The 143,632-nt window shown below is 47.7% G+C and overlaps 1 protein-coding gene, 1 long non-coding RNA gene and 1 other non-coding gene across 5 annotated transcripts in view; 1 reads left to right on the top strand and 2 right to left on the bottom strand.

Annotated features, from left to right (window-relative positions):
- The window catches only part of LOC128336565 (uncharacterized), a 15,302-nt gene extending 11,334 nt beyond the window's left edge, over window positions 1–3,968 (bottom strand). The window contains exons 1-2 of one of the 2 annotated variants that reach the window (XR_008312004.1): window positions 3,651–3,968; window positions 538–658 (exon numbers count right to left, since the gene is read on the bottom strand). This is a non-coding gene — a long non-coding RNA (uncharacterized LOC128336565). Of the gene's footprint in view, window positions 1–537; window positions 659–1,653; window positions 2,315–3,650 lie in introns of those variants that run through there. The other variant, XR_008312005.1, reaches the window with a different exon arrangement.
- A 17,622-nt stretch (window positions 3,969–21,590) lies between these two features.
- On the bottom strand, window positions 21,591–21,665 carry TRNAA-UGC (transfer RNA alanine (anticodon UGC)). Its single transcript has one exon. It is a non-coding gene; the product is annotated as a tRNA-Ala (tRNA).
- Window positions 21,666–26,595: 4,930 nt separating this feature from the next.
- FAM20C (FAM20C golgi associated secretory pathway kinase) lies at window positions 26,596–122,442 on the top strand. Of its 2 annotated transcripts, none has more exons than XM_053276441.1 (10): window positions 26,596–28,247; window positions 43,601–43,779; window positions 66,366–66,444; window positions 102,178–102,270; window positions 104,059–104,174; window positions 111,890–112,070; window positions 112,681–112,790; window positions 114,500–114,581; window positions 116,692–116,751; window positions 119,848–120,357. In XM_053276441.1, the coding sequence occupies exons 1-10, from the start codon at window positions 27,583–27,585 to the stop codon at window positions 119,852–119,854; spliced, it is 1,572 nt and encodes a 523-aa protein (XP_053132416.1). In that variant the 5' UTR covers window positions 26,596–27,582; the 3' UTR covers window positions 119,855–120,357. The 2 variants fall into 2 exon arrangements, with proteins under 2 accessions (XP_053132416.1, XP_053132415.1); XM_053276440.1 differs by lacking the exon at window positions 119,848–120,357 and adding an exon at window positions 120,365–122,442 and having other exon boundaries at window positions 26,605–28,247.
- Window positions 122,443–143,632: the final 21,190 nt, after the last annotated feature.

Raw genomic sequence — 143,632 nt, 5'->3', positions numbered from 1 at the left:
CCACTGACAGTGACGGCAGCAGAAAAAAAGAAATGGAGAGAAGGCACAGAAGGGCAAAGTGCAATTATGCGTGGGCAAACAATATCCCACATATTAGATTTCTGAAACTGAATAGGGGAAAGGTTGGTGGGCGGCAAGCTACTTGTCTGGGTGGGCATTTGTCCCCCTCTGGAGCCACCCATGAACGCTGTTCAAAAGCAAAAAGCAATTTACATAGCAAAAGGAATGAGAGGATGCTTCCTCATCCCCAAGACATTGAATATTATTATTATTATTATTAATGATGATAATAATAATAACAACGATATTGATAATAAAATTCAGCCATCCCAGGTCCTTGGGAAGGACCCGATGTCTAGATAAAACAAACCAGTCAATAACACCTGTCTGACTGTGTAAACAAGAAATAATAATTCAAGAGAGACACCAGCAACAGCTACTAGGAGGATGCTATGCTGAGTTGAATAGGGAGATCTGCTCTCCACCAGCTAAAAATAGGAGTGCTGCCACAAGAATAAGGCAGTTATGGGAAATTACCTCAGTCTGGAAATGGTTGCTGGAGCAATTCTGAGTTAGGTTTCACTTTCGTTTTGCGACTGCTGTGTGCACACAAGAGTTTCCTCTGTAGTCGGCTCCCACCCACAGACCTTTTGCTGGGCTGCGGAAGACAGTGAAAATGGAAAGAGAATTTTGAGTTTCCTCCAAGGAGAAATTGGGAGGTGGGGGAGGCCAAGGGGAAGGTACAGAAGAGGGCAACCCAGATGATCAGGGGCCTAGAGCACCTTTCTTATGAGGCAAGCCTACAACACCTGGGGCTTTTTAGTTTAGAAGAAAGATGACTGCGTGGAGACATGATAGAGGTCTATAAAATCATGCACGGTGTGGAGAAAGTGGACAGAGAGAAATTCTTCTCCCTCGCCCATAACACTAGAACCAGGGGTCATCCCATTAAATTGATTGCCAGGAAATCTAGGAACCACAAACGGAAGTGTCTTTTCACACAACGCATAATCAAGTTGTGGAATTCTCTGCCACGAGATGTGGTGACAGCCAACAACCTGGATGGCTTTAAGAGGGGTTTGGATAACTTCATGGAGGAGAGGTCTACCAACGGCTACTAGTCGGAGGGCTGTGGGCCACCTCCAGCCTCAGAGGGAGGATGCCTCTGAGTACCAGTTGCAGGGGAATCACGGCAGGAGGGAGGGCAGGCCCTCAACTCCTGACTGTGGGCTTCCCAGGGGCATCTGGTGGGCCACTGTGTGAAACAGAATGCTGGACTAGATGGGCCTTCTTGGGCCTGATCCAGCTGGGCTGTTCTTATGCTCTTATACCCTGGTTTGTATTTAGATGGCTGACCACATGTGTGAGCAATGTAAGATCAGAGCGTCTGCTTTGCATGCAGACAATCCCAGGTTCAATCCCTGGCAGCATCTCCAGGTAGAGCTGGGAAAGACCCCTGCCTGAAACTTTGGAGCACCTCTGCCAGTCAGTGTAGACAATACTGAGCTAGATGGACCAAGGGTCTGACTCAGTATAAGGCAGCTTCCTATGTTCCTAGGTGGAATCTGGGCTTTCCCCCAAGAAAAATCATTGAAGAATATTAGCAGAAAGTCTCTCTACATGCCTTAGGCAAAAGACCAGGGGAAAAAGAGAGGCAGCAAAAGGACTTTTAATTTTGAAACTGTAAGAAATGTTGTTTCCATCCCACAATTATCCCACCCAGTTCCACATACAGCCGGTGCTAAATCTTGGCCAAGTCTCGATTTGCTTGAGTTGGCCACTGAGCAGGTCTCTGTGCCAAAGACTAGGACGGAAACCGGGCCTCTGCCTTCACCAAGCGGTAGCATTTGCTTGTTAGCCCAGAATCCTCTCTTCTTCCTCGGTTGGCATGTAAACACATTGGCTGTTGTCACTGTTGCTACAGCGGAGAGGAGAGGAGAGTTGTCAGGCCGTCCAAATCGGCTTCCAAAATATCAGCAGCCCTAGCAAAAGGACTGCTAGATTCCGAGGATGCAGACACAGATTCCAAACGGAGCTGTATTTACGGAATGAGAGGACTCAAGGATAAACAGCATGGCCCAAGCCTTTTGGAGTTGTATCCCCAGCGGCTCACAGGAAAGGATACACATGTCGCCGTGTGAATTATATCATCTCTGTCTTCCTGTGTGGGAGTTTGGTGGCCATGATGCACTGCCTAGGGTCTGTACGGTGCGTTAGCTTTGTGCACTGCCGATGCCAGATTTCCTAACAGCCTGTCGTCAACTGCCCTCCAAGGCTTCTCAGATAAGGCTCTTTTATCCTTCGCCAGCAGGAACTGTACGGGTGGAAGCAGATCTTTTCGTTTATTCTTTTGCTTGAAGTCAGGGAGTCAGTCATTTGTCAGTCATTTCAATAAAATTTTCAATAAAATAAAAAGTCAGTCATTGCAATAAAATGAAAGGAATAACAACTTCATTTCGTTGCCGTCCCATAACAATAGCTCTCTTGACAGCTTGCAAATTACAACAATAAAACAACAGTGGAATAACAAGTACAATTAGAGACATAGGAAGATGCCTTATACTGAGTCAGACCATTGGTCCATCTTGCTCAGTATTGTCTGCACAGACTGGCAGCAGCTTCTCCAAGGTTGTAGGCAGGAATCTCTCTCAGCCCTCTCTTGGAGATGCCAGGGAGGGAATTTGGAACCGTTTGCATCCAAGCATGTGGGTGCTCTTCCCAGAGTGGCCCCATCCCCTGAGGGGAAGATCTTACAGTGCTCACATGTAGTCTCCCATTCAAATGCAAACCAAGGCAGACCCTGATTGGCACAGGGGACCATTCATGCTTGCCAGGAAAAGAAAAGCTCTCCTCCCTGTTAATTAAAAGAACATCGAAACAAAAGAAATGTTGTTATAAAAGCCAAAAACATTTAACACTTTCAAAATCTTCTTCTTTTTAAATTAAGGCCTGCACAGGATGTATTGATTTGGCCATTGCTTATGGTTCATCCTTGGAGGTCTTTGGGGTTCTATGCAAATTTGTTATTAGTGGACATTAATGCTAATAGTTCCCATTGTACAAGGAAAGTAGCTGGTTTTTTAGTTTTGGCTATCAAGGTACATGGCAAGCTCATATACAGGCAAACCTCATTGTACGCAGAACCACTATTGGCAGTTTCGCGTATCCACAGGTGTCAAATAGACACCCAACCTCCTTATCCGTAGATACCAAAGGGTTAAAACCCAAGTATCCGCGGTTCCTAGAAGGCCTGAAATGACCGTGGATATCATTTTCAGCTGCCATTTTGTTTGTGGGAGTCATTTTGTTGCTCATTTCAACAACAACAAAAGGGAAAATCTGTGACTTTTGGGGACCATTTGGGAATTTTGGGCGGCATTGCTGCATGCCAGGAGACCCACGGAGAGCAGTGGGGCATTTTATTTGGCCCATTTTTGTGATTTTAGGGGAATTTAGGGTTGTTGTTTTTAAGTCTGAGAACCTAACCACCTCATTCCCATAGACTCAATTATGTTTCGTTACCCGTGGTAATCTGCAGAAATGGAACCCCCACCGATAATGAGATTGCCGCCTTGAGATTATTTTAATGAAAGGCGATATAAAAATGTAACAATAAATAAAATAAAATAAAATAAAATAATGAGGTTCACCTGTGATGAGGACTATGCACAAAACTGGATTGCACGGTTCAGTTTGAGTCCAAAACAGACTCGAATCAAGTCGGGCCTGTTTGGTTTTGGCACCCCAAACGAACCTGTGGCTCAGCTTGAATTTGAGCCACTTTGGGGGTTCTAGAGTTTGCTTGTTTTTAACACTCATCCTTTCCAGGGGGTGCTGCTGCAGCCACGGGGGGAGTGGGAGTGTCTCTGGCGGTTCCTCCTCCACCAGCCAGCCTTCCTCCGGCCTGTTTCCGGAGCATTCCGGCCCTTGCTGAGGTGGCAGCAGCCATTTTGGAGGCCTCCACGCATGCACACTGGCCACCTGTGTGGCTGGATCATGACCCGGCCATGCAAATGGCCAGGGTGCATGTGTGGTGGCCTCCAAAATGGCCACCGCCACCTCAGCAAGGGCCATTTCAGCCCGGAAATGGGCCAAAACAGTCCAGGAGAGACCAGGGGGTGCTGGGGGCGGGACGTGCCGGAGACCCCACACACATGGTCATAGCAGAACCCTGCAGAAGTGGGGAGTGTTTTAAAAATGGTTGTTATTTTTTAACTCTAGACCCCCCGAACCAGCCCCGAGCTGTCCTGGGGCAGGGGGGCCGGCTAGCTCAGGATTGATCCATCTTTGTCCGTCTAGCTCAGGACGGTCTCTACACTGACTGGCAGTGGCTCTCCAAGGTTCCAGGCAGGAGTCTCTCTCAGCCCTACCTGGAGCTACTGCAGGGATTGAATCTGGAATCTTCTGCATGCAAAGCAGATGCTCTACCACTCAGCCCTGGACGCATTCTTCCAGAACGTAGGGAGCTGCCTACTAAGCCTGACCTTTGGTCCATCTAGCTCAGTACTGTCTACACTGGCTGGCAGCAGCTCTCCAAGGTTTCAGGCAGGAGTCTCTCCCAGCCCTCTCTGGAGATGCTGCCAAGGAACAAATAAGGACAAATAGTGTGGCTACAGTTTGTGGAAGCCGGAGGACTCTGAGTACCCACGGAAAGTATCCCCGGGGGTACTAGTGGGTTAGGCACCCCTGCTTTCAAGGGCTACTACATTGCCACAGACTGCTTAGGAGTAATTTAGTCTGGCTGTCAGGGTGTGTTTGTGGCTGAAATGTCTGTATTTGGTCGCCACTTCTGGTCTAGACAAGTGGGCTAATTCTGATTCTGACTCAGGGCCATGGGACGGAATCAACCTTGCTCGCCCTGCTCTTTTCAGCTGGCCACTCCAGATTTCTTCGGTCGGGGCTGACCTCAGTCAGATACCCTGCCAAGGCAATTGCTTCAAAGCGTAGAGCAACCCTTTGGAATCCATTTCCCTCTGTGCGTGGCCTTCCCGAAGGTGACGGAGTCCTCTCTGGCTCCAGACCTCCTTTGCCAACCAAAACTGCAGCCCTGACAGATATTAAATGACATTCTCAAATATGACTTGCCTCTGAGAAATGACAGCGGTTCTTTCCCTCACCCCCCACCCCCTCCAACTTGTTCCTAACTCAACATTTCAGCAGTAAATAACCCTTGTACCAAAACTTACATAAGAACAGCCCTGCTGGATCAGGCCCAAGGAGGCCCGTCTAGTCCAGCATCCTATTTCGCACAGTGGCCCACCAGATGCCTCTGGGGAGCCCACAGGCAGCGGGTGAGAGCATGGCCTCTCTCTCGCTCTTGCTCCCCTGCAACTGGTATTTGGAGGCATCTTGCCTGGAGGAGGCCTATTGAATTCTGCCTTTAAATTCCTGGAGCAATGAGCTCACTGTCTGTGACAACGCGCTCTGTATCTGGATTCCTTCAAAGAACATCAGGGATCTTTTATATACACACACTCACTAATATTAAGAATATTTTGTTCTCCCCTCTCGTGAAGATTCACTTTCATTTCCGGCTGTTTCTTAAGATGGAATCGACTATGGCTTTGTCAGAGATGTGTGAGACTCTATGAGACCTTTCACTGTGGTATGGGGCTTGTAATGTGAGACTAGTTACACACGGGTTCCCTCTCTGGCAGCTTCTCCAAGATAGGGCTGAGAGAGATTGCTGTCTGCAACCTTGGAGAAGCCGCTGCCAGTCTGTGAAGACAATACTGAGCTAGATGGACCAATGGTCTGACTCAGTATATGGCAGCTTCCTATGTTCCTGTGTTCCTATGAGACTTCTCCTAATAGAGTAACTCTTTATTGCTTAGAGCTTCTCAAAAGCCTCAGCGTGCAGAAACAAACTGGGTTGTGGTGGGGGGAATACACTTTAACCGGGAAATGTCTCTGGTTCCTGCACATAGGACTGTTCAGACCCCTGAGCAAATCAAATATGGATCCAGGGCATCTCCGGGGGATGAGGGGTGAGGAGGGCAAGCACTCCCCCCGACAAGTAATTTTGTCCCCTTATCTGCCCTCCCACTCCTGTTTCAGAAATCTAACATGCAGGACCCAGCTCGCCCACCCATAAATGCACTTTGCCCCTTCTGTGCCCCCTTCAATTTCCCCCCCAGATACTCACAGAGATCTGCAGTGGAAAAGTGAAGTGGTTTTCTCCAGCTCCCTCACATGGCCTGTCTCATCCTGAGGCCTTCTGTTCCTGGCGGGAGTACACAGTAGTTAGACAGTTGGGAATAGGACTAGGAAAGTTTGGGTTGGAATCTTTACCTGGGCTGTGACATCATTATACCGTGCCATGGTCAGCAAACCTGAGCGAGCCAGCTGAGGTTCGTAGCTACTGTGGGCTTAGTGGAGCTGCCATGAAGGTGGTGGGTGAGTAGGGGGCAGGGCCCAGTCCCTGGGGGAGAGGTGTCAGGTGAACAGGGCTCGGGGGCCCCCTTCCTGCCCATTCCGAAGGCCAACCCCACATGCGATGAAGGAAACAGGTGGATAGGTAAAGGTAAAGTGTGCCGTTGATTCAGTGTCGATTCGGTGTCGACCAAAGAGCCCTGTGGTTGTCTTTGGTAGAATACAGGAGGGGTTTACCATTGCCTCCTCCAGCACAGTATGAGATTATGATGCCTTTCAGCATTTTTCTATATCTCTGCTGCCTGATATAGGTGTTCCAGCGGGGATTCGAACTGGCAATCTCTGGCGAGGAAAGCACATCCTATGATTTCTGGCTTCGGAGCAGTTCTGTTTGGGCCTTGGAACAAATTTCCCATCATTCCAAGGATGTCCTCAGCTATGCTTGCTTTTCCTGAATCCTAAAGCAAGAAACGGAATTGTGATATGTCTTCTTAAAGCGACAGTAGCAAGAAACATCGCCCGCCCGCCCGGTATGACAAGGGCGAAATTTTCTGCTCCCTAATTATTAAATGATGGATCAGTACATTCCTCCCTTTTCATACAGGCTTCACTTAATGGAAGTTGGTATTCAAGAGAAGTTCTTCTATTCATTTAGGCTGTGAGATATTTTGGGCTTGGTTGCCAAGAGAATTATTAACACTCTAATATGGCCAAAATGTTTCTAATAATAGGGACTTCCTCCCACCAATCACTGTGAGCAGCCCGCAACATTAACTTTCTTCGAGGAACCGCAAAGAAAGAAGAGCGATCCATCCTGCCACCGGGAATCAAGCGTGTCTCTCAGGCTTTCTTTGAGGCTGTGTCGTTCCTTGCTGGTTTCCCTGTTTAATAAAGCCAGAAGACGCTGAATGTTCAGCCACTTCTGCAGAAGGTCTGCCAAGGCTGAAATTGTATTTTGCATTAGCCACAGTCTGTCCATCTCACTTGGGTACTTTGCTCATAGATCAAGAGAGGAAGTAAGGCCCAGTGGCCAAATTATAAGATTAGGAGCCTGCAGAACTGGGGATAATTCTATTGACCTACATCCGGAGTACTGTGGAATTACATTTGTGCATGTGGTTACAAAGGGATTGGAGGTTCATTGGCTGTAGACCGTGCAGAGCCTTTTTCTTTTTTTAAAACCAAGAAACAAATCCTATATACTTCAGATAAAAAAGTTTGATAGATAAAGCAGTTCTTTTCAGAGCCAGGCCTAGGGTTGTTGGTGCCATCAGCCAAATTTTATTTTGGTGCGCACACACACACAGCTGAGAAGTGCAAAGCCCCAGGTTTAACTCAAGGGCATCATTGGGCGGGGGACATCGGGGGCTTCCCCCCACCTCTGATTTCTGTTTCAGAAATTTAATATGTGGGATATACTTTGCCCCTTCTGTGCCTCCTCAATTTCTGTTCTGGTGCCTCCAATGATACTCATAGAGACCTACACTGAAAAAGTGAGCTGGTTTTCTCCAACTCACTCACCTGACCTGTCTCATCCTGAGGCCTTCTGTTCTTGGAGGGAGTACACACTAGTAGAGATGTTAACAGAATAAATTATTTGATTCATTTCAAATTTGAATCAAATTCCAAAAATTCAGTTTGAATTGGAATCAAATTTGAATCTGATCCAAAAATTTGATTCAAATTCAAATCAAGTCGACCCTGTTTTGGTGCCTTTTTAAAACTAATCTGGGGACCCGAGTGATTTTCAAAATAAGCCAAACAGCTCTTGAATCAAATTCAAATTGAATTTCAAAAATTTGATTTGAATTCAAATTGAATCGCCCTTTTAAGGGGTGATTCAATTCAAATTCAAATCACTCGAATCACCCAGATTTGAGTTGAATTTATTCAGATTCAAATCGACTTCACATCCCTACAAACTAGTTAGACTATTGAGAATAGGACTAATACAGTTTGGGTTTAAATCTGCCCCTTGTCCTACCCAGCTGACCATCATGAAAACCAGCTGTCACAGTCCTGTCTCAAACAGCCCCAAAATCTTAAACTTCACCACTGCCACCAAGTATTTCCCCCCCGCCAGCTGTGTCTATGGAAACATCATTCCAAACCTCTCTCTCAAAGTTCGGTAGAGTGGAAAAGCTTCTAAGCATGGGGAGGAGGTGGGGAGAACAGACTGAAGCCACAAATCTTTAAATTCAAAACAAGAAAAATTCACTTTAAAATAGTTCAAAACAATAGGGTTTTTTGGAAAGTTTATTACAACGAAACAGCAACCATATGAGCATAAGAAACAAATAAAATAGGAGGAAAATGCACCCACTCTAACCTGCACCTGAGCCCTAGCTCAGTGTCCTTAGCAGGAGTCTTCCTATAATCACCCCTAGTCAGCTTCCACAGCGAGCCTGGCTTTCTCAGCCTCAGGTCTTGCTCTTTCTATCCAGTTCTGGTGGTTCAATTCCAGACTGGGTGTTTTTTTTTCATCCGCTTTGAGAGTGATTCAGTTCTTCACAGAGTTTCAGCTCAACTCTCCCAGTGATTTATCAGCTCTAATTTCAGCAGCTCTTTTCAGTTCTTCTTTCCTGGCTCTCCAAGACTCCCACTTCAACTTCAAATGGAATCTGCTCTCTTTGAACTCCTTCACTTGAACTAACTTTCTGCTCCTTCACTTGAACTAACTTTCAAGCTTCCTTTTATTCTCTCCCCCCCCCAACTTTGCAAAGCAAACCCATCAAAACAACGCAGATTCCCTCCATTATTGTAAAACAGATCCAATGCAATCAAACCCTCTCTTCCCTCCCAAATTCAAACAGTACAACTCTTCTCCCTCCGAAACCAAACTGTAGAAAGGGAGTTGTGAACTTCTGGCCCCTGCACAGCTTTAAGACAGAACACAGGGAGTAAGCAAACACATATTCAATACAGAAATCTATAACACAAAAAGAGGAGGTCCAGGCCTCATTCCTTCACACCAGCCTTGTGTTTAACAAACATGATTTCCCTCGAATGGTTGGAATAAATAGGAGCAAGCTGGAAGGAATTGGGCAGGCAAGGCGGGGGAGTTAAGAGGGCGTCACGTTTTTTGGTTTTGAGTCTAGACCCTGTTTGGGAACGTCTGCCATTTGTGGCTTCTACTGTCACTGCAGCAGTGGGAAGCTGGCTAGTCTGCTGGGGCAATGAGCTTATGGTGGGTCTGAAGCTCACACGTTGGTTTGAGAACATGCCAGTGAATGGCCCAGATTAATCTGTGCGCGCGCACACACACACACATCTTTGTGTACATTGTGGGAAGCCACCCTAATTTTGCAAATCAGGGCAAGAAATAAGCCCTCTTGGGAACATCAGAAGATAGGAAGATGCCTTCAACAGAGTCAGACCATAAGTCCATCTAGCTCAGGATTGTCTATACTGACTGGTAGCAGCTCTCCAAGGTTGCAGGCAGAAGTCTCTCTCAGCCCTACCTGGAGATGTCAGAGATCAAGCCTGGAATCTTTTGCATGCAAAGCAAATGCGCCTCTGAAAACATATGAAGCTGCTGTATACTAAGCCTGACACTTGATCCATCTAGCTCAGTACTGTCTACCCTGACTGGCAGCAGCTTCTCCAATTTTCAGGCAAGTGTCTCATCCAGTCTTACCTGGAGATGCTGCCAGGGACAACCTCAGCTCATACCACTAAGCTACGGCCCCATCCCCTAAAGGGAATATCTCACACCGCTCACATGTATTCACCCATCCAAAGGCAAACCAGGCCAGGCCCTGCTTAGCAAAGAGAACAATTCACACTTGCTTCCGCAAGAAAAGCTTTCCTCCCCTTCTTGCTTTTGGAAGACAACTCCCAACATCTCTGGCCACTGTGGCTGGGGATGATGGGAGTAGTAGTCCAAGAACACGAAGTTACCCAATACTGGGAATAGTCTTTTCCAGAAAACAAACAAACAAAAAGCCTCTGAGAGATCATGTCTGTGCCACATTTCTTTGGACTCAGTGGTTTGGGTCTTTGGAGAGCATAGAAGGGCTGACATCGGAACGGAAGGGTTTATTTATTGGGGCCAGCAAACACAGGCTGTCTGTGTTCTCTGACGGCCGCTGGCTGAGCCAAAAAGTCAGACTTCTATGGAACCGGCATGTGCTGCCTGAAAAGCAGCCTGAAGAGAGGGCTCTTGGGAATCGGAGTCTCACTGTGTTCCTCTTTTTTTTGGTAACTGCAGAAGGTTATCCAGGAAAGACTTGGGCTCTATATCAGTCTCTCTGCTTTCCTCAGGCTTCTAGGAGTTTGGCACGCCATCAAGCAACCGCTGTCTGTGTTGGAGGAGATGACCGTCCTCAATGCCCCAGCAGTCTGCTCAAGCAGAAGCTTTTGCGGCATGGGAGGTTTGGGTCCTGTCCATGGCTGGAGGTTCTTGGCACCCCTGGGGACGGCCTCCCACAGGGACGGCAGTGGGAAAGAAACAGGCCCACTGGTGGAAAGCTTCCCTTGTGCTTGCTGAGGGTTCAATAGACATCACAGGCTAAACATTTAGCCTGTGTTTAGGGACGAAACAGTCCTCTGATAACTGAGCAAGGAGGCACCATTCTCAAGTGGTGATTCTCTTTATTGAGCAAAGGGAGAGCAACTGGCTCTACCCGTCCTCAGTCATTTTATTTATTTATATCAATGTAAACCGCTTTGGGGACTTTTGTTGAAAAACGGTATATAAATATGTGTTATATTTGTATCCGGATTCTTCTCAAAACAGCTTTCCCTGGGAAGGAACCAAGAAAGTCGGGGGGTGGGGGGAGGAAGCTTGAATTGGTCTCTTCAGATATCAACAGAAGGATCTAGCTTGCGGGAGGGCCCAGATTTGCCGCTGAAGCTGATGCATGTTAAGGGCAAATTTTAAAAGAACTTCTGAGCAGGTTGTTTTCACACCATGCATCATTAGCCAATGGAACACTCTGCCACAGGACGTGCTGATGGTCACCAACTTAGATGGCTCTAAACAGGGTTTAGACAACTCATGGAAGGTAGAGCTGTCAATGGCTACTAGTCTTGATGGTTAGAGACTACCTCCAGGCTCTGAATACCAGTGGCAGATGTCTTCATCTCCTGGAGCATTTCCACACAGAGCTGTTATCCCGAATCTCCTCCGGAAGAGAGTGTGTGAGTCCACACACTGGCCAAACTTACCCCAAAGTCAATTCAAGATCTTTGGAATCACCCCACGCACAAATCGGGTTTTGTCTTCCGAATTCTTGCTTATCTCAATGTATTTCTGGGTTTTTAAAATCCTAGTTTTAAGCTAGTTTTCCTGAAAACGCGAGGGCAAATAGAGAGGCACTGATGTAGAATCATTAACATGATAAGAGAGTCATCAACAGCCTTGCCTAGGTGTGAAGAGTGAAAAAACCAGTTTTCAGGAAGCAAACTCTTTGGAAGTTGTAGTTACAAAACCTCTGTGTATGCTCAAGATGACTTTTTTGAACAATATTAGTCAATCAATCAATCAATCAATCAATCAACTTCATTATGGTCAAAGACCAGCATAGGTAAATGCATACAACTATCAATGAATATAAAAATGTCTAAAAAGTATAAAATATTTAAAATAAGCTATAAGATATACTAAAGGGTGAAAGCAGGATAGCTAACAAATAACGGAAGACAGCTGATTAGACTAATAAAACTGATAAAACAACTAACTAATATAAGCAATTTAGTGCAATCTATATAAACATTGGTCTATAGGGAAATACAACTCTAACAGGATAACTAGTTGAAAGGAGCAAAACACAGTTAAATATATAAGTACATATATAAGTTAAAAGCAACTAAGATAGTAAAAGTATTTAAAAAGACATGTTAAAATAAATTCGACTGCTTGTTAAGGTTTTCACTGGTTAAAAAAGAGGTTTTACCAACAAACTGATGTAAAGCACACCACACATGCCGTGAGTGTAATTCGAAGTGGCTTCACTCAACATTTACCCCGAGAACTGGAAGCTATGTGTGGGAAGGTTCCTGGTTGTGGGTTCCCCGGAGGCATCTGGTGGGCCACTGTGAGAAACAGGATGCTGAGGAGAGCTGGTCTTGTGGTAGCAAGCATGACTTGTCTGCTTAGCTAAGCAGGGTCTGCCCTGGTTGCATCTGAATGGGAGACTTGATGTGTGAGCACTGCAAGATATTCCCCTTCTTAGGGGATGGAACCGCTCTGGGAAGAGCATCAAGGTTCCCTCCTTGGCAGCATCTCCAGATAGGGCTGAGAGAGATTCCTGCCTGCAACCTTGGAGAAGCTGCTGCCAGTCTGTGAAGACTGAGCTAGATAGACCAATGGTTTGACTCAGTATATGGCAGCTTCCTATGTTCCTAACTAGATAGGCCTTGGGCCTGATCCAGCAGGGCTGTTCTTATGTTCTCTTTCAATTTCTGACGTCCAATAGGGAGTTTAAAAAGGAAACATTACAGATGAAGGCAGCTCACACACATGACAACTGGGTAGATCAAGCGTTCTGCTCCGCTTCAGGAGCCATGCGCGCTTCTGGTTTTCAATCGTGTGTGAGTCAACTGAGTCGGAGGAGGGGAAGTGGTCGTGTGCAGTAATCCCTCTAACAGGGATCCCCAGATGTTGTCGACTCCAACTCCCATAATCCCCACGCAAAAGCCATGGCGGCTGGGGATCCTGGGAGTTGTAGTCAACAACATCCGGAAATCCCTGTTAGAGGGAACACTGGTCATGTGTGAGAGAGGAGATCTATCAAGGTCTCATGCCCAGCATTTGACAAGGTAGGTGGCAAAGCTGTCTGACCCGGCTCCTCTCTCACACACAATCACTCCCTCCTAGTCACTTTGTTCACAGATGACTGAAAATCGGGACTGGCAGCATCTCTCCAAGGTTTCAGGAAGGAGTCTCTCCCAGCCCTACCTAGAGGTGCTCCCAAAGCATAAACCCGGGACCCTCTGCATACAAGTAGATGCTCTTCCACTATGCAACGGCCCCATCCCAATCCAGCTATCTCAGTGCATGCCCGAATACATAAGGTACTGCTATTACATAGGAACATATGAAGCTGCCTTCTACTGAGTCAGACCCTTGGTCCATCTAGCTCAGTATTGTCTACACTGACTGGCAGCGGCTTCTCCAAGGTTGCAGGCAGGAGTCTCTCCCAGCCCTATCTTGGAGATGCTGCTGCCAGGCAGGGAACTTGGGGACCTTCCACAAAGCAGATGCTTTGCCTCTGAGCTACAGCCCCATCCCCTAAGGGGAATGTCTTACAACAGACAGCAGTCACATGTAGCCACCCATCCAAATGCAAACCAAGGTGGGCCCTGCTTAGCAGAGGGGACAAATCATGCTCCCTACCACAGGGCCAGCTCTCTTCTGCCATAGGAAGTTGGCCTTGGCATGACTCCTTATGATTTTTGATCCAGTAAAACGTTTGACTAGGTATCTTCTAAGTATTTAGGAGATAGATAGATAGACAGACCAAGTTATTGTACAACTGAAAATAGCCAATGAGTGGGGTGCTGTGGAAGATGTACTACAATTCAACATTTAATTGTTTCTCTTTGGATTTTTATGGCACGCCCTTCCCAGATTCATGGCACACCGGTGTGCGTCAGCCACTTGGAAGTATGGCATTTCACTTACTCCCAAGGAGCCCCCTCGTATTCTGTAATGTCAATCTCCATATAAAAAAGTCTCCGAGGCCTCATTGCTACAAATTGCAATTGCAAATTTGGAGAGTTTTAATGGAGGAAGAGGTTAACAACACACACTGTAAAAATTCTTTCTGAAAATGGTACGTTGTCGGGGAGAGATTTATGGGCATTGCGTTTATGTCTTTCTCTTTGAAAAGGCGGCGTCAAGTATATGGGGGTAAGAGAGATGAGGCAGCTAATGGCTTGTATACAAGAAGTGGGAAGTAAGAAAGCTGTACAGCTGGGCAGATGCCGAACTACAACTCCCACCATTCCTGGCCGTTGGCCACTGTAGCTGGGGGTGCTGGGAGTTGTAGTCCCAAATCAGCTGGAGGGCCAGTGCTGGGCAGCCTTGATGTATGGCAATCGATTCTATGCCAGTGATGGATTCTGTATTTGCACAAAAGAACCACACAGGGCAGGAATCACAGGGATTAGGGGTGTGGACGGTACCAGCTGGTCCTGTTCGGTTAACATCCAAACTGGACCCGAACCAGATCTGGCCAGTTCAGTCCAGCACCCCCTCCAAAAACCCCCACAAAAAACCACTTCATGGAGGAGAGGTCTATCAACGGCTACTAGTCAGAGGGCTATAGGCCACCTCTAGCCTCAGAAGCAGGATGCCTCTGAGTACCAGTTGCAGGGGAGTCACAGCAAGAGAGAGGGCATGCCCTCAACTCCTGCCTATAGGCTTCCTTCCAGCGGCATCTGGTGGACCACTGTGTCAAACAGGATGCTGGACTAGATGGGCCTTGGGCCTGATCCAGAAGGGCTGTTCTTATGTCCATCGATATGTTCTACGTTTCTATACTTAATAATAACTAGCTGGGCCAGGCACAGAGTATCTGCACCTCTAGTTCTCCACCCACCGTCGCCATTTTAATTGCCTGCCCACCGCTGCTGTTTTCTTCTCCCGCCTGCCCACTGCTGCCGTTTTCTTCTCCCGCCTGCTCACCGCCACTGTTTTCTTCCCTGCCCGCCGCAGCCAGGGTTTTCTTTACCCCCTCGTCCGCAAGCCTGCCTGGCACCACCACTTTTCTCTCCCCCTGCCGGCAGCTTGCTTGCGAACTCTTGCAAGAGCTGCCACACATGAGATTAGCAACAGGCGGGGAAATGCTTCACTAGCAAGGAGAAGGTTGCCAGTTCGAATCCCCGCTGGTACTATATCGGGCAGCAGTGAACTAGGAAGATGCTGAAAGGCATCATCCTGTACTGTGTGGGAGAGAGCAATGGTCAACCCCTCCTGTATTCTAGCAAAAGAAAACCACAGGGCTCTGTGGGCACCAGGAGTCGACTCGACGGCACACTTTAACTTTACGCCTTAGAGAAATATATAGATAGATAATAATAACCTGGGGAGGAGAGTTGGTCCTGTGGTTTGCTAAGCAGGGTCTGCTCTGGTTTGCATTGGGATGGGTGACGACATGTAAACACTGCCTGCTATACAATGCGATGGAGCCGTAGCCCAGTGGAAGAGCATCTGGATGCATGGAACCTGGAGGTCCCAGGTTCAAACCCTGGCAGCATCTCCAGGAAGGGCTGGGAAAGACTTCCACTTGCAACTTTGGAGCGTTGAAGGTTTGCTGCCAGTCAGAGTAGATGATACTGAGTTAGATGGAACAAGGGTCAGACTCGGTAGAAGGCAGCTTCCTATGTTCCTATATTTCATTCAAAGCATGTGTTTTACCTGCAGGATATGGCTCCCTTCTCTCCTAGCTCTAAGAACTGTCATGATGTTTAAAAACTTGGGTTTCAATTGCTACCGACAGTCATGCAACGGGCAACTCTCCTGCCAAGGCGCCCTCGAAAGAAAGCAAACATTAAGAGACAGGAAAAGGCTTGAGACTTCTCCTCAGGTTTGCTCCGCATAGCAATTAGCCAAAAAAAAAAAAAAAATCCCCTCTGTGACTCACAGGGGTGTATTTCTGTGGTTTTGATCTACCAGGGGTTTGGCACCAGCCAGTCCCATCAGTGAGCAGTTGCTGTTTCCCCGGGGCCTTTTTTTAGCTTTCTCCCCTAACAAGAAAACAAAATAAATGGTGGTATGTGCATGTGTCTTCTTGAACCACAGGGAACATACAGAATGGAGAAGAAAACAAAATGAAAATTACAGAGTGTCGCGAAAGTGACTCTTCTGAGAAGGAGGAGGTTGTGTTTTCCAGATCCAGAACAATCTCCTTGTCTTTCCTTTCAAAGCCCTCCGTGACCTGCCCCTGGGAGCATCATTAGGGGGTGAACCTCCTCCAGAAAAGAAACACAACACTGGAGGAACTTGCAAAGGGCAGGGCGTGCAGAGCTCCTGTCCTCCTAGAGATCTCGATGTTCTTATGTTCTCCACCTCAACTGGGGAACACCCTACCATATCTTATGAGGATACTGTAGAACTGGAGAAGGTGCAGAAGAGGGCAACCAAGATGATCAGGGGCCCAGAGCACCTTCCCTATGAGGCTAGGCTACAGCATCTGGGACTCTTTAGTTTGGAAAAGAGGTGACTACGGGGAGACCTGACCGAGATGTATAAAATTATGCATGGAGTAGACAGAGTGGACAGAGATATAATTTTTCTCCCTCTCTCACAACACTGGAACCGAGGGTCATCCCAAGAAACTGAAGGCCAGGAAATGTAGGACCGGCAAAAGGAAGTACTTTTTCACACAGCACATAATTAGTCTATGGAATTCTCTGCCACAAGATGTAGTGACAGCCAACAGCTTGGATGGCTTTAAGAGGTGTTTAGATAAATTCATGGAGGACAGGGCTATCAATGGCTACTAGTCTGAGGGTTATAGACCACCTCCAGCCTCAGAGGCAAGATGCCGCTAAATACCAGTTGCAGGGGAACAACAGCAGGAGAGAGGGCATGCCCTAACTCCTTGCCCGTGGGCTTCTCGGAGGCCACTGTGTGAATAGGATGCTGGACTGGATAGGCCTTGGGACTGATCCAACAGGGCGGTTCTTACGCTCTTAACTGCAGCCATGAGATTTTTGGAGGACGATACAATGAATATTTATATCCCGCTTTTCAACAGAAGTTCCCAACGTAGTTTACATAGATATAAACAAACAAACAAGATGGCTCTCTGTCCCCAAAGGGCTCACAATCTGAAAAAGAAACATAAGATAGACCCTAGAAACAGCCACTGCAGGGATGCTGTGCCAGGGACGGATAGGGCCAGTTGCTCTTCCCCTGATAAATAAAGAGAATCACCACTTTTAAAAGGCGTTTCTTTGCTCAGTTAGCAGTGGAGGTTATCACTGGCCCCCAGGCCTTTCAATAAAAAAAAACACTGGTTTAGACATGTATTGTGTGTCTAGACACTTGATAAGATCTGTATTGTGTGTTGGGTCTTTCCTGGAATCAACCAGATAATTTGGACCGTGCACAGCCCTAATACATACCCGTGACTATATACAGGACAAAAAGAGGCAGTGTTTCTTGGTAACTTCCTAGCAGAGGAAAGGAACATCAACAAGTTTTTACAAAATGACTCAAAGGCAGCTCAACAAAGCTGTTAAGGCGGAGAAGAAACAGTCAGATGACAAGCCTCAAAGCGAGAACAAAGCACATGAATTGCCGAGGAAAAGGATGACGTCGGGAGAACAAGGCGTTTGATGAAGATGATCCTGAAAATAAAAACTAATGAAATAATGAGACAAGAGAAGAATAAAGAGTGATGGATGTTCACTTGGCATGTCGTTTGCATCAGGACAAATGGGCCAGAACAAATTTTTGCTTTTCGCTGATTGACTCAGGAGTGAAGACGGATTCCAGCCTTCCATCTCCTGCTCCGGCTGTTTTGAAGCCACGGGGAAGGAAGTGGGAACGGTATGATACCGGGCTGGGGGCCTGAACCGTTTTTCCGGCCCATGCATGACAGTACGCACATGTACCAGACCGGAGCCGGAATTTCACCAGTGTGAAACGCAAGGAGGGATTTCAGGGTTCTTCTGAAGAAGCGACATGGGAGGGGAGTTTCAGGCGGTGTGGGTGCCTCCTCCCGCAAGAGGGGAGCTGTGCATCAGAACACCTCAGAGGATGGCTAGGTAGGTATCACTGGAACAGAGCGCAGAGGGCCACCAAATGCTGCTGGATATAAAAGTAAGCACATTAAAGTAAATTAAAATAAATTAAAGTTCATTAAAGTAAACACACCTGTGAAAAGGCACTTCCTTTTGCCGGTCCTACATTTCCTGGACTTCCGTTTCTTGGGATGACCCTCGGTTCCAGTGTTGTGAGAGACGGAGAAAATATATATCTCTGTCCACTCTTTCTACTCCATGCATAATTTTATATACCTCGGTCAGGTCTCCCCGTAGTCACCTCTTTTCCAAACTAAAGAGTCCCAGATGCTGTAGCCTAGCCTCATACGGAAGGTGCTCTGGGCCCCTGATCATCATGGTTGCCCTCTTCTGCACCTTCTCACCCCCTCTTCCCCTCCATGGGGCCTGCTCTCTTCACCTCATCCTGGTGATATGGTGCTCCAGTGGCTGGGGTTTCCTCTGGGGCAGTGGCCACAGTTTCTGGGAGTTTCTGCCGTCTCCTTCTCAGCCAGCATCTCTGCTTCTTCTTATGAGAGGAGAGCTGGTCTTATGGTAGCGAGCATGAGTTGCCCCCTTTGCTAAGCAGGGTCAGCCCTGGTTTGCAACTGAATGGGAAACTCCATGTGTGAGCACAGTAAGATATCTCCCTGAGGGAATGGGGCCGCTCTGGGAAGAGCATCTTCCTGTCTGCATCCAGAAGGTTCCAAGTTCCTTCCCTGGCAGCATCTCCAGGTAGGGCTGAGAGAGACTCCTGCCTGCAACCTTGGAGAGGCTGCTGCCAGTCTGGGTAGGCAATCCTGAGCTAGATGGACCAATGGTCTGACTCAGTATATGGCAGCTTCCTATGTTCCTAGCCCTGTGCAGATGTTGTTGTATGTGCATTCAGGTATCTGTGCATGCGCACATGCTTTTATGTGAATAACTGTGCATGTGTTTATTTTAGATGTGAATCTGGATACAGACCCCTCAAATGCATGGTACAGATAGGCAGTGTACTGCCGTACCTGTGTTCCACATAATATGTGAATAACTGTACCTGGGTACAGATCTCTGTCCTGTGTACACTGTGCACAGATTATACGGGTGTTGAAGGTCACATCTGGCCAAGGCTTGTGTAAAACGCAAATGCAGGTTTGCAAACACAGATTGGTATGCTCATTTGCTTCATTTTGTTCCCGGCTACACTTGTATTGTCTCTGTTAAGTTTCTTACGTTATGCCCAAATTGTCTGGCTGCTGGATAGTTCCTCCAGATATTAGTGAAAGAAGAAAGCAAAACTTCAACGGCACGTGTCATCGGCACTCAGAACAGAGAAGTCACGATTCCTGCCATCTTGGATGCCCTTCTCCTAACCCATGCCATCTGGCCAGGAAGTCAAGGGAGACCAAAAAAGCGCGAGTTGTGGGAGGAAGCCCCGAAGGTTTGTTAAATGTGGTCAAGGATTTCTTCACCTCCCTCACCCTCTCCTGCCGATGCATCCTCTTTACTGCGAGTCAGGAAGTCTGGCTTGCTTTCCCTCTGTGAATCACTGCTCGGGGCGAGATATTTTTTGATAAAAGAGAGGAATCAAAAACAACCACCCTCAGCCCAAACCCAAAATTAAACGGCAGAGCTCTGTTGACTGAGGAGCTTACATGATCCTTCCAGAAGCCAGAGCAATAGACAAAACTCCCGGGTAATCTGCTTTGCTGCTTTAATTCCCATGGTAACCTTACCTAGATAATCAAAGAGTTAGCTGAGGTGCAGATTGCAGAGTGGGCAGGGGGCGGGGGGGGGCGCAGAATTAGTTTGAAACGCCTTCCTAAAAACCATTTCTAAAAACACCCTGTACACAGCGGGCATGATGTGGAGGGAAATCTGTTTTGATCTGGTCCCCACATTTGCAGTTCATTTGTTTATGTCAGTCAGTCTTTCAGTAAGTCAGTCTTTATTACGAGAACACAACATCTAAAACCATATAAAAATTTCAAAAGAGCCATATTAATAACATAACTGAGAGCCAGTGTGGTGTAGTGGTTAGAGTGCTGGACTAGGACCGGGGAGACCCGAGTTCAAATCCCCATTCAGCCATAATACTAGCTGGGTGACTCTGGGCCAGTCACCTATCTCTCAGCCTAGCCTACTTCACAGGGTTGTTGTGAAAGAGAAACTTAAGTATGTAGTACACCGCTCTGGGCTCCTTGGAGGAAGAGCGGGATATAAATGTAATAATAATAATAATAATAATAATAATAATAATAATAACAACAACTGTACATTGGATCTAACCATTAGTAAGCTAAGTGCGACGAGCTCATATTGCAGAACAATAGGATTTTGCCACTGTGTGTGTGTGAGACAGATGAATTCACATCTATTAGCAGATATTTGGGGTAGAATTCATCCGATCGACCGGGCAGGTTATGAAAAAGAGGGTCAATTAACCTTCGCCTAAGGTCTACATAAAAGACACACCGCAGGAGAAAGTGTGCAACTGATTCAATCTCATCAGAGTTACAGGGGCATTAATATCTCTGTTCATTTGGGATTCTATTGTATCTACTAGTCAAGAATTCTGAAAGGAAGGCATTCATACGGGCCCTCGGAAAGGCCCATCTATGTTTGGGGCAAGTGAGGAGAAACAGATACTCTGTTGGGCGAGTTCTCATCCCATCATTGAGCATGAGGAATGGCCTAGATGTCCTCAGCAAGTCTTTCTGAAACTCAGTATCCCAAATCCTTCGTTCAAGAAGTTCTTTGGCCCTGTCGAAACCCACAGAGAGGACTGCCTCCAGTGAAAACCATCGGTCTTTATGTGGCTATCTCTTGATTTGTTTATTTATATTTACATCCCATTCTTCCTCCAAGGAGCCCAGTGCAGTGCATGGTTATGTTTATCCCCACAACAACCATGTGAGGTAGGCTGAGAGAGGAGGGAATGGCCCCGAGTCACCCCATGAGTTTCATTGCTGAGCAGGGATTTGAACTCACCTCTCCCTGGTCCCAGTCCGATGCCATGCAAAGGGTCTGTCAGCCCAGCATTCTAACCACTACACCCCACTGGCTCCTGAGATAATATAACAGCATAACTTCGAAGTGTTCTGTTGCCCAATCTGCTCTGGGCACGGATGAAGAGATTGGATGGAAATATCGTAGGGATTGAGAACTTATTACTTAGCCATCTTATTTGTTTGTTATTTCTCTTTGTAAACCGCCCTGAGCCATTTTTGGAAGGGCGGTACAGAAATTGAATTAATAACAACAACAACAACAACAACAACAACTGGAGTCCCAGGCCCAAACAGAAACCTTGCTGCAGTGCAGAAGGCTGACACTAGGGGAAGTGGTGTGCATCGTTTGGAGCAGGCAGAACCTGACGCACTTAGGAACGGAGAGTAGGGACACAGGAAGCTGCCTTTTACTGAGTCAGACCCTTGGTCCATCTAGCTCAGTATTGTCTTCACAGACTGGCAGCGGTTTCTCCAAGCTTTCAGGCAGGAGTCTCTCCCAGCCCTACCTGGTGATGCTGCCAGGGATCGAACCTGGGACCTTCTGCATGCAAAGCAGATGCTCTACTACTGAGCTACAGTCCCATCCATTAAGGGGAATAGCTTACGGCAGACAGGGCTGACATGTGGTCACCCATCCAAACGAAAACCAGGGCAGACCCTGCTTAGCAAAGGGGGCCATTCATACTCACTACTGCAAAACCACCTCTTCTCCCCTTGTTCTTCTACCCCACAGTCTATGTTTAGGAAGCCCCTCAGGGCAGAGAGCTGTCTTTTGCTTGGTTTATGCTTTGCAGTATCAATAATACCATCCCACAAGATGGGATCCCACAAGATGGTATCAATAATACCATCCCACAAGAGGGCAAATTCCCAGCTGGATCTATCGCGTTTGTGCACACATGTATGTTGTCAAGAAGCCAGCAGGATGCACATTTCACTCGCTTAATATGTGCACTCAGGAGAAACCAGCCTCACATAATTTAAGCAAATCACACAAATTCTAGCCAATCCCAATGTCTTAAGCAGGGCAAATAAATAAATTAGGGGCATCCGGCAACCTCTTCTTACATTCTGAGCAGACAGATGATGAATTCATGCAGGCGAGAGGTGACCATGTGATGGCCAACGATTTACTATCTGTAAACACAAACTCAGGGTTTCTGACTGAGGCATCTATCCGGTCATCTGAAGGGACACAGAGGAACCATCTGAGGAAAGGCTCTGAACTTTCTCCTTGGGAGCAACCCTTTCACCCTGACCGCTTTTTAAAAGACTCTTAGAATGCATTTATTCCCTCAAGCTTTTTGAACTAGAATTGTGGTTTTAAACCATTTTAATGTTTTGATTTCTGCTTTAATTTGTTTTGAGTTTGTCCCAGAGATGTGAGTTTGGGTATACAAGTATACTAAATAAAATAAAATAAAACAAACTCTGAATTTCAATGGCTGACATCCTGACGAATTTGTTCAACAGAAACCCTATTGAAATTCAGTTCTAATGAGCTGACTCAGTATAAGGCAGTTTCCTATGTTCCTAGGAACACAGGAAGCTGACAGATACTGAGTCAGACCCTTGGTCCATCTAGCTCAGGATTGTCCACACAGACTGGCAGAGGCTTCTCCAAGGTTGCAGGCAGGAGTCTTTCTCAGCCCTCTCTTGGAGATGCTGCCAGGGAGGGAACTTGGAACCTTCTGCTCTTTTCAGAGCAGCTCCATCCCCTGAGGGGAATCTCTTACAGTACTCACAGAGCAAGTCTCCCATTCATATGCAACCAAGGCAGACCCTGCTTAGCTAAGAGGACAAGTCATGCTTGCTACCAGTTCTCCTCCCCTCCAGAAACTGATGGGAAACTGTTCTTTTAAGCAGTTTCTCCCAAGCAGGGGGTACATGAATTTCTGGGGTCACATTGGGACGAGGACGGATCTAGGTCAGCGTCTGATAAATTATTAGAAGAGCATGCCAAAATTGGAGAGGGTTTATTGGTGTTTCAAACCTGAAAGCTGGTTATCTGATAGAACAGCTTTTGCCAGCCAGGACAAGAAAATAAAACTGAATGTCAATCCTATAAGCAACTACCAGTGGCAAACGGGCATCATATGCTGTATTTACCCTCTGGCACAATAGAAGCCAAGGCAGGATCAAATTATATTTGTTGTTGAGCCACAACACCAGGCCTAAGACCCGCAGATTATAGCTGTCCAATGGGAAATTTCCATACAAATCAAATAACGTTGCAGAGAAAAGGTGGGGTGTATATGTGTGTAGAACCTTTGCAGTAAGTAGAGGGACAAAATAAATCACCCAAAGGTGCCACAATATGGGATAAAGTTCATTTTATTAAATTTATCAGCGAGCAAAAACATATTAATGGCAGGCAATTCCATTAAGAGCTCATTATTTCGCTGTGTTTATAATAGGAAGCATTATCAAGGGTAATATTCATCTGACGCAGCAGAAATGGAGAGGATGGAGACATCTGGCAACGTCGCCAGAGAAGTCTGAGAGCTGAAGGCCTTTCAATAAATATTTGTGTTTTCTCCTTCTTAGAGAGCTTCGTTCCTCAAAACATACCAAGCCATCACAACACGAGTGTTTATATAGGCCCTTTCCTCCAAGTGCTTCAATAACTCTCCATCTATCATCCCAATGATCCTTACCACAAGCCAAAGCAAACCATTTTAATATTAACCCCATAGAGCCTCCTCGGCTTTTTTGCCTGCAGAAGGTCTCCGGTTCAATCCCTGGCAGCATCTCCAGGTAGGGCTGGGAGAGACTCTTGTCTGAAACCTTGGAGAAGCTGCTGCCTGTCAGAGCAGACGGTGCTAAGCTAGACGGTGCTAAGGGTCTGACTCAGCATATGGCAGCTTCCTATGTTCCTAATGCGTATCTTGGTAGAATCCGCTACGATTCTACCTCTCAATGCTCCAGGTTTCAGACAGGAGAGGGTAAATCCCTGAGAGCTGCTCCAGAAAGGACTGGGGAAACTCCTTCCTGAAATCCTGGAGAACTGCTGCCCGTTAGAGTAGACAATAGACCAACGGTTTGACTCTGTGGCTAGGTTCACACAAAACACGGAACCTGAGGTTCCTCCCGCCTGAGATAATGGACGCAATGCACCCTTTGGCAAGCCAGATTCCAGTCTTGGTTATACATCTCAGTCTGAGGCCTTGAATGGGCCTCCGATTCGAGCTTCCAGGGTTAGTATCAGCTGAGGGTGATGAGAGAGCAAGGACATCAGTTAGGGATGGGGCTTGCCTTGTCGTCGTGGTGGGTTCAGAAGAAGCAACTTGAATTCTGGAAGTCCCTTTCTCAGGATGTAACGATGAGACAAAAAGAGCTGGTCTTGTGGTAGCGAGCATAACTTGTCCCTTTTGCTAAGCAGGGTCCACCCTGGTTTGCACTTGAATGGGAGGCTAATGGGTGAGCACTGTCAAGAGATTCCCCTTAGGAGGTGGGGCCGCTCTGGGAACAGCACCTGCCTGCTTGCATGCCGAAGGTTCCAAGTTCTATCCTGCGGTTCCTCCAAGGAACCCAGAGCAGTGTACATGGTTTTATGTTTATCCTCACGATGGCCCTGAGAGGTTGGCCAGGCTGAGAAATCAGGGACTGGCCCAGAGTCACCCAGAGAATTTTTTGGTTGAATGGAACTACCACTGCACTACACTGTTGAACTCACCCAGGATAAGGCCGGTTCCTATGTGGCTGTGAGAGCCGGGGCAGGCTTCCAGTGAGATTAGGACTGAGATCTGAAGCAAAGACAGCCTGGTCCATAAGTCATGTCCTTAAGTATTATAAGAGCCTTTAAGCTGCATTTTTCCCCAGCCAGACTTTTAGTAATCTCTGAATGTTTTAAAAATTTAAATTGCTGTTTTTAACAGCTTGTTTTTCTTGTTTTCTTTTTGTGAACCACCTAGAGCCTTTGGAGTCAGGTGGTATATAAATAAAATAAAATAAAATATGCCATGCTACCCTAAATGGTTCCAATCCAAACAAACTCACACCTCAATCCCATTGAAACCCACACTTTCCGCCAGAAAACAGGGAAGGAAAGAGCACTGGGACAAAAAGCCTTCCAACCCCCCCCCCCGACACACAACCAAGTGAGACTTTACCTTGCAGCCTCGTCAATTAAAATTGTCTCATTTATGGACCAACATGACATCTCCATCACCCTGATTAATCAAAGCTATGCAGTTCAATCCCATTTAAGATAAAGGTAAAGTGTGCCGTGGAGTTGGTTTCAACTTCTGGTGCCCACAGAGCCATGTGGTTTTCTTTTGGTAAAATACAGGAGGGGTTGACCATGGCCATCTCCTGTGCAGTATGAGGTGATGCCTTTCAGCATCTTCCTATATCGCTGCTGCTGAAATATAGGGGTTTCCCATAGTCTGGGAAATATACCAGCGGGGATTTGAATTGGCAACTCTGGCTTGCTAGCCAAGTCATTTCCCCATTGCGCCAGACCCCCTGCAATAAGCCAATCAATAACTTAGGGGCAAACTTCTTCCTTCGCCCTTGTGGCAGGGGGTGATGGGAGTTGTAGTCCAACATCTGGGGACCCAGGTTTTGAGCCCCTGCAATAAACCAGTAAATAAATTAGGGGCAAACTCCGCCATGCCTCCACTGCTTTTACGTCGAGTTTTTACATCCCACACGATGAAGTTTGCCTGACTGCTGCCGCGTTAAAAACGAAATGAAAAACCAGCCGATCACCCTCCCTCGACTTTCCAGGAAAGGCCCCACCCCGCAATCCTCAGGCCCTTCTTGCAAAGGAATCGAAAGCGGGTGGAACTAGGCGCCCAGAGGTCCGCTTTTGGTTTGGTTCCACAGAGAGGCCACCCCCGCCCGCCGCACTCCAGACAGTGAGCGAGCAGAACGGAGCTGCCTCCGACGCCCCACACAGCCAGCCAGGCGGCTCTAGTCCTTCGCAAGGCCATCATCATCATCATCATCATCCTCCTCCTCCTCCTCCATTCCCTTCCTCTCTCCCCTTTGCAAACCTTTGGGAAACAGACGCCCTCTCTGTGCCCCAGCGGGATCTGCAGCAGCCGGAGGAGAAAAAGGTGGTGGTTGTGTGTGTGTGTGGCGGGGCGAGGGGGGGGGAGAAACAGTTTGGGGGGGCTGAGGTTTTCCTGTGTTACTATCACTGTAGCATTTAGTTAGCCAATCTCTTCGCCGTGACGTCGGGGTCGAGGGTTTGCTCATCATATAGCACACCCACCGAAGGCAGACGCGGCCCTCCCCCTCTCGGCGCCTCCGACCAATCCGAGGCATGCTGGGCGGCTGGCTGGCTGGCTGGCGCTCGGGCAGGGGGATTCGCGCACTGCACCTGCCAAAGGCAGAGCTCCCTCGCTCGCTCGCCGCTCGCTCCTTCCTCCCCTCGCCCTCCCCATCCGCCTCGCTCGGCGCAGAGAAGCCACCTCGACGCTCCCCCCAGCTGGCTGCCGGCAGCGCGGCGTTCGGGGCTTGCAAAGCCAAGGCACCTTTTTTGGGCGGCGGGCGGGCGGGCGGGGGGGGATATGCCTCCTTGAAGACTCCTCTCGGGGAGAGAGCCGGGGCGACGCGGGGGGGTCGCCCGGATTCTGGATCCCGCGCGGACCCTCCGTCTCCTGCCTGCGCCTCCTGGACCTCGTTCCTGGACGAAGCGGTTCCTCTCGCCCGAGGACACGCGAAGCCAGCCAGGATCCAGCCGCCGTTGGGAAGCGGCCGAGGTGAGCAGCGGGTCCTCCCGCCGCCTGCAAAAGGGGGCTTCTGATCAGGAGACCGCGGAAATCTCTCTCCGGGGGGGCTGAGGATACGCTGGATGCATGCCCCCCCCCCCGCCGCCGCCGCTTTTTCTCCATCGGCTTTCTAAATCCTCTCCCCGCACGCACGCACACACTTTCCCCTTTGAATGCCGCTGGCTCCTTTATTCATCCCTTTGATTCCTTCCGACCTCCTTGTAATTTATTTTTTTAAACGGGGGGTGCCAATGGTGCTGGGGGCGTTCACGTCCAACATCTGGCGCGCACTCTCCTCTTTTTCCCTTTTGGGGGTTTGCAGCCCTTCTGCGGCTCCTCTCCTAAATTAGCCCCCGCCTCCAAAGTGGACTTTATCCCAGCCCGCGATGCTTCTGCCGGCGACCCATCGCTTTTAAAAGACGTCGCCGCCGCCGCCGTTCATGCTCTGCCTGTCTATGTGCATTTTGGGGTTCTTCTCTGCAGTTTTTTTGGTGTGTGTTTTTTAAACCGTGTGACATGAGGACCACTGGCTTCTCCAAAGCGCCTTTCTTTCCCTCCGGACCTTGATGCTTGCCCTAGATCGGAGAGATTTTTTTCTGGGGGAAAGCCAAACTGACCCCCGCTCCCTTGGAGAGAGAAAAAGAATCACATACAGTATTGAAAGCCCCCCAGGCCCGGCTGGATCGCCTTGATTGTGACCGGTGAAAAACCTCGACGCACGCAGCAAGCCCGGGCACTTGGAGACCGCGCGCCATCCCGAGCGGAGGGTCGCCGTCCGAGCCATGAAGATGCTGCTGGTGCGGCGGTTCCGGGTGCTGATCCTGATGGTCTTCCTCCTCGCCTGCACCATGCACATCATGATCGACCTCCTGCCCAAGCTGGAGAAGCGGGCGGCGGGCAGCGAGGGCGGCGGCGGCAGCGGAGGAGGAGGAGGAGGCAGCGGCGGCGGCGGCGGCCCGGGTTGCTCCTGTGCGCACGCCGGCCAGCCGGGCGCCGAGGAGGCCAAGGGCGGCCCGGAGGCGGCGGCTGCGGCGGCAGGCTGGCCTAGCAAGCACACGCTGCGGATCCTGCAGGACTTCAGCAGCGAGCCCAGCTCCAACCTCAGCTCGCTGGAGAAGGCGGCCGAGGAGAGGAAGAAGGCGCAGGAAGCCGCCGCCGCCAAGCGCTGGCCGCCCCGGCCGCCGCCTCAGGAGCCGCTGGATCGGAACCACAAGGCGCTCATCCCCCCGGACAGGCTGGGCGGCAAGAGCCCGCCGCCGCCGCCCCGGCCCCAGCAGCAGCCTTCGGCGTCCGGGGGCGAGGCGGCGGCGGCGAGTTCCCGGCTGGCGGCCCTCTACGCGCACCCGCTGTACAGGGCGGCCCTGCCGGCGCTGGGCGAGCAGGACGCCCTCTTCAACGTCAACAGCGACATCCGATTCAACCCCAAAGCGGCGGAGAACCAGGACTGGTGAGTGCGGCGGGGGGCGGAGTGGGGGGGTGGGGGGCACGCACGACCCTCCTCAACATGGGCAAGGGGCTTGCCTGGGCTGACCGCCCCCCCCCCAGCTAACTAGAAAGACAGCGCCCCCTCCCTCCGAGTCCGAAATCTACCCCCACTTCGCCACGACCTCCCCATCAATAGGGGAAAGGCTCTTGCGTGGGTTGACCCCCCCGCCAATAATTACAAATACATCTTCTCTCCTGCCTCTCTGGAAGTCAAAGTCTTCTCCCTCGCCCTTCGCCCCCCACGATCCTCATCAACATGGGGAAGGGTCTCTCTTGCCTGGGCTGACCCCCTCCCCCCCACTAGAAAGACATCTTCTCTCCCTGGGAGTTGGTCCCCTCTCTACCACAACGCCCCCCCCCACCATGGGTAAGGGTCTTGCGTTGGCTGACAGACAGGCCTCCCCCCAATAATTAGAAAGACACCACCCCTCCCTGGAAGTTTTTCCCTACAACACCCCCACCCAACTCTAATTAACATGGGTAAGGATCTTGTATTGGTTGCCCCCCCGCCTCCAAATAATTAGAAAGACATCTTCCTTCCCTCCCTGCCTGCCTCCCTGGATGTCTTTCTGTACATCCCCCCCCACTCTAACATGGGTAAGGATATTCTATTGGCTGATCCCCCCCCAAGAAAAATAGGAAAGGGGGCTGTATAAGGTTGATCTGTGGTTTGTCATCCCCCCCCCACTCTAGTTCTGTGCCCCATTCTGTCCTTAATAAAAATGGAGAAGGGTCTTGTCTTGGCTGACACCCCACCCCAACAAAATAGAAAGGGGGAGCTGTCTAAGGATGCATTCGTCTGTGGCTGATGGCAGCCTTACAGCCCCCATCAAGACAGAGGTCTTGCATTGGGTTGATTCCCTCCCCCCCCCGCATAGAAAGAAGTGGGGGGGGTTATAAGGTAGCCGTGGTTGAAGCTGGTTCCCTTCTTCTCTGGTTCCTTGCTCCTACCAACCCTGGTCAAAATGGGTAAGGGTCTTGTCTTGGCTGTGACCACTACCACCCCCAACAAATTAGAAAGGAGGAAGGGACTTGATGTGGTAGCGTTGCTGATGGTGACCACTCCTGAGCCTAATCAAAACCAACCAGGGTCTTGCTTGGGCTGACCACCCAATTTAGAAGGGAGGGGTGTTTTGGAAGAAGGGGCGATTTTCTGCTTTCTTTTGCTGGGGAAACTGCTTTGGGAACTTTTTGTGGTTGAAAAGCAGTAAATGATAGTAATAATATTAATTAATTAGTTTTTAAAAAAACAAAAAACAAACCACCAATATGCATTGGCTCTTCCCCCACATCAGAGTAGAAAGGAGTAAAGGGCTTTATAAGGTAGCACTGGATGATGCCTTCCCCACACCCCATTTTCCCCCTTCCAAGCCCTCATCAAAATGGTTAAGGGTCTTGCATGGACTGACACCCCGCCCCACACCATCAAAACTGGTTTCCCCCCCTAAGAGAGCACTGGCAGGTGTCTTCCCCACCCCACTCCTCTTGCAGCAAACATTGGATCGGGACCTTTCTAAGGCAACATTGACTGGTGTTGCTGTTGCCTTCTTTCTCTAATTCGCCCCCCCCCTTCTAAAAGACAAAGGTTTTACCTTTACTGACACCCTGCCCCAAACGTAGGGGGCGTGGTCTTTCTAAGAGATCATCTCACTCCTCTGAGGGCTCTTTCTAGGTCAGGGGTCTTTCTAAGGGAGCAGAAATGGATCTTGCGCCCTCCCGATTCTCTCAGCCCCCCACCCTAAAAGAAATGGATAAAGTCTTTCATGCCTCCTGTAACAAGTCAGAGAGGGAGGGGCTCTTTCTGAGTTGTGTCCTCCCCTCCCTGGGCAAAAATGCCGCAGGGCTCAGGGATCCTTCGAAGGTAGCATTTGCTGATGTGGCCTCCTCCCTCTGATTCTTCCCCCCATCACACACCCCAAAAAGGACGGAGAGGAGTTCTTTCAAATAGCTTTGGCTGCTGTCTTTTCAATCTCAGTCCAGATCTCCTGACTGCAAAGACAGAGAGAAGAAAAGATGGGCTCTCCCCCCAGGATTCCAACCCCCCCCAAGAATTTTTTTCTTCTAGCATTCCTGCTGAGAAGCTTGCTATGTTATTTATTTTGATTTTAAGCTGGCTGTGTTAAACTTCACCGAAAAGACAGAGAAGTGGGAATCAACAAGAGGGAAAAGGAACCTCATTCATTCACCCCCCTCCCCACCTCTCTTCTGTCCCCAGGTGATCTCCCCACAAGAGCATTTTAGATACTGCAGGTAGGGGAGGTAGAATTTAAGTTTAATATTATTTTGAGGCAGTGTGCTGATTTAATTTGCCGAAGGCAGAGAAACAGATACGCAAAGCCTCCCTTTCTGCAAGCAATCCCCTCCTTCCAAAAATTGTTCTCAGCACTGTTGGTACAGTGGGTGGAAAGGAGCTTGCTAATTCAGTCTGATTCAGTCCACCAAAGGAGCAGGGGGCTGGTACGTGATGCTCAGGCTGGAGGTGTGTCCTCCCCCATCTCCTTTGTCCATCATCGCCATGATTATGTAACCCCCCCCTCTCTTAGGGTTGCTGGCTCTTTGCATTTGTTTAATTTTACAGGAGCTTGCAAAGATGCAGAGAACGAGGGGTCCCCACTATGCCCCCTTAATTCATGCCCCACTCCAAACTATCAGGGATCCAGGTCTTTTTCGGCTCCTGCTGGTAGCATTGCCGGTGGTTTGGTTTCTGGGAAAGTGTCGAGAAAGCTTGCAGGTGTATATTTACCCCCTCTCAACTACCTCCGTACATCATAACCCTCTACTAAAGAAAAAAGAAAAATAGGGTCCTTTCTAGATAGTACTGGAGAAGTTGCATTTTTTTTTAAAAAAAAAAGCAAATTCTCTCTCTTAGATTATTCCTTCAAATGTTAGGGAGTTTTACGAGAGCCTATCGGCAGAGCTGACAGCTGCGTTTTTATTTCAAAGTAGCTTGCTGATTTAACCCTCTTCGATGGAGAGGGCGGGGGAAAGGAACACATTTTTTGTGTGTTTGCAGATGTCTTGTGTCTATAGGAAATTTCCCAAGATGCAGAAAACCAGAAATGGTAAAAGAGAGGCTTGCCTTCTTCCTTACCTCCCTCCCAAAGGACCCCCCCAACAAACATTGTAGATGGAGATCTTTCATGATGCCTTTTCCAGGGAGAGTCCTTATGTAACCCCACTTCTCCCCTTTTAAAATAAGCTGAAAGGGAGATGTACCACCCTTCCTCTTGGTCTCCATCCAGACAATTGCTTTCCCCCTTTCCATCCATGATTGTGTCCTTCCTAAATATGCTCAGTTAGGCAATCAATCATCTCTCTTTTGATTCGTGGGAATGCTGTTATTTAACCCCCAGAGATGCAGAATTCCAAGACTACAAAATGAGAGCCATGCCCTCCTCAATCCCAGTGCCCTACCCCGCAAGCCTTATGCAGACCGCCAGGATCAGGGCCTCTCTGGAGAGTGTCGCAGAGTTGCCAGATATTTCAAATAGAAACCTCGGGGCTGCAAAACAGGACTCTTGGGTGGGCGAAATCTCCTCTTTTGCTTTGAGAAGGCTCCTGCATTTTTATGAAGAGAGGAACCGAGAGTGAGGGGCAGGTGTGGCCTATTTTTTCCTTTCTTGTAGAGCACAGGGGTGCTCTTCCCATCTGAACTGCTCCTTCTGCCTCCCTGCCTCTAGGGAGGGGGGGGGGGAAGGAAAAAAAAAGGATCAAGGCTTTCGGAGACAGCATAACTGAATCTGACCTGTGTGTCTCTTTCAAGGGAATGCCCTTTTCTTTTTTAGGCCCTCTCCCACCAAAAAGCAATTTCCTAACCTTACCCCATAGGAGCTGGGTGAACCCCAGGGCCCTATTGTGTGCACACATTGTATGTGTGCACAGCTGTATGCATACATGTGTGTGTTCCTGTGTACATGCATTTGTTTAAAAAAGTGATCAGAGGTACTAAGCAGTCTCCAGATAGGAAGCATTGCACTCTATGTGCACTGAACAGAATGTGCGGACTGTGTGTGTGTGCGTACCGATCTCTGTGTGGCCCAGTTCAGATGATACTTTCAGCGCAGGATTAGATTCCTCTACACTTTTCAATCTTCATCCAAATTGGGAAAAACCATATATTCTCTACCCAGGATTTAAATACTAGATATAATGTCCTATTTAAAATGCATGTGAGTCATTATCATGTGATTAGGTGATCACCTGGATCGCTGAGTGGTGTTTCTCCTACCCCACTCCGCAACCACTAAGTTCAAATGACAAAAACAACAGAGTTCAGGATAGGATCGTTCACTCTGCCCATGGTGGTCTGCTCACCTGAACTTGTTTTCCAGGTGAGTAGCAAAAACCATAGATATACTAATCGTGTGTTTAAAACTATCATCTGAACTGCCCTCCCGGGGGTACACTGATTGTACGTGGGTGGAACCTACCGTGTGAATAGGGCTCAGTTCTTTTCTCATGCTTCCAAAATTGCACACCCCGCACTTCCATCCCAAGAGGTTGGGTCAAGGTCCTCCTAGATAGTAGGACTTTGTTAGATAGTTTAACTTTGTTAAAACCCCTAGAGTTGCCTGCACTGAGAGTGAGTAGAAGACCTCTCAAGGACCTTCCAGCTCTAAAACTCTATGATTCTGTGACTTAGGGGTAGGGATGTGCCCAAACCGGTTCGGCGCTTCAGGATGGAAGCGCCAAACCGGTTCGGGTGGGCGCACCCGAGTCGGTCCGGTGGGACCGGGATCAGTTCCTTCTAAAAGGAGGAACTCAGGTGCTTACCTGCTCCTCTGCCGCACGACTGCTTACCCAGGACTGGCGCTGGTGTGCAAAAGACCGCGCGTGGCGGCCATGTGTATGCTGTTGCCGCGCGCAGTCTGCTGGGAACAAGGAAGCAGCCGCACGCGGTCTTATGCACACCAGCGCCTGTCCCAGATGACTGGTGGGGCGGCGGAGAAGCAGGTAAGCACCCGCGTTCCTCCTTTTAAAGGCAACCTGTCCCCACCCCGCCCTGCCCCACCCACGGCTGCCGAACCGGCTTGTGCACATCCCTGCTTGGGGGTTCCCATTATTGCTCCCTGTAACAGGGTTTCCCAGAGGTTGTGGACTACAGCTCCCACAATCCCCATCCAAAAGCTGTTGCAGCTGGGGATGATGGGAGTTGTAGTCAACAACCTTCCTTCCTGTTACAAGGAACACTGGTGCCAGTGTTGGAATGTTTAAGGGAATGTCTCTTTTTAAAAGAATAGAGGCGTGTGGGGCGGGGGGTAGTGGCCTCTAGCTTACCTAGCACATAGCAAATTTCTTATCTTATTTTTTTGTCTATGGTATTCTAGTGCCGAGAGGTGGTTGTTATGTTTTGAAATGTTTAATTAGGAATCCTGATTAGGAATCCTAATTTTACAGCAGAGGTTAGTTTTTCAACTTTTGAGAAAGGCATGTCTGAGCAGGGTGAGGTGGAAACCAGAAAATAAGCAAACACCCCCCTCCCTCCCCCCCACCAAAGAAACCAAATTGGGTTATGCTTCTAGATTTCCGGCCTGTACATTTAAAAAACAGAACAGAGAGTTGCACATGGGAGCATACATAATCAAACGAAGACTGATATTCAAAAGAAAATGCTCTTGGTTCTTTATGCTTATCTTGCGGGGTATCGTCTGTGGATTTAAGACATGCGGAAGTCTGTGTTGCAGTCCGATTTCTCCTACTTGAGTGTAACTGAAGCACACACTCCCAAAAGTATTTGTGCAGCAGGCACACAGGAGAACTTCCTGCTGGATCAGGTCCACAATATCTGTCGCTCCTATCCTTGGGGAGAAAGAAAATGTGGGGATTATCCAGGATCTTTCGGAAGACTGCCTGCAAGTATTCATGAGAAATAGATCTCTGGCATGTCACAGTGGTTACTTGCGTCGTAGAAACTCCTACTTGGCTTTCCCAGTGCACAGTGATTATCCCAGGTTTCGTGTGCATCTCGAGATGCAGGCCTGGTCTCCAGCACCCCACTTCTAGATTCAGGATGAAAAAGGCAAAAAATAAAGGAGGGGAGAGCACTGCATTTTTAAAAATGAACTTTTTGCTTGCATTCTTTGTACCTTCGAATAAAAGGGTTAACCAGATAGAAGGTGTTGTGATGGGCACCGTGTGGCATGCATGACTGATGCCGAGGCCTCTTGTGTAACAATATTCCCATGGTGTGTGGAACCGGTGAGATAGCCAGAGATCTGGGGGGCTGTGGGGAATAATCATGTATGAATTGAAACGCCGGGGGAGAGAACACCGAAACATAGGAAGCTGCCTTATACTGAGTCAGACCTTTGGTCCATCTAGCTCAGGATTGTCTACACTGACTGGCAGCAGCTTCGGGCCAGAGTCTCTCCCAACACTACCTGGAGATGCTGTCAGGGACTGAGCCTCCTTCTGCATCCAAAGCAGGTCTCTACCCCTGAGCTACAGCCCCGTCCCCAAAGGTATAGGATCATATCAAGCTGCCATACACTGAGTCAGACCCTTGCTCCATCTAGCTCAGTACGGTCTACACTGGCTGGCAGCAGCTTCATCGAGCTCAGTGCTGTCCACGCTGACTGGCTGCTGCTTTCCAAGGTTCCAGGCAGGATTGGACCTTCTGCATGCCAAGCAGATGCTCTTCCGCTGAGCTCTGGCTCCATCCCGAAAGGGGGGATATTGTTTAGCACTCACACATGTAGCTTCCCATCCAAATGTCAAATTTTAATCTGGTTTGAAAGTTTTGTTTTATTTTATTTTAATTGGTTCATATTGTGTTTTGGATTCCAGTGTATATTGCCCTGAGCCATTTTAGGAAGGGTGGTATATAACTTGAATATATAAATAAATAATAAATAAGTCACCCGAGTGGACCCTGCTTAGCGCATGGGGCTGTTCATGCTCACGCCACAAGACCAGCTCTTCTCCCTGCAGACCCCTTTCCTAAATAGGAATCCTAGGCTTATGTCTGATCGATATTATTCACTCCCTGTCCGTTCCACTCTCCCTCCCCAGAAATCAGGCCAGTGATTGTGGTTCCTTCCCTCTGCCCACACACTTTCTCTTCACATCAGCCCAGTAGGGTAGGCTAGGCTGAGAGAAAGAGAGAGAGAGTGATCTATCAAAAGGTTTCAGGGCTGAGTGGAGAGTTGAACCCAGGTCTCTTGTGCTCCCAGTTTGACACAATGGATACCAGATGGGTTCCTTTGTTGTGCTTTGTCAAAATCAAGAAAACTTCCATGTTCAGAGGCAGTAAAAGGTCCAGTGTGCTGTCGAGTCAGTGTCGACTCCAGCAACCACAGAGCCCTGGGGTTGTCTTTGGTAGAATCCAGGAGGGGTTGACCATGGCCTCTTCCCGTGCAGTATGAGATGATGCCTTTCAGCATCTTCCTAGATCGCTGCTGCCCGATAGAGGCACCAGTGGGGATTCGAACCAGAAACCTTCTGCTTGTTAGTCAAGCATTTCCCCGCTGCGCCAGAGGCAATAGAATATCAGAATCTGGGGGTAAACAATGGGGCTTCTGTTGGAAAAAGCATGCTAGAGAGGATAGACAAGGGATGCCTAACTGGAGGCTTCCCAGCGGTTCTGGACTACAACTCCCATCACCCCAAGCTGCACCATTGTCACTGGGGATGATGGGAGTTGTAGTCGACCACTGGTGGAGATCCCCTGAGATCGGCCTCTGGTGTACATAGGAATAGAGGACGCTGCTGTCTACGGAGTCAGACCACTGGTCCACCTAGTTCAGTCTTGCCTGCACTGACTGGCAGCGGCTCTCCGTGGTTTCAGACAGGAGTCTCCCCCAGCCCTACCCGGAGATACTGGTAACTAAACCTGGGACCTTTGGCATGCAAAGCATCCCCAACGTAATGCAGCCAAGGAATTCTCCTGCCTGTCCGTCCACCAGACCAGCCTCCTGCAAGCTTCCCCAGCTCCCTGGCTGAGCTCTGGCAAGGCGCTGCCGTCCTGTAGCACAGAGTCAAAGCCGTAAATCACAGATCTCACCTGAGTGCAAAATCAGATGCGACAAGCAGCAGCTGCGATGTGTTTGCTTTAGGCCGTTGGCTTCCTCCAATATGAAAACAAAACCCACAGCTGCTGCCAGATTTGGTGTAGGATCATATATCCTCTCTGAGCCACCGATGCTTTGCTGCTCCCTGGAAAGAAATGGATGCTTGGAGAGGGATGGTCCTTTGGATGCTAACGGGGGAAAGGAGGAGGTCTTTGGAGGGAGTTCGAATGTCGCCAAAAAGACAGGCCTAAATTCACACCCATGTGCAGAAAATTAGGCCCCCAGCCGCAACCTTTTCCTCAGTAGTTGCGATTAGTGACTGGTACAGAGACATCATGAGATCATTCACACAATCACAATTTTGTTCTACCCAGGTTTGGGAGCAGGCATGGAGGGAGGCCAGCAGCGGCCAGGCTTCTGCCACGACCGCGACCCCCTAGCCCCGCCCTTCATCTGACATCAGATGCAGAGAGCATTTAGCCACACCCCCATGTCTGATGTCAGGCGTGGGGGGCTTGGTTTATCTCCTCAGTCGGCCAGCGCTGCGAATGGAGCACTGCCAACTTAGCCCCCAAAAGGGTCTGTGCAGCCTCGTTTGAGACCTAAATCACCCCCCCACACACACACACACACCGTGTCTGATGTCAGATGCAGGGGGCATGTCTGGGGTGCGAGGTGTGGCCCTTGAGGATCAGTGGCCTGGGTTCTTTGAACCCGTTCGCTTAATGGTGGCTCTGCCCCATTTGGGAGCTGTGTGTGCTCCCCATTTTTGGTTGTGTGGAGCAAGGTAGGGGTGAACATGGGGAAGGTACCATAGTTGGAACAAACCAAGGTTATCAAACTGTGGTTTGATTTTGGCTTGTTCAAACTAACTCTAGTAAGACAGTAGTTTCTGGAGTTCATTTGTAACATGGAACTGTGGTTTGTTCTTAAAGTGAAAGTAAAAGCATTCCCTCTCCTTCTTTCCTGCATGAGAAAGTAGGAGGGAGGAGTGTGTGAATCGAGGGATCCCTTTGGCTGGGGGTTCTCAGTCTTCGGTTCCCAGATGTTGTTGGATTGCAACTCCCATCATCCACAGCCACAGTGACCAAAGGCTGTGGATGATGGGAGTTGTAGTACAACAACATCTGGGGATCCAAGGCTGAGAACCTCAGAGCATTGTGGATGGCAATTATGGGAATTAAGAGCATAGGAGACTGCCCTATACCAAGTTAGACCATTGATCCATCTAGCTCAGTGTTGTGCACACTGACTGCAGCAGTTTCTCCAAGGTTTCGGGCAGGGGTCTTTCTCAGCCCTAGTTGCCAGGGATTGAACCTGGGACTTTCTGCATGCAAGACATATTCCTCTACCACTGAGCAATGGCCCCATCCCCTACGAGGCTGCCTTATGCTGAGTCAGACTCTTGGTCCATCTAGCTCAGTATTGTCTACACTGACTGGCAGCAATTCTCCAGGTTTTCAGGCTGTCACACTCCAAGGGGGTGTGTTCGTGGCCCTCTGACTCCAGAATCCCAGGATGAGAACAGCCAAGGCCAGCCTTAGAGTAAGCCAGAGAGGAGGTTACTTCATCACCTTCGTCCTCCTCCTGGCTTGCTGCATCCATCCATTTCCCTCTGCAGGGGAACTCCGGCTCCCACACTCAAGAGCAGCCCTTACCATCGGCTGCCTTGGCTTTAAATGCCTTAATACAGAGCTGACATGGCCTAAAGCCTTCTCCAAGCCCTGCCCACTTCCTGGTCTCACTTCCTGCCTCTCCCAATATGGCTGCTCCACCAGAACTGATCCCTGCAGCTCTCCCTGCCTCACCTGCTTAACCCCATGGGGACCAGACAGGCCTAGAAACATCTGACCCCCGTTCCTTTCTAGGGAGGACAAAATCCCCCAAAGAGGGACACTGCACTCCCCGTGTGCCCTGCCGGACTCCACGGGGCTGCGCAGGCAACCAGGTAACAAAGCACCCTGACACAGGCACAGGTCTTTCCCTGTCCTACCTGGAGATACTGCCAGAAATTGAACCTGGGACCTTCTGCATGCAAAGCAGATGCTCTGCCACTGAGCTATGGCCACTTTTGTCATCAGACTCTTGGTCCATCTAACTCAGTATCATCTTCACTGATTGGCACCGCTGCCTAGAGATGCCAGGGATTGAACCTAGGGACTTCTCCATGCAATGTAGATGCTCTATTCCTGAGCTAGGGTTCTGACAGTATCTGGGGGCCCAAGTTGAAGAACCTCTGCCTTCAATCTAAAATTGAGTCGCCGTTAAGATAAAAGGCCTGATTTGAATTGGAATCGAACTGATCCTGATTCAAGCTCGAAACAATTTGAGTTATTCAAATTCTGGTGGGCTTTCCCCCTTGCTCATTGGTTTTCTGCCACTGGCTTGAGAGCTCCTTGCTTCCAGGTTGGCTTGTTATTATACAAATCAAGTGTTGTCATGAGTAACTGTGTCCCCATTGGCTGGAGGGAGGGAGGAGGGTCAGAGAACAAAAAAGGAGGGAATTTCAAAATGTTTTCAAAGGATCTGGAGAAAGGAGGTAGAGAGAGCCCTTAGTGTGCCCTTGAAGAGGATACATCAGGACAGAAGGAAGGAAGAAATCAAGGAAGGTTTGACTTTGTGGTTTTCTTTTCTCAGCACTGAGTATAATATGCTATGCTATTGCTATCTTGTCAACTATCTAGTTTTGCTGGATATCAGATTGACAAAGGCAAAACCTGGGTGCCTACCTTCCTTGAGTTGGTGTTTGATCCATTCGTGAGATAGTGTTGTGGTGAGAAATGGTCAGTGATAGCACAGCTTTGTGGTGTGTGTGTGTGTGTGTGTGTGTGAGAGAGAGAGAGAGAGAGAGAGAGAGAGATTTTCTTGGTGATTGATGTGATGAGCTCCTTGTCTGGCTCTGAGATTAACTTGTGCTTCACTCACTGCTCTGGTCTGCTCTGCACTGCAAGGTTTACTCAGTCAAAACATGGCTGAAGAAGATGTTCTAGTTTAGCTTATAGTTGTGCTTGCTGGCTACTAAGTGTGCTGCTGTGGCAGCTGTTGCAATGCTAGTAACATAAGGAGCCATATTTGAGTGTGAGGGTGACTTGTGCCCATGATGTTACTGCAGCACAGGCACTGTGGCTGGCAATGGATTCTCAGTTGGTGATGCGCTTTTTGGTCATTTTTGGACTAGGTGTTTGGAAAAATATGGTGTTCTGTGTTGGGAGGGGTGTGTGCTTCTCTTCTGCAGTGTTTTTCAAAGGAAGGGTTGCAACATTTGTGTCCTCTGCTTCTTTTGACCGTAGGGAACAATGGGGAAGTCAAAACACCCCATTGTTCCCCATTGGTAGGTCCTAGGGACACCAAAATGGGTTGGGTGGTACATCACGGTGGGTGCTACCTACCACCCAACCCACAAAGAAATGGGCATGTGGGCAATTTAAAAAATATCTTTCCCCCAAACTCCGGTAGAATCCTATTGGGAGGTGCTGGGAAAAGGTTTTTTAAAAATTAATCATCCATTTGCCAATTCCTTTTGTGGATTGTGTGGTTGTTAGAACCCATCGCACCATATCACCCAGCCCACCTTGGTGTTTCTGGGACCTACCCATGGGGAACAATGGGCTGTTTCAAGTTCTCCATTGTTCCCTATGGCTGAATCACTCAATGCGATTCGAGTTGATTGTTGAAAGCCTTCAATGACCGCTGTTCCGATGAATCAATTTGAGTATTTTGCAATTCGATTCGAGTTTGAATCGAATCATATATCGTGCATATATCTAGTTAACACCCATGATTTAGCATTATGTTTTAATGGAGCCATTATTTTAGGTGAATTTATTTTATCTTGTTTTAATGTTGGGTTCTTTCATTGGGCAGCATCCAGCCAAAATTAGTCATGACTAAGTCCCACTGACATTAACAGGGCCTAAGTTATGCATGAATATTTGGCCTCATTGATTTCAATGGTGCCTAACCATAAATAACTAGTTCAATCAATCAATCAATCAATCAACCTTTATTACGGTCAGAAACCAGCATAGATTTACTAGTTGGGAAGGATGTTGCCCATTGGCTTTACAGCATGATTTATTGGTTCGTTTTCGTTTCGGGAGCCACCTGGAGAGCGTTTGGCCTTGAAGGAAGGATGACCCATTTCCCCCAAAATATAATTAAAAAATAGAATAAATATGAGTTTTATGCTCAGAATACTCTTTTCCCCATGCCCTGCCCTCAATGTTAAACAAAGTAAAAAAAAAAAAAATTAAAAAGAGGCAAAGGAGGTAGGAAAGAGCTATAAAAGATTAACTTCTCCCACAAGCAGGAAAAACGACATCAAAGGTCACAAAACAGTTCCGAGTGTGGCTTGCTTAAATGTGAGAGGGTTTTTTTTTTTAATCCCAAAGATGTCAAATCCCTGTTCTAAATTGCGGTTTGATATTCTGCAGACTTGAGCTGGTGCTTCATGATTTTTGAAGGCATTTGCCGTGCTCCCTGGATGGTATGTTTTGAGATATGCACACCTGACTCTGCACAACAGCATCTTCTTCCTAGGCAGGCTGTGATGCAGCTAGCATGGGTGATCTCCGTAGCTTTGCATTTTCCCTTGTATTTTCCTTTTGTGGCAGGTTACATATTCAGTTGCATCCAGTGGTAAAAGTTTTTTTGGGCCAGACCACAGCAGGCTGCAGGGGGAGCACTCCATGACCCAACTTTCTCTCATGGAAAGGTCTCACCGAACACAGAAAAGTATTGTGTCAAGGAGAAAATGAAACCGAAGTTTTCTCCCTGATAACCTAGTTTTCTATGTGCAGGGAATTGGCTGGCTGGCTAGCTGGCTTATTTATTTATTCAGCCTATAAACATGAAAAGTTTGCTACCTTCTCCCCTGCAGCTTAAAATGGTACACTCCAAGAAAAGCTCTGTTACTCAGTTCTGCTGCATGTTTCAGTTTCATGTTACAATTAGTGCATGTTTCTGCTTCAAGGAGATCTATAAAAGGGCTGCATATCTTCAGCTCTCGTGCAGATGCTGGACTACAGCTGCCGTAATTCCTGACTCTTGGGCACTGTGGCTGGGGATGATGGGAGTTGTAGTCCAAAAGCAACTAGAGGGCTTTAAGTCCCATGGCTCCAATCCAGACTAGACTTCAGCAGCTGTGATTTGTATTGAAAAAATCAAGCATGCAGGCTCCAATCATAGAGATATCTGGTAAGATCCTTAAAACCGTGTTGGGGGGCGGAGGGAGAAACATGTGCAGTCTGTGACTGTACCACTTAAGAAAAGCAGATTGGGAGCAGGCAGGGAAAGCTACAATGTCAAGGAAAAGGTGTGCTGCCATTTTTCTCTGTGCAGGGAATTTTCTTTAGTGGGACTGGGGAGAAGTTTCAAACATACTGATGTCCAAGCATCCCACTATAAGCTCAGTGTTAGAATAGCTGCTTTGCATGCCGAAGGTTCCAAATTCGCTCCCTGGCAGCATCTCCAAGACAGGGCTGAGAGAGACTCCGGCCTGCAACCTTGGAGAAGCTGCTACCAGTCAGTGTAGACAATACTGAGCTATATGGACCAAGGGCTGGACTCAGTAGAAGGCAGCTTCCTATGTTCCTATTGGACTCCCTCGACTGACTTCTGACTTGGTTGTATTCCAGGAAGGGCGGTTATCTGTGCTGTTTCTAAACCCTTTAGGTTCCGATAGATTTGGACTGAGGCTGTGATCATAAGTGTGAGAGGTGTGCATTTTTGGTTTCTTCCCATTTTACTGTTGCTTCCGTTTTATTTCCATCTCCTTTCATCGCTGTTTTCTTTTGGTGGTGGTTCAACCAAGAGGCAATAGTATAGCCTTGGCTTCACTTCTGATTCCGGGCCAGAGAACCAGTGCACAGATGCCTTCTCCTGGTCACCATTTGGTTCAATGATATGACCCACGAGACAGCAGCATTGTGGGGTGCTGTTGCTGAAAAGAGACTGTTAACAAAAACTGGACGGCCCCAAACAGGGATTCCAAAAATGGAACCGCCATCCATTGTAGGGTACATTAATTTCAGAATGAATGGCAATAAATGTAAATGGGGCCCATTGATATCTTTTCCATTCATTCCCAAAATAAATGTGCAGGCCTATTCATCATGACGATATGAGACACATTTTCTGTGCTTCTTGACATGTTTCATTGCTGCTTGGGAATAGGATGACAAGCCTGTACAGAGGAACAGAGGAAGCTGCCGTATACTGAGTCAGACCCTTGGTCCATCTAGCTCAGTATTGTCTACACCAGGGATTCTCAATGTTGGGTCCCCAGACGTTATTGGACTTCAACTCCCATAATCCCCAGCCCTCGTGGCCTTTAGTTGGGGATTATGGGAATTGAAGTCCAACAACATCTGGGGACCCAACGTTGAGAATCACTGGTCTACACCAGAGATTCTCAGTGTAGGGTCTACAGCTGTTATGGGGCTTCAACTCCCATAATCCCCAGCCCTCGTGGCCTTTAGTTGGGGATTATGGGAATTGAAGTCCAACAACATCTGGGGACCCAACGTTGAGAATCACTGGTCTACACCAGAGATTCTCAGCGTAGGGTCTACAGCTGTTATTGGGCTTCAACTCCCATAATCCCCAGCCCTCGTGGTCTTTAGTTGGGGATTATGGGAGTTGAAGTCCAATAACATCTGGGGACCCAACGTTGAAAATCCCTCGTCTACATTGACTGGCATTAGCTCTCCAAGGTTGTAGGCAGGAGCCTCTCCCAGCCCTACCTGGAGATGCTGCCAGGGATTGAACCCAGATCCTGCCGCATGCTAAGCAGATGCTCTACCCATAAGTTATGGCCCCATCGTCTAAGGGGGAATATCTTACAGCAGGCAGTGCTCAGATGTGCTCGCCCATCCAAAGGCAAACCAAGGCAGACCCCACTTAGCAAAGGGACAGTTCATGCTCACTACCACGAAACCAGCTCTCCTCCCATGAAAGGAGGAACACAGAAATGCTTCCCCTTTCCCCTCACTCCACACATCCAGAGGAGTTGCAGTGGAGTGTAGAAAGAAATGAATGTTCTAATTTTGCCTCTCTCGTGGTGACTGACGGAAAGGTCCGCGGAGGGCACGGAAACCAGAATCGCCGCCTGCAATACAGCAGCGTGGAAGGAGTGCTGCTGTGACCTACATGGTGCTTTCTTGGCATCTTGCTGGACTTGGAATGGGTCCCGTTCTCCTCCTTCTCCCCCCTCCCCCCCCCACATCCCCCATGTTGCAAAGTGCATTGCTGGCATTCTGACGAAACGCAATATTCCTCCGTCTCTCTCTTGTTTTCCTTTCGGTAGGCAAAACGAAGGCAACGAAGATGAAGATTTCCTACCCACGGGAGAGGCGTCGATTGATTCCTATCCAAACTGGCTCAAGTTCCACATTGGCATCAACCGATACGAACTCTATTCCAGACACAACCCGGCCATCGGGGCCTTGCTGCAGGATCTGGCCTCTCAGAAAATCACAAGCGTCGGTAGGTTGATGGTCACACAGCTCCCATCAGAGGGTCGATCCGAGGTTGCTCCGTGCATCTTAAGGAATGTGTTTGCACGGTGTGCGTAGAGTGCCGAGGGCTTTAAATAGAAGTTGCCGCTGTTTCTGTGCTGGCTTTGAACGCCATTCCTGAGCAAACTCTTGCAGGAGTTGCAAAACAGGGGGAGCTAATCTGATCCATGGTTCTTAAATGCCCGTCAGGCAGAGCCTTATGCAGACAGTAAGCCTGTTCCCGCAGTCATCAAACTCAAGGCAGGAGGCATTCAACCTGGGTTTGCAGGATTATGTGAACTCACGGAAATCCCTCCCACCCAGGTTGTTCAAAGCAGGGTAGCCCAGCTTTCCGAGGAGGACGAGAGGAGAGCGATCCTATCTTGCTTTTCTGGCGGTGTGAATCCACTTCCCTCTTGTACTCGGCTACTGGGACCAAGCAGGCCTGGAAACAATAGAGAGCTGTGGCTAGAGGGGCTGCTCTTCATGGGTGTGTGCCACTCTGCAAAGTACACTCTATGATCCTGTAGCTGCAGCTGCTTCAGCAGGGCTGAGCCCACCTCATGCTGCTTCGTGGCCAATCAGAGGAGCAGCTGCCGATGTAATGAGGCATTTCAGTCTACTAGCAGTGCAAAGCATGCTGGGAAGGCCCACTAGGCCTCCAGAGGATTTTCCATGCTTGCAGCTCCTGATTTCAGCAATGGACACCTTGCCTGGTTTAATTGTGTGTTTTCTGGGCTTCCTGACTCAAACAGGGGTTGTCATCATCTGCTGCTACTGGGGTGGGAGTTCTCTAACCCTCCAACAACCGCCCCCCCCCAGTGGTTGTGTGAACAGGCCTGGTATGTTTATATGGAAGCCCGTTGCATTCGCAGAGGAAAAAGGGAGCATACCAGCTAGCTGCATCCTTGTCCAGGGTCTGGCAAGGCAGCACGATGGAAGCCATTGCAGCTGGAAGGAAGGTCATGGTGGCTAGGGATGATGGGAGTTGTAGTCCAACAACATCTGAGGACCCAAGGTTGGGAACCTCTGAACTCAAGGTTTGACAAAGCTGAAGGCAGCTTCATATGTCCACTGGTACATAGGGGCAGCTTGACAGGGGATGATGGGAGTTTTAGTCCAACAATGTCTGGGGGGGCCCAGTTGGGAATCTCTGGACTAACGGCTTGACTCAACAGAAGACTACTTCTTCTGTCTGTTGGTAGACAGGGAGTGATGGGAGTTGTAGTCCAACAACATCTGTGGGCTCAAAGTGGGGAATCTCTGTTCTAGAGAGATGGCAGCCCAAACTGGACTTTTGGTAGATATTCCATGGTGCCTCGCTGTCAGATATATTATTTTCACATTTATATCCTGCTCTCCATCCAAGGAGCCCAGAGTGGTGTACATGGTTATTTTTATCCTCACAACAACCCTGCGAGGTAGGTTAGGCTGAGAGTTAAGTGACTGGCCCAGACTCACCCAGTGAGTTCCATGGCTGAATGAGGATTCAAACTCTGGTCTCCCTGGTCCTAGGCCAGCACTCTAACCACTACACTACACTGCCCCCCCCTTTAGTGTTTCTGCTGTATGTTTCAGTGGAGCCAGTCCACAGCTGAGGAGCCTTGAGTTGTCTTGCCTATTCCTGTGCATTAATGAACTTAAGCCGACTTCTCGGGTGAGCTCAAGAGAGATGCTGGACGGGGCCACAGGCTCGCTTTCTCGGAAGTGGTTGCATCGATATCACCCTGGTCTGATCCGGCATTGCAAACATTCCCTGCAGCCAATATAAAGATTACAGAATGTGTGATGCTGATAATATATTTGCAGATTGGCGTCGTGGTGTTAAGCTAGAAGGTCATTTTGAAACGTACTCCGTAGGTTTCTGCACCCTCTTCTTGTCTGCATTGCCCTGGTGTGTTTGCCCAGGAATCTTCGGCTTCCACGTGTAGCTTCTAGACTTTCCAGTAGAGCAGGCATTGAGCAGAAGAGAGTTCTGCAAAGTCCCGGACTGAGAACAGGGCCTCAGATGTCTTAATTTTTTTAAAAAAAATGACAGCATTGGGGAGAAAAGTGACCACTCCCACCTTGGAGGCATGGACCTATCAAGAGCTCCCAAGCCCTTAGAGGCCGGACCAATTGGGGAAGATGTTGTACTAACGTGAAATGTTCATTCTCCTTGCTAAGGAGGGTTGATTTGAGTTCATCACTGTGAAGGTTTTGAGGAGTCTCTTAGACCAGGGCATCCCATCTTTTGTACTCCAGATTAGGGGTGTGCACGGAACCGGCGGGGGCTGGCTCGAAGGCATATCTTTAAGGGCAGGGGAGGGTGCCCTTACCCCTCTTGCCACATTCCCCCCCATCGGTGCTCCATTATAAAAGTCTCCATCGGGGCGGCAGCATACCTCCCTGCCGCCCCATGTCCTCTTCGGCTGGAAGTAACAGGAAGTACCCGGTGTGCACGCGCATGCGTCCTGTACTTCCTGTCACTCCCGGCCGAAGAGGACACGGGGCAGCAGAGAGGTACTCTGCCGCTGTGACAGACACCTTTAAAATGGCGCGCCGGGGTAAGGGTTAAGGTCACTCTCCCCTGCCCTTAACGGTATGCCCCTCCCCCGCATTCGAACCAGCCAAACAGCCGGTCACCCAACGTTTGTGGAACATGGTTTCTGTGGGAAGATCTGCCCAACTGTGGAACAACATGAAACGCTTGATATTCAGAATGTCCTAGTCTTTTCTTTAACTGCATGTATGCAAATAAGCCAGAAAGCAAGCTTTCGGTCTCATTTATGCACAGAAGCACCATGGTCTGTATGCCTGTGTTTGTTTATTTATGGTATTTGTGTTTCCTGACACCTGCATGTTGGAAGCCGGAGTCTTGCCCATTGACTTCTTGTGTGGCTGTTTATCTGTAACTAGTGCAATTATTACATGACACTCCAAAATGTTATGAATCTGCCTTATACCATGTCAGTCTCTTAAATGTGGGAAGGCATGCAATCATGGGAGAACCTTTCCATCTCAGGCCGATTGCATTTCCAGAGCACCTTCAGGACCATCCAAAGGGAGGAAAAGGTATATGTCCAGTCCCAGTCAACACGCAGGGAGGCTATTCCCATGATAAAGCAAAATGGGGCTTGATCATGGGAACTACCAGGCCTGATCGTGGGAACTACCGGGCTTGAAGGCAAGCCCGGTGGCCTCCAGGCGGTAAACCTGCCAAACCACCCCTCCCCCTTAAAACGAGTTTGCGGAGCGAGTGCTCCTGTTCTGGGAGCACTCCACAAGCCTGGTTTTTCTACTCGTGGGTTGCCGCAGCACAGCTCCACGGTGCGGCTACTCATGAGGAGACTTCTGGCTTGGGGGTCCAGTATGCCCTGCGTGAACTCCCCAGCCCCCAAACTCCCCAGCCCCTGCCGGCTTCATGATGGAGCCGGCAGTCGTGTGGGTAGCCACTGCGGCCGCCCAGAGCAGACTGTCTGCTCATCTGCAAGGAGAGCGGGCTAAGCCGCTCTGGCAGCCCTGGATGCTGCCAGGGCTAAGCCCACTCTCCCCACAAACCCCCTAGAGGCTTTTCTCACGGATGGTGAGGAGAGCCTCAAGGGCCCACAAGGTCTGGGAGGCATATAGGCAAATGGGTTTCAGAACCAAGGAGAGCTCCTATGGGACACTCACAGGTAGACGGAACTCTTAAATACCTCTGAGCCCAGCCTTCCTGGGCTCCGCCTCCCTGCCTAAAGAGTGGAAGCCAAGTCTTGATGAAGTAGCCCTCTTCATCTTATTTAAATGGGACAGGGCATAGCAAGGCCAAGGGAAGCTCCATAAATGCTGCCTACTGGTATTCGGTTAATTTTCTCCAATTACAAGCATTTATGTATGTACGTATGTATTTATTTGATTTGATTTTTATACCACCCTTCCAAAATGGCTCAGGAAAGACCAGGAACATGCAGAAATTATTATTATTTCTTGTTTACATAGTCAGACCGGTGTTATTGACTGGTTTGTTTTATCCAGACATCGAGTCCTTCCCAAGGACCTGGGATGCCAGAATTTTATTGTCAATTGTTATAGATATCGTCGCAGACTATAGGCTGTTCCCAGTAAAGCTGCTTTTTGTAATTGGCTGGTGGTGATTTCTGTGGCCCCAAGGGTGTTGAGGTGCTCTTCAAGGTCTTTGGGAACTGCACCCAGGGCGCCAATTACCACTGGGATGATTTGGGTCTTTTTCTGCCACAGCCTTTCAATTTCAATTTGTAGATCTTTGTATTTGGTGATTTTTTTCTATTTCTTTTTCTTCTATTCTGCGATCCCCTGGTATTGCTATGTCGATTATTTTGACTTGTTTTTCTTTCTTCTCGACTACAGTTATATCTGGTGTATTGTGTGGCAGATGTTTGTCTGTTTGTAGTCGGAAGTCCCATAATATTTTTACATCTTCATTTTCTTCAACTTTTTCAATTGTATGGCCCCACCAATGTTTGGCTACAGGAAGCTTGTATTTTTTGCAGATGTTCCAGTGTATCATCCCTGCTACCATGTCACGCCTTTGTTTGTAGTCAGTCTGTGCGATCTTTTTACAACAGCTGGTTAGGTGGTCCACAGTTTCATCTGCTTCTTTACAAAGGCGGCACTTGCTGTTTGTGGTGGATTTTTCGACTTTTGCTCTTGTTGCATTTGTTCTTAGTGCCTGTTCTTGTGCAGCCAGTATTAAACCCTCTGTTTCTTTCTTCAAGTTGCCATTCTTAAGCCATTGCCAGGTCTTGGTGATGTCTGATTTTCCACTTATATTGTGCCAATATTGAACCATGCAGGGGCTTATTTTTCCATTTTTCTGCTCGGTTCTTGACTTGTTCTTTCTTGTAGGCCTGCTTTGTATTATTATTATTATTATTATTATTATTATTATTATTATTATATTAAATTTATACCTCGCCCAAACTTAAGTCTCTGTCTACGCTGCTCTTACTGCTGAGCCCCAAGGCTTCGTATTCTGCGAGGCAGCCTCTAAATCCAAAACTCCAATACCCAAGCCTTGTAATGCGGTTAAAGGCACCTCCGATTCAAATCCAAATGCTGAGCCGTCTCAAAGGATGTGATCTGTTGTCTCCCTCAGACCGCCAGTCGTACACAGATCAGACTCGAGCCCAGCTATTGTAAACCTATAAGTCCTTAGAGCCCAATGCCCTGTTGAAATGCAAAGCCTGGCATTGGGGCATGATCCTGTTGATGTTAGGATTGCTCTAACCTCCTCTGAAATCAAGAGCTGGGTTAAGGGAGAGCTTAACAGGGTTCGTCAAAAACATTGGGAAGAGGGTGTTCTTGGCAAGAAGGTCTGCTCTGTCTGTCCAGAACTAGGGTAGTCCTCTGGCCAGAGTTGCCCTCCCCTCTGTCGGATCCTGTCTAGCCTGCTTAAGGAACATAGGAAACTGCCATATACTGAGTCAGACCATTGGTCTATCTAGCTCAGTATTGTCTTCACAGACTGGCAGCGGCTTCTCCAAGGTTGCAAGCAGGAATCTCTCTCAGCCCTATCTTGGAGATGCTGCCAGGGAGGGAACTTGGAAACTTCTGCTCTTCCCAGAGCGGCCTAATCATCCCCTAAGGGGAAGATCTGACAATGCTCACACATCAAGTCTCCCTTTCATATCAACCAGGGCAGACCCTGCTTAGTTATGGGGACAAGTCATGTTCGCTACCACAAGACCAGCACCTGTGTGCAGATACCTTAGCCCGATTCAGACATGATGTCGTAAGAGTGCATAGATGTCTGTACACTTGCACCCATGTTTGTGTGAATGACTGTACCTGTGTTCATGTGAAAAGTGAACCTGGATACAGGCCCTTCAAATGCATGGTGCAGACAGGAAGTGTACTTCTGTCTCTGTGTTCAGTAGAACACGGGAATGGCTGCATCTGTGTACAGATCTGTGCCTGTATATAATGTACACTTGTTATACTAGTGATGAACATAATGTGTGAATGGACTTCAGTGGGAAGGGCTGTTCAGTGGCTTCTGTTTCTGAGGGCTTGGATTCGAAGGGTACTGTTTGGGGGGGCTACAATCCTGGGTTTTTTTTAGTTTCCCATACTTGGTCTAGTGCTGGTCCTGTACATAGGAAGCTGCCATATACTGAGTCAGACCATTGGTCCATCTAGCTCAGTATTGTCTACCCAGACTGGCTTCTCCAAGATTGTAGGCAGGAGTGTCTCTTGGCCCTGACTCGGAGATGCTGCCAGGGAGGGAACTGAGAACCTTCCGCATGCAAGCAGGCAGGTGCTCTTCCCAGAGCGGCCCCCTCCCCTAAGGGGAATCTCTGACAGTGCTCACACATGTAGTCTCCCATCCAAATGCAAACCAGGGTGGATCCTGCTTAGCAAAGGGGACAATGCATGCTTGCTAGCACAAGACCAGCTCTTCCTCAACGTCAGAGTCACTCTGAGGGGTGTGGACCCCAAAACAGGATGCCATGCAAGATTTAGAGGGAAACGGCCGTTCTCTCAAGCGAAGGGTTTGACCCTGATAACATTCGCACTGCCGACTGGAAATGACATTGTTCCATAGCTTAGATTAATGACTGATCACTCTGCTCCAAATCCTCGGAACATCTTGTGAAGGAATAGAGTTTTCAGAATGCCTCCTTCAGCAGGCAGGTGACATGATTGATGGTAGCTGTCTACCAATCATCTTTGATGCTATTACTCCGCCTGGAATTTCGGATTCTGGATAACAAAGATCATTTGCAGCTGGCCAAATGAGTCCAAGCATGATTTTCATCGCCGTGTCTTTTAAAGATCACATTTGCCTTCATTTTCTCAAGTGACTCGATGCAGAAAGGAGGACAATAAAATCAGCAATGTGGTTATTTCCCAAGGCTCCTGTACGTACACACACACACACACACACACACACACACACACACACAGAGGCAATGGAAGAAAATATCAGTGGGAATAAATGGGCCATTGTAGCAATTGACATCTAGGAGATTTGAGGGGGAGTTTAAACAGAAAAATGCCCCCTACCTCTTCAGCTTGGTTCTTATCTGGATTGAGTTCCCAGGTGGGCCCTATTTTACCATAAAATTAAGGCCTTAACCTAGACATTGATTCATCAGTGTCTCTAGGCTTGACTACTGCAATGCACTCTATGTGGGGCTGCCTTTTTTAAATGTAGTCCAGAAACTACAGTTGGTACAGAACATGGCAACTAGGTTGATCTCTGGGTTATCTCGAGGAGACCATATTACTCCTATACTAAAAGAATTACATTGGCTGCCAATAGGTTTCCTGGCAAAATACAAGGTGCTGGTTATAAGCTATGAAACCCTAAACAGCTTGGGCCCTGGGTATTTAAGAGAAGGTCTTCTTCACCATGAACCCCACTGAGATCATATGGAGAAGTTTGTCTGCAGTTGCCACCAGCTTGTCTAGTGGATGCTCAGGGATGGGCCTTCTCTCTTGTTGCCCCAAGAGGGCAAGGGTTCCAAGTTCCCTCCCTGGCAGCATCTCCAATGAGATAGGGCTGGGAGAGAGATTCCTGCCTGCAACCTTGGAGAAGCCGCTGCCAGTCTGGGTAGACAATACTGAGCTAGATGGACCAAAGGTCTGACTCACTCAGCCTCCTATGTTACTGTGCTCCAAGACTGCTGAAATAAAAACCTCGCCATCTCTGACAACTTCTAAAAAAGTCCCTAAATACATGTTTTTCCCCACCCAAGCTTTTTAACTTGATTGCGGTTTTAAATTGTTTTGAGGTTTTCCTATTTGTTTTAATTTGTTTTATGGTGTTGCTGTTGCAAAGCAGCCCAGAGATGGAAGTTTGAGGTACTCTACACATGGATAGATAAATAAAACAAAATAAATCAACCACTGTGCCTAGTCTGGCCATGACATCCCATAGGGGAACGGGCTGTGGATCAGAGGCAGAGTGCCTGTTCGCATGCAGAAGGTCCTTCGCAGATATGGGTTCCCTGAAATCGGAACAGTTGGCTTGTAGAACGCTGCACTTCCATGGAATCCTGTATTGCACGGATTCTCCAGTTTGGGTCCCTAGATGGACTACAGCTGCCACCATCCCCTGGCACAATGGCATTGACCAATGTCTCAGGGGATGATGGGAGTTTTAGTCCATCCGGGGACCCAAATTGGAGAATCCCTTACTTTCCCTTTTGTTTTAAAACGTCTATGGGAGAAGATTGCAATCCTATGCAGCGTCACCAAGAATAAGCTGTGGTGAGCCTGGCGAGATTTACTTCTGAGTAAACCCGCCAGAGGACTGGCTTGCCGCTTTGCTTGCGTCTCGGGTTACCAGCTAGCCAAAGAAGAACCCAAAAACAATCCGACCAGGGAGGCTTTAAAGCGGTGAAAGGAAACGTTTGCATTCTTGGAAGAAAGTTGCTATAGCAGTGGAAGAGAATGTTTACTAAATGTGATCTTTCCCACTTAACACTTCTACATATGTTACAGTGTAATTTTCAAGCCATCAAAGAATGCCAGAGCCCTCAAAGCTGGGGGCGGGGGAGTAGAGAAAAAGGCAGCGTGCTTCTGGGAAACACATGTCATGACTGGTTTCCCAGCGCTTTTATTCTGAATCAGAAAGCCTGGCGATGGATGTTGGGGAGGAGAGCCGGGCTTGCGGTAGCAAGCATGAACTGTCCCCTTTGCTAAGCAGGGTCTGCTTTGATTTGCTTTGGGGTGGGTGCCTACATGTGAGCGCTGGGGGAGACGTTCCCCTTAGGGAACGGGGCCGTATAGCTCAGCGGGAGAGCACCTGCGAATGAGCATCGGCTTAGCATGCAGAAGGTCCCAGGTTCAATCCCTGGCAGCATCTCCAGGAAGGGCTGGGAGAGACTCCTGCCCTGTATCCTTGGAGAAGTGCAGACCAGTGCTGAGCTAGATGGACCAAGGGTCTGACTCAGTATAAGGCAGCTTCCTGTGGCACAAACCTAACCAGAACAAACTGTGCTGAAACCCCCCCAAATCATAGCTTTGTGAGGTGCTCAGAATTGTGGGTCAGTAGCTGGCCGGCCATAGTTTTGTAAGTTAAGGCCCATTCACAGGTTATGTTCCACACAGGTACACTGAATGCACAGCATCCACAGGTGCAGATCTGTACACAGGTACAGCCAGTCACATGTTATGCTGAATGCAGGTACAGATACACTTCCTCTCTGTCCCATGCATCTGAAGGGCCTGCAACTAGGTTCACTTTTTAAATGTGCATGGGTACACACACAGGCATTTATACACTCATCCAGCATAATGTCTGAATCGGGCTTCTATCACTGTCTGATGGCTTACAGAATGTTCCTGAATGGCTCTGTTGATAGCTGCTGTATCGCCCGCAAAGGCAGACACCTTGAGGAATCTGGCAAATGCCATGTTTCTCTTGGCAGAGGCTGGTGGGAAGGGAGAACATAGGAAGCTGCCATATACTGAGTCAGACCCTTGGTCCATCTCGCTCAGTATTGTCTACACAGACTGGCAGCGGCTTCTCCGAGGTTGCAGGCAGGAATCTCTCTCAGCCCTGTCCTGGAGAAGCCAGGGAAGGAACAGGAACCTAGATGCTCTTCCCAGAGTGGTGGCCTCATCCCCTGAGCAGAATATCTCACAGTGCTCACACTTCTAGTCTCCCATTCATATGCAACCAGGGTGGATCCTGCTTAGCTTAAGGAGACAAGTCATGCTTGCTACCACAAGACCAGCAAGAGGGTGGCCCCTGCCAGCACCTGGGCCACCTGGGCATGTGCTCTGGATCAGTTCTTTAGTGTCCCAGGCCTCCATACTACCTGACATTGATGGCTGAATTGATGGTTACTGGCCTTAGAAGCTGGAAGAGAGCATTGGATTCATAAGGACAGCCCTGCTGGATCAGGCCCAAGGAAGCCCTTCTAGCCCAGCATCCTGTTTCCCACAGTGGCCCACCAGATGCCGCTGGAAGCCCACAGGCAAGAGCTGAGGGCAGGCCCTCTCTCCTGCTGTTGCTCCCCTGCAACTGGTACTCAGAGGCATTATCAGTGTTCTCTCTAATTTTCTTCATCTGTGTGTGGAATTTTGTTCTGGGCGGCAGGATCAAGGCAGTGTGTGCGCGCACCTGCATTCAGAGTGAGGCCTTCCTGATTCAACCTGAGCAGGATCTAAAATTGACTGAGTGGACATCAAAAAATGTGTGGGCGTGTGCACACTGGGCACCATGCCTCTGAAGCCGGAGGTGGCCTATAACCTGTTCTCCATGGATTTATCCAAACCCCACTTAAAGCCATCCAGGCTGTTGGCTGTCGCCACATCTTGTGGCAGAGAATTCCATAGGCTGATTGTGCGTTGTGTAAAAAAGGACTTCCATTTGTCGGCCCTACATTTCCTGGCAATCAGTTTCATGGGATGACCCCTGGTTCTAGTGTTATGGGAGAGGGAGACACCCTTGTCTCTCGCTCTCCACTCTCTCCACACCACGCGTCATTTTATAGACCTGTATCACGTCTTCTCTCCGTCGTCCTTTTTCTAAACAAAAACACCTTTAGGAAGCATGAGAAAAGTGTAATTGTCAAAATGAAGGGAGGCTCTGAGCCTAGGCTTCAGTTCTTTCGAGTACCTAGGTACGCCCCTGGGTAAGATGACCTCATCCCCCTTCTGCCCCACCCGGCCAGTTTTCTCTCTCATTTTTTTCATCTGTGTGTGGAATGAGTTTTGTGCCGGGCGGCAGTATCAAAGCAGTGCGCGTGCACCTGCATTCAGAGTGGGGCCTTCCTGATTCAACCTGAGCGGGATCTAAAATTCCCTGAGCAGATATCAGCAAATGTGTGAATGCACGCACATGCGCACGCCTTAGAGGGAACACTGCACCCCGCCCTCACTAGAAGGTATCTGTGAGTCAGGGAACGGTAGTGCAGACAATTTCCAGCAAGGATTTTTCCAATGCTCACCCAATGTGAATGCAAGTTTCTGTCCAACCTATCGGAGGGTCTCGTCGTCTGCTCTTCAGTCTCGTTCGGTGCCAAGCTCTTAAGGGATAATTAGATCCTTTAATATTGTTGTGAATTAAACATATTTTCAGGGAAAGGTGAGGATGGTAGGCTGATAAGCAAGAGTGCGCTTGGCGAGCATAATTACCAGAATTAACATACAAAAATGACCATAATTAGCAATTTCTTTGTGCAATTTAAAATTTACATCCATAATAATGCCACCTGCGTGTTCCAAAGAGTTGTTTAATTAGAAACGCTGCATGGCGTAGAATGGTTAGATGCAACGTGTTAATAATACCGGGCATCTTCCGTCCCTGAGTACAATTAACAGGAGATTTGCCCTTGATTACCAAGGGAAAAAGAGGACGCCTCAAGGTTTCGTTGATTGGCTCGCCTCGAGGGACCAGAGTGCATACCCTGAGCCTGTTCATTTCCAAAATCTACACTGCATTTCGCTTGGGGTGGGCCCTGTCGTTGGAGATGTGGTGCCTGCCGTGATGCAGGCTGTTAGCGAGGCTGCAGTTAACTCATTTGGGCACTGATAGAATTAGGGGACACTAAACTGTAATAAAGCAGTGGGTTACCTCCGACCCTCATTCGGGAGCTGAGCATGCTCCCCGTTTTCGATTGCATGAGAAAAGCAAGGCTGGAGGCAGGGAATTTGATCACCAGTCAAGCGCCAGTGGTCGGCAAGCACACCGTTCTCAGATCCTGTCTCCAGGGAGGGGATCCAGACTTGGCTACTGCAATGTGCTCTACGTTGGGCTGCCTTTGTATGTAGTACAGAATGCAGCAGCCAGGTTGGTCTCTGGGGTTGCCAGAAAAGATCATATAACACCCATTTTAAAAGAAATGCACTGGCTGCCAATAAGTTCCTGGGTGAAATACAAAGTGTTAGTCATTCTCTATAAAGCCCTGAACGGCTTGGGTCCAAGCTATTTAAGAGAGTGCCTTCTTCTTCATCAACCCCACTGCCTCTTAAGATCATCTGGGGAGGTCTGGTTGCGGTTGCCACCGGCTCTATTGGTGGCGACTCGGAACCTGGCCTTTTCTAGAGTCGCCCCAGGACTCTGGAATGCATTTCATAACAAAATTAGAGCTCCCCCTTCTCTGGATGTTTTTAAGGAGGACCTGGAAACATACCTGTTTAGCCAGGCTTTTAGTTTATCGTTTTAAAGCTTTGGGTTTGAGAGTTTGTGTTTGTATTTTTAAATTGTTTTGATCGTATTAATTGTCTTATTGGAGCTGCCATATACTGAGTCAGACCATTGGTTTGTCTATCTCAGTATTGTCTTCACAGATTGGCAGCGGCTTCTCCAAGGTTAAGCACATCTTCCATTACTCTTCACGGTAAGGTCCAGGGGGCAGGGGTCTCCTTGACTAATGGTTTCTTGGGACTGTGTGAAGCTTTGGTTGAAGCTGAATATAGGGGTGTGCATGGAACTGGCTGGTCCTGTTTGGTTCAGGTCCAAACCGGACCACCAGACTGGACCAGTTCGATCTGACATCCCCTCAAGCCCCCATCCCCGGTTCCGTTCAGTCCAGGGGGGTTCGCGAGCTTAAATTCTTTTTTTAAAAAACAAATTTAAACTTACCTCCTCTGGGGGAGTTATCCGAGGAGGAGGTGAGTGGTGTCCGCGGAGGTTCCAATGCAGATTGGATTCTGTTTGTAACCTTGGTTGCTTCCAGGGGCGTAGCTAGGGGAGAGGGGGCCTGTATCTGCCCCTCTCTCTGGTGGTCCCTTGGAGTGAGGGATATAATGAAGAAGATTGGGAAGGATGGAGCTGGGGGCCCTCAGGAGCTGGGAGGCCCGGGTTCTTTGTAGTCATCTGCTCAATTATAGCAACACCCCTGGTTGCTTCATTCATGATTTCTTGAAGCTTATGGGGGGGAAAGAAAGCAGGATTCTCACCAGTCAAGGGGTTGAGAAAAGATGTGATGTGTTGATGATGGGGGGGGATCATGTGCCAGGTCAGACTAAGATGTGTAAGAGCTAACTCATCTTGTTAACTTCCTCCTTATGTGGTTGCCCAGTGACTTCCTCTGGCAAAGAATTGCATTTTGAGGAAACAAACTCGGCGGGTGGGGGCGTGCGGTGCGTGTTGACCGGGATATGTGTGTGTGTGTGTGTGTGTGTGTGTGTCATAGCCTTTTAGGAAATTAGATATATAATGGAGTTTTATTATTTAAAAAAATATAGTATAGCAGGGCCTCCCAAGCTTGGGTCCCTAGATGTTTGTTGGACTACAACTCCCATCACCCCCTGCAGAATCGGACTGCCCAAGCTAGCCTAATTCTTGTCACAGGAGGAGAGCATGTGAAACTGGGTGGTTGACAAGCTTCCTGCCTCTGGTTGCTCTGGGGGTGGGGGTGGTCCCTGCCTTTTGGATCCCAAAGGATCCCTTTTGGCTGAAGATAGAGCGACCTTTGGCATGCAACATGGGTGCTCAACCCACTGAGCCTCCTCCCCCTTCTTTCCTGAAGCACATTGGAATTGTGGGAACTGAACCCAGAATTCCTGACATCTAAAGTCAGTCCTCTAGGACATGGTTTCTCAAATTTGGGCCCACTCTCATTTGCTACCAGAGAATCTGCTCTCAGAACACCTCAGAAACAACAGAACCCAGTGCCCCATGGGCATGTGGGTTTGCGGGTGGTTGGCACCCTATGTGCACTACACCACCACTCGCTCTGGGCCACCCTGGTGCCCCCAAGTGGAGTTATGGGGCTGCTGAAATCCCCATTATTTCCTATGGTGGAAAGCTTAAAGAAATCCTTTTAAAATCACCCCTTTTACCAATTCATTTGAAATTTGGATGGTAGCTTCCACCCATTGGGGCACTACTACCTGACCCACTCTTCTGTCCCCAAAACCCCTTTTCTGCCCTGAACCTGCCGCAAAGACATGCCGTCTTCAAAAAACATTTAAAAATCTCCCTTTGCCCTGTTACTTTGAAATTTGGGTGGTAGCTTCCTTGCACCCATTGGGCACTGCCACCCTGGTGCCCCCCACATAGAGCTATAAGGCTGCTGAAATTCCCATTATCCCCTATGGGGAAAAGCTTAAAGACACACCAACTCCAAAAATTCTTTACAAATCGCCCCTTTGCCCAATTTCTTTGAAATTTGGGTGGTAGCTTCCACCCATTGGACACTACCACCCAACCCACTTTGGGCACAAAATGCAGGTCCAAATCTCCAAATTTTTTGGAACCAAATTGAGGGTGATTTGCTTTGTACCCGAATCTGGGCAAATGAGGACAGGGGTGGTTTGTTTTGTCTACAAATCATTTTTTACCCAAATTGTTTAGAGCATGTTTCCATGTCTAGGGCTCTCCAAGGCAAAGCCTCATCGCCAGCCTTGCCCTGGAGAGGATTTTAATTTGGGCACTAAATACTACAATTTGGGCACTAAATACTATGAACCTGGGCTCTTCTGGATACAGAGGCGGTGCTCTCCTACTGAGTTGTGGTCTCGTGCCATACAGGAATTGTCGGTATACTTTGGCATACAAGCAGGCATTGGCTCTTCCCGGAGCAGCCCCATCGCCTGTCGGGAATATCTTACAGTGCTCACGTGTAGTCTCCCATTCAAATGCAAACCAGGGCAGACCCTGCTTAGCAAAGGGGACAGTTCATGCTTGCTACCACCAGACCTGCTCTCCTCCTTTCTTGGTCTTCAAGCTTCTTCTCTTCCTGCTGGTGGCTCCTGCTGGCCACCATCCCCCCGCCCCAAATGCACTGGGGAATGAAAACCAGAGTGTCATTCTGGTCATAAGCTGCTGACCTTCTGCTTTTCGAAAGAAAGAGGGCAGAAGGAAGTCTGAATTTAGACATGTCTCCAAGCACAGGCCAGGTGCTTTCTGCTGCGGCGTTGTCAGTGCATTTCAACCGCAGGGACCTGGATTTTGGTTTGGCACAGATGCATATTTTCCGAATGCGGACAGCCAGTTCAGCAATGGAATGAGAAACCTGGGCAGGCCACAGAGTTGTCAGAAAGCAGGGGGAGGTGTAGAGAGAATCTCCTTTGCATTCTCCTAGGCTGGATAACAAGGGACATAGGAAGCTGCCATATACTGAGTCAGACCCTTGGTCTATCTAGCTCAGTATTGTCTACCCAGGCTGGCAGCAGCTTCTCCGAGGTTTCAGGCAGGAGTCTCTCTCAGCCCTATCTTGGAGATGCTGCCAGGGAGGGAACTTGCAACCTAGATGCTCTTCCCAGAGCTGCTCCATTGCCTGAGGGGAATATCCTCCAGTGCTCACACTTCTAGTCTCCCATTCAAATGCAACCAGGGCTGACCCTGCTTAGCTAAGGGGACAATTCATGCTTGCTTCCACAAGCTCATGATACAGTGAGGCGGTGGCTATAAGGAGAAGTCAGAACAAAAAACAGGAGTATGGAGGTAGAAAACTTAGGAAGCAGCTGGGGGAATTCCACCCCCAGAGCACAAGATGTCCTAAGCAAAGCTCCTCTTTGTGAGTCTTCCTCATCCCTGCAAAGTAGGTGTGGAATGGTGGGATGAGTGTCCTAGAATCCTAGAATTGGGGACCTCGGAATCATAGACTAGGAAGGCTTCCTGGAGGTCGTCTAGACCAGCCCACTCCCAGATGCCTGTCCAGCCTCTGTTTGAAACCCTCCAGGGAAGCAGAGCCCACAAGTAAGCCCACAGTCTACGACTAGTATGAATATTTATATGCTGAACATTTTCAACAAAAGAGCTCAAAGCGGAATAGAAAGAGCAATCCTAAGTGAACAAGGCCGTTTCCTGCCCCAGAAGGGCTCGCTGTCGGACAGTTCTTGTGGTTAGGAAAGTTCTCCTGATGTCTTGACTGAATCGGCTTTCTTGTGATTTCAACCCACTGGCTCTAATCCTGCCTTCAGGAGCAACAGAGAACAAAGGCCCATTCAGACATTGTATTCAGCACCCGTACGACGAGTGTACTCTGGACACAGGTGTAGATCTGCACACAGGTACAGTCATTCACATGAATGCAGGTACAGAAGTACACCTCCTGTCTGTGTCATGCTCAGAGTAGGGATGAGAGTAGGGATGTGTACAAAAACGGTTTGCCTGGTTCGGTTCGAGGCCGAACCGGGCATGTTCATTTTTGTCACCCCAAATGAGGCTGGTTGGCATCCTGACTCAGTTACTCAATAGTACCAGAGTTACTTGAAAGGACCACTACATTTCAATAGGATGTCAGGATACCGTCTCCCGCACAATAAGAGATGATGCCTTTCAGCATCTTCCTATATCGCTGCTGCCCGATATAGGTGTACCGGCGGGGATTCGAACTGGCAACCTCTTGCTTGATAGTCGAGCATTTCCCTGCTGAGCCATTAGGTGGCACGACCCATCTACAGCCTTGCAATATCAGATATTCTGGTGTTCCTCAGCAAAGCGGCTGATGCGAAGAGCCTTTTCTACAGGCCGTGGGTTTGGAAACGCCATAGAGTAGGTGATCCAAAGGAAAAATGGCCCAAGGCCAAGAAGCCAGGGTGAAAAGATATAAAATAAGCTTTGATTGAAAGCCAGTTGGAGTCATGGAAAATACGTCTGAGTGCAGTCCTGAAACTCTTCCAGTCTTTTGTACCTGGTAGCCAGAGTTGAAAGCAAGGTGAAATTCTAGCTCTTTTAAATGGACGGCGACTCCTCTTCTGACTTTGATGAGGTCAAGGTGGTGTGTGTCTGCATTTGGGAAGGACGAGTGGGTGGGCTGGTTAATCTTTGTATGAGATTACTTAACTTAAGCTTTGCTTTCCACCCTTTTGTTTGAGAAATCTGAGATCTCGGGAGATTAAATGGAGCACTTGCGTTTGAATTTGCTTTCCGACACTGTGTCAACATGCCGGGTAATCTTTACCAGAGCCGACTAAACCTTGTTGGGGAATCGTGCAGAGTTTTACAGGGAACTGCCACTGGCATTAATACACATCCAGGCTGCTGAAGTGTGTAGATTATGGCTTTGCCGGGACAATACTTTTCAGATACACAACTTGGACCCTCCTGGAGATGTTGGACTACAACTCCCATCACCCCTGACAATTGGCCACTGTGGCTGGGGACCATGGGGGTTGTAGTCCAAAAGCAGCTGGCCGAAGTTTTGCTCTCCTGTGAAATCCAGTCTCCATTTTCAGGCCTTACATTGGTCCATGGGGGAATAAAATTAAAGCGTTGCCGTATACTGAGTCAGGCCATTGGTCCATCTAGCTCAGTATTGTCTACACAAGAGCTGCATGGCTTTGGCCCTCCAGCAGATGTTGGACTACAACTTCCATCATCCCTGACTATTGGCTGTTGTAGCGAGGATGATGGGAGTTGTAGTTCAACAACAGCTGGGAGGCTGACCTGGTCTACACTGACTGGCAGCAGCGCTCCAAGATTTCAGGCAGGAGTCTTTCCCAGGCCGAACTGGAGATGCTGCCAGGGATTGAACCTGAGACCTTCGGCATGCAAATCGGATACTCTATTCCAGAGTAACAGTAGGGTAATGCCTTTATAAGGACCAGCTATGATATCACTAAGTAGTGAGTTTCCTAGAACTTGTCTTCAGCCTAGGTTCCCCAGAAGCTGTTGGACTACAGTGCCCATCATCCCCAGCCACGGTGGCCTTTGAAACAATTTGGACAATCACTGGTATGAGAGTTGTGGTGTGATGTCCCTGTTTTGGTCTTTAAAATGGTGGAACAATATGAAAATGTTGCTACTCCCCGGCCATGGGGGAAGTCATGAAGCAAAGGCCATTCAGGTGTGAGGGCAGTTGTTCTGTCCTGAGCGGCATCACATCTGCAAGCATAATCACGCTTATCCCGAACCTTCACCCCATCCGCCGTATCAAGCCGCATCTCTTGGTTTCTCTTCGGCTCGTTCCCGAATCATCTCTACTTTCTTCGGTATCATCTGGTATAGATTCCATGGAGCCATAACCCCTCACTGTACAGAATCTATTATCAGGTGCTTATGTATATCAGATTTCCACTTAATAACAGGTCATACCTTGCAATTGTATGTACTTAACTGGAGAGATAGTGGGCTTAAATGGTTTGGGACTGGACCTAGCTACTTTGCTGGCATCAAACTCTATTTTGTGACCTTTTGAAAATTACAGTCTTTGGAAGCTCAGTTTCTGTGATGTGTGAAAATGTGTGTGTGTGTAGAATACTGTAGTTTAAGTAGCTAGGAAATACAGATCTGGCTGTTAAGATTCCAAAGCCATTTTATTTATTCATTCCATGTATGGACCCCCAACAAAATTTTGCAGTATATCTCTTGTGTCCACTGCCTGAACATTGTGAAAGTTATACCTTTCCCACTCAGAAGCAGAAAGGCTGGTCACTGTCTCGAGGGGGTATTCTTCAAGCTGAGAAATCCCCCACCCTTTGTTCAAGCCCTCCTTTCTCACCACTGAGTTCCATTAACTCCACCCACCTGGTTCTCTGTTAACTGCCCTGAGCCCATGAACATTCTGCTCTGTTGAGTTACACTGGGGAATTGGAGAAGTTTTTGGCCCTCGTTGGTTTTGATTTCTACAAATTTTTGTGAGACTGGTGAATCTGCAAGTTAGGGTGAGTTGACTGGTACCTCCTCACAACCCGGAAAACCTGGTTTTTGACCAGGGGTTCTCGAGCAGGTTACCCGCTCTAGAACCACGGGACTCGTAGCTGAGCCCGGTGGTTCTCACGAATAGCAAAAATCAGGCTAGGCTCTCCTAGCCCGATTTTTGCTAATCATGTGAATGGCCCCTTTGTGTGTATCCAAATGAGGGCAACTGCAGTTCTAACTAAAAATGGACCCACAGTTTCCCTCCCCAGAATCCGATTTCCTTCCCCAGACTCCCAGACTCTTTGGTTTGTCGTGAGTTTCACTGCCTGGACCTCCAGTTTAAAGGTGCCAGCATTGCATCCGAACGCATCCGGCTCTTCTGCATCCGGAAGCTCCTCCCTCACTCCAGCTGCTATTGGCTGCTGAGGCTGTCCTTCAGTCAAGAAGGAAGCCCAAGAAACCAGTTCTCTTTCCTCTTTCCAGACTTGCTGACTGCAGAGAGGGAGCTCCCAGTGACGTCCAAATGTTGGTGGGAGAGTGAGGGGAGGGGGAAGTGGAACCATGGGTCCATTGGACCCTCAGTTTCATGTTACATGCAGATGCGGCTAATGTTTTACACTCCTTTTTACTTTCACAGTTTAGACTGTGAGCCTTTTGGGAACAGGGAACCATCTTCTCATACTGTGCAGTGCCATGTCGACCACTTTAAGAACTGTTGGTGGGGAAATGGTATATCAAGATTTTAATAACGTTGATCAAAACAAAGCAATTGCCAAATATGGGCCTAGTAATTCACCTACCGGTCTTAAGACCTCCAAAAGCCAGATCAAGACATAAAAGTGAACAAAGCAGGACTGGATGCAGGAACTTGAGACCTGCTGATAATAGACAAGTGAACACGACAAATCCGAACTCGGCACGGGAGGCAGAAAGTAGACTACTTCGTGAAAGATTGGTGATGACTGAGCCACTAAAGGGAACTGAACCTGGGAATTGGTTTGTGCCAAGCATATAAAACATTACATGTCTACGTTAAGTGTCCTGAACGGACCTGTTCTGTTTACCAACTCACCTGGAAAGTTCGGCCTCCAAAGAGTGAACAATAGAAGTGTGGGCAGGACAGAGACAGAGTTGTTTTTATTTCTTGTCTGTGTGTTTTAAAAGAAAACTCACGAAAAGATAACACTGGCATCCTCACTGGTAGAGGCATGTTACGTGAGGCAGTAGAGAAACTTTCTGAAAAATCTTCCTAATATGGCAGGGTTCTTCATTTTAAGCCCTGTGGCCAGTGGCAACCCCCACCATCACAGGAAGCTGCTTTTATACCGAGTCAAACCCTTGGTGCATCTAGTTCAGTATTGTCTACACAAACTGGCAGTGGCTTCTCCAAGGTTAAGGCAGGAGTCTCTCTCAGCCCTCTCTTGGAGATGCTGCCAGGGAGGGAACTTGAAACCTTCTGCTCTTCCCAGAGCGGCCCCATACCCTGAGGATTCCCCTGAGGATTCTCTTACAGTGCTCACACATGTTGTCTCCCATTCAAATGCAAACCAAGGCAGACCCTGCTTAGCAAAGGAGACAATTCCTGCTTGCTACCGGGCCTTGCAGTTAAGAACGCTGACCTACCCTACATGCAACCGAACTGAATGAATATTCGTTTCCAGTTTACCATTCCAATTGTTGGCAAGAAATCCTCAAAGCGGTCGTATTTTGCTCTGCCCTTAAAGGCCACAGAAAAATTGGCCTACTCAGCACCACCGATTTAATCTCGTGTGAGAAAGCCACCTGTTTCTGCTTTGCCTGTTCAGTCCAAATTGCTTAATGCCCTTTAATTTCTAATTATTTATTTGTTCCTGTGGGATCGGCTAGTAACGCGAGGGTCAGCAGAACAGCAATGCTGGAGGGACCTCTTTTGCTCTCGCGGAAGAGTAATTAAACTGACCAGATTTGCATAACATTTTACTGCACAAAAATCTAGAGAGGAAGGGGGGGGGGAGAGACAGATTACAAGCATGTGACTTGGTAATAAAGCACTGAGAGAAGTAATTAAAAGGCGGTGTGGCTAATAGCGTTAGTGAAGAGGAAGGAAACGTACCAGGCTGGTTGATGAGAAGAAGGCGAGTTTGGAAGCAAAATACGTGAGCGTGATAACTTGGCATTTCTGGTCAGTCCCCCCCGCCACTATCAGTCAGGACCTTTTGGCAGTTTTGGGGAGACATGGGTTCATTGACCTTTTGAAGAGAGGATTGTGTTTTTTTTTAAGCAAGGAGAAAATTGCCTACGCTTCCCTGACCGACATGCTCAGCTTCTGAGAATGTGGAAATGCATTTAAAAGTCAAGATGTGCATACTTGGGAAAGCTGGTCTTGTGGTGGCAAGCATGAATTGCCCCCTTTGCTAAGCAGGGCCCACCCTGGTTTGCATTTGAATGGGAGACGACATGGGTGAGCATTGTCAGATATTCCCCTTAGGAGGTGGGGCTGCTCTCGGAAGAGCATCTGCATGGAGAAGGTTCCAGGTTCTTTCCCTGGCAGCATCTCCAAGGTAGGGCTGAGAGAGACTCCTGCCTACAACCTTGGAGAAGCCGCTGCCAGTCTGTGTAGTCAATACTGAGCAAGATGGACCAATGGTCTGACTCCGTATGTGGCAGCTCCCTATGTTCCTGTTCTTAGGTATCCTGTGATGCGCTTATTTGGGAGTGTACAGAAGAAATGCAGATATGGCCAATGTTCCTTGTAAAAGGGATGCCTGGATGTTGCTGACTACAATTCCCATCACACCCAGCCAAGGGCCATTGTAGCTGCGGATAATGGGAGTTGTAGTCAGTGACATCTGGGCATCCCTGTACAGGGATCTCTAGATACCACCTAACACTCCCACACATGTTCTGCGGTCTGTGGTCTGTGAGATTCACAGGGGATGCCCACATTTCGCTCACTCTGTGCAAACAGCAAGCACCACCTCTTTATCAGTGCTCAGTTGCGTGTCTGTGTACTTGAAACATGGACGTAGCTGGAATATGGCCCAGAATTCTCACAAACACGAATGAAGCTGCCTTATACCACTGGTCCGTCTAGCTCAGTATTGTTTGCACTGGCTGGCAGTGGCCCTCCAATCAGGGTGTGCGAGCCAGTTCGAGTCGAACCCCGATTCGACTTGAACCAGGGCGGTTTGAGTGCTCTCGGTTGGAACTGGACTCGTCCTGGTTTGAACTGGTTTGAGGGTCTCCTGGTAAAGGGGAATCCAGTGAGGATTCAAACCGAACTGGCCTGGCTGGTTCTGTGCACACCCCTACTCTCCAAGGTTGAGGCAGGGGTCTTTCCCAACCCTTCCTGGAGATGCTGCCAGGGAGTGAACCCAGGACCTTCTGCATGCTATGCAGATGCTTTACCCTTGAGCTGTGGCCCCTCCTCCAAACATAAGAAGCTGCTTTCCCATTGGTTCATCTAGCTCAGCATTGTCTCCACTCTGACTGGCAGTGGTTCTCCAAGGCTTCAGGCCTCTGGTCTTTCCTATCCTGACCTGTGGAGAGGACCGACCTTCTGCATGCAAAACAGATGCTCTACCACTGGGCTACGGTCCCATCCCCACACCTAGGAAGCAGTCTCATCCCAAGCCAGCTGTAATCCAGAATCATTTGGGGACCCATGTTTGACCACCCGTGGATCTAAGATCAGTGTTCCCGGGAACAGGGATTCCTAGATGTTGTTGACTACCACTCCCATCATCCCAAGCCAATGGCCATTGCAGCTGAGGATACTGGGAGTAGTAGTCAACAGTATCTGGGAATCCCTTTTCCCGGGAACACGAGTCAAGATATACCAAATCCTTTTCCTTTCCCTAGGTGGATGGCCCTCACCTCCCAGTGGGACTCTCCATGAAACTGAACATTCGGAACACCATGCCTGCTTTTTTCTGCTGACTGCAGTATAAATAACTGTGCTTTCTCTGCAGACGGATTGCTGTGACATTTTAGTATTTCACAAGCTGCTAGGTGTCGATCGAACCATATGGCGTGGCTTAATCATCTCCCCCCCCCCAAACCCACCGCCCGACTTAATTTCTTTCTTTTTCTGCTTTCTCCTGCAGCAATGAAGTCGGGAGGAACCCAGCTCAAACTGATCATGACATTCCAGAACTACGGCCAAGCCCTGTTTAAGCCAATGAAGTAAGTGAGAAATCTCTATAAATGTCTTGGAAGTCAATTTACGTAGTGCTCCCTTTGCCGATGAAAAGGTCACAGATGCCAGGCAAGCTAGCCTGCAAATGAGCTAAGATGAAGACAAATACTCTGTACAGGAGAACCTTGTTATTCGTGGAACTGCTATTTTTTGTTCCACGTATCCGCGGTGTGTCTAATAGACTCCTGTTTCCAGTATCGGCGGTTATGATGGGGTTAAAATTTATCCTCAGTTCCTAGAGGTCCAGAAGCGACCACAGAGTTCACTTTCGCCCACTATTTTATCTAAAGGTACCATTTTATGGCTCATTTCTTCACAAAATCGGACTTTTTTCTGTGATTTTTTGAAAAGGTTTTTTGAGGCATTTCATCCTTTGGGGGGCATTCCTGGGCACATGGGGACCCCCGGAGCATGCTATAGTAAGTTCTGGGCCATTTGGGGCCATTAAAAAAAATTTCCCTCCACCCTGGAACCTAACCCCTTCCCCTTAGCCCTAATGCCTTGTTACTCACAGTTCTGTTACTCGCTGTAGTAGGCAAGGAACAGAACCCCCGTGAGTAACAAGGTTCTTCTGTACATCAAAGAAAGTGTCCATTGGGAGCAGCTGAGGGCCTGTCCATAAATGCAGTTGAATGTGATGTTCGTTATGGTCAGAGATGGAGAGTGGAAACATTTCTGGGGAAATTTCCCATACTCTCCCCCCACGTGGAAAAAGTTCCATTTTGAAAATGTCTATTTGGAACAATGTGGGGGGGGCGTTAATATGGGGGTCGGCTGTTTAAATAGGTCAAATAGTGTGCCAAATCAGATCACAGTTGGTTTAGGGCACTGTGAAGAATTTCCATGCTAATTTTTTTGGAGGAAAATGTAATGCAAGTTTTAGCCAGGTGAGGGGAAATTTGCAAGGGGAAATTTCTCTGATAACCTATGTCGTTGGTTAAATTCAGGTTTGATATAGGGACTTAAAACTGATATTGGCCACGTGCTCATCATTACAAATGTCTCATGCCCACCTTCTCAGCTGCATGAGTAACGGTCAGGCATTAACCAGCACATGTGAGGTTCAAAAGTGATTTAAGCCTCGGTTGTGGAAAAACCCTTAGACTTGCAAGATCAGCTCTGTGGGGAGTGACTCGGCTTTCAGGCTGAGAGCCAGAAGGGTATAATAGTGGTTAGAGTGTCAGTCCAGGCCAGAGAGCTGGTTTTGAATCCCCTCAAAGCCCTTAAGCTGAAAAGGTGACCTTGGGCCAGTCACTCTCTTTCAGCCTTACCTACTTTGCAAGGTTGTTGTGTGGAGAAAAGGGGCAGAAAACTTTCATGCTGTCCTGGGTTCCTTGGAGGAAGGTTAGAACATACACATAGCTAGGAGCCTGTGAAATGGAAATAACGCCAGTTCAAGGTTGTGGCGGTCACTATTAATTCATTTACTCGCACAAGATGTTAAGGTGATTTGTGTGGGTCTCATCCTGGTGACTCCTGCTGGTGTTCCCCTTTAGTGTCCTTAGCAGTCTGAGGACACTAACAGTTTACCATGGACCATCTGCTCCCATATGAGCCTGCACGGACCCAAAGGCTGGTCTCTGAGACCCTACTTTCTGGGTTAGGGTTGATTAGTGGGTATCAGAGACAGGGTCTTTTCAGTGGTGGCCCTACAATTTTGGAATTAGTTTCCTAGGAAGATCAGACTGGCTTCCTCACTTACGGTTTTTAGATGAAGAGTTAGTCTCTGTTCTTATTAAGAAGGCATTTTATATTGCTGGAGTTTGATTTGATTCCTCTGTGAGTTTCCTTGCTATTCTGTTTTTTGGTTCATTGTTGCGATTTTCATGGTTTACTATTAATATTGGGTTCGTTTTGTATTTTCTTTTAACAATTGCTGTGTTGTTTCTGAAAGAAATGTTAGAAAACTGGGATTGTTGTTGTTTCTTGTTTGCATAGTCAAACAGGTGTTATTCACTAGTTTGTTTTATCCAGACATCGAGTCCCTCCCAAGGACCTGGGATGCCAGAATTTTGTTATCAATATTGTTGTTGTTAAAGGTATCGCCACAAAATGTAGGCTGTTCCCAGTAAAGTTGTTTTTTGTAGCTGGCTGATGGTGATTTCTGTGGCCCCTCTGGTGTTGAGGTGCTTTTCAAGATGTATTATTATTATTATTATTATTATTATTATTATTATTATTATTATCCTCAATGAGAGGTTGTGAGAACTCTGTCATCTCATATTCTGAATTCTTTCTTGCTCATACTATAGTGTGACGGAATGTTTGGAACTGGCTCTGGAAACATATTTGTGGGTTTGCATCGGAGGCGAATTATGTATGTGAGTCTTTTGAGGCTGGTAATGTACTTGTCGATATGTGTTTTTTGTGGGCAGGAAACCTGTGGTTTCCCCTACCCGAGATATGGAGGGAACTTGAATTGGGTGCTGGTTACATATCTTGGTTCATTGGACGCAGCCGAGTTGATCTAGCGGTGTACCCACTGTCCACGCTTCCCAGCAAGGCCCTGGACACTATCCCAGCATGCTTTGCACTGCTCTTCAAATGGCAAGCCTTTCCTACATCATCCGCTTCATATGCCATTGGTCCCCGTAGCAAAGGGGTCAGGCTTACCTGGAACAAACCAAAGTGGGGGTTCAGACACAGCGTGGACCTAAGTGGAGCATTATTAGGGGTGAGAAGCCAGCTTCAATTCTTGGTTGCACAACTAAGTTCCCCGCCCTGAGGGGACATGTGTTTTTCCTCCCATAGGGTGGGTTCACATGATCACAGACAAGTGGCTTACCATGGAGGTTCTGTCTGTTTTCTGAACCCATGCTACATCACAAGGTGATTCCTGGAGACTGAATCAAGCAGGAGAAAGGAAGACGACAAGTGGGAGACAGTGTGGTGTAGTGGTTAGAGTGTTGGACTAGGACCAGGGAGACCGGAGTCCACATCCCCATTCAGCCATGAAACTCACTGGCTGGCTCTGGGCCTGTCACTTCTCTCTTAGCCTAACCTCCCTGGCAAGGTTGTTGAGAGGATAAGCATAAAACCATATCTCCTGCTCCAGGCTCCATGAAGGAAGAGCAGGATAGAAAAGCAGAAATAAATCAATAAATAAGAACCTAGGCAGCTGCCACATACTGAGTCAGACCATTGGCCCATCTAGCTCAGTATTGTCTACACCAGGGATTCTCAACGTTGGGTCCCCAGATGTTATTGGACTTCAGCTCCCATAATTCCCAGCCCCAGTGGCCTTTGTTTGGGGATTATGGGAGTTGAAGTCCAAAAACATCTGGGGACCCAACGTTGAGAATCCCTGGTCTACACAAACTGGCAGCAGCTTCTCCAAGGTTGCAGGCAGGAGTCTCTCTCAGCCCTATCTTGGAGTTGCTGCCAGGGAGGGAACTTGGAACCTAGATGCTCTTCCCAGAGCGGCTCCATCCCCTGAGGGGAATATCTTACAGTGCTCATGCATGTAGTCTCCCATTCAAATGCAAACAGGGCAGATCCTGCTTAGCTAAGGGAACAAGGCATGCTTGCTACCACAAGACCAGCTCTCCTCGTCTGTGTGTCTACCGTGGGTACCACCACCACCACCACCATGGGCTTGAATTCCCCACCCCGCTTCAGCCCAATCCTCTTCTGCAGCATGGCAGATCTGAGTTTAAAACCAGTGGAATCAGCTCGAGATCGAAGAATGCAAGCGATCCTGCAGGCTCTTTAAGTAGGCTGGGCACGGAAGGGGGAAAACGTTGTGTGTTTATTGCACCGGGTGTAGCCAAGTCACTTGAGGCTGCGTAAGGTTTAACGAAGCTATTCAGTATCGGTGTCAGGGCATTACTGGGATAATAAACTTGTTTCCTTCCTTTGTTCCCATTGCAGGGAGCTCAATTATTGGTTCCTTAGAGCGGGTCCATAAAGGCAGAGGGTGGCGGGTGGAGAAAGTAGCTTGGAGAGAGTTTTATTTGGCATTCTGCATGCCAGCAGTCGGGATGAATGAAGCCTTCAGGAAGGCGTGGTGCTTAGTTTTTAACATGAGAGTCAGCTTGGGGGGGGGTGTCGGGAGGGGGAGCAGCCCTCTCATCAGCGTGGAGGTTCACATTTTCAGTCCTCTCGGACCCAGGGATGTGGGCCTTGAGAGCGAGAAAGGGCCATTGTCAAGTCCAGTTACTGTGTGATTTAGGACAGAAATACGATTCAGTTCAATTCAATTCCTTTATTATGCTCACAGACCAGCACAGTTTCCAATCAGGAGTCCAACAAAAAACCGACACAACCTACAGATTTATGATGCACTGGTTAAACACATACTTAAGCATACAGATCAGTTAACAATGATTCTTAACACACTCCTGGCGGATTTTACTGGCTATCAAACAGAACTTAGCCACATTATAGGATCGCAGGTCATTCTGGTCATTTAAAAGATAATCAAGATAAAAAAGAGTGTACAGCCTGGATGGCAATTAATAAAAGGGGTTATTGGTATACGCCGTATATCTTGGTTAAATTGGCAAAGAAGGAGCACATGAGCCGGTGTTTCAGTATCACCAGGTTTGCAGAGACAAGTACGTTCTTTGTAGGGGATTTTTTGATATCTCCCTTTCAGGACTGCTGATTGCAAGGCATTGCATCACACCTGTGCGGCACAATCTCTAAACTGCGCAGGCGCACCTTGCAGTTTGTTAAAGGCACTGGCCCGAACAGACGCTGGTCTCTCCACCGCCAAGGGAGGGGGGAGAAGGGAGAAGAACTGCTCCGCCCCCTGCAGGCACCCCTCGGCCACAGTAAGGAAGGGGGAAAGTTTGTTTAAAAAACCAAACTGTGGTTTGGCGGGGCAGGCCCCCCAAAGGAGGTTTGGGCGGGCCTTGTGCATGGGGGTGGGGCTTGCGGCTGGGCAGTCTGGGCGCCCAAATCATCTTGGCGCGCCCCTGCTCTTTACCTACCTAGGATGTGCATTCCTACCACAGTGTTCTGGTCATCTGGCTGCATTTGCCTTTGGCAGCGAGTCTCAGGAAGCAGCAGCCATGTTGACAATGGAGCACTGTGGCTAGAGGGGCTGCCATCTGTCAAAGTGCCGCTCTGCACTCTATGCTCCTTTGTTTGCAATGCCTTCAGTAGGACTGGGCCTACCTCTTGCCCCTTCGCAGCCAGTCAGAGGAGAGCTGATGATGTAATGAGGGTTGCCCCAGTCTCCTGGCCGTGCAAAGCATGCTGGGATAGCTCTCTTGATCCTCAGAGGACCCAGCTTCTGATTTCAGCAATGGAGACCACTGCTGCCGGGATCTTCTGTGTAATGCATTTGCAGACCCAAAGTCCTGCTCATCTGTGGCTACCAGGGCAGGAGTGCTTTACCCCCATAGGACCATGTGAAAGGGCTCACTGATTGCAACCAACCAGCCAAAACTTTGGCTGCAGACTTCAAGTTGCTTTGTGTGCTGGCCTCTGAAACCAAACTGAAGGCAGGCAAGAACGGCCAAGAGGATATTCTTGTGGCTGGTAAAGCCCAATAAGCTCTCATTATCCCACGTATTCAAAGATCTGCATCCTCCATCGTGGAATAATTGACCATAAAAGGTTGCAGGGTTAGCTGGCATTATTTACAAATCCCATTGCCCAATGTAAATTCCATTGCTAATTCCGTATGAATCAACCAAAATGAGAATGCTTCCAGAACCTCCAAGGGAGTGTTTAGCACAGCTGAAATGTATCTAACAAACAATTAGTGTGGAGCTTTGCTTAATATACTGCGATATTACCCACATTTTCAGATCTCGCTTGCCAGGTTTCCTTCAGTGATGGCTGGCAGGCAAACTGCCTTCAGCCAGACTAACCCAACGCCGTGATGGCAGGTCAACGCCAAGAGCATTTGTGTCTGGTGGATCCCAGAGCTCGGGGGCCACCGCCCCCCCGGAAGCTCCAGTATGCCGTGCATGTGCGCGCAGGGCATACTGGGGAGAGCCCCGGAGCCAGGAGGCGGCTTTTCGCCTCCCCTCTGGGGGTCTACTCATGAGTAACTGTGGCACGGAGCCGCCCCGCAGCTACTCACGATCGGGAAGCCCAGGTTTGCGGAGTGCTCACTCCGCAAACCCGGGCTTCGAGGAGGGCTAAAAAAGCGGGCTAGCTGGCTTACACAATCGGGCTAGGCTCCCCTAGCCCAATTTTGCCTGATCGTGAGAATAGCCCCAGTATCTAATTCAAAGCCTGGGTGAACAAATGTGTCTTGACTGCCTTTTTAAAAGTTGTAAAAGATGGGGAGGCTCTTATTTCAGTAGGGAGCGCGCTCCAAAGCCTCGGGGCAGCAACAGAGAAGGCCCGTCCCCGAGTAGCCACCAGACGAGCCGGTGGCAACTGCAGACGAACCTCTCCTGATGATCTCAGTGGGCAGTGTATATCTGGATCAGATTCAAAGACCATCATGACAATGGCTCCAAATGCCTTTAGGTCCAGCCTCCAAACTTACCTAGGGGCACCTCTGCTAAGACCCAATTGCGGATATGCAAAACCGCGGGTACGGAGTCCGCGGATAATGGAGGCCACCTTTCTTCAGAAGAAATACATTCTGTGCACAAAGCCTCTAGTTCCACATTCCACATCGTGCAGCCATTATTTTAAATCGCAGTGGCGTTCCCCTCCCAGCCATTTCCTAAATGCAAGATTGCGTTCGGTAACTGGGATGCTAAAGAGCTAGAAGAAATTGCTTTGCGACAGGCTAGATTCGCAGCATTAAAAAAAAGCCGTGCTGAAGAGGCCACGGTGGATGCACAGACACTGCCTCGTGGGTCGGCGAAGCAGCTTAAAGCAATTTCCCGCGAGGACTTTGCAGTTGAAATCTCACTGTATAGGAGACGCTGATCTCTCAGATATGTGGCGTGACTAGCTGATTAGCAGCACATTCAAGGCCGTTGAGCATTTTTAGGAGAAGGAAGTGTCGTGTCTCTCAAGAACTGGAGCAGGAATTGCTTCTTCTTTTTTTCCGAGTTGTGAGCATTTGGATTTGATGTAGTGAGATGCTAAGCAGGCTAGCAATCTAGTGGCGCAATCCAAAACATGCTGGAAGTGACAGACACGACTAGGGATGTGAAGAACCGATCTCATCGCAAACCGGTCTGCCGCAACAGAGTCCGGTTCGACCACTTTGACCACAGCTGGTTTGTCGACCCGTTTGGACCAGCCAATGGTTTCGATTGGACCAGTTCAGGGACCGCAGTTTGGTCCCAATTCAGAATGAGCCACAGCAAACGGCCTGTGCACACCCCTAATTCTGATCTTGTGGCTTGCAAAAGTTTAACCTACCTCACAGGGTTGTTGTGATGATAAACAGAACCATGTACACTGCTCTGGACTCTTTGGAGGAAGAGCAGGATACAAGGTTTAGCCTAAGCTCCCCCGCCCCCGCCAACTAAATGAGAAACCAGGGCAGCCCCTCCAAACCCAATTTGTGAGCACTTCTCGAATTTCTTCTCTGCCTCATCCAAACGCAGCACAGCATCTTTCCAATGGCTGTTGCTGTTGCCTCCCTTATATTTCTTTTCAGATTGTCCTTTGAGGACATGGCTCCATCTTTCTTCTTTCATTCATATACAGTCTCTCTATGTAAACCACTATGGGAACTTTTGTTGAAAAGAGGTACATAAATATTGGTAGTAGTAGTAACTTAAAAAGAAAAAGAAAAACCTAACCGAGGGAAGTGAAAATAAGAATGAACAGAGAACTTAAGGGAAAGAGACAGAGAGGGAGGGAGGGAAATAAGAGAAGGGAGGAAAAAGAAGATGTCTTGCAAAGAATGGATGAGAGATCATCTTCCCTCCCAAACGATAGTTGAGGTTGGAGACATTTTTTCTCATCTATTTCTACAACTCTGTTCCTTTTCCAACTCCCATATTCCCAAATACACACAAACCTAGTTCCCACTGCGCACACACAAATTTCCCCACTGTGCAAAATGTGTCCAGCTGCACATTAGATATAAAAGTTAAAATAAACAACATAAAGCCAAGCCTCACTGTTCTCTTTAACGGGCCCAAAACATGTCAAATGGGAATATCCTCCTTCAAGGGCACTTTCACAACCTCATGCGGAGGCTCAAGCCAGCCAGCTTCACCATAGCTCTAGTACTAAAAGACAAATTCAAGTTGCTTTTTCTCTGTCGTTCTGTCCTTCATGCATGTCTGGTCCAAGCCAGGTCAAAGCTGGGTAAAGGTCTTGCTCAAAAGCTCACATAGGAACATAGGAAACTGCCATATACTGAGTCAGACCATTGGTCTATCTTGCTCTGTATTGTCTTCACAGACTGGCAGCGGCTTCTCCAAGGTGGCAGGCAGGAGTCTCTCTCAGCCCAATCTTGGAGATGCTGCCAGGGAGGGAACTTGGAAACTAGATGCTCTTCCCAGAGCAGCTCCATCCCCTAAGATGGGGAATATCTTACAGTGCTTATACTTCTAGCCTCCCATTCATATGCAACCAGGGCAGAACCTGCTTAGCTGTGGGGACAAGTCATGCTTGCTACCACAAGACCAGCTGTCCTCTCACGGAGGTGGGAAGTTTGGCTCTGTGTGCCGATGTTTACCCTCAGCCCTCGCTTCTTCCTTTAAAGTCTCTGGACAGGCTCCTCGTTTCCGTAGGCTTATTTAGAAACCCTCAGCATCCTGGCTGTGGACGTGCATGAAAGAAGGAAGGTAAATATATCAACGGCAGTAGCTCTGGTGGGGATGGCAGGCCTCATGTTACGTTTCCGGAGACCTGGGTTCAATCTGGCCAGAGGTTGGTCATCAAGGCTGCCATCCCCAAAGCGTCAGGCTGGTGCAAACCCAGTCCATGTCTCAGGGCTTTCAGCTGGAGGACACGCTTGAGGACTGGGCAGCCAGCATGTTTACTTACGTTAGCTTGTTGTGTGTATCCTGCCCTACCCTGCAATTGTGGCTCAGTGCTGCTGAGGAAGAAGGCAGGGCAGAAATTATAGGGTGCTGCAGACGGAGGCTGAAGAGCTTTTTGGCAGTGCTCCGGGCCTGAGGAAAACGTCCGTAGGACCTAACAAAGCCATGCTGTGGACGCAGCCATAATGAGAGGGTAGCCAAAGCTACTAAGCTAGGGGTTTCCAGAAGTGTCTGTTGCAGATCTTCATCTCAGGTACCGTGTGTGTGTGTGTGTGTGTGTGTGTGTGTGTGTGTGTGTGTGTGTGTGTGTAGAGAGAGAGAGAGAGAGAGAGAGATTTAAATTTCATGCTTATGAGACACGCTATTCATAAGTATGATTTTTTTCTTATGATGGCAGCCATTCATATCTTATCTGGAAAAAGAAAAGGATCACTTCGATTTCTCATGTGAAAAAACTGCAGCATATATTTGGTGAGCAATTCTAGGGCGAAAAGTAAATAAGCAGATGGATTTCCCTGTCCCTTCTGTCTTCCACGTTTCTTTATTTTATTTTTTCCACACCTTACCATTGTAGCCGTTCATAAAAGATGCCATGCATTGCATAGTTAAGATGATTGTATATTAATGCCTGTCAGAATGATTTTTGTTGTTGTTTTTCGTTACTGGAAAACCAACAAAATATTATTTTTTTAAAAAAAGATATGCTATTCCAATCACTGGTGTACACTCAAGACCAAGTTATTCATGAGCACTCCCACTGAAATTATTGAGACAAGTTTACTTGTCCTATTACCCCATGCTAATTTTCTGAAGCCTGTCACTCAGGCTGAGGGGAGGGGTATGCTGAGCTTCAGCACGTAGCCAACCAATCAGGAGAAGTGGAGAAGTGACTTCACCCTCCTCCCTCCCCTTCTGCAGTGGAGACATAACTGAGGATGCATCTGCTTCAAGACAGCAATCCTCAGATTAGGAACAAATAGCTCAGTTGTTGTGTGGGAAGGCAGCAGAGCTCTGACTAACTCCTGGAAGTCCTTCCAGTACCCCTAGTGGCATTATTACCCCCTGTTGGGAACTTTGTACTAATCTGGTGCCCCACCCACCCACCCAGAAAAGATAGGGACATTTCTGAAATGTTCCTCATCTGAATTTCTTCCTGGATATTGGCATTCTGGATTACCAGCTGACATCCAGACCAGCATGCTGATGGAAGAGTGTTTCCCATCATGCAAGGAGAGAAAGGGCATTTTTTTAGGGATGTGCAAATCAATTTGAATCGATTCTACTCAGATCTGGGTGATTCGGGTTAATCAAATTCAAATCGAATCACCCCTTGAAAAGGCAATTTGATTCAAATTGGAATTGAATATTCAGAATTCAATTCAAGAACCGTTGGGCACCTTTTAAAAACCATTCAGAATCCCTGATTGGTTAAAAGGGCACCCAAATGGGGTTGAATCGATTTGAATTGTAGAACCAGACTCAAATTCAATTTGAATCCGAAATGAATTTTCAGAATTTGATTTGAATTTGAAACAAATCAAAAAAAGTCATTTCGTGCACATCTCTAGCATTTTTCCCCTATGTAGTTTTCTGTGCTTCCTAAAAATATATTTCTGAGAGTTTAGGATCTGAAGACTCTTCATTTTGAAGAGGCTTTCTGGCGTCTTATTTACAGTTTTGTGTTTGGTGGCTTTTACAACTTGGTTTTAATTGCGTTTAGTTTTTAGATCGTTTTTAATAGCCGTTTAGGCATTGACGCCTCTCCCCATCTCTCTGGTATATATTTTGACATGATTATAATCTTAAGAAATGAATGTCATATGCCACTGAGAAGCAGCCAGATGGTTTTATTTTGCCTTGTTATTCCGAGACATGACAAACAATAATTTCATCCAGAAACCTGTCTGTCTGTTTTCGAAAATAACTTCTCAAGAAATATGTTTGGTTAGCAAAGCAGAGTGGCCGGCATTCTGCACAGCGATCTGCTGGCGTCAGGGATCCACCAGTGTTGGGCAACCACTTAAAACTGTGGCCTGGTTCACACAATCATTCGAATCTGGGTGTCACACTCCCGGGGATGCCTGGGGCTCGTGCCGTGAGCAGAAAGGCCTCCAAGATATGTTTGCCACGGAGGGGTGGTTGCATCACCAGAGCCCCCTTCCTTGGCCACTCAGACCCCCGAATCACCAGGCCCTTGCCACATTCATTCATTCATTCATTGAATTTTTATACCGCCCATCCCAATTTGGCCCAGGGCAGTTTACAAACACAACAAAAACAGTTAAAATCAGTCAACAACAAAAACAAAAATCTTAAAAATACCATAAAACAATCAGTTAAAAAACAATTTTAAAACCCTAAAAACCTAGTATATTAAAAAACAACAACACCCTACAACAATTTAAGAACCCTGGAAGGCCAGGCCAAACAGATAAGTCTTAAGGGCTCTCCTGAAGGTCAATAAAGAGTTCAAATTACGGATTTCTGCAGGGAGCGCATTCCACAGCCCTGGAGCAGCTACAGAGAAGGCCCACCTCTGAGTCGCCACCAGAGCCGGTGGTAACTGGAGACGGACCTCCTCAGATGACCTTAATGTGTGGTGGGGATCATGCAGAAGAAGGCGCTCTCTGAGGTAACCTGGACCCATATAGCCTTATGCAGCCCAGGCAAATCTTGTAGGATCGCAGACCGAGATGAAATCCCCAAAATTCTCATGAGACCTTGTGATTGCTTGGAAGTCAAGGCAGTGTTCCCTGTTTGGGCCGTGATGGCCTCACACTGGCTGTGGCCCAGTCGGAGTCAGGATGGTGAGTGAGGCCCACAGCATGTCAGTCAGGCTCTCTCCGGGTTTGGGGTGAGTGTGTCCTTCCTTTCCCGCCCCTCACTCAATATATTCCAACACAAGGTTTAATGTGGATTACCAACATCCGTATTTTTGTGTGAACTCACGCCAAGGTGGGAATCTCAGATGCGTCTCAAGCCATCAAACACCTTGGTGCGAGTTCACACGATCACACTCATGTCAGTAACCCACATTAAACCTAGATTTGAATGCTTGTGTGAACCAGGCCACTGTCTGTGCAGCTGGAAGCAAGTTCTGTTTAACAGTGCTGCATTTTTCCATTGCACTTCAGCCCCAGCCTCTAAGGCCAGTATAATGCTGTGCAGAATGTCGGCCGCTGGTCCCAGTCTTTTTGAACCCATCAGAGATAGACAGCATGGTTGGTCTCATAGGGACATAGGAAGCTGCCGTATACTGAGTCAGACCATTGGTCTTTCTAGCTCAGTATTATCTTCACAGACTGGCAGCAGCTCCTCCCTTTCCCAGTTATATAGCTCCTAACTGTTGATAAAAGATTCAAGAGCCCTCTTCGAACGTTATTCAAATGCCCTGCTGTGGACATATACAGTGGGTGAAGGGAGAGAAAATCCAACCCTCACTGTGTCACTCAGCCACATGCCCTGTCGCTCACGGTTTTGGCAGGGCTTATCTGAGGAGGTAAGAGCACTAAGTGTGATGGCACTCACTTCCGTGATTGCAAGGCTGGATTGTTCCAACATAAGGAGGTACTTTTTCACACAGCACATAATTGACCTATGGGATTCTCTGCCATGGGATGGAGTGCTGGCCACGAGCTTGGATGGCTTTTAAAAGGGCTTAGACAAATTCATGGAGGACAGGTCTATCAGTAGCTACTAGTCCTGATGGCTATAGGCCACCTCCGGCCTCCACGGCAAGATGCCTCTAAATACCAGTTGCCGGGGAGCAACAGCAGGAGAGAGGGCATGCCCTCACCTCTTGCCTGTGGGCTACTCAGAGGCATCTGATGGCCCACTGTGGGAAACAGGATGCTGGTCTAGAAGAACCTTGGGCCTGATCCAGCAGGGCTGTTCTTATGTAACGGTAGGTAACCAGCTGTCCATAACATGTGTCTTTAATTACAAGTGCTATGACCCCCTTTGCAATAGCTATTTCCAAGATAATTCAAAGCAGGGAGAGGCCATGAAAATCATCCCACCCGCCCGCAGTCAGAAACCGAGCAAAAATCACTGTGAAGCGAAATGGACCCACCCGCAGCAAAATGGATCGACTCCGTTCTCCAGGTTGCTCTGATGGATGGAGCAGCCTCCCCTCTCTGTGCCAAAATTCCTGGGAACCAAATGGGAGGCCGGGCTCTTATTAAGATGGCAGGCCTTGGATTGCCGCTGACCGCGTGTGCCAGCAGCGGCTGAAGCATCCGTGCTGCCCGAGAGGAGAGGGAAGCCATGCAGAAGAGAAAGCTTTTGGCAACGTGGCCAAGCTGTCTGCCCCCATCCACGCTCTTCTGGCACCCGGGACGTTGTCTGACAACTTGTGAGTGGGCACCATGCCATCTAGGCAGATGGATACCAACCCTCTGGCAGGCGAAGAGGCCTGCTGGTCTGCCTTGTGTGGGTGAAGAGGGCAAGAATGCCTCCCTGCACTGCCAAATGGATGGGGTTTTTTTTCCGGAGGTTATGCGAGGCGTGTGAGGAAAGGAAGGGGGAAAGCTTCAGGTCGGTGGCAGAGGAACTTGACTGCACACACCGTGGTCCATTGCGGAACCCGCCATCTGGCCCGGGGTGATCTTTCAACAACTTCATTTTCTGGTTAATGAGAAGTGGAGATGTCAGAAGCATTGCAGGAGGGGCGCTTGATATTGCTCAGTGGGGCACGTAGGGATCCGGGGTGGGGGGCAGACATACTGTGCAGCGTTGCGCACGTAGTGGAATGGAATGTTTGTGCACTTGTGCCAGGGCGCAAAAGCACAATTGCACACGCAGATGTGCCTAGGGTCCACCCCAGTCTGCATTGGATGTGGGGCTACATGCGAATACTGTCTGCGCTAAGATATTTCCCCTTCGGGGATGGCGCCATAGCACCGTGGTCGAGCGTCTGCCTTGCATGAAGAAGGTCCCAGGTTCAGCATCTTTAGATCGCACTGGGACAGACTCTTGCCTTAAGCCTTGAAGAGGACTGCCGGTCAGTGTGGACAATACTGAGCGAAATGGACATAAGGGTCTGATTCAGTGTGAGACAGCTCCTCATGTTCCCAGTCCAGCCCGCTGATGTCTTTTAAGATAAGCAATAAAATGGCTTCCAACTGTAGTCTCTTAAGCTCGGCAGCAGTCTTGTCTTGTTCCTATGGATCTATGTTTAGAGACAGGTTTTAAGAGAAACAGATACAAATAATTGGTTTTTGAATGGGATCCGTTTCATGCTCCGGCCGCCACGAAGCCCATGAATCTCTCTGGAATTAATTTGCCATGGAGATGCAGAAATTAATTGCTCTCTTCTATTCCTACCTCTGAGTAGCGTTAGGGATGGTTACCTAGATACTCTGCTCATAAAGGATGTGTGTCCCCAAGCTGTCAAAATAGCTTGATTTGTCATCGGAATGCAGGTGTCAGTAGTGAAGTGTATTTTGGCTGAAATGTTGCCGATTAGGGATGTGTGAATCAATTTGGGTACAAATCGGTTTGGGTACAAATTGATTTGTACCCGAATCTAGCCGATTCGGGCAATTTGGAGACAGACCTAATCGCCCCTGTGGTCCTTTGGCTAGACTCGGGTCCAAATCGAATTGCGACAGATTTGATTCAAATTGATTCAAGATTCGGATCCCTCCTATTAATCCCCCTAGATTCCCAGCTTTCATTTTTATTTATTTATTTATTTATTTATTTATTTTAAAGGCTAAGCTCTAGCCCTTGGAGTTGTGGAGCAAAAAGTGTGGTCACTATTTTTTTTCCCAACGTGTTTGGATATTTTGGTGTATAGTAACATTTCCTCACTGAATCCCTATGAGGATTCATTACACACCTTCATTTCTTCTATTCATTTTGACTGTCTTTGGGCAGTGCCAACTGTCAACTGCCATGTGCCAATTACACCCCCTCCCACCCGCAAAGCAGTGGGGTACTACTCAGTTTATATTTTAGGAATTTTTGAGGTGTTTAGACTCTTTGGTATCTAATAACCTTTTCTCATAATGAATACCTATAAGGATTAATTACATACCAAAGAGTCTAAACACCTCAAAAATTCCTAAAATATAAACTGAGTACCCAGTGGCTTGCAGGTTTTGGGGTACTTGGCACATGGGATGCTACTAATTCCCCACCCCCCACCCTCAAAGCAGTGGGGTCAAAATGAACAGAAGAAATGAAGGTGTGTAATGAAGATACCAAAGAATCTAAACACTTCAAAAATTCCTAAAAAAGTAAACTAAGTACCCCAGTGTGGGGTGAGGGGAGTGTAGTTGGCACATGGCAGTTGACAGTTGGCACTGTCCAATGGCAGTCAAAATGAACATAAGAAATGAAGGTGTGTAATGAATTCTTGTAAGGATTCATTATGAGGAAAGGTTATTAGACACAAAAGAGTACAAACACTTGAAAAATAGTGACCGCACGTTTTGCTCCATAACTCCACTTCTACAAAGGGTAAGGCTTAGCTTTTAAAAAAAAATTAAGCTGGGGATCTATGTTAAGATTAGGATAAGGCAACTTCAAATCCCCAATATATGCTATGGAAGAAATATACAAAACCAGTAAAAACTAAAATAAAATCATTAAAATTCAACCAAGTGCCCCACTGCCTTCAGATTTGGGTGGTAGGTGGCACCCATGGGGACCTACCCACCACCCAGATTTGGTGCCCCTAGGACCTTTATAAGTGGTCCGAATTGATCCAAATTGAATTGAATTGAATCTGGGGTGATTCGTGGGGGACAGATTTGGACACAAAACAAATCAGAGGTGAATTGATTGGTGCACAAATCGAATTTTTAAAAGTCAATTCGTGCACATTGCTATTGTCGACTGAACCCTGATGACTCTTCCTGGCATGACAGAGTGAGGCTTATATTCCTGGTTGATCCCCAAATCACTGTCCTATGCTGAATTTCATAGAAACGTAGGAAGCTGCCTTCTACTGAGTCAGACCATTGGTCCATCAAACTCATGTCTACACTGATTGGCAGTGGCTCTCCAAGGTTACAGGCCGGAGTCTCTCCCACCCCTCCCAGAAGATGCCAGGAATTGGCTCTGTGACTTTCTGCATGCAAAGCAGATGCTCTACCAGTGAGCAGTGGCCCTATCCCCTTGCAGAGGATGGTCACTTTTAGTGAAGATCCAGGTAGGGGTTGCTATTGGGCGGGGCTGTTTTTGCATGGCATTCTGTCAGAGTCCTGTGGAAACCTGGGATTGCCAAGACGGAAGTTTGAAAAATAAACAACAAATAAGTAAATAATTTTCCAGTTCCAGAAACACAGGCATGCTTCACCTGCTGCTTCTGTATAGTTACGGACCATTCTTCCCTATATCAGGGATTCCCAGATGTTGTTGACTACAACTCCCATCATCCTCAGCTTCAGTGTCCTTTGGCTGGGGATGATAGGTGTTGTAGTGAACTTGATTGATTTAAGTGCCTTCAAGTCAGTATCGACTCTTAGCAATCACATAGATAGATACTAAAGTAATATTCTGCTTATCTCTAACAAAACCTCTCTCCCCCTTTTTAGTTTTTGATTGCTGGTATTTTAAAGGGCTAGTCTGAGAGTATTCATCGCCTGCTAGGCCTGCAATTTATTTCATGCCAAAAAAAAAAATCCAGGGTGTTTTCTTCTGATTAGCAACCCCGGATGCTATGCCGACAGATCATTCAACAGAGGTATTTCCGTAATTTGCGCTGCAACAGGTTTGCTTATACGTTGAATATATCAGACGATGTATCTCATCATAACTTATTTTTCTGCAAATCTGGTAGAATGCATATATCTCCCAGGTAGCGATTAAATTTCTCCAGTGACATACAGTGGATTTTGTGAATGTCTTCCACATAATGAATATATTTATCATCCAGGAGGCCCACAATATTTTTGGGCTACTATGCTGGTAACACTCCACATATAAATAATTCAAAGTGTGTTGTGAGTGGATTTTTTCTTTCTTTTTCGCCTCAGCTATTCTAAGACTATTATGCCATTTAAAAAAATAACCCCATGGTTCTTTCAGCTGTGGACACCCAGCAGGTTAAAGAGAGAGAGAAAGAGAGATTGTTCTTGATGATCAGCAATGCCAGCAGCAAAATCAGGCCGTTTACAGTGGCTGGCATTAATTAAGCACTGAGTCCTCATGGTGCATTTCAAGTTGAAAGGCTGGCTAACCACAGAAAGGACCATAGAAATTAATGGGATTTAATTTTAAGCACAGGTGTGGACAATCAGGACTGTCCTCATAAGAACAGCCCTGCTGGATTAGGCCCACAGCCTAGCTAGTCCACCAGATGCCTCTGAGAAGCCCACAACCAGAAGATGAATCATGCCCTCTCTCCTGCTGTTGCTCCCCTGGAACTCTTGAGCCTGGAGGTGGCCTATAGCCATCAAGTCTAGTAGTGACTGATGGAACATAGGAAGCCACCTTATCCCATGCAGAGATTTGTATACATGCAATAAATAAAGAAATATCGTCAAGCATTGGTCCATCCAGCTCAGTATTGGCTACATTGACTGGCAGTGTCTCCCTGAGGTGTCAGGCAGATGTCTCTCCCAGCCCGACCTGGAGATGCTGCCAGGGATTGAACCTGGGACCTTCTGCATGCAAGCATGCAGATGCTCTCCCACTGAGCTCAGGCCCCATCCTAGGGGAATGGATAGCTTGCAGCACTCACAAGGAGGTCCGTCTCCAGTTACCACCGGTTCGTCTGGTGGCGACTCAGAGGCGGGCCTTCTCTGTGGCTGCTCCCGGCAGAAATTCGTAATCTTAATTCTTTGCTGTCCTTCAAGAGAGCCCTTAAAACCTATCTGTTTGGCCTGGCCTTTCAGGGTTTTTAATTTAGTTTTAACTGTTTTAATCTTAACCTGGTTTTCAGGGTTTTAATTGTTTTGATAGTTTAATTGGTTTTTAAGATGTTTTTAAATTTGATGTTTATATTTGTATTTCTATTTTAATTGTTTTTAATGATTTCTGTTTTTTAATTGTAAACCGCCCTGAGCCAGCTTGGAAGGGCGGTATAAAAATCGAATGAATGAATGAATGAATAAATAAATAAATAAATAATGTAGTCTCCCATCCAAAGGCAAACCTAGATGGACCCTGCATAGCAACGGGGACCATTCATGCTTGCTACCACAAGACTAGCTCTGCTTCTCTTATCCTCCATGACTTTGTCTAAGCCCCTCTTAAAGCCATCCAAGCTAGTGGCCATTACCAAATCCTGTGGCAGAGAATTCCATAGATGAATTATGCACTGTGTGAGAATACAATTCATTTGGTTGGTCTTCAGTTTCCTGGCCTTCATTTTCATGGGATGACCCCTGGTTCTCATGTTGTGAGAGAGGGAGAAAAAATGCTCTCTGTTCACTCTCTCCACACCATGCATCCTTTTATAAGCCTCTACCATTTCTCCTCTCTTTTCCAAACTAAAAGGCCCCAGACGCTCCAGGTCATCTTGGCAGTCTTCTCCTGCACCTGTAATATCCTTTCCAATTATAAGAGGAAAAATAGGGGAGCACTGAATGAGATCTGCATCTCCAGCCCACTGTAGCCCCCAATAAACAAAAACCAAGGGGAACACAGCATAAAGTTTGGGGATGATCGTTCCTCCCCCAGCATTGGATTGGAGTAGCAATGACAAGAATTAGTTTTGCTGCACAGATCTCAAATCCTGCAAATCGAACACAACTCAGTTTCCAAGTGTGTACAAAATCCACACTTCCCCTAATCTTGCGGGACACTTAAGGGCTTAGAAAATCGAGAGACCCATTGTACACTCCACCCCACCCCACCTTACAGAAAACTTAATTACCTTGAATTACCCTTAAGTGTCGTTGCTTTCAGTGGTGAGCTGGGCCTCTGGAAGGTAAGCAGCCATGCTGACCATGCAAACGGCCACTGCACATGTGCAGAGGCCATGTCTGTGCCACAGCCACATGAGGGCAGCTGGTGGGGGGGAACCAGAACTGACCTGCTCTCCTCCCTTTTAAAGGTGCCCGGGCTCTGCTTCGAATCAGTGACCGAATCACGATCCGTGAATCGAATCATGATTCGTGCATATCCCTATCAAGAAGCACCCATTTTCTTAGGTTTTTAGTTAAAATTAGTTTAAAACTTTTAAATTCTTTGTATTTTGTAAACTCTCGGTTTGTGTGTGTGTTTTTAATTCTGTGTTTACATTTGCTGCATTGTAAATTACGTACGCCGCCTAGGAGTGCATGTATCAGGTGGTATACAGATATGATTGATAAATAAATACGTTAAATAAAGTGGAATCTGCTTGCAATGTCAGTAACCCACTTGTCTGTGAGCTTCTTCCAAGGTAGGAAGTGAAGATTCGAAGCAAAATGGGTAACCAGGTTTTGATTACCAAACCAAGTGCTGTTCTCACTAAGATGTGCATTAGGTCTGAATCCGTGTTCTTCATGAACCTCGAATTTGTTCTCATTTGTTCTCGCCCCCTTTACCATCGAAACCATTGGCTGCAAGGCAATTCAAGGTAGGCTAGGCTACAGCCAGGGCCTTGTTGGGAGGCCTGACCATGGTGCATATCTCTGGTTCACGTAAACCTGAACCTCTTGGTTCAGCAAACCAAGGTATGTGACCGTCTGCAACGCCAACCTCTGTTCCCTCCATATCTCAGGCTGGGGAATTCTGGCTACTCTGTTTGGGAAGTACCAGAAAATTCCTTCAAGGGAAACAGTATGCCTGTGCGATTTCAGTGCGATGGAGATGATTGAACGTGTATTTTTTCACTGCAAGTTTTATCAGCAACAACGGAATTCTCTTATTACTCCTCTTTTATCATTTCCCCCCCAGTCATACTGAAGTATTTTATGTTTCTTATTTCCTTTCGGACCAGAGCACTGAAATTAGTTTCAAGGTAGCCGAATGCTGTGTGGCCATCTGTAAGATCAGGCGGCATCTTTTGAGGTCGGATTTTTAACTTGTATTATGTATTAACGTGTTTTATTATTAACTTGCAAATTTTTAACTTGTCTTATTTTTAACGTATTGGCCGTTAGTTTGGCTTAGTTGGTCAAAGTACTATTCGGAACAGATTGGTCAACCATGTGTGATTGTATGATACTGCCGACAGTAGATGAGCGATGTTTTACTACACTGTCTGTATAAATTTTGTTATTGTATCTGTTCTTTGCTCGAAATAAAGACATCAGACCGAATCAGAGTGTGTGAACTCAGCCATAGAAAACAAGCAGTCCAAAACTGCATAGATGACGCTGGCAGAACTGGGATGCATCTATCTGAAATATCTGGGATCTATCGGTCTATATTGTGAGTCTTTGGGGACAGGGAGCCATTTTATTTATTGAGATCTATGGAAACTGCTTTGAGAGCTTTTGTTGAAAAGCGGTAGATAAATATTCGTCGTCGTTGTCACTGAAACTCTGCAGAGCTGCCATCAGTCCTGCCAGACCAGCCATCAGAGCAGGGGTCAGGGGACCGTTTAACCAGTTAATTGGTTAACCTAGGGGCTCTGAAACTTGAGGTGTTATGTGGGACTACAAAGCCCATCATCCCCAGAGACTTCTGAATCACAACTCCCATCACCCTCTGTTAAGTTGTCTGGCTACCAGTGGGCATATGAAGCTTCCTTCTGCTGAGTTGGACCCTCAGGTGTTCCCAACCTTAGGTCCCCAGGTGATGTTGGACTACAACTCCCATCATTCCTAGCCACCGTGGCCTCTGCACAACAACTCTCAGAACTCCCGGTCAGGCTGCTCCTCTCTACTAGTTGACACATGAAGCTGCCTTCTGCTAAGCTGAACCCTTAGTCCAGGTGTTCTCAACCTTAGGTCTCCAGGTGTCATGGGACTACAGCCCCCATCACCCCTATCCGACTGCCCCGTCGAGCTTCCCCAGTCTACTAGTGGACCTATGAAGCTGCCTTCTGTTGAGTCGAGCCCTTAGTCCATTAGGTCCCAAGATGTTGTTGAAGTACATCTCCCATCATCCAATGTAGCAGGGGATGATGGAAGTTGTAGTCCAACCACAGTGGGCAGAGGCATGTCTGAGAACCCCTGGGTTAAACATTACTGCCCTACGTATAAACCAGATAGTTGGGGCAAATGTCAAGAGGCCCCGAATCAACCATCCTGGGGTGAGCTATTTTTATTCCCAAAGCAAAATGCATCTCCGACCACGGTGGCATTTCAAACAGCTATTAATTGATTGGGATAATGTAAGCGAAACATTAATTGCCCCATTTTCAACTTGGAAAGGTCATGTTGCATTAATTGCGGGTTGAATTAAGTACTGGCAGCGGTGGTGGCAATGATGCTTAGAAGCTCAGCCTCGCGCTTGTAACTTAACAGCTCGGCGGCTTCAAATATCGTCTTCAAGGCATCGCAGCAATTGCCTGCTGTCAAGACAACAAAAAGCTGCTCTGCGGGAGGAAGGCATCAGCCTCCTCCTTTGCCACTTTGGGGGATTCAAGGCAGCACTGTCTGTTTGGGGGAAGAAAGGAAGAGGCCCGCCCTGCAGAACTGAAGTGAAGACAGAAATAAACACCTTGTTGTCCAAAGGAGGCCATGGAAACCTCTCCCCTCCTCCTCCTCCTCCTCCCTATCTCTCCTCCCTACCTCCTCTCCTCTCCTCCTCTCCTCTCTACCTCCTCCTTATCTCTTCTCCCTACCTCTCCTCCTCCTCCCTACCTCCTCTCCTCTCCTCCTCTCCTCTCTACCTCCTCCTTATCTCTTCTCCCTACCTCTCCTCCTCCTCCCTACCTCCTCTCCTCTCCTCCTCTCCTCTCTACCTCCTCCTTATCTCTTCTCCCTACCTCTCCTCCTCCTCCCTACCTCCTCTCCTCTCCTCCTCTCCTCTCTACCTCCTCCTTATCTCTTCTCCCTACCTCTCCTCCTCCTCCCTACCTCCTCTCCTCTCCTCCTCTCCTCTCTACCTCCTCCCTATCTCTCCTCCCTACCTCTCCTCCTCCTCCTCCCCCCTATCTCCCAGGAGAGTTGCTCTTCTGATTGCAAGCATGCATTGTCCCCTTTGCTAAGCAGGGTACACCTTGGTTTGCATTTGGATGGGAGACCACATGTGAGCACCATTAGCTACTCCCCTTCGGGGATGGAGACTTAGCTCAGTGGAAGAGCATCATGCAGAAGGTTCCCGGTTCAATCTCTGGCAGCATCTCCAGGGAGGGCTGGGAGAGACTCCTCAGCCTGAAACCTCCTTGAGGGTGGCTGTTTGCCCGTTTGAGCCGCAGCCAGTCAGGGTAGGCAGTACTGAGCTCGATCAACCCACGGTTGATCAACTCGGTATAAGGCAGCTTCCGATGTGCAGGAAAGATAACATTTCAGGGATGGGGCAGTAATTCGGTGGTCGAACACCTGCTTTGCTTCCAGAAGGTCCCTGATTCAATTCCTGGCAGCATCTTCAGGTCAGCGGGGAGAGACTCCTGCTTGAAATCTTGGAAAGCCTCTGCCAGTCGGGGTAGTCCAGGCCTGCTCAACTTTGGCCCCCCATCTGCCTTTTGGACTTCAGCTCCCATAATCCCCAGACATAGTGGCCAATAGCCAGGGATTATAGGAGTTGTCGGCCAACATCTCCAGGAGGGCCGAAGTTGAGCAGGCCTGGTGTAGTCAATACTGACCTAGATAGTCCTCGATAGCACTAGATGGACCAATGGTAGAAGACGACTTCCCATGTTCCCAAGCAGTGTTCCCTCGAAGAGGGATTCCCAGATATTGTTGACTGTGACTCCCAGAATCCCCAGCGGCAATGGCTTTTGCTTGGGGATTCTGGGAGTTGTAGTCAACACCATCTGGGAATCCCTCTTAGAGGGAATGCCGTTCCCAAGGCCTCAGTTGGAGGAGGGGATGGGGTTCCATCCCCCTATCCCTCCTTCTGGTGGGCCTGTTACTCCAGTTGCTCCCCTGGGTTGAGCCAGTTGTCTCTTGCTCTTCTCCTCCCCCTCAACCTCTCCCTCCTCTCTCTTCCACTGTTCTTTCTAGCAGGGAGACCCAGAGGTTGTTCACTACAACTCCCAGAATCCCCAGCTGCAGTGGTCTTTGGCTGGGGATTATGGGAGTTGTAGTCAACAACATCTGGAAATCTCTGTTAGAGGGAACACTGTGCTCTTCATATGCCTTTCTTCCACCCCATAGCCCTGTGACCCTCCACCTTCCCTGCATTCACCTCCCCCATCAGTCCCACCCGTAGCGTGCCAAGGGGTTCAGGCTTCCAGACACACTCTGCGGGTGTTCACTGCAGCACCAGCGACATATCTGATCTTGCCAATACCACAACTTCGGGTGGTTAGGATGGGATAGCTTGGACAACAGTGATTTCCCCATTCATGTCAACAGGGGTCTAATTGACCCCTGATGCCTTTTCAGTGAAGCCCTCAGATTACAAAAGACACACACAGTGCCCCAGCTCAGATTGCACATGTCCAGTCTAGCAGACTATGGTTTGTCAGGCCAAAAACCAGCAAAGAGTTCAAGCATCCCCTCCTCCCCGCTCACACATCACACTCCATACAAGTCTTTCTAGTTCATTAAACCACCATTTGCTCTGATGCCCAGACCAGGATGATGGCCAGACCATTGTGGCTTCAGCACTCCATACAAACTAGGATCGAAACACTCACCTGCTTCACACGATCATTCAAATCTAGATTCAGTTTGGGTTAGCAACATTGGAGTGATTGTGTGAACCCAAGGCAGGGATCTGAGATTCCTCTAGGGCTAAATTTATGTTTTGAACTATTATTATAGCAAGGGTAAACTTTATACCTCATGATTCACGAAGAGATGTGTGCGGGAAGTCCACTTTTGTCAATTTGTAATCAATGACAATATTATTATTGTTAAAATTAATAAAAATTGAATTTGGGGGGAAAAAAGAGATTCCTCTAGGGCCATAAGTTAGACCCCTGCTAACTTGGCAAAGAGGCACCTTTTGACATGGTGATTTTCTTTATTTAGCAGGGGGAGAGTAACTGGCCCTATCCACCCCCAGCACAGAATCCCTCCCGTGGCTGTTGCTAGTATCTATCTTATGTTTCTTTTAGCTTGTGAGCCCTCTGGGAACAGGGATCCATCTTATTTATTTATTATTTCTCTGTGTAAACCGCCCTGAGCCATTTTTGGAAGGGTGGTATAGAAATCGAATAAATAATAAATATTATAATAATAATAAGAAGAAGAAGCCACCTTGCTGTGGGGTCACATGCTAATGTCAGTGACTCACATTAAACCTAGAATCAGTGTGAATCAGGCCATAGTTTGCTGGACTGGGATTGTTTTGTCTGAGCTACTCATTGGAACATCTCAGAACAATCAACCCATTTATTATAAGATGATGATGATGATGATGATAAATAGTTAATAAACTTTATTTGTTCGCCGCCCCATAACAAATTGTTCTCTGGGTGGCTCCCAACATGGGATTAAAACATAAAGTAAAAACACATCACACATTGAATCATAACAGACAAAATGGGAGAAAACAACATACAAAACACAATACAAAGCAGTTTAAAAATCCATTTGAAAATTAGTCAAAAATCAGATCAGATCTGAAAATCAGAATTTAAAAGGCCTGGGTGAACAAAAAGGTCTTTACCTGGTACAAGGCTCATCAAGTGGAACAGGTTAGGAGGGGTATCTTCCATATTTTTAAATATCTTTGAGGGGTCAGTTATGACCAGTGCATGAAAGGGTTAAGATTTCAAAGTTTCAGGGAACAATTTGATATTACTCCCATTCAATGACATCACACACTATAAAAATTGCAAAGCACAGCAGCAAGTGATTTTCTATGCGTCATTTGCTCTTCAAAGATATATCTGTATTAGCGACACAATTGGCCTTAAAATCATTTGCGACGATGCAGACCCTAAGAGTTGGCGGAGTCAATTTTAGCTCTGATTAGCACTCGGTGCGCTTCTGTCATTCTTTGCTTTCGTGAAGTGGGTCAGTGCTGCAGAGACATCACTTCCTTCCTCGAGAAGGGCTTCCCGAGCGATCGCTGGAGGCCTTAATGGGCAGACATTTTGCGATCTGTGGAGCATGAATATTGTACAGTGTGCATTGGGAATGATCTCTCTCATCAGAGATTTTCCTTGCTGGATGGCAGATGCATGATACAAAAATAGCTGTTGTCCTGGCTGTTCAGGAGCGGGAGAAGGGGTGGCAATGAACCTTCTTAGGGGAGTGAGGATTTTGCTATGCATTGAATGCGTATTGGGGTATGCTAGTTAGTGGTAGTCTATTTACCTTATTAATGGAGCTTGATTGGCATTTTCAAACTTATTCAGGGAATGAGCCAAATTCCTCTGAGAAAATCCTGTCTTTGAGGATTATGCCCAAGCTTCCATTCTGTTTCCCACGTTCGTTTCCTCTTCCTGTCCAAGAGGATGTGGCAAGAAAGGCTGGGGTGGGAAGAAAGGTCAGGACTAGGACATCTGAAATCTGGGGTGGGGTGAAGAGCCTGCAACACCCCCCCACACACACACATATGGTCTCCCCCAGCCCACTTCCTGACTAGGAAGGAAGTTCGGTTGGCCTGGCCCCTGGGAGTCTGGAGGAGCTTCCTCCCTACCTGGCTGCACTGGTTTCTGCTGCTTGTTTTGGGGTCAAGCATGGAATGAACGAAAAAATGGAGGCCTTCTAAAATAATTAATGTGAGCTATAGGGCCATAGTAAACGATGACTGTATTGTCTGACATTTAACTGTAAAGTTCGAGTCTGGTGGGTGAGGGAGTGAAAGGAGGAGTGGGAAATATTTGACTACCTCTTGCTACCCCTTGGAGTCATTCCTGTGATGGTTGGAAGAATATGGGAGGGAGGGAAAGCAAGGAGGGCGTGTCCCGCCAGATCCTGCCCTCACTTCCCACCCCTTCCTCTTACTTACTTACTTGCTGACGTATTTGCTTTATAGACCGGCTTTCCAGAGGTGGCTCAGGCCAGCTGGCCATGCCTCCTTTATGTCAAATTCTATGTTGTACCTTTTTAGATTTAGAATTCTAGATTGCACGTGTTGTGAGTATGGTCGTGTCCAAGCAGAAAGCGTAACAAAATGATAGCAAAATATGGGAGATCAGAAGCATAATAGGCTCTCACGCCACATCATATCAAGGCCCATTTCTTTCCTCCTTTTTTCCTGCAAAGCAGGGCCTGAGATAATTAAACCTCCCCCACCCCATAGCAATTAGAGGCACCTCACCCTTTCCCCATGCATTAAAGAATGTTAATAGCGGCAGTAAAACAAGTTCAAGGGTGTGTGTTCTTTATTGGGAAATGGCACCTCTGAGGAATCAGAAACACTTAGCCCCAGGCTATGATTATCTCACCCTAACCACATGCCTGCTATCACAGATAGCATAACTATTGAATGTCTTTTGGATTGTAGACAGAGACAGCGTGGAAGATGTACTGATGTTGGAAAAAGTATCTCATCCCTCGTATTGAGGGCATATGCAAAAAGAGTGATTGTACCCATCCTATCCCATCGCATAAGGCAGGTTTCAGCACCACAGACAGCTCCATGGGATAAGTTGCTCCTACAGCAGTCAGAGGCAGACTGAGCTCTTAAATACAACTGAGTGCAGGCTACCCTTCGTGGGCTCTATCTCCCTACCTGAAGAGTCGGCGTCCTCCTCCTCCATCTGATCCTGTTTAGCATGCTGCTGGCACTGACATGCAAATATCATGGGGTGTGAAATTGTAGGAGGGTCTGGATCATCAGGGACTTGGGTTCCAATGGTGCTGTTTCAGGGAGCTCAGGCTCTGAGGGTGCTGTTCAGGGGGTCCAGTTCTGGGGTCTCCCCCCACCCCAGGTTCTGGCTCTGTGTCAGCACCCAGGGCTAGGTTTAGTGTTGCTTTTGCCTTTTCTCAGTTGCACTCCAAACCACTGCCTAAGGTAGGATCATGGCAGCACCAGGCTTCCTAATAGTCTAGGATAGCACTAAATGTTTGCTCATTTTCAGGCTGAAGCTGTCTAATTCCCCCCAAACCCAATGGTCTCTTTCCCCACCAAGCTTATTGACTGTAATCTGTTTCCTCTACTTCATTGCCATTTGTTCCAATTAGGACTTCCCCCTTCCTAGTGATCCCGGTAGTTTGTGTGGTGTTAAGCACCTTGACCTATTTTAGAAAAGTGGACTATTGATCCTGATCATAAAAAAACCCTCTGCAACTGATCACTCAGAGACTCAATTGATGCTGACTGCAGATGGCAAAAAGTGGTAAATTTCTTACTGGGCTACCCCACTTCAGGTTATAGGTATATATTTACCTATATATTTATAGGGTTTTTCCCCTGGAAATGCAGACATTTCCCCAAACTTCAGAAACTGTTTTTCTGGTCTGTGATTCCATTATTTCAGTGGAGCTTATGGAAAAGAACTACTGGGTGGATTGTCCCCATTGAGTTAGCTATGCTAGCTCTATTAGCATAGAGTTATATTAGAGTCTATTAGCATAGAGCATAGCATTAGTTATCTATTTCCCCAAAATCTGGAATAGTTATGCTCTTTATGGATGTATAATTTGAGCACCTGTGGGTGAGAGGGAGATACTGGCAAACTCAGGGTAACTCTTAAAGATGTCGGTTTCACAAAAATCTGACCAAAAAAACTCCCCAAACTACCCAATGGAGCAGAATGTTTGCAGATTCAGAGGTCGCTTAACAGACAACCAGATGGGTGGAGCTAATAGAACTCATAGACAGGAAGGGGAGGGGACTTGAAAAAGAAAAGAGCTGGAAATTTCTCTGCCTGAAGAATACTCCCTGAAGACAGTCACAACCAGCGTTCCCGCTAACAGGGCTTGCCAGATATTGTTGACTACAACTCCCATAATCCCCACGCAAAAGCCTTTGCAGCTGGGTATTCTGGAGTTGTAGTCAATAACATCTGGCAATCCCTGTTAGAGGGAACACTGCTCACAATCCCTTCTGCTTCTGAAGGGGAAAGGGGTTGAAAACTCCTCAGCAGCCATTTCACACCTTTGTGTTTCTGAGGGTGGAGGGGTTTGACACATTTAAGCTCGTTGTGTGTAGGGGAAGGAGGGTTCATGCTCTGAAACACAAAAACAGAGTGTGTGAACTCTCCTGAGGAACAGAGGGGAAAATTGCACACTGAGCCTCTTAATCTGCAGATCATTGTATGTGTGCATGCACACACACACAATTACACAATAAACTCACAATATTCATTTTTCCCCCAGAACTGGGATATACTGCAACATTTTATTGTAGGTTCATACTAGTTCCCATTTATCTCAGTGGAACTTTGAGAAAATAACTACTGGGTGGATTATAACCATTGATTTAGCTCTAACTACCCTAATATTCAGGGAAGTGTTTTGCTTTAATTCCTTCAGGCAGCTTTTGCCATTCTACTTGAACATCATGTCTGTTGGAGCAAATAAAAGCTGGGGGGGGGTTGTTGGGTGTTTTTTTTATTTTTTTAATGAATCTTGGTCTGTCAATAAATTTTCTGCCAAGCTGAATCCTGGACTGTGGTCGCTCCGGAAGCCTATTTGGGTGATGTTGGAGTCAGCAGAATTTCCATTTTATATTGAGAAAAAGCAATATTCATTGGAAATGGCTCACTGGGGAACGATTTATAGGAAGGCTCTTGGCCGCTTTCAAGATGATTTGGTGGGCTCATCATCTGGCTTTCAATTTATCAGTTCAATTTAAATAGATGTTGATATGACGGAAACCTCCATATTGGAAGTCTTCGTACGGAAAGTGAGTGGAGATACGCAAAGCCCCACAAATTCTTCCCTAAGGCAGAGCTCAGAGTCATTCAGCCGTCATCTTCCCCCCGCCCCGATCACTTGTGGGGGAAACTCTATTGATGTAAAACCATTTATGGAGGTGGAGACGTATGGTCTGACTCGGAATAAGGCAGCTTTCTAAGTTCTTCTTATGAGGATTGGGCCATAGCTCAAGGGTGGAGCATCTGCCTTGCATGCAGAAGGTCCCCGGTTCAATCCCTGGCAGCATCTCCAGGTAGGGCTGGGAGAGACTCTTGCCTGAAACCTTGGAGAGCCGCTACCAGTCATTGTGGACAATACTGAGCTAAATGGTGAAAGAGTGGAACAGCTTGCCCCCTGTAGTGGTGGGGTCTCCTTTAGAAGTGTTCAGACAGAGGATGGGCAGCCATTTGTCAAGGAAGCTGTAACAGAATCCTGCCCTGAGCATTGTGGTGGACTAGCAGACCCCCAAGGCTCCTTCCAGTTCTAATATTCTGTCATTCTTTGCCAACGAGATCCTCAAGCTTGGAATGGAGACAGCTGGGTTGCTTGGCATATCATGTCCTCAAAATATGCTTTTTAAAGCTATCGGACAGCTGGCCACATTTCACTTTCCTTACACTTGTTCGGTGGGTCGTGGTGGAGCTTCTGCATGGATCTGGAGTCCGTTCTGCAAATGGTTAATTCATAGTTCTTTGCTCTGTGGGTGATGGTGGATCTTCAACAAGGACCCGATGGCTGTTCTGATTTGTAGGTTTTTGTTCTGTGGATGATGGTGGATCCACAACGTGGACCTGGAGTCCATCCTGCAAATGGTTAAATTGTAGGTCTGTGCTTTGTGGATGCTGGTGGATCTTCAACATGGGCCTGATCTTCATCCTGCAAATGGTTAATTCGTAGGTCTTTGCTCTCTGGGTGATGGATCTTCTACATGGACCTAACATCTGTCCTGCAAATGGTTAATTTGTAGGTCTTTAATATGTGGGTGATGGTGATTCCACAGTGTGAACTCATTGTCCTTTCTGCAAAGGATTGATTTGTAGGTTTTTGCTTTGTGGGTGATGGTGGATCTTCAACATAGACTCGAAGTCCATTTTGCAAATGGTTAATTAGTATATATTTGCTCTGTGGGTGATGGTAGCTCTTCAACGTGGGTTTGACATCTGTCGTGGCTAATTCATAGGGCTCAACCTTCTTCTTGAACCAGCTACTCGTTTTCTGAGCAACGTCCTATACTTAGAAACGGCGTGCGTAGAAGGAAGCCCTAACGACACCACAGAGATCAACCACCAGGATTCCAGAGGCACTCAGAATAGGTGCCGGATATTTCTGCTACCCGCATTTCAATGCATTCGCCCAGCAAGTGCCGTTCATCTTCCTTAAGGATTCACTAAGCCACTAAAATGCATGCCAAGTGGTGTTAGGGAAACCCTCCCCAGCAATACTGCTATGTGTGCACATTGTAGCAAGCTCCATGCAAGGACAACAGCCTCCATCTCGGAGGCATTTCCTTTGTCGACCAACTGCCTCTTTCACTTCGCAGCAGGAGTTTGGGATTATCTTGGAGCCATCTCAGTTGTGCTATTTCATGATTTGGATCGACGTTAGAGGAGGGGGAAATAGGCGTCAAGAAATCGACAGCCTCCTCATCAGCTGCTATGGGGGAAAATCCATAAGGAATTGGAAAAAAAATTCACACAGGGGAAGAAAAAGACTCCTTGGACAGGGAGAGAGAAAAACTCACTGATATTCAATGCAGTGAAATGCAGGAGGCTAGGCGTGGTGACCAGTAAGGGACATATACTGAGTCAGACCCTTGGTCCATTTAGCTCAGTATTGTCTACACCAGTGATTCTCAAACTTGGGTCCTCAGGTGTTATTGGACTTCAACTCCCATAATCCCCAACCAACGGCCACTGACGCTGGGGATTATGGGAGTTGAAGTCCAATAACACCTGAGGACCCAAGTTTGAGAATCCCTGGTCTACACTGACTGGCAGCTAGGGATGTTCACGAGTCAATTTTTTAAAATTTGATTTGTACCCGAATCGAATCACCCCTGATTTGTTTGGGGTCCAAATCCGGCCGACTAGCACAGGGGCGATTTGTTTGGTCCACAAATCACCTGAAACCGGTAGATTCGGGTACAAATCGTTTTGCACCCAAATCGATTCGCGCAGGCAGTGATTCTCTCAGCAGCAGGAAGGAGGTGGGAAAAAAATTCCCTTTCTTTTCCTCAGTCAGGAGAGCAGGAACAAAAAGCAGAGAATCCACTCCAGGCAGCAGGCAAGGCAAGGCAAGGCAAGGCAAGGCAAGGCAAGGCAAGGCAAAGCTCTTCTGGTGCTCTCTTTCTCCCCCCCCTCCTCCCACAAGGCAGGAAGGCAGAATGGTGACTAGCTGCCTCCTTAAGTTCATTGGAAAATCCCTCCTTCGAACTCCCCCCACCCTTGTCCCTTCTTTGACCCTTCCCCTAGCCAATGCAGGGCCAGTCACCCCTGGCAACACAAGATTTGAATGGAAACGAGCCAATCTGGAGCCGGCAGGGAATCAGCATCAGATGCTGGGGTGTGGTTTAGCTTCCAAACAGGGCTGCGTGTCCCCGTTTGGGAGTTCGATTGGCCAGCACGGCCAGGAGCCACTCTCCCTGCCTTTAAAAGGCAGGGGACTTGCTCCGGACGCACTGAGAATGCAGTGCTGGCCGATTTAGCTCAAAAACAGGGTCGCACAGCCCTTGCGCAAGGTGCGGCCCGGGTTCTTTGAACCCATCTGCTCAGTGGTGGCTCCGTCCCTGGTGCGGGCCTGCCCTCTCTCCTGCTGCTACTCCCTGCAACTGGGATTCAGAGGTACCTTGCCTCCGAGGCTGGAGGTGGCCCACAGCCACCAGACTAGTAGCCACTGAGAGGCCTGTTCTCTGTGAATTTGTCTAAGCCCCTTTTCAAGCCGTCCAAGCTAGTGGCCACCCTGCAGGGCTTTCCTTGCGTTCTCATGAGGAGCACAGAATAATCTTAGCATTCGTAATTAGTCGGCATTGCACTCCTTGCAAAACCCGTCATTGCTGTCTCTGCTGTTGCTTTGGAACTGCAGGGAGCGAATAGAGAAGTGAGTCTTCTGCAAATGTATTGCTCCTGTGGAGACATCATGACCGCCCCGTCTGTGAGACAGGCAGCAGCGAGGAACAATGACGGTTTGGGTAGATAGCTTTGCTCTCCTGATTAGGATCTGCCCCCTCCTTCAAGATTTCATTTCGGGATCACGATTCTCCTTGTCGCGGAATCGCTGCAGTACGTTTCCACTCGGCGGGAGATTAAAGGCGCTATTGATTAGTTAATTAGCCAGATTTTGGGAAGCTTATCAGTAACATCCAGTAAGTTCTGTGAAGTATTCCATTGGATAAGCATCTTTTGTCAGAGAATCTTCACAGAGTTTTTTGTTTTGTTTTTTTTTTGAACACACACCCACAGCGGTTGAAAAACAATGGTTTTTCATTGCAAGGGTAATTCTGAAATGATCGCTTCCTCTCAGGTTAGGCAGCTTGTTCAAACACACCTGGGCATGGATCATCAATACATCAATGGGAGGGGATGCTCCCAATTTCAACATATTTATTTCATTTTTAGTTACATTGAGATGAATTGTTTTTCATGATCATTGTCATGCTTTGTCGGGGAGGTGGTATGTCAATCTGAATTCAATCTTAATTAAGTAAATATTGCATATACTACCATATCAGAGCTTTGGAGAAGAGAGCTGGTCTAGTGGTAGCAAGCATGACGTCCCTCTAGCTAAGCAGGGTCCACCCTGGTTGCCTTTGAAAGGGAGACTAGAAGTGTGAGCACTGGAAGATATTCCCCTTAGGGGATGGAGAAGAACATCTAGGGAAGAGCATCTAGGAGGTTCCAAGTTCCCTCCCTGGCAGCATCTCCAAGATAGGGCTGAGAGAGACTCCTGCCTGCAACCTTGGAGAAGCCGCTGCCAGTCTGTGAAGACAATACTGAGCTAGATAGAGCAATGGTTTGACTCGGTATGTGGCAGCTTCCTATGTTACCTTCAATAATGTGGCCTTAAGGAACATAGGAAGCTGCCTGAGTCAGACCCTTGGTTCATCTCGCTCAATATTGCCTACACTGACTGGCAGCGGCTCTCCAAGGTTTCCGGCAGGAGTCTCTCCCAGCCCTACCTGGAGATGCTGCCAAGGTGTGAACCTGGAACCGTCTGCGTGCAAGCAGATGTTCTCCTGAGCTAAGGCCCCATCCCCTAAGAGAAATACCTTGCAACGCTCACACGTGGTCTCCCATCCAAATGTACACCATGGTGGACCCTGCTTAGCAAAGGGGACAGTCCATGCATGCTACCACCAGACCAGCTCTCCTCCCCACATATCTGCCCCTGTTCCATTATCCTTGTAGCCCAAGGGCAATGAGAGTGTGAGAGACTGCAGGACTTCAAGCATCTGCACGGCTAAGTGCCTTCTTGCACGTGCATAACTTTGTTCATTGTGCTAGTGCTGCGTTTGTCTGGATGTCAGCCAACATTTGGCGGCCTCATGCACTTGCCCTCATTCATAACCAGTGGAGCATGACATGGGACATGATTGGAAGTGGTTTATCGGGCCTTTGTTCCTCCTGAAATTGAGAAAGCACCCCGGTGGAGTGTACGTCAAAAATATCATGTTTTACACCCAAGCGTGGCAACTGCCAGGTTGAACGAGAAATGTGATGACTTATGGGAAATGTTATAATTGCGCTTAATAATAATTCAATAAAATGACATGCTAGTCACTAATGAGATGTTTGAAAGGATGGAATGGATCTTGTTAAACTGTGTGTGTGCATTAAGAAGAGAACAGTATTTATAGAAGCAATTCACACACACACACACACACATTCATGCATGTGTGTACGTGAACACATAACTGGCTTGGAAATCAGGTTTTCTGAACCAGCTTGAGCTGCTGGATCAGGCCCAAGGACCTCCATCTAGTCCAGCATCCTGTTTCACATAGTGGCCCACCAGATGCCTCTGGGGAGGCCACAGGCAAGAGGAATGTGCATACCCTCGATCCTGCTTCCACAACTGCAGATGGATTCTTCTTCAGGCAAAAGCTATGAATTGGCATGTTTGTATTTGTATTATATTTCTTGTCCACATGGGATGGGCTCTATACTTGTTCTTGGTTTCTCATACTGTCCTGTGTGATACGTTGCTGGTCTTTGACCATAATAAAGATAGCTATCGATCACAACTGCGGATGTAACGATAACTCCGTTCCATGAGATTTTTTTGTTTCGATTTTTACCCAAATTGAATCACCCCTGATTTGCCCCCACCCATCACCCCCAAATCTGCCCCCACCCATCACCCCCGATTCGATTTCTACCCAAATTTTCTGAATCCAAATCCAAATCAATTTGGGGCAAAAAAGGGGTCCCGGGGCAAAAGGATGGGGTGGGTGGTAGTGCGCAATGGGTGGAAGCTACCACCCAAATGTCAAAGAAATTGGGCAAAGGGGTGATTTTTAAAAGAATTTTTGAAGTTGGTGCGTCTTTAAGCTTTTCCCCCATTGGGAATAATGGGGATTTCAGCAACCTTATAGCTCCACATGGGAGGCACCAGGGTGGCCCAGAGCAGGTTGTGGTGGGTGGTAGTGCCACCCACTACCACTATTCAAAAATTGTTTTAAAATCACCCCTTTGCCCAATTTCTTTGAAATTTGGGTGGTAGCTTCCACCCATTGGGCACTACCACCCAACCCACTTTGGGCACAAAATGGAGGTCTGAATCTCCAAATTTTTCAGGTCCAAATCTGGGTTGATTTGATTTGTACCCAAATCTGGTAAATTGAGGACAGAGGTGATTTGTTTTGTCTACAAATCACTCGAATCGGCCAGATTTGGGGACAAATCGTTTTGTCCCCAAATTGTTTCACACATCCCTATTCTTTATTTTACACCTTTAAACTATTTTTAATCCCATTTTTCCGCCATAGATCAATCAATGGGTGGTTTTTCACAACTGCTAGCAAGGCACTAAGCTGAGAACATGTATATAAAATACTTTACCTATATATAAATATGATAAATAAGTAAATAAAATATCGGGAACCAGGAGTGCCCACTCCCAACGGACATGTTGAGTGAGGTCGCCCAAGGCCAGTTCCTGTGCTGTATTACCATCATTTTACCAACTTCAAGCCAACTTTCAAGAAAGGAGACACGCAAGCTCTTGTTCTCAGCTCTTGAAAAGACCATCAGTGGCCTGAGACGACACTTCATAAATCTGATGTAATTTGTTTGTTTTTAATATTGTAAAGCACTTTGGGTGCCTGGGTAGAAAGGCAGCATAAAAATGCAACACACAAGCAATAAACCTCTGCAACCAGGATTTGACATTGGCCTGACCATGTAGGTAACGCGGCACGGGAACTGGACTTTGACAGTTCCACACAACACACCGGTTCCCCATATCTTACCAATTTACTGCCTTGCCAGCGGTCATGAGAAGCTGGCCAAAGCAGCTTATAATGAAATAAACATAATAAAATAAAATAACCACACTGATTCTCCCCTTTGCAACACGAGCGTCACAATAGCAATCTACCTTACAGGATTGTTGTGCGCCTTTATGGAATAATGTCTGTGATCTGTATTTGTAGCACTTGAAATGCTCTATATAACTCGGTAAGACAGGCTACCCAGCTTGGGTTCGCTATTGACTTTACCTGAATCCAAGACTAGGTTTTTTTCCAAGCCATTTGATGGGAGAAATTGTGGAGATGTCTTAAATTCAGAGTCCTGTTCCATTTGGATAAATAGGTATAAGATGCATTTAATCTCTGTTTTTAAGGTGGCCGTCTTAAATTCAGAGTCAACTTCTATTTGGGGAAATATGGTATTATTTTGGACTACAAGACCCATCCTCCCTAGCCACAGTGGCCAATAGCCAGGGATGATGGGAGTTGTAGTCCACTAATAGTTGGAGGGGCAACATTGTGCAGCCCTGGATGAAGAGATTCTTGTAAGGGAATCTTCCAAAGGAATAATAACGTTGTTTGAGATGTTGTTCCATGTCAAGTCAGCAATCTTTCTTTCCCTTTCTTTTGCAGACAAACAAGAGAGCAGGAGACACCACCGGATTTCTTTTATTTCTCCGACTATGAAAGGCATAATGCTGAAATTGCAGCATTTCATCTGGACAGGTAAGGGAAAAAATGAAAGCGATGCTTTTTTAAAAGATGTACACAAACTGAACTACATTGAGGCATTTTGTTTTTATGTAGCACGGTTACTTTTTAAACATCACGTCACTGTTGCTTAATTTGCATCCCACTGTTCCATCCAAAAATGCACCTAAAATGGCACATAATAAACAAAAAGTCAAACAACCCTAATGCAATGGCAGTTGCCATCTAGAGCAGGAATTCTCAACGTTGGGTCTCCAGATGTTATTGGACTTCAACTCCCATAATCCCCAACCAAACACCACTGGGGCTGGGGATTATGGGAGTCCAATAACATCTGGAGACCCAACGTTGAGAATCCTTGCTCTAGAGCAGGGATTCTCAAACTTGGGTCCTCAGGTGTTATTGGACCTCAACTCCCATAATCCCCAGCCTCAGTGGCCTTTGGTTGTCCAATAACACCTGAGGACCCAAGTTTGAGAATCACTGCTCTAGAGCAACCTATTGGTAACTACTAGGGGATGGGGCTGTAGCTTAGTGGTAGAGCATTTGCTTTGCAGGCAGAAGGTTCCGTCCCTGGCAGCATCTCCAGGTCAAGCTGAGAGAGACTCCTGCCTGCAACCCTGGAGAGCCGCTGCCAGTCAGTGTAGACAATCCTGAGCTAGATGGACCAAATGTCCATGCAATGCATTGAATTTCCAAGTGGTCATCGGCCGTTCAGAATGTCCATACATTCCAATAGGCATTGGGGAAGAACCAGTGCATTTCCGTGGGCATTTCCTATCATTCATTTTAGGATGAAGCTATAGCTCAGTGGTAGAGTATATGCTTTGCATGCAGAAGGTCCAAGGCTCATTCCCTGGTCTCTCCAGGTTGATCTGCAAAAAGATCCCTGCCTGAAATCTTGATGAAGGTGCTGCCAGTCAGTGTAGACAATACTGAGCTAGATGGTCTGACTCGGTATAAGGTTGATTCCCTGTGCTCCAGAATCAAACAACAATAAATAATAAGCAGTTTCTTCTCAATAGGCAGAGTTGAGAAGAAGAAAAAATAATCCCCTTTTATTATAGTAAGTCTAGAAACCTAATTTTCAGATAAACCACCAGAGATACTGCAATTTGGACCATTCCCCAGGAAATGGCCTGGAAAATAACCATGGTGTATAACAGGAAGCTTGCTGAGGTTCTCATAGGTTAGAGAGTTATCTCACCAAAAATGATAAGCCCGTGGCTGAATGCAGAATCATATAATTTTCAAAACCATATGATTTTCCAAGCTTCCAGATGTACAGATGTACAGTGTTTCAAGCTCTCATAAGAACATAAGAACAGCCCTGCTGGATCAGGTCCAAGGAGGCCGATCTAGTCCAGCATCCTGTTTCGCACAGTGGCCCACCAGATGCCGCTGGAAGCCACAGACAGGAGTTGAGGGCATGCCCTCTCTCCTGCCATTACTCCCCTTCTCTCCTGCCATTACTGACCTCTCTCCTGCCATTACTCCCCAACTGGTACTCAGAGGCATCCTGCCTTTGAGGCTGGAGGTGGCCCACAGCCCTCCGACTAGTAGCTATTGATAGACCTCTCCTCCATGAAGTCATCCAAACCCCTCTTAAAGCCATCCAGGTTGTTGGCTATCACTACATCCTGTGGCAAAGAGTTCCACAAGTGGATCACACGTTGTGTGAAAAAGGACCCTCACTCTGGTTTGTTTTCCGTCTGCTCAGCACTCAGCATCATAAGTTGATATGTTTACCCTTGTCTCTATGGCAAGCCATGGCTATAATGGTCTTCTATCTTTTCCCCCCAGAATCCTCGATTTCCGTCGTGTACCACCAGTTGCAGGTAGACTGGTTAACATGACCAGAGAAATAAGGGATGTTACTCGTGACAAGAAACTGTGGAGGACTTTTTTCATCTCACCAGGTATTGTGATCCAAAAATGTTCTGAATCTTCTTGTCTTATTGCCATGAAATTGCTCTCATTTTAATATAAACAGGTTGCCACTTCGTATATGCCACCTTTCCTTCCAGAAAAATGAATGTATGAACTTCACTGATGATGGCCAGAGGTGTAGAAGCCTTTAGAATAAAAGAATAGTATAGGAAAGGATAGATCTAGCCATGGGACCGGTTCAGATGGGGTGTCTGTGATAGCCCTGGCCACCAAAATGGTCAGGGACAGCATTAATGTAGTAGTTAGACCGTGTGTAAGGGAGAAGTTTGGATGTCTACCCAACACACACACAATTAGGAAAAAGAGAAAGGAACACTGGGAGGTGACCTACCTTCTCCTGCGAACAAGAGTCTACAAGATCTTGAAAGTGGCAAGGTAAAGCAGATTTCAGCACCATGGACAGCTCCATGAGAGAAGTGGCTCCAACAGCAGTGAGAGAGAGAGAGAGAGACTGAGCTCTTAAATATTTCTGAGCACAAGCTACTCCTCCTTGGCTCTTCTTCCCTGCCCGGAGAATGGAAACTTCAGAGGGGTAGCCTTCTGGCCTGGAGTCTGGCACTCCTCCTCTTCCTCTCTATCTGATTCTGCCCAGCTGTTGCTGATGCTGGCATGCAGATATCAGGGAAGGCCTTAGCATAGGAGGGATCAACTTCTCCGGTGGCTCCGGTTCTGAGGGAGTTGCTTCAGGGGGCTCAAGCACTGACGGTGCTGGGCCTGGGGTCTCCAGCTCTGGAGCTTCATGAGGTTCCAGCCAGGTGTTTGGGGCCCAGGACTGGTTCTGCCTCCTCGGGGTCAGAGTCACTACTCGGGATGAGGATCATGACACCAGGGGAAGTGAGACCTATATCTGAATCTCATGGTGGGAGGGTCTGACCCAGCTCAGAGGTTTTGTACAGTATATATTAGCAAGATATATCTCTTTGAGACTGTGTCCCTTGCAGATAGTATTTGAGAGAACCAAAAATAATTTACCTCTGAATACCATTTTCTGGGAGAGGCAACCACAGAGGAGGGCTGGTCCCTTCATGCCCTACTTGTGGCCTTCCAAGGGGCATCCTGTTGGGGGCTCCCCAGGGGCATTCCCAGAGTGTCTGCTTGGCGTACAGATGATCCCCTACTAAGTTCCCTGCTCACTGAGCAAAGAGGCGCTTTTAAAAAGTGGTGATTCTCTTACTTGAGCAGAGGGAGAGCAACCGGCCCTGTCCAACCCCAGCACAACATCCCTCCAGTGGCTGTTGCTGGTGTCTCTCTTGTGTGTCTTTTTAGATTGTGAGCCCTTTGGGGACAGGGAGCCATTTGATTTATTTATTTATATCTGTGTAAACCACTTTGGGGACTTTGGCTGAAAAGCGGTATATAAATAAATATCCGTCGTATATTTGTAAGATGCCAGAGTCAATCCCTGGCAGCATCTCCAAGTAAGGCTGGGAGAGACTCCTGCTGAAACCCCAGAGAGCCGCTGCCAGTCAAAGTAGACAATACCGACCTAGATTGACTGACCTGTGGTCTGTCTCAGTCTTCTTATGGACCTTGCATTGGTACGTATGTACTTTGCATCGGTTGTACCTTGCATCGATACAACGTTGCATCGGTACAACCTTGCATCGGTACATCGGTACGATGCAAGGTTCCTTGCATCGTGATCTGAGACAAGGAAAGGAAGCCAAAGCCAGGTGAGACCAGGAAAGCAGGGGGGGGGCTTCTCCCCATCTTCTCCACAGGCAAGAGTTCATGCCTGCCAGGCCTTTTGCTATGCCCTGACTTCATTTTAATTGCCACCTTTTGAAGCCGGCATTCCATTCTCTGCTGATGCAAAAGGGAGCTGACGAACCTGGGCATGCACCGAGAAGACCTCTGTCAAACATCTTTCATAACAGCCGACTGGCTTAGGGAACAAAGAAACCCATAGACAGATCATGTTCACGTAAACATCTTGCTTTCAAGCAAAGCCCAATTTACATCTCCTCACAATTCTTAATTGGATTCATCTCGCTCACAAAAATTGCCGATAGAAACTGGGCTCTTCTGTGCATGTCTAAAATTATGCAAAACTGTGTCGGTCATTACAGAACACAAATGTAAATCTAAAACAAATGATTACCCAACTTTGGAATGTAGAATTATGTAAGGCTCTGAACAAGACTGTTATCTTTGCTGGCAGCCCAAAGAATTGCTTCCTTTGCTTCTAGTTCCTCTGCTTGAGTTTTTGCCATCCTGCTTTGGGAAAGTATTCAGGTTGTCTTTTTGACCTTGATAGAAACTAGCATTGAAATCTCTCTCCTTTTGAAAGAGAGACAACTCCTGTGTCCTTAATAGCTGCCCAACGTGCAGGAATGTAACAGGTCATGCTTTCCTTGGCACGGAGGTGAGATGGTGGAGGGGAAGCGTGAGTTGCTACATTTCTCTCTGTAAGGCAGCTATTAAAGACTTGCATTTTGGGCAGTATACAACTGTGTTGAGAAAGAAAGAAAGAAAGAAAGAAAGAAAGAAAGAAAGAAAGAAAGAAAGAAAGAAAGAAAGAAAGAATACGGGATCCTGGAAGTCTGAACAGCAAAAATAAAACAAAGCCTTCAACACACATTCCTCAGTGTGCTGCCCAAACCACATGGGAATGAATTCTGGTTTGGACTGGAGGGGTGCTGTGCTGGGGATGGATAGGGCCAGTTGCTCTCCCCCTGCTAAATTGAAAGGGCTACCCTGGCTGCTGATATGTTTCCAGGCAAAATACAAGGTGTTGTTTATTACCTCTAAAGCCCTAAACAGCTTAGGCCCTGGGTATTTGAAAGAATGTCTTCTTCATTATGAGCCCCACTATCCATTGCAGTCGTCCATGGAGGTCCGTCTCCGGTAGCCACCGGTTTGTCCGGTGGCCACATGGAGACGGGCCTTCTCGGTTTCTGCCCCTGGACTTTGGAATGCGCTCCCTGTTGAAATAAGGGCCTCCCCATCTCTGGCAACTTTGAAAAAGGCGCTGAAGATGCATTTATTCACTCTGGCTTTCAATTAGATTTATAGTTTTAAAATTTGTAATACTGGGTTTTAAATGCTTCTTTAATGGTTTAAATGATTTTAACTGTTAATTGATTTGATGTTCTAAATGATTTTAATGGTAAACCGCCCAGAGATGCAAGTTTTGGGCAGTATAGAAATATTTTAAATAAATAACAGATAGATAGATAAAGAGAATCACCACTTTAAAAAGGTGCCTCTTTGCTCAGTTAGCAGGGGCCACTAACTGAGAACGGATTGCTGGGAAATGCTTTGGGTGTTTTGAGAAACAGTCATCTCTCCAAACATCTTCAAACATAGAAGGAGCAAGCTTGTCCTCTCTCGCCCTGCGGGCAGGACTCAAACCCATGGCTGGAAATGACAAAGGAGCAGATTTAGGCGAGAGATTCGGAAGACTGGAAGTGAGGTGTCCAATTTAGGCGCTGGCATTTGGGAAAGACATTGGTAAACTGGAACGGGCTCAGAGGAGGGCAAGAAGATGGTGAGGAGACTGGAAAGCAAGTCCTGTGAGGAGCGGTTGGAGGTTCTCTGGGCATGCTTAGCCTGGAGGAGAGAAGGCGAAGGGGAGATTTTTCACAAAGAAGGAGGAGCAGCTTGTTATCTGTCGCTGTTGAGGGCAGGACTTGGTCCAAAAGGTGGAAATTGCAAGGAAGCAGATTTAGGTTAGACATCAAGGAGAATTTCCTGACTGTAAGACAGTGGAACAGCCTGCCTCATGAAGAGCTCCTTTGCTGGAGGTTTTCAAACAGAGGCTAGGTGGCCATCTGTCTGGGATGCTGGAGCAGTTTCCTCCACTGAGCAGGGGGGTGCATTAGAAGACCTCCCAGGTCCCTTCCCCTTCTAAATTTCTATGCTTCTTGTTCTTTCTTACCCTAAGACACCTTGGGGTGAATAATGGCCCAGCAGTTTTGTTCAAGAATTACTCTCCCTAGAATGGATTAGTGTTTGTTTTTTTCCCTTTGGGGAAACCTGCCCCAAAGCATCCTGAAAGAAGGTCAGTCAATACGTACTGCTCTGTTCGGAAAGAAAAGACGACGAGAGCATTTTAGTCTGAATGCAAAGAATGGAAATAGGTCAGTAATTATTTAAATGCATTTATACATCCTTTGCAGCCGGGCACAGACTGCTATAACTCCAGGCCTCTAAAGAATGAGTGGTAATTTACTAGCAAAAAGAGACATATTAACAATGTCCGCCATGGTTTTTCGGAGTAATTGAAGCAGTAGCTTACCAAAATCAATGTAACATAGTTAGTAAGTGCTGGAGTCTTTGTTCACATTAACCAATCCCGGAGGATTATGGATCTCTGGCCCCCTCCCTGGGTAAACAAACAATGGCATCTCTGCTCCAGTTAACCGGGGACAGAGAGATTAGAATCTTTTCACATGTTTCCTTTGAATGCACTGGAGATGATTATCGCCCTCTGAGCTTTGAAAGTGCAAAAGAATAGCTAACTATGCAAACAGAACCAGCCCGCCCCCTCCCATCGCCCTCCCACCGCACTGCAAAGATGGATCAGAAGAGCGCTTCACACATAACATAGCAGCCAAGTCAGGTTTGCCTTTGTGTGTCGCCTCGACAGGGTGCCACAGCCGACACTCTGAAGAGTGTACTTGTAATGGGTAGATCTCCAACCCTATTCATGATCGTGAGAACTGGCCCACATTCATTCATTCATTCATTTATATTACAATTTTTATGCTGCCCTTCCAAAAGGCTCAGGGCGGTTTGCATTAAAGCACCTATTAAAATCAATTGACAATTAAAACAGAAATTATAAAATGACATAAAATAATAATTAACAATTAAAACATCATAAAACACCAATTAAATAGCCCAAACAAATTAAAAACAAGTTTTAAAAAGCTGAGAAAGCTTGGTTGAAGAGATGGGTTTTCAGAAGTTTCTTAAAAATTGCCAGAGATGGGGAGGCTCGTATCTTCGTAGGGAGAGCATTCCACAATCTTGGGGCAGCAGCTGAGAAGGCCCGTCTCTGTGTAGCCACCAAACGAGTTGGCGGCAACTGGAGACGGACCTCCTCAAGTGACCTCAATGGGCGGTGGGGCACATAGCAAATAAATAAGAAAGAAAGAGAGAGAGAGATGTGCATTATACAAGCAATGATCCCTGTATCAGGGATTCCCAGATGTTGTTGACTGCAACTCCCAGTATTCCCAGTTTATGACTGGGGATTGTAGGAGCTGAAGTCAACAACATCTGGAAATCCCTGTTACAGGGAACACTGCTTGTATGATGAACATTTCCCTTCTTTTTATAATGGGCCCGTTCTCATGATTGTGAATAGGGTAGGAGATCCGTCCTACCCTACTTTGGGAGTTGTGCTTGCTCCCATTTTTTTTGCTCGTGTGTGCGTTAAAGATAAGGTTGGACTCGACCACCAGGATGGTGTGCTAAGCAGCAGCTGGGTCCTTAAGATATTGGGGCTGGAATGGTTTAGGGTTTTAAAGGAGAGGGGAGCTGGTCTTGTAGGAGCAAGCATGACTTGTCCCCTTAGCTAAGCAGGGTCCACCCTGGTTGCATATGAAAGGTAGATTAGAAGTGTGAGCACTGTAAGGCATTCCCCTCAGGGGATGGAGCTGCTCTGGGAAGAGCAGAAGGTTCCAAGTTCCCTCCCTGGCAGCATCTCCAAGACAGGGCTGAGAGAGACTCCTGCCTGCAACCTTGGAGAAGCTGCTGCCAATCTGGGTAGACAATATTGAGCTAGACGGACCAAGGGTCTGACTCAGTAGGTGGCAGCTTCTTATAGGAGAGGAGAACTGGTCTTGTGGTAGCAAGCATGACTTGTCCTCTTAGCCAAGCAGGGTCCACCCTGCTTCCATACTAATGGGAGACAAGAAGGGTGAGCCCTGTAGGATATTCCCCCTCGGCAATGGAGCCGCTCTAGCAAGAGCATCTAGAGTCCAGGTTCCCTCCCTGGCAGCATCTCCAAGACAGGGCTGAGAGAGATTCCTGCCTGCAGCCTTGGAGAAGCTGCTGCCAGTCTGGGTAGACAATACTGAGCTAGGATAGACCAATGGTCTGACTCAGTATATGGCAGCTTCCTATGTTCCTAAAGCCCCTTGGATACTACCCGGAAATGGATTGGCAACCCGTGCAGAAATAGGTATTTTGCAAAACAGGTGTTTTGTGGGGTTGCACAACTTAGGCCCTCCAGTGGTTTTTGGACTGTAGCTCCCATCATCCTCAGCCAATGTAGCCAATAGGGATGATGGGAGCTGTAGTCCAAGGTCTGCAGGAGAGCCGAAGTTGTGCATCCCGGCTATAATTTGAGCACTGCAGGCAACTCCAGGTATCAGCCTGGCTGCCACATTCTGTACCATCTATGGGCGTCTGGGGGTGGGGGCCAAGTGGGGGCAGTTGCCCGCTCCTGGATTCAGCCAGTTCCCATTGAGTTCAGTGGGGCATACTCCCAGGGAAGGGGGCATAGGATTGCTGGCTTTGCCCCCTCCCCCCCAAAAAATCCCGCAGTCACTCATGGCGCCAATCTCTATTTTCCCAATACTTTTCAAGGGCAGCCCCACGCTGAATACTTCGCAAAAATGCACCGTTCCATATACCTCTTGGAGGTCCAGGGTGGCCTGCAACTCTATAGCAGCACCCGAAGGCAATGGTTTCTTAATAGCCGTTATTCCAGAATATTGTGGCACAAAGCCGCCGTCTTCTCCCCCCCACGCCCCCCGCAGAAAGAGAGTCCGAGACAGCTGAGGGTTTTCACAAAAAAACCCCCCTTTCCTAGTTTCTGCCCACTTTTGCGCACACCCTGGGCACAGAGCTGCGATGGGGGGAACTGCACAACTTTGCCCGTTGAGGATCTGGTTTCTCCCGTCAGCTCGACCTTCAGCCCTCCGATCCGTTCGCACCGGAATGGGATTATTGCTTGTAAAACAGCATGGGGCTCCCGTTGCCAGTCAGATATATGGAGCCTGTTGTGGAGAGCTTGAGAAGCACTCCATTCCACAGGATGATAAGTCAGAGCTGCAGGGACTTCTTGTCTGGCTAATGGAAGAAGTCGGGGTCTGAATACTGAGCGTTGTGTTTGAGCGAGAGAGAAATGCCTCCATAAAACGAGAGCGATTGCTGCTGTTCCCTTGTGAAACAAGTTTCATATACACATATGCATACATACACACACACACACACTAGCTGGGATAGGCACAGACCATCTGCGCCCCCTCCAGCCTGCTTCTCCCCTCCCCCGCCCACTCCCCCGCCCACTGCCTGGCGCTTTCTGACTTGTCTTGTAGCAGGGAGTAAATTGTCCCCTTTGCTAAGCAGGATAGGTTTTAGTTTGCATTTGGATGGGTGGCTACATGCTAATGCTGTAAGAGACCTCCCTTAGGGGATGGGACTGTAGCTCAGTGGTGGAGCATCTGCTTTGCATGCAAGGGGTCCCAGGTTCAATCCCCGGCAGCGTCTTCACATACGGCTGGGAGAGACCCCTGCCCGAAACCATCATTTTCAGCCGTTGCCAGTCAGTGTAGCTAGATGAACCAGTCCCTGAGCTAGATGAACCAAGGGTCTGACTCGGTATAGGCAGCTTCCTATGCTCCATCCAGCCTTAAATCCTAAATACTCCCCTGTATGTACATTATCCATATATCTTTTTAAAGGCCGAAATAAAGGTGGTTTCCCACAATTTCCTTTCTTTCCCCAGCCAACAACATCTGCTTCTATGGGGAGTGCTCTTACTACTGTTCAACGGAGCATGCCCTGTGCGGCAAACCGGACCAGATCGAAGGCTCCCTCGCTGCATTCCTACCAGACCTGTCTTTAGCGAAAAGAAAAACGTGGAGGAATCCGTGGAGACGCTCCTACCACAAACGCAAGAAAGCCGAGTGAGTATTGTAGTGAAATCTGCACTTCGGCAGAGACACTCCTGAGTAACATATGAGCAGCAGGTAGTTAATTTTCCATTGTTTTGCAGCTGGATGAACCCTCCGGGGCACTTTTACTACTACTGCTACTACTTTTAAGGTAGTTCCCATAGTCTTGGAGGGAGGTCTCAGTAGAACAAGGTCAAAACCCATTCTGTGCCGATTTTGACCTGTGTAGCTAGCACATGTCCCTGTTGGAACTCAGTAGAGCTGTTCACACATCTGTTACCGTATTTTGCATATAGTCCCCGCCCACGGCAAGTGCCCGCACCTGCCTAAAGCCCGCAACTCCGTAGGGTTCTCGTTCAAAGTCACTTGGAATGCTTGCACCCAGCTACTCCCACTGAAAGATAAATGGGGCAGCGGAGAGAGAGACAGGGAAGCAGGGGGAGTGGCCTGGTGCAGGGAAAGGGTCACAAGGAGAAACAGGACAGTGGGGAGAGAAAAGGGGTGGTGGGGAGAGGCAGGAGAGAAATGCAGTCCTCTTCTTTGATTCCAAGTCAAAACTCTTGTTGACCTTAATAGTGGAAGCTTTGCAGCGAAGCCATTTTGAATGTCTTGTCTTCTCCAGGTGGGAGGTTGATCCAGACTATTGTGAAGAGGTCAAACAAACGCCACCTTACGACAGGGGGACCCGAGTACTAGATATCATGGATATGACCATTTTTGACTTCCTCATGGGTATGTGTCCCATAGCGTAAAATTCTAACAACCCAGCCTTGAACGGCCAAAATGGGTGCACCCTCTCTTCTTATCTCAAATAGGGTTACCCGTCTTTGTTTTGTATTGGCCTTACTCCGGATAGCAACCCAACTTGCCGACATTCAGCTTTGACTCATCATTTTATTCCAGTACAAGGAAAAGCTTCAGCAGCTCAGTTTCTGCAAGCCAGACTTCTTATATTTTCTTATAAGAAAGAGAATTCATAAAGCAGGGCAGAGTTCTCCTTGGGATACTCAAGCTGTATTTGGGCTGTATCATTTCAAGACATTCATATGATGGAATTCTCCTCTCTTTAAAAAAAGAAATCCCTGCATCATTGAAAAATGGGGCGAAGGATCACCATTTTATTATTTTTATTTTATTTATCATATTTTTATACCGCCTGATATGTATCTCTATAGGTGGTGCCATTCTTCCTGACATGTTTTAATGTAAACCGCCCTGAGCCTTTTGGAAGGGCGGTATAAAAGTTTTATTAATGATGATGATGCCACAGAAATCACCATCAGCCAATTACAAAAAGCAGCTTTACTGGGAACAGCCTATATTCTGCGACGATATCTATAACAACTAACAATAAAGTTCTGGCATCCCAGGTCCTTGGGAAGGACTCGATGTCTGGATAAAACAAACCAGTCAATAACACCTGTCTGACTGTGTAAATAAGAAATAATAATGTGAGTTTTCTGTATGCAGGGAGTTATTTTGTATAGATCTGCATTCCGGCACAGGAGTCCCCATCTGCACTCTTAAGTGGTACAGCCCAGATCCAGTTTAGCACATCGGTGAATGCCAGCCCGTCTCTCAGAACTTTTGTGTTGTTGATTGGCCACTAGTTCTTAGGAGGGATTGTCTTTGGGACTGATCTGATCCTTGCAAACTTCACAAGAGAGCCTCTCCTCACACGCCTGACAAAGCTTGCAAGAAGCAGGAGGAGAGAAGAGGAGACTGCTGCTCCTCCCCACCCCCATGCCACTTTCAAAGTTTGTAAGGATCGCTTTTGAGAGGGGACTGGTCCCCACCAGGGAGATGAGGCAAGGCAGCATTTGACGTCTCGCCTCAGGTGCCCCTGGCTCCTGTCTGAGCGTTGCCATTGGCAAAGGGCTCTTTGACCTCTTCCTCCCCAGTGTGGACAGCAACCGAGGCTTTTGCTGAGCCCTTCATTTAGAAATCTGCTCATATTGCTATGTCTTGGCTCGCACACAGACATGAGTGGTTGAGATGCATCGGCAGCCTCTCCCAGAACCACTATTCACACTGCAGAAGAGCCCTTTGCCTATGAATTAACATGGCCCTCGGGGACGTATTTTCAGGAGGCACAGTGGGCTTCAGAGGAAAGGGGAGAAAGCCAGAGATTGCTGGTTCGAATCCCCACTGGTATGTTCCCCAGACTATGGGAAGCACTGATATCGGGCAGCAGCGATATAGAAAGATGTTGAAAGTCCTCATCTCATACTGGGCGGGAGGAGGCAATGGTCAGCCCCTCCTGTATTCTCCCAAAGACAACCACAGGGCTCTGTGGGCGACGGCACACTTTACTTTACCCTTAGTCCCAGTGCAGCATTAGTCTGAATGTCAGCCGCCAAAGTTTCTCAGAAATATCTGCCCTGCTGCCTTTTCTGCCTTAAAGCCATTGAGTGAACCATGTCCTTACATCTCCTTCGTAGGCAACATGGATCGACATCACTACGAAACCTTTGAGAAGTTTGGAAATGAAACGTTTATTATCCACTTGGACAACGGAAGAGGGTAATTGCTCGAATGGCTGGGTTTGGTGGGACCAGATGGTTATGGTCTAGTCTCATTCCGAGTACGATCGCCACCTTTTTTTCCGGGAGAAAGTGGACATGTGTGAAACAGCCTTAGCAAGTTAGTCCGTTGGCCCACTGAGGCGACCATTATCCAATGTCCCAGAGGTATAAGGATCTTGCCTAGCTTCTTGAGGCATTATTACCTGGCAGTGCTAGGGATTGAAGCTAGAACTGCATGCATGCCATGTATGTGCTCTTCCAGTGAGCGAAGGCACTCTGTGAAAGCTCTGTGTCTTTAACAGTGGAAGAGAAGAAGAAGCCCACAGGTACAGCTCTGCTCATCCTTGCATGCCTGCCCACACAAGAGGGCTCAGTGGCTGATTTCCTGTTCTAGAAAGCATCACTAAATGTATGCAGCACCTTTAGGAAGGCTCAGGCCCTTGATGTGGTAATTCTGCTAAGCTCAAAGGCATCTATTCCCAGAGTAGGCAATCTTGGATCTCCAGCTGTGGTTGAACTACAACTCCCATCATCCAAAATAAATTGTGATTGGGGTTGATCGGAGTTGCCGGGAATGATAGAATGAGACCCAATGGTTGCCTGCCTTCTCCTGGTCTATTCAGTGCCGGGGTTGCAGATCTCCCGAGAATTCTCCTGCGCACTGCCTTAAAAAGGAATATAGGAAGCTGCCATATACTGAGTCAGACCCTTGGTCCATCTAGCTCAGCATTGTCTACACAGGCAGGCAGTGGCTTCTCCTGCATTGCAGGCAGGAGTCTCTCTCAGCCCGATCTTGGAGATGTTGCCAGGGAGGGAACTTGGAACCTTCTGAATGCAACCATGAAGATGCTCTTCCCAGAGCAGCTCCATCCCCTAAGGGGAATACCTTCCATTGCCCACACATGTAGTCTCCCATTCAAATGCAAACCAGGACAGAATCTGCTTAGCAAAGGGGATTTCATGCTTGCTACTTCAAGACCAGCTTTCCTCTTGCCTTGATTTTTCTGTTTAAACTGTTTTAAATGTTTTAATTGAAAATGGTTTTAAGCTGTTTTTAAATTGTTTTGTAATGATGGTTGTTCAATGACTGGTTCGCGGGTTTTATTTTTGCTGCTGTGCCATTTCCTGGGGCGGTATATAATGGCTTCCCAGAGCCATTTGGATGGGGCAGTATAAATGTGATAGATAAATAAATAAATAAATACATCCTCTCTAATAAAAGCCTTGGTGTCCATCCATGGACACCCAGGTGTGTGTCCGTGTCTCCTTCGGCCGTTCTGGGCATGCGTGGAGCGCATGCCCAGAATGCGCCGAGGGAGACACGACCGTGGCGACCAGGCGGTCATGATGGCCGGGAGGAGAAGCGGCCGCCGCGAAGCCGGGCGGGGGGAAGAGGCGGCAGGGGAAGCTGGCCGAGGCAGCGGCGAAGTCATGGCCGAGGCCTGGCCGCGCCACCGAAGCCGGCCTGGTGGCAGCGCCGAAACCAGGCGGGGGAGAGACTTTGGGGCCCTTGCCCGGCCGGGGAGACCGGCCATGGCATGGAGGCTGGCGGCAGGAGGGGGAATGGCGGTGGGGGTCCGGAGCGCTTACTAGCGCCCGTTATTTAACGGGCCAAAAATCACTTGTGATAAATAAACAAATAAAGGCTCTCCCAGTGCAGCCAAAGAGATTGGGGCCAATCAGTGCCTGTGACCTACAAGTCTCAATGGGATCAGCCCTGCATCAAGCACCTTTTGATTTTCACAGGCCAGGGCATCATATATTCGAGGACTTTCCCTGTCCGGATAGGCTCCTGATCCTAAGAATTGCACAGAAGGGGAACTCCAAGCTGTGACTGTTCCCATCACTCCAATCCTCTGGCATCCCTTTGGGGGCTAGGCCTAAAAACTCACTTCATAGACTCCTCTACCACTGCTCTTCTTAGCTGCCATCTCTGGGTCGTGATGGCTGGGAAGTGGGGGCCATTGGAAAGACACAATTTGGCAATGGCCGTGCTCCCCATAACCAGCTCCACCCAGGTTAACCCACATCATTCCAGCCTATGACATGGTCCATTTGACACATCAAGGTACCACCCTGGTAATCTTTTTCTTTCTTCTCCACCATAGGTTTGGTAAATATTCCCACGACGAACTTTCCATCTTGGTGCCTTTAAACCAGTGTTGCAAGTACGTCTTTCTGGATCTTTTGGGACCTGGGTGGTTAAAATGGGGCCAGATGTGCTGGAAGCAGGGGTGGTGCCGAAATTTCACAAGAGTGAAATCTGAAGGGAATTTTAGGGTTCCTCCCCAGATGAAATATCTGAGAGTGTTTAAGGAAAGTCAAACACATTTAGCAATACAGGAACAGAGGAAGCTGCCTTATACCAAGTCAGACCCTGGGTCCATCTAGCTCAGGGATTCTCAACGTGTGGGTCCCCAGATGTAATTGGACTTCAACTCCCATAATTCCCAACCAAAGGCCACTGGGGCCGGGGATTATGGGAATTGAAGTCCAATAACATCTGGGGACCCACATGTTGAGAAACCCTGATCTAGCTCAATGTTGTCTACACTGACTGGCAGCGGCTCTCCAAGGTTTCAGGCAAGAGTCTCTCCCAGCCCTACCTGGAGATGGAGAGAGAGAACCTGAGATCTTCTGCATGCAAGCAGATGCTCTATTACTGAGCAACGGCCCCATCCCACAAGGGAAATATCTTACAGCACTCACTTGTAGCCACCCATCCAAATGCAAATGCTTTGCTAAGCAGGACAGACCCTGCTTAGCAAAGGGGGTCATTTACGCTCGCTACCACGAAACTAGCTCACTTCTACAAGACCAGTGAAGTTTCTTGGGAGGTTTCTGCATATCCCTAATTTCAAGAAGAGTGCCCTTTTAAGCGAATTTCAGGCTTTCTCCCACAGCGAGACATAGAATCTCCAAGGGAGATCCAACCCATTTCTATAAGACAAGCAAAATATCTCAGGAGCCTTCTGCACATCTGTAGCTATAAGTGCCTTGAGGCCTGGGAGCTTGGCAGGTGACTTCTAAAGAGCATTAGCCCATCCAGCACAGTACTGAATTTCCCTGAATCCAAGACTAGGTTTTTTCCAAGTTCTTTGATGTTAGAAATCTGAGGATCATCTTAAATCTGTACACCACCTAGAGATTTTTATACTAGGTGGTATAGAAATGCAATCAATCAATCAATGAATAAATAAATTATAAATAAATCTGGATTCCTCTTCCTTTGGGACAAATACAGGTATAACCAAAATGTAACCACTATTTTTAAGGGGGTTGTCTTAAATTCAGGGTCATCTTGTATTTGGGTAAATACGGTATTGTCTTCTCCAATGCCCCCATCTTCCGCAAGCAAAATATTTCCTCTGCATTACCCAAAAGGCAAAAATTCAGACAGGAAGAGGTTTTTTTTATACTGAGGACAGGGAGCACAAAATAGGGCCTGTCATGGGTAAAAGGGGGTCCGTGAAGGGATACGGTAACTTGGCCAGGAGATCCTGACAAACGGATTCAAAGTCAACCCAGGAAGCTGAAGGAGAGGGTGGGAAGTAGGAAACTCTTGGCGAGTTTGTGGTTGCAGTGAGGAGTAGGAAAATGAAGGCTTTAAAACACCGTTGTGAATGAAGGCATGGTAGGGGAGAGATCAAAGCAGCAGAGCTGTTCGGAGGCATGTTCTGAAGCCTCTGCCAGCATCCCCATACAAAGAGCTACTGTGGCATAGCGGCTAAAAGCAGGAGTTTAGAAACTGGGAGTCACCCCCAAAGGTTCAGCCCAGCCAAGAATGCATCGAGTTGTCTCAGAAGGAGCCATTCTCTCTCCACTTCGGCCCATCCTAAGGCCCCAGATGTGTAATGCAAGGTTACTAGGCCAAGAGGCCAATTTGAAAGTGGTGGCTCCTTTGGAGTGAGCAGGAGGAGAGCAAGAATCCATATGCAAGCATCGCAATCGCTGGTGCTGGTGTTGGTGTCTCCCTTGGTTTCTCTTTTGAGATTGTGAGCGACTTTGGGGCAGGGAGCCCTCTTGAGGCCCTCTTGGAGCACCCAGTTTGGGAATCACACCTGCTTACTGGTCCCAGAGGGACCTTTCCAAGAAGGGATAGTCTTATATTTGGAAGGGGTTGAGCAACTATCCCTGTCCATCCCAACAAAGTGTGCCTTCCAGTGTCTGTTAACTGGTGTCTGCCTTTGGTTTCTTTTCCAATTCTCCCCCATTCCCTTTGCAGAATCCCTGGGTTTAATTTGGTGCTTGCTGTTCTTAGCTACAAGCTCGAAAGCAATTTGATGCCTCCCAACCAATGAAACAACCTTTTTGACGTCTCAAGTTACCTGAGCCTTCCTGAGTGTACAAAGTGTACCTTTCATTCAGAATCTTCCGGTCCTCAAAATAGATGACTAATACCAGCTTTTTTTAAAAAAAAAAAGTTTAAAACTAGCTTTTCCTTAACAGAGGGGAGATCAAAAGGGGTGTACAAAAGAACCCCACTAGATCAGGCTAACAATCCATCTACTTTCCCACAGCATCCAACCAGATGCCTCCAGGAAGCCTATATACAGGACGTGCTATTCCCTCCCTTCCAGGCAGAAACTGGAATGTTGTGATATACTGCCTCTGATCATGGAGGTTCCATCAGCAATCATGGCTGTTGATAGACTTCTCCTCCTCCATGAGTATTCTACTCCCGCTTTAAAGCCATCTGACCTAGAGGCTATCCCTATATCTTTTGGCACTGAATTCCATACATCAGTAGTATGGAATTCTGCAATATAAGTTGTACATTCTCTCTTTTGCCCTAGATATACTCCCAATCAATTTCACTGGATGGCATCAAGTTCAAGAGAGGATTAGGGTGTTGTTGTTAAGACTTCTTCCTTTCCCTCTCCCACTCTGAAATCCACAGAGTAAGGGACTAAGGTTAGACCTTGGTGATCATTTTGTGGGCAAAATGCTTGAGAGCCAGCATGATGTAGTGGCTAGAATGTTGGACTGGAACCAGGGAGGCCCAGGTTCAAATCCCCGCTCAGCCATGAAACTCATGGGGTGACTCTGGACCAGTCACTTCTCTCTCAGCCTAGCCCACCTCACAGGGTGGTCGCAAGGAGAAACTTAACCATGCGCACTTCTCTGAGCCCCTTGGAGGAAAAGTGGGATATACATGTAAAAATAAATAAATAAAATAAATTATGGTATCCATGAAAATCTGATAGCCTTCCTGTTTTCCCCCTGCCTCTACTTTCTTCTATCTCCTTTGCATCTCTTTTTAGATTGTGAGCCCATTTGTGACAGGGAACTATCTTCTCATCAATGCACGCAGATGCAAATAAAATAAACAACAAAAACTAACAGTGATGATGATGATGATGATGATGATGATGATGATGATGATCAACATCCAGACTACCTTAGTCATGACTAAGTCCCGTTGAAGTTGATGGAAGTGGCTGACATCTTGATTAAGTTATTCAATAGTACTACTAGGAGTTACGCTAAAGGTCTACTTAATTTCAACAGGACTACTAATGAGTAATTTAGTCTGGCTGCGAGCTAGTTGTGTGGCAAAGTGGGGGAAGGAAGGTTTGAAAAAAAGAGAGCAGGAAATTTATCAGCCTGAATAATACTCCCTCAAGACAGTCACAAGACCTTCTGCTTCTGAGGGAGAAAGCTGGCTAAAACGTTCTCCATGCTTAGGCACAGGCTCGGTCAACACGTGCACACCAGGGATATACTGGAACGTTGTAATAATGTAATCTTCAAATTGCCTTTCCGTTCCACCTTTTCCAGAATAAGGAAGTCCACCTATCTGCGGTTACAGTTACTAGCCAAGGAAGAGTACAAACTGAGCCACCTGATGGAGGAATCCTTGCTGAATGACAGAATTGCGCCCATCTTGTACAAGCTGCATCTCGAAGCCATGGACCGTAGGCTCCGGATAGTTCTGAAGGCCGTCAGTGACTGTATAGAGAAAGATGGCTACGATAGCGTGGTGGAAAATGACTTTCTCGCCGACATCAACACGCTGGCGACCAAGAGGTAGTGACATCAGAGGACCGCTTTTTCCGAGCTTTGTAAGAAGGATGCAGCAGCCGAAAACAGTCTCGCGGAAGACTGTGTGATGCCACTTTGCGAATTCAGTGAATTCAGAAATGTGATTATAATTGTTCTCAAAGTAGCTAAGGCATAGACTCTGCAAAGGATTAGGCTGAGGGGTGGGGAAGCTTGTAGCCTCTGGGGGCTCATGTGGCCAGCTGAACCAATGGTTGTTGCTCTTGGGGAGTACCCCTGTTTTCAACGGCTGTGACCCATCAAGGATTTCATGGTCTTCATAGAGCTTTTGGCTCCAAATCATTTCCTCCAATGACAGCATTGGATTACACATTGTGGGTGGAGCTTCTGGCAAGCCCCGCCCAATGAGATGTTAACTGTAGTTCCTGCAGTGAGTAAGTGTGTGGACAATCCCTCTCCTTCCTACACACACACACACGCACACATACACTGCACGTGGGCGGAGCTTACCCCCCCACATGGGGAAGGGTGGGCAATCCATCAAGATGGAAATATCAGGTTGGACCAGGGTTGTCTATCCCTGGAGTAAGTCACACTTGGAAATTAATTAATTAATCGCACTAAATTAATTAATGGTCACACCTGGAAATGAATTCCCCAAACAGGATTTGGATTTTATATATATATATGAAATCACTAAGGAATGACACTTGTCTGCTGGCAAAATGCACCTCTTCCCTTTCTTTTGTTTTGTTTTGTACAGAAAGCAGATCTTTATTTAATATTTTGTATTTATATGTGCGATAGCAATGTTACACATGCATACCAAATGCTACGGGAGGTGGGGAGAAACTGGGTCATATCTTGCAACTCAGGAGGGAAATCTGTATAGAACCAGTCTATACTGGGACTGTACCACTTCGGAATGTAGAGGGGGATGGATCTCACATTTGGATGTCCCACCACTTCAATACAACATGCATATAAAAATCTTGCATGCCAGGGAGAAAGCTAGCCTAGAAATATTCTCCTTGACATACTAATTTTCAGTACTAGATTTCAGTACATACAATGTACATATTAAAGGAAAGGCATGTGGTATGGTCCTTTCCAGGACTGAACCATTCTGGGATACAGGCTGGAGAATGCTTTCACCATGCCAGACTCCTTCAGCAGAAAATAAATTTGGCATGGCAAAAGCATTCTCCCACCTGTATCCCAAAATGGTTCAGTCCTGGAAAGGATCATACCACGTGCCTTTTCTTCAATATGCACATCATCCCTTAGTTTCTTGAGTTAACGTTCGAGCTTTTCTTTCTTTCTTTCTTTCTTTCTTTCTTTCTTTCTTTCTTTCTTTCTTAAATTGCTTCTCCCCATCCCAACCCTCACGCACACCTCCTCAACATTTTAAGGATGAAAACATCTCAAGCGGTTTGCAAAGCAAAAGCAAACAATCAAAACACAAAATATCCAAACCCAGACACACGAAGTTACAGCAACATCGTCGGAAAAGGATTTTGATAATTGGGTGCGTTGACAGGAATACTTGAATGTGGTTTTACAAAGTGATGTTTTAAAAAAAAAAAATAATGACAAATTGTACTATTTATCCACAAGAAAGTCGCAGCTCTTCTCTTTCTAGACCGTCTTAGCTGGGCTGCTGCTTTCCCGACTTTGCTTTTGATAGTTTTCATGTAAATATACAAGTTTAAGAAAAGGAGAAAAACAAAACAAAAAAAAAGCTGCTTTCGACAGCGATAGACTTCCTTTTTGCAGCAATTTGTGTGTATGTGTGTGTGTGTGTGGATTTGTTTGAAATGTGGTTCCCAGTGCAATAAAGATATGGCAAACGTGTAGCCAGAAAGATTACATGAATTTTATTTCCAGGGGGAAGCTGTTTCTCCTGGCCTGGGATATTGACAGCATTGGGCCAACTTTACACATGCCTTGGATCAATTCTAGAGTGTCCCTTGGTGATCAGGGGATTCAAAAACTGCAGGAGATTGTTGAATTCCTTGAGGGAACATGAAAAGTTTTAATTATGAAAATGGAGGGGAGGGCTGTGGGCCTGAGTCGCAGCTCTTCTAAAGACCTAGCAATGCCACTGCTCCTGGCTGATGCTTGAGATTACATAGGAACATAGAATGCTGCCTCTTACAGAGTCCGGCCATTGGTCCGTCTAGCTGAGTATTGCCGACACAGACTGGCAGCAGCTTCTCCAAGGTTCCAGGCAGGAGCCTCTCTCAGCCCTATCCGGAGATGCTGCCAGGGAGGGAACTGTCTGCATGCAAGCATCTAGATGTTCTTCCCAGAGCGGCCCCATCCCCTGAGAGGAAACTCTTACAGTGCTCACATGTAAGAGTACTTACCATACAAATGCAAAGCAGGGCAGACACTGCTTAGCAACGGGGACAATTCATGCTTGCTGGCACAAGGTTCGTAGAGCTTTTTTGACCAGGTTGAATGCAGTCATTCTGTTTCTTCCCACATGAACCTGCCTGTCAACTAAGCTGTTGGCTCAGGGGATGGGGGGCATAGCTCTGTCACAGAGAACAGGCCTCGCGTGCAGAAGGCCCCAGGTTCAATCCCTGGCAGCATCTCCAGGTAGGGCTGGGAAGGGCTCCAGCCTCAAATACTGGAGAGCTGCTGCCAGTCAGTGTTGACAGTACTGAGCTAGATGGACCAAAGGTCTGACTCAGTAGAAGGCTGTGTTCCTATGTGTGCAAATGAGTCATCATCTCAGCTTGGTTATAATGATGTCCTTCACTTGCTGAATATCAGAATTGTATATTGGAGCTGGGAGAGAATCCTGCCTGAAACCTTGGAGAGCTGTTGCCGGCCAGTGTAGACCAGGGTTGCTCAATTTCGGCCCACCTGCAGATGTTGGCCTACAATTCCCATAATCCACTATTGGCCACTGTTGTTTGGGATTATGGGATTTGTAGTCCAAAACCAGCTGGGGGGGGGGGGAGTTGAGCAGGCCTGGAGTAGAAAATACTGAGCTAGATGGACCAATGGTCGGACTCAGTAGAAGGCAGCTTCCTTCTTCCTATATTTATCAGAGGTCCTTCTCATGGTGCCATGCAGGATCTGGGGCCATCCAGCGGTTCTTGGACTACTATTACTCCTCACCACTGATGGGTTTCTTATCCTCCTTGAATGGGTTGAATCCCTTGGAAGCCATCTAAGATAGTGACCATGCCATATCTGGTGGGAACAAAAGTTCAGATTCTTGCTCTGCAGTACAAGAGAACCCCGTTATCCATGGGGGGTCCCCTTACGTGGTGGGGGGGGGTGGATAGCGAAACCGGGCTATGGGAATTGGGGGATTAGGATGGGGGATTAGGGGATTAGGGTTCAGTTCATTGGGGGATTAGTTTGCGGGATTGGGAGATTAGGTTCCCTAGCCACAAAAAAATGAGCAGAAAAAAAAGGCAGGTCCATGATTAACGGGGTTCTCCTTTACTGCCTGTCAGTAAGAAGAAAGAAGCCATCAGGAGAATGTCCATGTGTCTCCCACATATTACAATGCATGTGACTGTCCTGTGCACAGAAGCAGCTGCGTTTCCCCTCACCCTCTCGGCCCACATCTGTTGTCAGCGTGAGGCAAGCCGGCTGTCTCTGACTCACACATCTTCCCCAGGAGTTGCAATTTTGCATGTCACGGTTCCACTCTCTCAGTCTCAAGGAGGTTCGCAATATCGTGCAAAAAGACCGCTGCTTCCGTTTGCTCACTACAAACAGAAGAGTCACTGGAAGCACGTTTCAGAAATGGATAAAGGGCAGGAAACAAAACTATTATTAGATGCATGATTATTCTATTCCCCCCACCCTTTTCTTAAATAGCTATGTAAAGGCTCTTGTGCTCTGGGGACAATTGTGTTTTTCAGAGCAGGAGTGGGCAGCTCAAAATCTAGCAGTAAACCCCTGGATGATTTGCAGGAGATCAGAAAAGGATTCCAATCTGGTTCCCAACCTGGGCTCGTCCAGATGTTGCAGTACTACAACTCCCACCATCCCCAGACACCATAAATTGTAGCTGGGGGTGATGGAAGTTGTAGTTCAGCAACATCCGGAGGACCACTGGTTGAGAACCCCTGCCTTAGCTGGTAGACGAGGCGTCGACGAATCTGTCCAGTAGAGGCTATAGCTACCAGTTCTATTTTTGAAAGATCCACCTGCTGTGCCCACCCACTCACCAGTTTTCTCATAATAAATATCAAACCATTAACGTCTCCATCTTTTTTTCAAGAGTCACCGGGAGAGTGCAATGATTTTCTGGAAACTCCAAACCAATTCAGGAGAATAAGCAACTCTAGTTAAAGATACAGGAGTCATCAGTCTGGCAGCATTTAGACAGATGGTGTGGCTGCTGGGATTGGTCTCAGCAGGAAGGGACGGGGCCAGCACAGGAAGGGGTGGGACTTCCTCTTGCAGCCTTATAAAATCTCCTGCCTCTTCCTGGTTATGGGCAGACAGCAATAGAGTCTGGTGTAGTAGGAGGGGTGAATAGGGATGTGCACAGAACCGGTTCGCCCGGTTCGGTTCGGATCCGAACCGGGTCCGAACCAGGAAGGGGTGGTTCGGTTTTGGTTTTGTTCGAACCACCCCCTGGTTCGGTTCAGATCCGAACCGGTTTGGACCAGTTCAGATGCCCAAAAATTGGTAGGATGGTAGCTGGCACCCAGGGGTACCTGTCACCCAAACCCCAAAGCAATTGGACGCTCATACAATTTTTTATGAATTTTTGAAAATTATTTTTATTTTTTTCTCATAGGATATAATGGGACTTGAACCAGGCCATTATTCCTTATTGTGGAGCACCTAGGGGCACAAAAGCGGGGTGGGTGGTAGACAGACAGGGGTGCCTACCACCCAAAAAATCCCAAGGCAATTGGACACTCCTCTGATTATTGGTGAATTGTTAAAGTATTTTTGAATTCCTCATAGAGAATAATTAGGATTGCAGCAAATGTATAGCTTCACGTCGGGGGGGAAAGGGGTGTCGTAGAGTGGAGTGTACATACTCTATGAGAAAAATAATTAAAAATATTTCAAATATTCATAAAAAATCATAGGGGTGTCTGATTGCTTCAGGGTTTGCATGGTTGTTGGCACCCATGGGTGCTCCACAATAAGGAATAATGGCCTGGTTCGAGTCCCATTATATCCTATGAGAAAAAAATATAAATAATTTTCAAAAATTCATTTAAAAAATCATACGAGCGTCCGATTGCTTTGGGGTTTGGGTGACAGGTACCCCTGGGTGCCAGCTACCATCCTACCAATTTTTGGGCATCTGAACCGATCCGAACTGGTCCGAATCAAACCACCCCCGGTTCAGTTCGAATTCAAACCTGCAGCCCGAACCTGATGACTGGTTCGGTTCGGATCCAAACCGCCGAACCGCCCCGGTTTGGATTCGAACCGGTTCACACATCCCTAGGGGTGAACGTCTAGTGGGCAGGGGAAAGGCTCAATAAAGGCTCAGGCCTGTGATCTCCTTGCCTTTGGAAAGGTATTACAGTTTACAGTCGAGAACTAAAGCTCACGCTTGTACTGGAAAATGTTTGGGAGAGGCGTAGACTGAATTCTCCTCTGTGTGAATCTGTTGATCCAATCCTGTCTTTTGTTTAAGTAGCAGAGCATAGGAAGCTGCTGCATACCAAGTCAGACCAGGAGGGATGTGCATGAAATGCAGGTGGCTGAAACGTTTCGAGTTTGTTCTGTTTTGAGCCAGCTTTGATGGAACAAATTTGAAACATTTCAAGTGTTCCGGCCATAGGAAACAATGGGGAACTTGAAACACCCCATCATTCCCCATAGGTAGTTCCTAGGGACGCCAAAGAGGGTTGGGTGGTGGGGCATGATGGGTACTACCTACCACCCAACCCACAGAAGAAACTGGCAAACAGGTGATGTAAAACAAACTTTTAACCATTCCCCATAGGATCCTATGGGGATTTGGGGGAAAGGTTAAAAATAAATAAATTAAAATTTGATCCATCCAGCTCATTATTGCCTTCACTGACTCTCCAAGGTTATAGGCAGAAGTCTCTTTCAGCCCTATCTTGGAGATGCTGCCAGGGAGGGAACTTGGGAACCTTCTGCATGCAAGCAGGCAGGTGATCTTCCCAGAGCGTCTCCATCCCCTAAGAGGGAATATCTTACGACGCTCACCTATGTCTCCCATCCAAATGCAAACCAGGGTGGGCCCTGCTGAGCAAAGGAGGCAATTCATACTTGCTCCACAAGACCAGCTCTCCTGCCCAAAGGATATACCCTGCTAGCAGCTGGAGAAAAGTTCTCTCTGATTTATTTTATTTTATTTTATTTTATTTTATTTTATTTTATTTTATTCTTTACATTTATATCCCACTCTTCCTCTGAGGAGCTCAGAGCGGTGTACATGCTTCTTGTTATCCTCACAACAACCCTGTGAGGTAGGTTAGGCTGAGAGATACATGACTGGCCCAGAGTCACTCAGTGAGTTTCATGGTTGAATGGGGATTCGAACTCAGGTCTTCCCGATCCTTGCCCAACACTCTAACCACTACACAATGCTGGCTAGTGGGACCCTACAGCATCTAACCCCCCAGTACCATTCAGCTGCACGAACACAGTACAGGGCTTGCCCAGACTGAGTTTGGCTTGAACAATGAAGATTGATAGGACCGATCTGGAATTTCCAGGAACCGGCATCAAGTGTCTAGGTGACTCATGAAAGCAAGCCTGCATATTTTGATGGCTTGATATGGAAAATACTAGTGGGGTGGGAAATTGCCAGGCATCGTTTCAGTCAGAGTTGAGCCTGCTAGGGAGAAGTATGGGAACCATTTTAGTTTTAAAGCGGAAGCCTGTGTGAGTGGTTGAGCTTGTGTGATCAGACCTTCAGGACCGGCGTGGAGTCTGCAGGGGTCGGAATGGCTGGGTTAGGGTCTCTAGGAATTAGTTCAGTCAGTTTGGGCTGCCAAGGAATCAGCATCATAGGAACATCGGAAGCTGCCAGATACTGAGTCAGACCCTTGGTCCATCTAGCTCAGAATTGTCTTCACAGACTGGCAGCGGCTTCTCCCAGGTTGCAGGCAGGAGTCTCTCTCAGCCCTATCTTGGAGATGCTTCCAGGGAGGGATCAATCTCTGCTGATTCTTGAAAGCAATACCGGAGATCTTCATGCTTGTTATTACGAAAAACGGGAGGGGAAAATGTTGCCAGGAATAGCTTCAGGCCGGGCTGGCAACCTTGCAGGCTGAGTTTGGCTTGGCCGGGCCTTATCTCTGTTCTTTGTGTCTAGCGCCGAGCATGTTTCAAGGAGGGCAGGGTTCTTGCCCCTTTCTCTAGCAGAGGGAGTTTTGGCAGGCAGAGATGAGAAAAGACCCACCCGATTTGGCTGCTGCATCTCGGTGTTCATGTTGCCAGTTGGGCCTGAAGCTATTCTGGATTCCCCCCCCCCCCAGCTCCGCTTGAAACTTTCTCACAATAACCAAGCTGTTAAAATTCTCCAGGCTTGTTTTCAAAAGTCACGTGGAATTTGAGGCCGATTCCTGGAGACTTCCGGCCTATCCAGGAGGCAGGTCAGGCCATACACTAAGCAGACCTCGGGGGCGCATCAACAGTGCCAGAATATAGCACTGCCTAGCATTTCTTCTTTCCCTCTTGTATTCCACTCCGGAAATACTGCACAGTGGTGGAGAAATGTGCATGTAATCCTGCAGTCTGCGGCCCAAAGAGTCCGTACATCCTGCAACCAAAAATACACCGTTTTCTTCGCTCTTTGGATCTTAGCCCCCAATAAAGGGCTAGTCTTATCAGCTGCACTCCCTCTCTTGAAGATGAATAGCTAGCCTCAGCGTTCATTTCCAAAAAGGAATGGTCTCTGGCTGGGTTTCCACATTAGGAGCAGCATCTTTTCATTTCTGAAGTGTTAAGAGTTTTGGCCCCCCTAAATGGACTGGGAACTCTCTCCCACTGGATTCACAAACCAACACAGGCTTGTCATTTGCTGGACATCTACGTGGGCTGGTCATTCAACCCCCTGATATGTTAAATGAATGAATAATAGGGGTGTGCACAAAACCGGCTGGCCAAGTTCGGTTCAAGTCCGTACTAGACCCGAACTGGACTGAGCCAGTTTGGTTCTGCACCCCATTCCTTTCAGCTGATTCCTTTCAGTCCATGATTCTTTTTTGTACTCACCCCCTCTGGGGGGGCTTCTCTGAGACCACAGGGGGGTCTCCAGAGGTTCCCCCTCCCCCTGCCAGCCTCCATTATACGGCAAATCGCCCCGTTTGGGTGGTCTTTGGTCCATTCTGGGCCTCACTTCTGTCGTGGTGGCCACTTTGGAGGCAGCCATGCATGCCCAATGGGCCTGCAGAGGCCCATTGGGCATGTGTGGCATTCTCCAAAATGGCCGTCACTATGCAGGGCAGGCCCAGAACAGGCCGAAGCCCCGCACGGTCGGGGTGGTTTTTTCCCCCACAATGGAGGCCAGCGGGGGGAAGGGGGAACTCCAGAGACCCCCCTGTGGCCTCAGAGAAGCCCCACCGGAGGGGGTGAGTTAAAAAAATCATTTTTTTTAAAAAAAAAGATCACAGCCCGCACCCCAAACAGCCACGGGCAAGGGTCGGGTTCAGTTCGATATCAGACATCGAACCGAACAGGGTCAATGTCGCACCTATTTGGCATCAAACCTGTTTGTACATCCCTAATCCCTACCCCATGAATGAGCAGGCTGAGCAACTTGCGTTAATGCCAGGACTCTGCACTTCACAGTTTGGGGAGGCGGGGGCGGGGGGAGGGGACCAAACTCAAACTTGGGTGCCTAGGGTGGACGGACCCTGTCTGGACAATTGGTGAGCCTGATCCTGCAATCATCCTCAAGTGAGACTTCAGGCAGGAATTCCCTGCCACAGGTCCCTAACTCCTGAGATGTGTGGACCAGTTAGGGTTCTCAGCCGAGGAAGGCAAGGCACTCTGTGTATGCTCAGATGTATTTTGTGAAAGAGCTTCACACCCAGCTCTGATCTGGCCAACGGATGAGAGCCACTAGTGAGCACACGGGCACCATTTGAGCTCTTGCTCAAAGCCGTGCATGGAAGCATGTCCCAGATTGAATTTTACCTCAGATGGTCCTCTGTGCTCAGGGCATTACGTGCCTCTGTGGCTCGGAGGCTGAACACCTTTGCATGCATGTGTAACAGCCAGATTAGTGCCGGGAGATTCAGTGGCTAGGAAGGGGCTGTCACTGTGTATTAGAGCAGTAATTCGTGAGCTCGAGAAGATTAACCTGACGGAGTGCAGTGTCCCTCTGGAAGCTTGACACACTCCTCGTCCAAAGGGGGAAGTGCTCAAGAACAGTTTTCCTCAATCACACTCATAAATCAGTTGCCAGAAATTACCCCAGCTCAGGTGGGCAAAAGGGAAGTTCATTAGGACCATGGGGGGAATAAGATATCACAGATCAGATAATGTATGCATGTGACTCTCATTAAACTGGTTTAAACGGAGGTCTGAAAAATCAGCAAACTTCTGCATGCAGCAGCCTTCCAGGTTCCCTCCTTGGCGTCTCCAAGATAGGGCTGAGAGGGTCTTCTTCCTATAACCTTGGAGAAGCTGCTGCCAGTCTGGGTAGACAGTCCTGAGTTAGATGGACCAATAGTCTGACTCAGTAGAAGGCAGCTTCCTGTATTCATATGTTCTGCATCTACAAGAGTCCAGAATCTATGTTTTAACAAATCCTGCTGTTCTTAACAAATCCTGCTGTGGCTCCACCCCCAAAGCAATGGATGCTTCCCTGATTGGCCAGATTTCCTCCAATCCCGAATGACCAAGTTTGGCTTTGACTGCATTCCGGAGTTTTCAGGTTCTCCCTCCTAGGATGACGTGTGTGTGTATGTGTGTGTACCACTTTTCACCCAAAATTCTCATAATGCTTTACACATATAACAATAAATAATAAATAGAAGATGGCTCCTTGCACCCAAAAGGCTCACAGTCTAAAAGAAACACAAGGTAGATACCAGCAACAGCCACTGGAGGGGTGCTGTGCTGGGATCGGACGGGGCCAGTTGCTCTCCCCTTGCTAAATGTAAGAGGATCACCTCTTTAAAAGGTGCCTCTTTGCGCAGTTAACAAAACTGTGTTCTGCCAGGTAACCAGCACTGTGGTCTGAGAAACCAGCAAACTCCGGGATCCACCAAAATCCAGAACCCATGTTTTACCAAATGCCCTTAACGCAAGAACAGCGTTGGCTCCACCCCTCACACAACAGATGCTTCCCTGATTGGTCAGATTGCTCCAATGCCAACTGATCAAATTTGGCTTTTGCTCCATTTCAGACTTTTCAGGTTTCCACCTAACTTTTGTTGGAGATGCTGCTCCGGATGGCATAGACTCTTAGCACCAGCAACCCTATTGACCACTGGGGGGATTAGGGGTAGAAACAGCCAGTAAGGACATTCCCTTTCTCTGCTCTGATTCCTCTTCGTTAGGCTGATTGTCTCAGATTTCATTCTCCCACCTGGAGAGGGAGAGACTTCTGTCTTCTCCCTTCACTACTTCCTGTATGTAGCAAGCAGCTAGGCATGGAGGTTTCTCTCTCTCTCTGATGCATTTCCTAAATAAACTACTTTAGTTTTAACTTTAACTCCAGGTCTCCAGAGAATATGAATTAGCAGTGCTCCCTTACCTGTGCAATTCCACTGCTGTTGGGGTAGATACACCAATCTCCCCTCCAAGTTCTCTAACAGCTTTGCTTTCCCCAACTTCATCCTCTGACCCACCCAGGGGAATCCATACTTTTAACGTCACAATTTAGCCACCCAGTCTGGGACCAATGGGTCAGCTCCAAGGCTGGGCATTCTGGAAGGTTTTGTGCCGAAATGAAGATAATTCTCTCCATGGTACTTCCTAATCAGAGCTTAGCATTTTCCCAGAAAGCTAAGAGGCACTTAAGATCCTTTTCCTATCACCCGAAGCCTCTCCTATTGTGAGTCTTTGATAAATAAATAAGCTAAATGTCTCTTTCAGTGTCTCAGGCATAATTCCCACTATAAATAGCCCATTCTGTTGATTTTGAAATAATTCTTCTTAATCAGTAAAGTCAGTGGCAGTTTTATAAAAGCTGGATTAGGCCCGTTGTATTTCTCTGAGTGCCCTATTCATCACAGAATGGTTTTACCGATCCTCTGAGCTGCTTACTTAATGCTCTTCAGGAATATATTGTGATATGCCTTGGCATTGGTCTGCCTCTGTTTTTCCTTTTTCTTTTTTGTCCTGCTGAAGAGGAACGCTGGGTTTCCGAGATGCTCTTTTGTTTAACTTCTCCAGGTCAGATCAAAGTCTATCAGATTATGGGCTGCTTGTGCAGAAGGTGCTGAAAGCAGTTACGATGTTTTTTTCTGCACAGCACACAAGATGAAATTGTGGAATGCATGGCCACATGATGTGGTGGTGGCCACTCACTTAGATGGCTTTAAAGCGGGGTCGGGGGGTAGATAAATGCTCAAAGGAAATATCTATCCAGGGCTTTTTTTTTTTTAATGTGCAACCAGACTCAAAATAATTAGTTCTTTAAAAAAAAAAAGTACAGTTCTAAAAGGACATTTGTGCTGTTCAGAAAATCAGGTCATGGGAATGTTGTCCTATGCTAGATGTAAAAAGAGAATGAGAAAAGAACAATGAGAAAAGTCAAGTGAGTAATCCAGGTGCCTCTAGAACCCAGATCTTGATCAAACGTGCCCATTTCTCCTCTGCATACTCCACTATTGCTCCCCACAGAGTCTACTAAAATGAATATAACACTCTTCTGCAATCGTATTGTCAGAAGCCTATATAGGCTTCTAAGCATCATGGAATGTGGCTTTACATAGGAAACATAGGAAGCTGCCATATACTGAGTCAGACCATTGGTCTATCTAGCTCAGTATTGTCTTCACAGACTGGCAGCGGCTTCTCCAAGGTTGCAGGCAGGAGTGTCTCCGAGCCCTACCTGGAGATGCTGCCAGGGAGGGAACTTGGAACCGAGATGCTCTTCCCAGAGCGGCCCCATCCCATAAGGGGAATATCTTATGATGCTCACACCTTACAGTGCTCACTCTTCTGGTCTCCCTTTCATATGCGACCAGGGCAGACCCTGCTTAGCTATGGGGACAAGTCATGCTTGCTACCACTTACTAAAATGAACATAACACACTTCTGCATTTGTATTGTCAGAAGCCTATGTAGGCTTCTAAGCATCACGGAATGTGACTTTTTGTGTGCACAGAGAAGGAAAATGCACAAGTGTGTTGCAATTCATGTGCATAGCGTGCAGGACTAGACTCTAGGGATGTGCAAACCAGCCTGACCTTGAGCCGGTTTGACGTTGAACTGGTCTGGCTTGAGGGTTCACCCTTGAGCCAGACCAGGCCCAGTTGGGCTTGAGGTCGAGCCGAACCCCCTGGTTTATTTAACTTCCCACCAGGTTCGGCGGCGGTTTCAGTGGGGTGCTGCTGTGGTGGTTCCCCCTCCCCCTGCCGGCCTCCCCAGTTCGGCCCTCCCCATTACGGCGCTTTCTGAGGTGGAGGTAGCCATTTTGGAGGCTGCCACGCATGCGCCCTGGCCATTTGCATGGCCACCAAAACGGCCCTTCGGAGATCGGAAGGGAGGTCAGCAGAGGTAGAGAGAACCACGTTAGAACCCCCAAACCGGCTCAAATTCATGCCGAGCCAGGCCCCTAGTTTGGGATCAAATGTTCCCGATCCTCTTTGAGTCCAGTTTGGACTTGAAGCTAACCGCAAACCAGTTTTGTGCACACCCCTACTAGACTCACATGCCATTGTGCATTTCTGGATTTCCCTTTTCAAAAGCCCAGGATATCCATGGCTATTTGCCACAATTGTCCGTGGCTGAGCCGCGAAATCACCTCAGTGCCTGTGGTTTTCATATGGTGGCGGCAGCACAAGAAAAGTCTTGGGACCCCAACAGCGGTTCGAATGCACTGCCTCCCATAAAGCGGGCCACCCCACAAAGGTGGAGGGGATTTAGAACAGCTCAAGGACCGACTGGGTCTGCTTGCACCTTGGCGGATAGCAAAATGCACATTAAATAAGCTCACTTGGGAAACCAAGCCACATCTCTGCATGGATGATGAATGCACTTCGCCACAGGGCATATGCTTTGCTCACCTAGAACCTCAGGTTCTGTTCTGCAAAGCCTGTCAGAGGATTTCCAGGAAAACTCCCCTGTCTGAAATCTTGGGGATTTTCTCAAGGGTATGCAGGAAGCCCCAGAGAAATGTCACTTGCCTTATGAAAAATTATCGGAACACAGGAAGCTGCCTCCTACTGAGTCCGACCCTTGGTCCATCTAGCTCAGTATTGTCTACACTGACTGGCAGCAGCTTCTCCAAGGTTGCAGGCAGGAGTGTCTCCGAGCCCTATCTGGAGAAGCTGCCAGGGATTGAACCGGGGACCTTCTGCATGCAAGGCAGATCCTCTCCCACTGATCTATGGCTCCATCCTCCCCCTCAGTTGGTTTCCCTTGAACACCCTCAGATAGTTCTCCTTGGGAGAAACCCTGGCATTCCATTTGAAGTTCGCTTTTCTGAAATTTCAGCGTGAACCCGACTGGATGGACTGTGTGACACAGTTATTAGTTCAATTTATTGGCAGCACCACCAGGCAACTTCTTGATGCATTTGCAGAGCCCTTTGCTGATCCCCCCACCGCCCTCCAGTTCCACTGCCAGCGATCGCGTTATGTTAAAACCTGCACTCATCTCTCCATCCTCTGCAATGTATCATCTTTAAGTAAGACGCAGGAGAAAGTTACTGTGACTGACAACGGCTTTCATCACTGGGGCTGCTGGAACATTGCCGGTACCCCAGTGCCCCATTACTTCCCTTGGCAAAGATCCACTTGATTTATTGAAAACTGCATTATATATCATCCTATTCAGGTCTGGAGGCATGCATGCTGCTACCATTACAGATGCAGCTCCAATGAATGATGAATAATCCTCTTCACAGTATAATTCCAAGATCACCACCAGACGTCTGCGTAGAATGCTTTGCTGACCAGGGCATTACTGCATAAACTATTATTGATTAAGAGAACTCTGAGGGGTGTGTGTGTGTGTGTGTGTGTGTGTGTGTGTGTGTGTGTGTGTGTGTAGGACAGGTCTATAAGTGGCTACTAGTCAGAGGGCTATGGGCCACTTCCAGCCTCAGAGGCAAGATGCCTCTAAAAACCAGTTTCAGGAGAGCAATAGCAGGAGAGAAGGCATGTCCTCACCTCTTGCCCATGGGTTCTCCAGAGGTATCTGGTATCTGGTTCTCCAGAGGTATCACATACTCCAGAGGTATATGCTGGACTAGATGGGCCTTGGGCCTGATCCAGCAGGGTTTTTCTCGTGTGTGTGTGTGTGTGTGTGAGAGAGAGAGAGAGAGAGAGAGAGAGAGTCTCTATTCACAGGATGTCACAGTTGATAAAGAGTGGACCACTCTGGTCAGAGATGCAATGGCTTTTGGCTGGAGATGATGGGAATTGTAATAAACAACAATTCGGAAGCTACCATATACGGAGTCAGACCAGAAATCCATCTAGCTCAGTATTGTCTACCCAGACTGGCAGCGGCTTCTCCAAGGTTGCAGGCAGGAGTCTCTCTCAGCCCTATCTTGGAGATGCTGCCAAGGAGGGAACAATCAAATGTGCAGGTGGGTGCTCTTCCCAGAGCGGCCCCATCCCCTAAGAAAAATACCTCCCAGTGCTCACACATGTCGTCTCCCATTCAAATGCAAACCAGGGTGGACCCTGCTTAGCAAAGGGGACAAGTCATGCTCACTGCCACAAGACCAGCTCTCCTCCCTGTCCACCTGAGAATCCCTGTTGCAGGAAACACGGGTCCAAAGAATGTGTTTTCTGGAAGATGGCGGGGAAAGATGGTCCATGCCATATTTCATGTATGGCAATATCCTCCCTCCCCGAATGACATCCTTTTCCATTCCTTTGCTCCCCACACCTGTGGTTCTAGGGTCCCCCCTAGAAGGGACTTGGGGGCTCAATATCCTGGGTTATAGATGGGGGGGGCTAGCCATCCGAGACGAAAATCTACCTGATGCTCTGTATACACCAGCCATTCTTTAACTAGTATGGCGCCCGCCATGTGCGAATTAGTTTGCTTTTCCAATCAAAGGCAAAACCCCAGGATTCCGTCCCATGCAGGTGAAGTGGATACATATTCAAATAAGAATCGCACCATGAGGGAGGAAGATCAATTGCTTGCACCCCGTTCTTCTCCCCCGGGAGAGGAGGTGTGATTTCCAAGCTATGCATTACGGATGGGTGCTCCCGCACTGCTGTTTGCACATAATGAATCCATCCCTGGCACTTAACGAATTAGCTTCTGTCCAACAAATTTGCCGAGCGCTACACGCTGCTGCTTATGAATTCATTTGTTATTATATATGAATATAACTGGGCAATCCCATGGGAGGCCAGCAGTAGATTCGGCATAATATAAATCCACCGTCCCTCATAAATTAGAGGGTGCATTAGCAAGAGAAAGCCCCCCAAAGTGCATTTCCTCATTTTTCTTACCAGGTATTAAATTTTTCAGCAGAGGAGGAGTGCACAAGAGAGGAGTAATAATAATCCAAAAAGATGCCAGTCTTTGTAAGTGCCGACGGATTTAGGGCTGGTGGTTTCCCCCAAATATATATTGCAACCACATGACTCGTTGTGCGGTTAGGCTCGATCCTGCTTCATATAGTGGCCAAACAAGTGCATCTGGGAAGCCTGAAAATGGGAGGAAGGGCCAACCACCCCCTCCCATGGGTGTTTCTGAGCACCCGGTGTTGGGGGGCATGCCCCCTCTGACCTTGATGTCCTGAGGGAAGTATACGGCTAGCAAGGCTAGTAGCCGTTGATCAACACCTGTCTAATCCCTTTTTAATCTTATCTAGATTGCGGCGGGGGATCACTACACCCAGTGTCAGTGAGTTCCATAGTCTCACTACTCACTGTGAGATGATTCATTGAGAACTTTCATAAGGGGATGGAGCCATAGCTCAGTGACAGAGCATCTGTTTTGCATGCAGAAGGTCCCCGGTTCACTCCCTGGCAGCATCTCCAGGTAGGCCTGGGAGAGACTGCTGCCTGGAACCTTGGAGAGCTGCTGCCAGTCCATGCAGACAATACTGAACTAGATGGACTGATAGTCTGACTCAGTAGATTTTCTATATCTGGGATGTCCAGATGTGCTCTCATAAGCAGAAGTATATAGCACACACTCATTTTATCTGCCTTTCCTTTTTTTTTAGGGATACATTGTATTCTTATTCTGTGTATTACTTGATGGTATGTGCACTTAGGGGCTCGCCAGAGTAGAAGAGTGATCTGCCAGAGCCGCCTTGCAGGATCTAGGAGAGATACAGACCACCCACAGTTCCAAAGAAAAAGGATTCTGGACATTGGAGAGCTCTAAGCAGGCCTGCAAGGAGGCTGGGTGGCCACTAGGGGGTGCAAGTCCAAAGCCAGGACTGGGAGAGCCAGAAACACACCAGAGATCCAGCTGGGTGGACAATCCAGAGCCAGGAGTCAGGAACAAGCCAAGAGTCAAGCCATGTTAGATAACTGGAGACAGGAGTTAGGAACAAGCCAGGTAGACAATCCGGAGCCAGTAGATCTAGGCAGGAGCCAAGAGTCAGGAACAAGCCAAGAGTCAAGCCACGTTAGACAATCGAAGACAGGAGTTAGGAACAAGCCAGGCAGACGATCCAGAGCTGCTGGGTCTAGACAGCAGTCAAGAGGCAGGAACAAGACAAGGGTAAAGCCAAGGCATGCCTTAATCTTGTGCTTGTGGACTTCCTAGAGGCATCTGGTGAGCCACTGTGGGGAACAGGATGATGGACTAGATGGGCCATGCCCCTGATCTTCCAGGACTGTTCTTACCCCCTGAACTGACCATCTAATCTCTCAGTTGGAGGGCTCCTGGATCTGGGGCCATAACACATTGAAGCCAGCCTGTCTGAAGTGCGGGGGGAGGTTGGATACGGATTGCCTAGGTGCTGATTCCATGCTTCCAAATCTCCATGTAACTGAGATCAAGGTATCCCAGAAGGAGATGGCAGAGAAAGCGTCCATACCTGATTTTCATGGGCCTAATAATGCAGAAGACCTAATTATATATTTAGAGAGGAGGTCCACAAAAGGGAGGTGATATGAATGTGTCGCTCTCCCCAGCAGCTGGCTTGATTAACGGCTGCACCTCCCACTGTTTCTGTTTGATAGGTGCAGGGATGGAAGATGCGGGGAAAAGGTTTTCTTCATCACCGCCTCGGAGCCTGAATCAATGAGGCTCTCTCTTCCCATCTCCCTGCCCCTCTCTCCTTTCCCTCCCACCCAAATTGCGTCTGTAGAAAAGAGTATTGAAATCAGAGCTTGCTACATTGGCATCAACGCTGGGATGAGTCCGCAAGCTGATACCTGGGTTTCTCTCTGGCTGCGGGGGCAGAAGAAGGGGGTGGGGTGGGAGGGCAGTGTGCTAAATGTTTATTGCTTGTCCTTATTTCTCATAGCCCGTGGGTTTATGACTTGGTTGTGTTAGAATCCGTGTGCTTAGCCCTTCTGTGTCATCGGAAGGCCGCCTAGTTGTTCCAAAGGTGTCAGCAGTGTGGGATTTCTCTGCTAAAAAGGTGGGGTGTACTTTGTCACTACTCTAAGTGGTGCAGCGGGGGAAATGCTTGACTAATAAGCAGAAGGTTGCCGGTTCGAATCCCCACTGGTATGTTTCCCCAACTATGGGAAACACGTATATCAGGCAGCAGCGATATAGGAAGGTGCTGAAAGGCATCATCTCCTACTGCACAGGAGGAGGCCATGGTCAACCCCTCCTGTATTCTACCAAAAGACAACCACTGGGCTCTGTGGGCACCAGGAGTCAAAATCTATTTGATGGCACACTTGACCTTTACCTTTACATTTTGAAAAGGTTACAAAAATTATATATCTTCCAAAAAGAAAATATATAATATTTATTTTAACCAAAAGAGGGGGGGGATGAGAATATATATATATATATATATATATATATATATATATATATATATATATATATTCTTCTCACCCCCCCCCTTGTTAAGTGTGTGTATGCAGCGGCATAAGCACACAGGAAACTGCCTCATTCCGAGTCAGACCCTTGGTTCATCTAGCTCAGTATTGTCTACACAGACTGGCAGCAGCTTCTCCAAGGTTTCAGACAGGTCCTTAGGAAAATAGGAAGTTGCCTTATTACTGAGTCAGGCTCTTAGCCTATTTAGCTCAGCACTGCCTACACTGACCAGCAGCAGCAGTTTTCAGACTGGTGCACAGGAACATAGGAAGCTTCCTTATCTAGCTCAGTATCGTCGACACTGACTGGCAGCAACTCTCCTAGATTCCAGCCGGGGTCTCCCCCAGCCCTATCTAAAGATGCTGCCAGGGAGGGAACTGCTTTTCCATGCAAAGCAGCTGCGACACTGGCAACACTGAGCTAAGACCCCATCCCCCAAAGAGGAAGCTGCCATATACTGAGACAGACCCTTGGTCTATCTGGCTCAGTACTGTCTACACTGACTGGCAGCAGCTTTCCAAAGCTTCAGGCAGGAGTCTCTCCCGGCCCTACCTGGAGATGCTACCAGGGAGTTAACCTAGAAACTTTTGCATGCAAAGCAGATGCTCTATCACTGAGCTACGGCCGTGTTCTCTAAGGATATCTTACAGTGGACAGTGGGTGGTTCGTTTAGTCGACCATCCAAATACAAAGCAAGGTAAATCCTGCTTAGCAAAGGAGACCATCCATTGGGGTGTGCATGGAACTTGCTGGTCCAGTTGGGTTCAAGTCCAAACTGGAACAAAACTGGACTGGGCCAGTTAGGCACCTCCTCAAAACTCCGCCCTTCCCCCGCCAGTTCAGTTCGGTCCGGGGGGGACGGGGACTTGTGAACTTTTTTTTTTTTTAATTGTTTTAAAATTTCAAATCATCTAAGGTGGTGGTGGGGGTCCATGGAGCTTTCCCCTCCCCCCGTCGGCTTCCCTTCTGTTGGCCCTTTCCCCCCAACGTGGTGGCCATTTTGGAGGCTGCACACCTGTGCAATGGGTCTCTGTATGGCCTGCCATGACCTCACAAACCCCCTGAACAGGGCTGGGTGGTTCAGTCCAGGGTTGGACTGAACAGGGGGTGGTTCGGTTTCACCCTGAACCGCCGAACTGGACCAGTTTGACGCCAATCACATTCAATGTCGAACCTATTTGCTCATCCCTACCATCCATTCTCACTGCCACACGACTAGCTCACAAGTATTTCCCAGCGCTACCTGCAGAACCAATTCCAACCGTTCGGTTCGAATTCCAATTCAAACCGGACTGGCAGACTGTGAGCTGGTTTGAGTTGAACCGGCCCCCCAGTTTGGTCCGAGGGTCGAATTGAGCCGAACCGGTTTGAAACCGGTTCAGTTTGGCTCGAGAGACTAGCTTGTAAAGGGGAATCCGGTGAGAATTCCCCTTTACAAGCAAAGCAGGGGGAAACCCACCTGCCTTTTAAAAACTCGAATGGGGGGAGGGCAAGAGGGTAGGAGTGTGCATGAAACAGATATGCCCACTCTGAATTGGACTCAAACAGAATCGGGCATGTTCAGTTTTACCCTCCACCCCAAACTTCGGCTTGAATTTGAGCCAGTCCAGGGATTCTAACGAGAATTAAAAACAAAGCTCACAGCCTCTGGAGGTCGCTGCCATGGCCGCAGGGGTGTGTGGCATTTTCCCTTCTCACCCACCAGCCTCCCCCTGTCTCCAATTGGCCCATTTCAAGTGGTTTCCGAGCCCTTTCCAACCCATCCTGGGCCTTTTTGTCCTGGTGGCAGCCATTTCGGAGGGCACTGCAGATGTTCGCTGGCCATCTGCATGACCCCAGTGAAGCGGTGAGTTTTTTAACACACCATGCACACCTTCACCATGGGAATTCCCATCCGTGCCATCTCAGGACCTCCATTGATGAGCTCTGCTTAGTGCTCAAGCCTTTTAAGGTACACATGAGTGCTGGTGGTTTTCCCTTTGACTCCAGGCTGTTGATAAGTTTGTGATTAGTACTGGTTGTGATAATGAGTATCCGTAGGCTCTGGGTGGATAAGGAACAGAGATAACCAGTTCCCAGACATTCTAAATGATTAAAAAGTACAACCGTATTTGCATTTGTACAAAGACAAATCGGTGTACAGATTGTCCCAGGACTTCCTATAACAGAAGAGTTTCCAGATATATCGGCACACCGCTCTTATTTTATATCCTGTGTTTGCAAATCCTGAAGATTGCTATGGAAATTAATATGAATAGATTCATAGAGTTGTGGGATTTTTGCATTTCTTCTTCTACAACCCCATGCTCACGGCAGGGAATTGCTACAGAACCCCTGAGAGGGACATAGGGACGTAGGAAGCTACCTTGAGTCTGACCATTGTCCCATCTAGCTCAGTATTGTCTACACTGACTGGCAGCAGCTCTACAAGGTTTCAGGCAGGAGTTGGGAGAGGGACAAACACGGGCCCCCTCTGTCCTAGTTACACTCCTGTTTGGAAGTACATATTTCCATGCACTGAGCTTGCTAGATCAAATCACATTTCCATGCCCTGAACTTGCTGGATTAAATTGAAGCACTTTGCAACGTAGCTCCTATCCAAGCTGTAGAAGATCTTGCATTTATTTATTTATTTATTTATAATGTTTATACCCCGCCCCTCCAGTACACTACTGATCGAGGCGGCTCACAAAATAAAATTGTTTACAAAATTGTTTGTAAATTAAGCCTCTTTACTGAACTTGAGCTCAGATCTAAGGTCAGATCCATAGCTCAGATCTAAGGTCTTACAAGGAGCCACTGTTCCGTCTAGAAGCTGAACTATCTCCTCACTGTTCCATTTTTAAAAAAATATTTTAAAAAGTGAGCTCCTAACTGTCCCCATAATTAGTTCATTTGCCAGCAAGCTAAGCATGAAATGCCTGAGTGCATATTTACAAACAGCGTAGAATAATAATCTATTTAGCCTTGGCTAGAACACATCTGGAGTGTTCAGCGGCAGAGGCTGGGAAGCATTCTCAACCCCTCCTTGATGATAAAAGCAGCCTCAAGCATGCATCTCGGAGAATCCTCTCTGCTCTGGCCCAGCCCATTTGTGCTCTCAAAGCGCATGTTCTTCTCCTTGTTTCGTTCGCTTGAGAGCATCCCACATTCATGGCAAACTAAAGAATGGCTTTAAAATGCATTTACCTTGTAAAAAAAAAAATCAGATCTTCCTTCGAAATGAGCACTGGTGAATTATGAATGAAGGCGTGCAGCACTGAAAGCCTCTGCTTATACATTTTTTAAAGTAGCCTCTCATTTTCTGATGATACTGTTTTAAGCCCACTGGACTGCAGACTGCAGCCTACTCCCCCCCCCCACACACACACACAACACTGAGCATATGCTTGGTTTTGGAGGAAATTCCCAGGTGCTCCTGGAAAACCTGCCTATCTTGCAATCTTCAGGGCGGGGACCAGCCCAGCTGCAGATCTGGCCTGAGATGGGTGGGGAGATACACAGCTCAGTTTATTCTGCAATGCCATGCAATTTCAGGAAAAGGGAAAGCTGTGGGCTGACGTCCAGGGCAAGGTTGCACTGGTGCAGTGAGAGAGCAGCCTAACAGAACTTCCTAACTGCACCAATGCAGCAGGGAAGTGAGCATTATGGTGCCCTCCCCTTCCCCAGGAAGCCCTCTGTGCCACCAAAAAATTTTTTGTCCCCGAGAGCTGTGCAACCCTTTGGGACATATTTTCAGATGGCACAGAGGGCTTCCTGGGGAAGAGAAGGGCGTCAAAAATTGCCACTTGCCCTGGGCAGTTAGTGCACTGCCTCTGAAGGAAATCCCATTGATTTTGATGGGGAAGAACTGAATTCTCCGGGACATCTTCCCTCATGAGTTGATTTCAGAGCTTTGCTTGGATTTATTTTAAGGGAAATGCAGAACTGTGAGAGTTCAACTTGACACATAGCTCTGCATGTTCCTTGTCGGTTCACACATTCTTTCTTGCCGAGAGTTACATGCCATGACATTTAGAAGCTTGCACAGAGTGGGAGAAGATCCTCAGAAGTGGGGATTTGACAGCACGTTTGCAGAAGGGTGTTGTATTCATTGGAGAAGACTCTGCGGTTCGTAGTGGCCGTGGAGTCGGTGGTGGATTCCTGCACACAATCGCCCTCCCCCTCAAAGCTCTGCTGCTAGTGCAGCACATGTGCAGTCCTGCGGTGGGCAGCAGAACCGGGAGCTGGAGGAGGAAGTCCTCCAGCATCCCACAATGCACCATGCCTGAGTCACGGCACATTGAGGAATCCTCCCTCAGTTGGGCGCTCTTGCTGTCTGGTTCTGTGGACGGTTGGGCTGCAGGAATATTTGATTGTTTGACTGATTGATTGATTGATTGATTGATGAAGTGCCATCAAGTCGGTGTCAACTCTTAGTGACCACATAGATAGATTTTCTCCAGGATGGTCTGTCTTCAGCTTGGCCTTGAAGGTCTCTCAGGAATATTTAAGGATCCACAAAACCAGGGAGTGGGGTAAAAGGGCATGATCACCCCCTTCTACCGCACAATAAGGCTGGGTACAAAACCTGGGCTACCCCTCTAAAGAGTGCTTGGATCGGGTCCAATTCTGGCACTGCACACGTGCAGCCAAACCTGGGAAGGGCTGGTCACATGAACAACTTTCCGGTCTTCTTACCATTGCAACTGTAATTGTGGTTAGGTCATGCTTGGTGCCAAAAATATCCGAGGCTGCCCCAAAGTCTGCTGGGACAGGGAGAGAAAATGGCTACTTTTCTCTTTTCTCTGTGCAGGGAATGTTAATAGGTCCAGTATGACATAAACGGCTTCGAAAAGTACAGGAGACTGTTTGTTTCTTTGTTTAATGTGTTGATCGGAATTTGGTTATTGTGCAAAGTAACTTGGCAGGAGCTCTAGTAAGGAACTCCAGCAGAAGACAGTAAGGCAGGGAGTC

Source organism: Hemicordylus capensis, chromosome 13, assembly GCF_027244095.1.
Source record: "Hemicordylus capensis ecotype Gifberg chromosome 13, rHemCap1.1.pri, whole genome shotgun sequence".
NCBI classification, from domain to species: domain Eukaryota; kingdom Metazoa; phylum Chordata; class Lepidosauria; order Squamata; family Cordylidae; genus Hemicordylus; species Hemicordylus capensis.
Note: the sequence above shows the minus strand (reverse complement) of the source record. Positions and strands in the feature narration are given on the sequence as shown.

Excerpts from the sequence above, each read along its gene's own strand:
- FAM20C (XM_053276440.1), top strand. The coding sequence starts at position 27,583 with ATGAAGATGCTGCTGGTGCGGCGGTTCCGGGTGCTGATCCTGATGGTC. Across the intron at positions 102,271-104,058 it reads GCAGCATTTCATCTGGACAG|AATCCTCGATTTCCGTCGTG; the intron begins GTAAGGGAAAAA and ends TTTTCCCCCCAG. Across the intron at positions 116,752-120,364 it reads CCTTTAAACCAGTGTTGCAA|AATAAGGAAGTCCACCTATC; the intron begins GTACGTCTTTCT and ends CACCTTTTCCAG.